The following is a 116,892-nucleotide window of genomic DNA, read 5'->3' on the forward strand; positions in this document are numbered from 1 at the left end:
GGAATAGCAAAGACATAAGAGAATTGTCCTTTGGAGAACATGGCTCTGGAGTTACAGCTCCTCGGAGGGCTTGCATTTGAGTCCTATAAAACTTGTCATAGGCTCGCAGGCTACTGAAAATGTTATTTACAGGTGTAAATAACATGAACAACAGAATCCACCAAGTGTGAGTTACTCCTCCCTTCCCCTCTTCCCACCTTTAAAAAATAGCTGAAGAAGAAACAAGAATGACAACAAAGGGAATAAAAAATAGGATTAAATAGAAGATCATGTCAGAAAAATCTCTTCCTGCTCCAGTTTGACAATGCCACTCATTCAGGCAGGACCAGGAGTTTAGTGCCTGCTGGTTTAAGAGAAGAGGACAGCTCCTCTTGTGAGGAAAATAAGACATTTTCCTTGGAGATGTCTGTGGTTTCTTCTGCACAGAGCTGAGCACAGTTTCTATAACTCTAAGATAGGGGGGTCTCTGTTATATCAGCCTGCTCTGTAACTAACTTGCAGTCCCCTTGCTAATTAAAAGCCTTTGTTTCCAATCCACCCACTGAGCTGCTCCCAGGCTGGCATCAGTGCTAGAGACAATTTGATTTCATTGTGGAGGAAGTACATTTACAGGGCTGGGCTTTGTTTGCTTGGTAAAGAAGTCACTAGAGGAACAGAGGATGGATGATTGACAGCCATCCCTGCCTTGTTTGGCACACATTAGCACTGCCCTCCTCCTCCCCACCCTTAAGCACACCTGCAAACAGAACTGGGAATCTGTGGAAGTTTCACTGCCCCAGAATCCCAGGTTTGGGTTGTGGTCACATACAATCCAGAATTACAACACAACTAGGGTTTGAAGACTGCCCTGTGGTTGATTATTTGCTGATACTTCTTACTCAGTTTAAACCAACATACTGATTGTATCAGCCATAAAGCTTTATGGAGGTTAGTTTATTCCCCCCTTCAAATGGACTGTTCTCCTTTCTGTCATAAAGTTAATTTTATAGTCTTTGTTCATTTTCCTAATCTGCAAATTACATCCTCCTGTACTCTGATTACTTACTATTGGAAAAACAGACCTTCTATATTTCCCCTCTGCTTCCAGTCTGAATATTCTCTGTATTATCTTGATGACCTTAATCTCTTTTTTTCCCCCCACTGGCCTTTCAAGGAAGCTGCAAATGCACCAGCAACACTAAGTGTGTCAGCCAGAAAAAACAATCTCAGCTCCTGCTCTATGCTTAATCCATCACTCTCCACTCTTCTTCCTTTTCTTTCTTATTTCCTTTCTTTTTTCCCTTTCTTTTTTCCTCCCTTCCTCTTCCACCAGCAAAGACTGTGGGAAGAAATGCAACTATGGCAGGAAGGATTTAGCATCCTTGTAGAAATCCTACATTTCCTGTTGGGAAGGAAGGCAGTTTATTGAGAAACAAGGTACTATATGCCATTAAGACGCCATTGAAGAACATTGCAACAAATAGGTCATTTTCTATTTAAAGATAAGTTCATTAGGTAAGAAGTGTGTTGATGCCTATGCTCACATTTCTGCTTAAGATGGCCACAACCCAGCAGCAGTATATGTGGCACTAGGAACAAGAGACGTCTCATGGGGATTCATGCCTGGACGCCACTGAAGTCCTGCTTGAACCTCAAAAATAAGGCACAGGAAGGTTTCAGATTGCTCCATGTCCTCATGCTATTTCTGTTCATTGGATGAGCATCCCTAAAAAGGATCCTGAGCTCTGAGTAACTATGAAACCATATTGGCAAGCTTGGAGAAGGAAGCTCTGAGGAGGGAAAACTGATAGATGGGATGTTGCTATACACAAGGCAAAAATGGTACATGGGAGTGAATCAGACATCTGCCAGAGCACCTGAGCACAGAGAGTGGTCCCGTCCACAAACCCCAGTTCTTTCTCACTTGAGATATTCTCTGTGAGAATATCTCCTTGTGTTCATTGCACATCGCTCTTTATCCTTGTGTTCATTGCACATCGCTAAAAATATAGCTGCATGTGAGCTGACAGCCTGTAAACTTGTTTTAATTTATTTCCTTTTGCAAATCCCTTTGAAAGTTCATATGAATACCATGGGAGTCAACAGACCATGGTTTGAACATCCCAGTACAGCATCCATCCTCTGCATTGGACCTGGCTACTCTTACAGACTACGAAGGGGGAAAAATAAACTGCTCACATTGCTGTCAAAATTGTGGACATGATCCACTGCGGATGGAGCATCCCTGAGCATCTCTGTGAAGCCCCAAATATTTTAATAAACACTGTCCTTTGGTGAAGACACACATCCTCCCTTGCTGGGAATCCGGGGCCTTAAATGTGATGCCTAACCACAGTTTCTAGCCAGACAGACTTCTCTGGAAGAGGCCAGCCCTGTCCTCAGCAGCACACAGGGCACAGCAGCACCCAGCAGCCTGTTGAGAAGCCCCTGAAAGGGTTTTTCCTCCTGGAAGTTGAAAGGGCTAGAAATCACACACTCGTTAGGTGGGAATTCATGTGTTCCTCTACTATCTGTGTCTTCCCTCACCCAGCTCCTGTTGAAGCTTTGCCCGTCTCCTTCCAGCTCTATTTCCCACTCTGCTCACAGCCACCTCTCATCCCTCCTCAGTGTTTCTCCAGTCTCCCCTTGCCCAGTGTCCCTGGCTCATTTATCTCACTCTTTCCTTCCCTAATCCCCTCCATTCTCTTCTCCTCACCTCTCCTCTGCCCCACTTCCATATTTTTCTTTCCTCCCCTCCCATTCGGTTTCTTTTCATTTTAAATCCTTCAGGTATCCTGCCTCTGATCCTCTCCCTCTTTCTTCTGACTCTTGCCTGTCTCTCCTGCCTCCTCTCCTCTTTGCCGGTGTAATACAGTGGGAGCTGCCTTTCACAGCCCTAATTTGTAATGCTGACGGTGGGACTGCTTATGTGGCCCTCACTTGCAAACAGCAGCTCCAGGCGGCAAAATAAGACACCATTTAATTCTAGCAGCCAACTTTTTGCTTAAAAACCTTGCATTATTTCACATTAGAGACCGGCAGCCTCCGTCTGACTGCAAACTGCCCAGTGCCAGGTTCGTATTTATAGAAGGACCTATGGAAGGACGGGTTTGAGGGTTTGGTTTGGGTTTTTTTCCGTAGTAAACACAGAGATAGGGGGATTGTTTCATTTCAAATGCATGTGCAAATTCTCCAGGGCGCAGCTCGAGGCCAGAGCAGGAACGGGTCTTTATTTGTAAGCTGTTAGTCTTGGCAAGTCTGCAAAATGTTTTCCCCCAAATGTATTTTACACTCATAATTACTGCACGGTGGGTTTATATCAAATCCCTATAACTTCAGATGTGTGACACAATCTATTAAAACCTATACATAATTCAGGGGCGCACTGAGGGTGCGGGGGGATGCGGGGAGCACGGTGCCGGGGCTGCTCGGGCCGTTCCCGGGCTGCCAGCGCCATCTAGCCGGGCACGGCCGCCTCCAGCCCCAAAACCAAGCCTCGCACCCAAAAGGCCGCTTTTTGACCTGCCTGCCTGCACTCCCGGCCAGCAGAACCCCCGGGCCGGCTGCTCTCCGGAAGGCTGAGCCCTCGGTTAAGGTGCATCACTCCGCAGCACTGCCACCGCGTCCCCCCGGACACGGGGGAATGGCAACGAGCCCATCTTCCAGCTCCAGCACCCGCTGGAGATACCTCACTGCAGGGACAGGTTTTGTGTTTGGTTGGTTGTTGTGATTGTCCTGGGCGGTTATAGGCACACAGGGGCCACCAGAGGGATCAGAGCTGTGGGGCTCAGCAGCTGGTTGTGACAAATGCCCAGTGTGGGTGCAGAGGAGGGATGGGCAGGAAATGTCAGAGTAGGCAAAAAACCTTTGCCTTTGCACAACGTTTTGCTCAGCTGCTGTTGTCCAGCAGATGAGCTGGACAATATGAGCTGGACAATATTCTATGAGAATAAGGCGATGAAGTGACTTGCAAAGGATTTCAGACAAAAGCCAAACTGTCCCCCACTGAGGATGGCAAGGTGGCTGTTCGCTGAGTTGGTGGGTGTTAGATTGGGCCTGCTGAGAATTCAACTGAATATTGTGTAATCCTTTTGCAGGATAATATGGGAGAATTTCATGGCAAGAAAGTTCAGGCCTCCTCAGGCTGCAGAGCCTGCTAAGCTTGGAGAAGAGCCACAGAAGGTCCGTCAGGTATTCCAAATAGTCAGTTGTTTCATAGACTTGCCTCAGAAATTAGAGCTACATTTAAAAGAAAAAAACAACCAGGAAACATTTGTGCAGGTAGTGCTATCCCCTTCATACTCCGGCTCTTCTTTTTGCCAATCCTGCCAATATGGGAGGTAGTACCTAAGCACTGCAGTGAGAGGGCTGTGGAAGTGTCTTTGACATATGTTTGCCCACTGCCTTTCTTCCCTCATGACTGTAAGGTCTTAACATAGAAGCAGAGCAAGTTAGCTGGCCTGACCTCCCCTGCTCCAGGGAGCATTTATCAGGGATGCTGTCTCTAAGCTGGATATTAGCCACCAAAGACAGCTGATTCTAACATGCTTCTTGCATCATTTCTCACCCTAAATGAAGGAGTCTGGGGCAAAGATGATGTGGCCAGCGCCCGTTTCCAAGCTTGTTACCACAGTACCAAGGTGGAAGTGATGGGTTGCCCACCTTGGAAGTGAGTATCTGCTCTGCCTGACTCCACTGTAAACCAGGTAACCCAACCAGTACACGTCAAGCCTGAAGAGGACATTTCACCATTGCTGGTCACACAAGAGAGGCACCGCATCTGAAGACAGCTGAAGCTCATGCTAAGTCTTGTGTGCTTCAGTCAACAGCACTGGATAAAAAGACCTTTCCAAAGTTCATCTTGACCCCTGGAAACTAAAGCTTCAGCAGCAGACTGAAAACTCATGCTTGCCTCCCCCTCTTCCCTTCTTGAAGAGCCCCAGTACAAAGTCCTCTGCTGAAAGAGTGCCTCTGAAGTTCTCTCCATCAGCTTTGGAAATAAAACACGCTCACTGTTTCTTTCCTGAGATGCCTGCTGACCTCTTCTCTCACATAACATAAAACTTTCACACTTCAACTTCTCTGGGTTTCTTAAAGTAACACTTGGAAACACAAACCAGTCAACACCTTGGGGAGCCAGGGCACTTGGCTGAGGCACTACACTGCTGCTGTTAAGGCAGAGCTCCACAACAGGAGCCAGATGACTGGGCAATGGAGAGTAGGGGTAAATGCAAATAAGGGATTCTTGCTAGGCAATACAACAAACCAGTGGTGCTGGCCATCGCTACTTCTTCCAGACACCTTCCAGGTCACTGTAGTCAGGCTTTTTACCTCCTCTGCACATCTGATTCCTGTCTAACATTTTGCCTGCCTCTCTCCTCAGCTTGTGTCTTAAGCTGAAACACTGTAGTAACACCACTGGTAAGAGCTGCATATGACATTTGCTAAGCAGAGTATAACTGGAGAAGATGTTGGAATCTGAGTATCCTCACATAGTACTTGCTCACAGGGGAAATGTTGATTTCCATCTTAGCTGTGCTTGTGGTGAAAGCACCATTGCCCTAGAAATGGATGTGCCATGACAGATTCCTTTTGGTACATGGAAATTACCATCCACATTTAATTCTGGGGGAAACTGCAGTGAAAACATCCATTGCTCTGCATTTCTTCTTCCCAGCATATTCTGGGATACTTTTTGGGATACTGCTGTGTTCCTAGTGTTTAAGAGCTTGATAAAGCCATATATGCTCAGGGGAAAGAGGTTCCTTTCCACTTTGTACAGTGTGTGCTTGTTTGTGAGGGGCAGCTGGGGATGCTCTGGCTCTCCCGGCTTGCTGTGGTGTTTTGTGGATCACACACTGCAGCACAGGGGAGTGGTGGGCAGGTCAGGGAGCTGCCATCAGCACACACTCACAGCGTGCACACCAGGAGCTGAATATTGATTCCCAGCAAGTATTGCATCACCAGGCTCCGTTTTCTCCCACAAAGCCTGAACTGTAGCTCAAATCCCAGAATGCCCTTATCAGCATTTCTTATTACAGTGAAAGTGCAGTTTTGTTCTGAAAAGCTCTAGGAATGGTATTACGGGGTTCCACAGTTACTGTATCTTAGTGACTTCACACAAAATTGTCTTAGCTTGCACACAAAGGACTGCCGCCTTACTTGCAAATTAAATCTGAGATCTAAAAGGGACTTTGGGTTCTCTCCATTGCCACCAGGAATAAAGACTCTGTGACTGCAGCTTTGCTAATTGTTCTGTCAGTTACTGCAAGTTAATTTGCTTGTATTTATTTATCACATTGCTATCGAAACTGAACTCAGAGCTCTGCAATACACCAATATAGACAGCCCTTGCTGGGGGAACCTCACAGCTTTATTTGTACTGGTTTGCTCAAGAAGTACTCTATGTGCTGAACTCACAAGGAAGGCAAAGCAGGTCAGGGTCTAATCCAGCATCTGCTGGTCTGGCATGAATGAGTGTTGGACCTGCTTACTGACAGGTGTTTGTTAGTTTAGTGTTAGTTTTTATATTATATTTATTTTGCTGTGGTCCCATCATTTGAAGCAGGCAGAAAACAGAATTATAAGCAACCTCCCTTCACTAAATGTGATTCTTCCTTTTACTGTAATTATGCAAGGACTGCTAGGTGAAGTCAGGTGAACAGTATATAAACCCAGTTAATATAATAATGACACATATGATTGTGTGTAATGTGGCAGGCAATTGTACACTAAACAGGAGCATTAGTGGTCACTGCACATGATAAGTCACTGTGACACCTCTTATTTCCCACTGTATAGAAAGAAAGAAAACAGAATAATATCCTTCCCCATGGCTCCCCGTATTTTACAAAAAGCTTGTCATTAAAGAAGTGTAATTTTCTATTCCATTCTCTACAGACAGTTCTTTTGCATAAAATATTCTCCTGCTCTCTGCCCCTTACTCCCTAGAGCTCAGCTCCCAAAAGACATTAGTCCCCTTTACAAGAACCTCCATAGGAACAACACTTTCAACCTAAAATTCAGGGATATCGGGTCCAACAGCTCCTCCACGCTGAGGTCTCTGTGCTTTTCAGATTCCCAGCAGCTAACCTCTTCATTGAGAAATTCTAGTTGTTTTCAGATTAGAAAACTATCAGAATTTGTGAAGTAATACATTGATATAGATATACTATAACACGTGTTTGTGCATAAATGAATCAGATATAAAATGTATAAAGCCTGCCAAATAAACATGCTATTATTTACAACTATAATCCTACAGATATCATTCATTTTACAGTGAAGAGCTGTTTCACAAAATATATCTAGTCCTTATGTTTTTCTAGACTGGTTGAAATAATTTGCACAAAATGCTCTTAATAATAAATAAAAATCACCTTTTCTCCCTAAACAAAATTTGTCATTAAAAATTGTTAACTTAATTAACATAATCCTTTTTCCTTGGCATTCCCTCTGTCTGTTGCTGCTGATACTGTTATTACAGATTTGATCAGAATAATGTTTCAAATTCTTTTAAAATTTGTTTTCCGAATCCCATATTTTCCTCCTGGAAAGTCCTATAAAAAAAGGAAAGAGAAACTTGAAAAGGATTTTGGAAAAGGACTGGGGTTTTTTTGGAATATGGTGCAGAACATGTTAAAGTGTAAAATAACTGTACAAATCCAGGACTGGAAAGAAGATGAAATCTTTTTATACTGTTTGCTTAAAATGGCTTCTTTAGTTTTGACCAGCTCTCTGCATTTCTGGATCTGGGGAAGGCATGATTTGTTAAAGCTTTTTGGATCAGCTATCACTTCATATGCTATTACATTTTACAATACCAAAGCTAGCTAGATTATCGCTGCCGAGAAAACACAAACACATTCATACAATATATGTGTTTATTTTAGTGCACATTATGGGTGTGCACATAGAAGAACATTCCATGGGAAATGTGCTCCCACAATATATAACTGTATAATCTGCTGTATATAAAGTAATGCTTACTCATAGATAATTGTACATAGGAACGATAGAGGCAAAAAACCTTCCTCTCTGTGCAATTTTGTTAGCGAAGGCTTTCCAAATGAAAGTTTAATATAGCCACCCTGGCTGAAGCACAGCACACATCTGAACTGCACAATTCTTATCTCACTGGTGGCTCTTGCAACGAAGATATGAAAGTCTCATTCTTTCATAAGAGGGCTGCGTGGAATTGAGGATTGTATGGTTCTGGGGAGACTTACTGTATAATATCAGAAATTGCTAGACATTTGAAGACAGAAATGTCTTTCTCCTTTGAGTATTGCATCCTAAGTGCCAGCCAGAAATGATTTATACATGCTCATCCTTATTATGGACTACACATAATAAGGGCATGATAGAAATCGTATCTGCATAGATTCAGGCAGTTCCAAGAGATCTGCTGCCAGTTTTGTTTGACAAGACACTCAATCAAGTGAAAAGGTTCAAAATATTTCAGGAGGAACCTTCTGCATTTTTAAGACCCAATATTTGTATCCACATAACAGAAATCCTAAATGAGAGTAACATTAGCCTATATTCGCCCTAAGTTGCATTTTGCAAAGAGGAAAATATTTTGAGCTTGGCTGCCAGAGTTTTAAAATAAACATTTATTCATTTCATCATTTCAATAAGATCCAACACATTCCTGTTCCTTTTTTCCCTCCTTGGAAGAATGTGGAACAGGATAACAATGTGCTGGAATAAAAGGATCTCAGAACACATTTTTTATATTATTTTATTAATTGGGTTGAGGATATTCCATTATACTATTTAATGCCTCTACAGCTCTCTTCAAACCCTACCTGGTCTTTGAAATGCAAGTCGTTTTCCAAAGAATCAGATGCATAAAGAGAAACAGAGCACTTGAGAGAATTTTATACAGAGAGAAATTATAGTGATGGGAATTGAAATTCCTTGGAGTGCATCAGATTTTCCATGGAATGTTCCACTGCTCCCATCAAGGCCCAGTTCATCCAAACTTGAGCAGTCCCATTACAGTTAGTAAAACTACTCACGAGTAAAGCTTCACAGAGCTCACTTCTGATGGGCAAGGAAGGAGGGTAAGTCTTGTCCTAAAAAAGACAAAAGCAGCCCCCCTCCTTTCCTCCCCACATCCTGAAAATCCATGGACAAGAAAGTAGTTAAACTGATCCTAGAAAAGCTCATTTTTCTAAGACAATGTCATGCAGCACAAACTGAGTCATGTGTAGGCCAAGAGGCTGTGCCATAGCAAAGCACTGAGGAGTAAAACAGTCACTCTTCCAGCACTTACTGCACTGACAGCTTGATAAAACGGTTCAAGGCATAATGTTCAAACAGAGGGAGAAAAAAATTAAAAATGTAATAATAAAGTTAAATGTAACTGTTTGAAAGTATAATTCTTTGGAGAGCTCAGTTTTATGTTGGGCCGGCATTTGAAGTAGTACTAGTCATTATTAACGGGAAGCACAGATAGAGGAGATTTAAATCACTAAAGTAATAAAATCTGAACGAGGGCTAGCACCTTGAAAGGCTCTTGGAGAGAAGATTGCATACAAATGCAATTAAAACGATGCTTATAAAATACTAAGATGTTAATTGGGTTTAGTCCCAGAAGCCCCAGCAGTACAGTATGTCAGAAGTTAGCTGGTTTGAAGTTTAAAAAGAGTGGTTTAATTTGTACACCTTGTCCTAATTACGAAGCTTTCTGCAGCCTGTGTATCGGCATGGTTTATTGTAGCTTAGAGCTTTGTAAAACAAACACACACCAGTTAATTGGGTTATTGCAATGGAAAATTGGGCTGCAGAACTGAAACCTTCCTTGCTAGTGTTTTTTTACAGCTTGTAATGAACGCTCCAGCAATGTCAGGATAGACTGATTTGTAAGGTGTGCAGTTTACAGCTTGGTTATACCGCTGGTCCGAAAAATAGGTGATACAGTGAAAACAAAGACCAGCACGATATAATGTTGCTGAGCTGTTGGGTTGAAGCCCCAGCTGGCTTATTTATATCTTGCAACCCCCCCAAATACTCCAGCAGGTCTGAACTCTGCATTCCCACATTTGAGAAAGGACCATAATAAGGCACGGGGAGAATACCGTGGTTGTTCAAGGAGCCCATGGAGGCTCTGAGCACCTGCTGGGGGTCCTGTGAGGTCATGTGTTTTTTCTCATAATCAGTAAATAAATACTTAGAATAAGAACAGAGTAATACAAGGAAAGGGGCATAACGGGAGACATTACTGTTCAAGTGCTGCTCAGGACCACTCTCCTTGGAGTTCATCTGTACCATTCAGCTGACACTTTATTCTTTGTATGAAGGAACACTTTCCAAAAGAAAATCTAGACTCTCCCCCCTGTCTTGCTTCAGTCTAGAATTCATTGAGGTGGGGGTCCCAGAACACGTCCCAGTGAAGTCCTTATCCACATCATTAAACCTCCCCTATGTGGTTTGCTGTTATTTATTTGTTAAATAGGCTCTGATCCTGGCACCCCTTAAACTCGTACTATAGCAAATCAAAAGTTGCTTTGCTGAGGTCAGTGGATTCATCCTAATGGAAACCAAGAGATGAAATCAAGACCTCTCCCATCAGCTCAGTGGTGATCACAAAGACAGTGTGACCCAGACCTTCCCATTCCTGCCCCAGCTCTGCTGTTTGAGGACAGATACCAGGAAACAGCTTGGAAACTTTATGAACCCTCAAATGCTGCAGAGCATAGTGTGACAAATCGACGTGACTCTGATTTAGGTCCTTGATGTGGGGACTTCCTCCAACAAAGGGAATTTCTCCCCTGCCTCCCTGGGGAACTGCACTTTGTCAGTCACTTTGGGACAAGCTTCTGCTGAAAAGCAGCGAGCTGCACAGGCTCATGACTGCTTGGACCTGCCCCACTGTGGGTCAGATCTGTGTCTGTTTGGAGAAGCGTGGGAGCGCGCACGCCGGGAAAAGCTGGCGATACACTGGGAAAGTGGAAGGTTGAGTTTTCTGCATGTTTCTCAGAAGACTGACTGCTTCCAGGCCCCGGGCGGTGACTGCAACTGAGCCATGGCCAAAGTCTCTAGCTAAAATGCATGAATGATGCAGGGAGGGTCTAGAGAAACTGCACATCAAGGTACAAGTCAGAGCATAACAGAAATAATATGATGCTTGACCTGTCCTACAGTCAGCAGACTACAGGACAGAGGAAGGAATGCCCCTTTGCACATCATTATCTCCTTTGTATATATTATTTATGCTATTATGGGCACAGCTGACTAGTTAGGCACTACCAGATCACTTTAATTAGTCTTCAGGTAGTAAATAACTTGCTGATAGAGAGAAACGGTCATGCAGTACTAACTTTTTGCAGTCCAGGTGACATGACTAGCATCAATAGATCATACACAACGGGTCTAACCTTCTGCAGTCTTGGCATACATCAGACACCTTAGAAATGTGTATGTACCTACGCAGATAAGTTCTTACTGTATATAAGAAATTGATGTTGATTTTGTAACTGGTTACATACGATGGGAAATACATGCTAAGAAAATCAGTGTGATCACTGGTAAATCCAGCTTTTCAGGTGGCCCCTTCCCACCTTTCCCAGTAAACAGCTGTCCACCCAGCTATCACCTCTCTCTGAAGGTTCACAAAGCCCTGCATTTCCCAGTCTTGAGTAGTTGCCACCCCAACTGCTGCATTTACATGCTACTTAAGATACATCAGGGCATAATCTCACCTCATTGAAGAGGGGATTTACATACATAGCTCCCATTAGCATTTATAGGCAATATGCATATAACTCACAGCCCAGCATAGAATGAAAATATAATTATCATAACTATTGCCACATTGCATGAGGTTGGAGCCATTCTGAGGCATAGGTCTAATTAGTTCTAAGCTGCAGAAGATTTGAGTGCAGTAGTTTCTTTTTGACTTACTGCTCGGTGCTTGGTCTGAATATTCAAATGTATGGTTTCTTTTTAAAGTAGCTCCTTCATGGTTCATTCTGTCACGTCAAAACTCCCTTATCTCAGTGACTTTTTGTAAAGGTCCCTGCAGGCACATTAAGATGCATTTTTAGCCTGTTCTGTTGATCTCTCTGTTCTGGCTTCATTGTTTATAAATGCAAAAGACCAATGCTGCACTGGTAACACTTCTATTTTTTATTCACCAGGATCTGCGAGCAGTGAAGTTATGCAACACTAAAAGGAGACTTACATGCACTATTTCCAGATAAGTGTGTTTTGTGTGTGTTGAATTCACTTCAAAAGTTTATGATATTTGCAAAAATGGCAACTCAAGGCCATATCACATAGATCTGCCAGCTTTCATTGTGTGCAGTGTTCCCAAAGTTCGGAACAGTCACTCTTGGCTTTCTGTGCAGGCAAAGAAGAGAGATGCTCCACAACTGAGATTTTAGGGGGATTGAATGAAGCTCAAGTGGGTCTTATTTCTTTTTATTGAGATGAGAAATTTATCCCACATTATCCTAGGGACCTAGCTGACGTACCTAGAATCCCTTTTACGAAGTATTGATTTTAGGATGCTAGATCCATAACAATCCTAAGGTAAAAGGACAAGTCTATAAGAGCACATACCACAGAACAATTTCTTTTAAAGGATCTCCAAGAAAAAAGTGCCTGTAAACTTATTTCTTATAGGAGGCCAAGTCTCAAGATCCTGCTTTAGTTTCACTTTCTACAGAATGAAGGTTTGCTTGGATACAGGATGAATAAGAAATAATGATGAAGATTTTCAAGGTCTGGTCCTTTCTCTACAAAAGGCCACAACTCGATTCTCAGCAGCTGCCTATATTCACTAGCTCAGCTCAAGTGGGCTGCACATTATGCTGAGTGTTCCCAATGCCACTTGAATTCTCCAGTGCATCTCCACCCACAAATACATCTGCCACCTCAAAAGCCTTCAAACAGGCTTAACTCCTGCGCTTGATGAGGGAGATCTTTGCTACTTCTAAGGGTGCATCTTCACATTACAGCCAAGTTGGTCAAACAGAAAGCCCCTACCAAAAGGGAGATCCCACCTCAGTCTCTATCTACAGCCACATGCCTCTGCTTCTCACTTCCTTGATGGATGTATTCAGCATATCATCACTGGGCAGCTCAGGCATCTGGTTGACTTGCAAAATAAATCAAGAATTTTCTGCTGGATCAGCCACTTGAATCAGTTCATCCCATAAGTCAGGATATGGCAGAAGTTAGTCTGCTTTTTGGGTGAAATCTCACTCTCAGGCTGGCAGGTCTGGGGCTAAAAAAAAGTAACAGGGAGGTGAAAAGGGGAGGTGACCTGCAGGTGCATACAATATTAATCATCACATTAATTTAGGGTTTCATGGGAGGTACAAGTGGATGAAGAAATACTACCTTAATAGAATGGTATCAGGAACGGATTAGGTACAGACTGATGCTTAACTCTCTTCCATTCCACTGTTTAAGCATTCAGAAAGTCCCTCTGTGTGACATGTGAGAAGTTTTGAGCAAAACACTAAGCAGTGCACAGCTTGCTTGTAATTTTGCATCACTTTTTGGCATCCAAGTCCAAATATTACTGAATTTTATTTCTATTTCCACGCAAAGTCCTCAGCTAAGAGTTCTGCTGGGCTATTGCAGCATCTTCAGGTGAATGGTACAGCTACAGAAACTTTCTGTATAATCACCCTTATTTCCAATTACCATCACATATTATTTCTGATGGCAAAAGACTGAAAAAATAGGTCTAACAAATGTTGGTTTTTTTTCATTCATCACTGTTTAGCAACATATTTTGCTTCTTCCATCACCACTGTTTTGGAAGGAACCATGCAAAAAGGCACATCAAATCTGAATTTAGAAATGAACTAGCTCCTAAAAGCTTCATCTCTTGGGCATTCAGTCATTCCATGAAAAACAGAAAACATACAAAAAGCAAATAATGTACATTTTTTTCCTAAAACTTTCTGTTCTGACCAGAAAGTTGACAGTTGGAGGGAACGTGCTGAGGGAGGGTTGAACGGAAAATTTTCAGCTCGCAGTTTCCTCAGCTGGCCCCTTCTTATAAGCGCATTGACAATTTGGAAACTGAAACCATCCATAAAGTCACAGGGCTGCCTTGCTGCTGAAGTTGCCCCCTCAGAGGTCCTGCTCCTCTCTCAGTTTGAGTTTCACCCTCAGGCCTGGTATCCAGCATGCAAGGGCAATGCTTTGAGGGCCAGGGCCCGTCTCTGGAGAGAAAGAAAACATCAGCATCTCCTTTTCCTCCCTGGGAGTGTTGGTAAGCTCCATCACACCATCATGGTGTGAACTCATAAAGCAATCCCTCTGCCATGGCACCACTGCCATTTCAGTCTATGTCTGACTCCTTCAGAAAGGTGTCATGAGCCTGCTTTGTTCCACGCACTGTTCTGGAAGCAGGAGATAAGTGACATACTCCAACTTGCCAAGGGCTTTGGGAAAGTCATCTTGCTGGAGGAACTGTAGGAGAAATCTCCCTGGGAATAGCAGCTCATATTTAACCTCCCCTAGATCATGTCAATGTGAGTCTGGAGAGAACAGGTCTTTCATTTTTCTTCCTCTGTAAGCTACCATATGTACCTCATCCCCCACTTAAGCTAAGAGATTGATGGCTAAATTGCTTAACCCTGGTGTTTTTAATTAATTAGACCTACTTCGTAGAAGGTTTAATACAGTAGTTTAATTTAGACTTTGCTCAGTGCACGATATAAAATCCAGATTTATTACTATTTTTTATCAATTTTTATTTTTATATGATTCAGTTGTGTAAAAAGACTACTGTATGTTATAGACTTTAGAAAGTGATTCCCTGTAGGTATTGTAAAGTATAGGGTCTATTATATGACAGTGGCGTGTTTATAGCTAAGTTTTGGTGCATTGTTCAGGAATCCATTCAAAGATGGCATATAGAAAAGCCATTTATTCTGTAAAATAGTAAAGGAAAGTACCTGTTCCTTTTCAAGTATCATCTTACGGTGCTTTTACATAATATTGAAGTGTATGGGAGAACCACTGCTTTAAGAAACCCAATACTGAAAAGAAAATCACTTCGAATCTTTAAAGAATAGAAAAGGCACAACATTCTGTTGATAGCTCTTTCGTAAAAGACCTGCAGAGCTGTGATCTGGTGAAATCCACTGCTACTCTTGGTTAATGAGCAATTTGTTAGTTAACAGATGTTGTTATTAACATGAGAGGTACCTGGTTTATAACAGCAATACTTAATCATGATGTGGGGTGGCAGAATCACTCATAAGAGCCAGCGCAGTGGCACTGTGGCAACTGTGAGTGCTGCCATGTGGGACCACAAGGTGAAGGGGTCGCATATCTATTCTGGTGCATGTGTTTGTGCTCTGGTTTGGGGGATTCTGGTTGCACTTTGCAAAATCCCAGCAAAAGTGGCTTCAGAAGAAATGCAAGCAAAGTCTGAGTGGAGACCGTTTTAGACAGGGAATCAGCTATATTCCCTTGATTTTAATCAGATATATTCTGCCATGTAAATCCAGGCCCATAAACATGAAAAGTATAAAAGATTTCAAGGTACTGAGATGCCCCGGTGATGGAGGACACAAGGACCTTACCCAGCCAACAGACAAACTGACAGGCTCCTGTTTCTATAATGTGACACTGCCAGAGACTCTCAGAAAGTTTTGGGATATTTCTCTTCTATGGAGAATTCAGTTTCCAGACCCCATTTTTTTCAGACAGACAGTTTTTGCTAAGAGTCACACAGAAGTGGCCCAGGTTATTCAGGTATTTCAGCTACTAAAGGTATTTCAAGGTAAGAACCTAAAATCTTTATTCTCTTCTCTGAATTTTGACCCAAGGAGCCCAGGCACTTTGTTGCTTTCCTGAGGAAATGACAATAGCATATTGCTTGATTTTCCCCGAGTGCTAAAGAAATCAGGGGCGCTTATGACTCTTATGAAGGGATTGGAGGGAAATAGAAGAGAATGAAGACACTGAGGAACTTTCACAATGTCCCTCCTTCCCAGCTGCTGGCTCAAAGCAGTCTCTCAGACTGAGGTCTCTCACAGCACAAGGAAAATCGAGTAAACTGATAACAGCAAAGCAAACAAGCAACTTCCAAATATGAACCTGACTCCCTAGATGAATATTTAGGTCTGGAAAGTAGGATTTTTTAGGCTAAGTTTAAACCTTTCTATGTGTACAGCCACTCCAAAACACAAGTAGTAACCGTACCTCTTAAGAAAATAATGTCTTGACCCTGTGCCTGTAAGCCCAAATATAAAATGGTACCTAGGAAGACCCTAGGAAAGAAAACTGGGAAACTTCATATCACAAGATTTAACATCATAAAAAGTAGCAAAAAGAAAGGAAGGATACAGCTCCCCTTGTTGCCCTTTACTTCCAGTACAGCAGACATGTCCTCCTTCCTGTAAGGATTATCTGTCTGACCTGAACAGACCTTCACCCAGGTAACCTTCATCCTTGAATCAATCCTCTTAGTCATTGCACAGGCTGTTCTAAAAGCAATGGGAGCTTAATGCACGTTATTGCTAAGCTGAAGACATCAGAGCCCCTGGTATCATCAGCAAAGCACCTTGCAGTACTGCAGCAGCAGTTGTGCAAAAGACAAGGAGGACTTGAAAAGGAGCAATTGCTCAGCACAGGCTTCCTGGATTCCTCGAGGGAAAATGATGCAGCTGCCCAATGGTTAGTCCTTCCACCAAAGGCAGTGGATGATAAGGGTGTGAAAAGAGCTCCAGTTTTTCAAGTTAGCAGCTCAAGAATATCACTCTGTAGATTAAGAAGAGTGGGGAAAGATGTGCAGGTTTTATTTCCAACTCTTCCCTCAATAGTATTTCTCGTGCAAATGCATGCAGGGCAGTTGATAATAGAGGTACAACATGTGTTTTGAAAGAAAGCTCTATAAGAAGAAGGAACAAGAGCAGGTTAAAAGGTAAGCTTGCAGCTTAGATTGAAATCAGTGTATTGACTCAGCTTTACAGATCCCCAGCTCAAAATGAATTCCACACAGTAACTAAGCAGTTGCCTTCCAAAGGTGTTAAGCCTATTTGCGTTTTGTTTGTTTTGGAATGGCCAATAAAACAGCTTTAGATTATGTCAAACAGTGCTTAGGCTCACACAGAGGGAGACAGCTGCTCAGATAAATACTCAAACCCCAAACCATGTTCTGTTTTACAAGTCATCAAAAGCTCTTTGAAAATCCACTTGATATGTAGCTGGGAGCTAATGTGACTTCCTCACACCTGCCAAACCACTTTGGGCAGGTCAGAAGTAGGCAATAAGCTTGCCCACCAGTCTGAGCTTGTGCTACTATTTCTTTTCTGCTAGGAAAATTTTAGAGCGTTCTCATACCATTCTGAATAGTAATCTCCATATGACACTGCAGTCCCTGAGACCAGGTGCTGCCACTGCATCTTGCAGCATAAAAGTGGCAGATATAGTCATGAGCATGTAAAACCAAAGGTGCCTGAAGGCACTTCCCATCATTTCACTGAAGACGATTGCTATTGCCAGGCAAGTTCCTCACACAGTTCTCTATACATTTATTCTTTTCTCTGTTGCTCCTTTCGACCTGTAACTTTAACCTCTCAGAGTATGACAAATGTATACAGTACTTTAGGTATAATACATGAAAAGCACTACGTAAGCTCTGAAGAGAGAATCATTTGTGTTCTGAGGATGAGAGAAGACTCCAGTCCTTACCCATCAGTTCCACAAAAGCCAAGGAAATCACTAGAGCTAAGAGCTGAAGGTGCTCTGCGGTCTTACATTCAGCCCCAGTGACCATATGCAAAGCCAAGTGGTTAAGAAACTGCTAGTAAATCTATGTGCCAAGCAAAACACAGGAGGTGCTTTAGGGCCTAATAGCACTTACTTTTTTAATCCTGAGCCCTGGTTTAAAACCAGTCACTGGCAGAAATAGTAACTCAGAGGGACGTGTCCTGGTGTCCCATTTATCTCTGCTGTGAATCATAAAAAGGGAGGTAGGGCAAGAAGCACACTGCTGAATTGGTGTTATGTTTCAGACAGTCAGACAGGGCTGAGCCAGACTAATGTACCAACTATAGCAGTATTCTCCTGGGCACAGAAGGAAAAGCTGCTGAGAGATGTTTGAGAAAAAGTATCTGTGGGTGGGCTTTCTGCACATGCTTGATTCCAACACAGAAGCCAGAGACCTTCATAGGAAGACAAAGCAACGCTTCTGGGCATAACATACACAATCCTGATCCTAGAGCGCTCCATGTTGCTGGCTAGGAGGATGGGTGGTTAATGGAACTTTGTACAGTTTCATGTCTCTGCCTTCGCTTCAGGGGGCTTGAACAAATGCTTCAAATAAAACAGAAGCAGCAAAGAGAAAAAAATAAAAGGAAAAGACCTATGCATCCTTTGTCTAAAGTGGTCTCTGTGCTATGACTTATCCAAAGTGTGGATCAGAACTGGTAGGATTCCTCAGAGTCACTGAAAACCAACACAGTGACTTCCTTCTGAAATGTTGATGAGGAGATGAAACTTTCAGAGAAGGTGAAAATTAAGGCAGATTGTTTGACGGCAATAATGGTTTCTTCAATGCAACGTGATCATTTGCTCTTTATAAAGAGGAAAGAATGGATAACATGGCCAACACCAATCGAACCATTTACAATGGCCAAAAGAGATGGAGCTGAGGCCTTCAAGTACTACAAAGAAGCCAAGTAGGGTAAGGAGAAAGATGACAAGAAGTTGGATACAAGTGCAAAATTATTTCCTTTCCATTCAACATAATAATAGACCTACAGCTGACCTTGAAACTTCCAAAAGGTGCCCTTGTATTGAGGCCTGGAAACAGTAGAAACAGCAGAGGGCTTCTGATCTCTAGGAACTTCACTCACTCACTGAACTTTTGAGCTGTCATTTCCAATAAACTTGGCTGCAGATGAACCAGAACTTTTTTTTTTAAAGGAAAACTATTCATAGTTTGAAAAAAGAATTGTGGGGATTTTTTCCCTTTGTCGTTCCATTTGACGTCCAAAAAAACTATAATATCCTTGTGGAGTAGAAAGCGAAATAGATGGAAGAGGAAAAGCTGCACGAATAATGTTACAATGAAACCACAAGCAACAGAAGAGGAAATGTTAAAGACCCCAAACCCAAAGAGAAAAATCAAGCTAAGAGCACGTCTTTAAAGCAAGTGAGACCCAAATGTGCTTAGGGAAATTAAGTGATTCCCTATATGAGCTACTTTCTCATTTTAAAGCGGGTTGATAATGATTAGCAACCAGCATATTAAATGAATCTCTCTTTCTACTATCAAAAGTTTTAACTCATCTTTACCAGACTTGACTCCTAAACCTGAGCAGTTCAGGAAGGTGACCTGAGATGACAGCCGAGGATGACACACTATTGACTACAGTGAAGAAGTAGGAGGACCAATTGTGCCTATCAATTATTAAACAGACAGAAAGAAAGGACCCAGAGAATAGCTAATACATGGAAGCATCCATCTCTATGCTCCAGGCAGACTTTGTAGCCTAGATTTATAAGAAGAGGAAGCTTTATTACAGGTAAAATATAAGTTTAAAATGATCAAATGGTTTCTCTTTAATTAAACAGTTATTAAAAGCTTGTTTGTTGTCAATCTGATGTAAAGCAATGTAATCTTTGGCGTCCCCTACCTCATCCAGACTGAGAAGCACAGGGTCAGGCAGTGAGGAGCTGAGGACTAAATCCCTGAGTCACTGAAATCCTCCACAGAATGCTTGGTGGTACTGCTCATACAGCCAGTTAGGAAAACCTTGGCTGATGAATGGGAAGAGAAACAGTACAGCAATAAATTCCTATGTCTACTGTGCAGTCAATAGATTTGTCTTGTACTATATTCAAGCTGGGTGTTTTTCACCTTGTACAGAGAAACAATGCATTTAGGCTACATTTAAGTTTGAGTAAGCCAAAGCTTTCCAAAGCTTCCTGAGTACTTCCTAACTGTTCCCATGAGTTCCGAACATGGCTTTTCATTTTCTAGCAGAGAAGGATTTCAATTTTTAACTCATTCCAATCCTGCTTTCACTTCCTGTCATTCTGTGCCTGCTCTGCATCTTGTATATTGACCTTTCTGATGTAGCAGAGATTTACAAGCAAAACTACCTTGCTGAGGCCCTTTAGGTCCCAGAAATAGAAAGAACCTTGCCAGAGGTAGATGCATGCATGAAATGAGATAGCTCATCCTACATCTGATAAAGCTTCCTTGTCTTAACTGTCTGAAAATCATTACCTGTGTCTATTTCTGTAACCCATATTGATCAAAAAAGTGCATGCTTCTTACTGGCTCTCAAAACCCAAAAGTTTCAGCCAGATATGATCTGAACTGACATGTCTACGAAAATGGTGATGTGCTACAAGCCAAGGAAAAAACCTCCTTTAAACAATCCCTCTTAAAATAGAATAAACATCAAATGGCCCCAAATCTGTTTTCTTTAACTCCTAGAACTGCTTTAAGGAGTAAAAGTAGAATTTCCCTAATGACCTCTATAACAAGGAAGTGAAAAAAGACTTCCAGGCTTCATTACGATGGGATTAAGTCAGAACAAATCCACTGACTCCAGTAGCATTACCTCAGCCTTACACCACTGCATCCAGAACTCCCTCGGCATCAGCAGAGCCGCAGCAAGTTTCCTTTGCTGCCTTAGATCCAGATCCCACTATAAATCTCAGGTTTCATTTGGCTGGGAAGAAGGAAGTTTTATTTTTCAAGTCTACCATGAGTTGGCAGTGACAGTTTTTTAAAAAGGCTGTTGATGTTTGTATCCATCTTAGATCCATTGAAAACAATGGCTTTAGCGTGGGAAGGTCCAGATCTGTTCCAGACTTTTAGGAGGGAATTTTTTATCCAGAGCTCAATAGAATTAGAAAGAGAAGAACAACTGAAATCAGGGAACTTGAGATCAGAGGTTTTGCCTCTGACACATCCATGATTACCAGTAACGTGGAGGGTCACCTTTGGCTGTACGAGATTGAACACAAAAGTTACCATTAACCTGCAACATGCTGGGCGCTTCCAGTTGATTTTACACTTGGTGGGATGATGGCAGATTGCAGAATCAGGCCCTGTGGGGGCCAGAGAAGAACCATAGCCCCTTCCAGCTCCTGCACAAGTAGGAGAGATTCTCAGCCACACCAGAAACCCTATGAAAGACTGAGCACAGGCAAGCTGGTGTTAAGTCATTGACGTACGGATGCTTCACAGAACAGTTGGGGTTTTAATAGGCTAGATATTGTCCCAGCATTTGGTGCTCATGGATAAGAATAGAATTAGATTTACTTAATGTATTTGCTATTTAGGCAGATGATTCATGTTAAGCCATCGGCATTCAGTGGCAAACATCATTAGTTCAAATTGTATGAGAAAAAGGCCCAGGAAGAGGAGTCACAATCTGGCCTCTATCATAAACAGCTGTGTTTTTAAATCCCCATTTTGAGGTTGTTTCCTGTAGTTGTTGGTATATACTGTACACTGAAAATTAGGCCTCAAAAACACTTATTAAAAATTTATACAGCTTATGACAGGCTCTTTCAGAAACATAACCCTTAACTAATTCATGTTCACTTACCCTGCAGTTTTCTATTTATAATACTTTACAATTTCTGTGTATTTGTACTATAAATTATTCAATGACATCAAGGTTTTTATTTTGATGAGAGAATTTTTGATGAATTTGACAGAGTAATTACTTCAAATCCTGTTCTGGATTGCTATGAAAATATTTAATTTTATTTACTCCAATAAATAATTAAAATGTGAGAGCAGCAAGAATACTCAGTGCCTTATAGCCTGTGACTTCTGTTTGCTTCTCCCTAATTAAAATAGCAATGTTTATGTGTGCACTGATTTAAATTAATAATAAACTACCAACTGGGGAGAGGGACATCTAAAGAAGGAGGAAAAAGACTCTTGTAGCAACAAGCACAGTCTTAAATACCCGAAAGAAGTATTCTGAAGAAAGAGGAATTTATTGATCCTCTGACACTGTTAGAGGCACTCAGGACAGAATCTCAACACGGTGCATGTTACTTAAATATAGACTATTCCTTTTGTGGATTTAAAGTTTAAGAAAGGGCAGCTTTTTAGATGTTCCCAGCTGATTCAGCAACACTTTAAGCACATGCTTAACTTGAACCCATGAGTACTTCCACTTACTTCAAGAATGTTCATGCTCAGATTTAAATTAAAGTATTGAAGTACTGTTCTGGCAGCAACCTAAATCTTCTGCTAAATCAAAGATTAAAATCACAGTGTCTCTAAATGCTCTGTGATTTAATCCAAAATAGTCTTTGCCCCATTGAGGAAAGCTCAGTTCACACTGGTCACTGGTGTTCAAGCTGCAGCCCCCTATATTGCCCAAAGAATTTGCATAGAGTCAAATCTATTTCCAAGCCTCATACGTAATTTTACTGCCTTCAGATGAGAGGGCTCAAAGACAGAAAAACTCTATGTGTAAAAAACAAAGAAAGAAAGAAAAGCCCAAACCCTCAGAACCTCTTAATTGTTCTACAGGTCACAGACAGGCACATACTCAAAGTTTTTAATTACATTGAAGCCATCAAGCATGCAAGTGCACAGTCATTATCATATAATAACTGGTTAATTACCTCATTAGTTGGCTTTTTCTTTTGACATTAAAACTTGCTCATTATTAGTAAGTACAGTGGTGATCTGGTTACCCATGGGCTGGTAATTGAGAAAAACTGACAGCTCTTGACAAAATGACTATTAGTATTTCACAGGGCTGGAGTGAAGCGGGGACGGGACATCGGTCAAACGGCTGCAAGGAAAAGGAGAAATAGTTTGCTGTTTTCTAAACTATTTGCTATGCCAAAAGAGGTAGATCGCAACAGATTCTTGCTTGCAGTGAAGGACGGAGATTTTGGTGGTTTAGATGCAGGTAAGAAACCGGTAACAGTCGGCAAACTGTGGCTGAAAATCAGTGCCATCTGTCGGCAGTTTGCCGGATTATCTGAAAGCTGAACGGGTGATACCTCAGAGCAATTCCCGCTGGAAAGGTGTTCATATCTCCCCCAAAACACTAACAGCTTTGAAACAAATTGGCACTCTGGGTGGCAGCATCAGCAGAGAGGATGCAATGGGGATATTCAGAGGGCTGGGGAACTAAACAGCAAAGAATTTCAGACCCACCAGTATACCCAGTTACTCCCTAACCTCAACAGGCTCCATCCGTGTAACTGAGATACAAATTGCACCCCTCCTTCATCCCCAAGTGCCTTCTAGTGACATAAACAGTTTACAGTCTAAGCACAATGGGAGGAGATTTTAACCCCAAGCACAGGACACACTGCAAAGGACGCAGTGCCACACCACAGGAACTCACTGCCAGACCCCATATAGCTCTGTCTCTGTCTCTCACAGTGATTGCACACAGACACACATGCACAAAGATACACATGCCCACAGACCCCACCATTTCATCATGAGCTCTGATGTGACTGGAAGTCATGACCAGTAATAAATCCTCGCTGCTGGTATGGGGTTGGATTGCAGTTTGGTGGGTTAATCCAATAGCAGACCCTAATAAAACGACTTTCAGCTTGCTGCAAAAGCAATTTCTGTGCAACGTGCCATATTTCGATGGCAGTGCCTCAAGTTGCAATGAGTAACACGTTCTGTCACAGGCTGTTGTAAACACGCGGGCTGCTCGGCACGGACCGCGCGTGATTCGTCTGAGCGGAGACCTAAAATCTTACACCTGACTGTTTCACTCACTATCAAGCCAAAATAAAGCTTCAATGGCAGAAGCAAGCAGGGAATACAAACTAGCTGTGACTGGTGCTCAGAGCTGAACGCACAGGAGTAGGAGACATAGGGTTTGGCATTTTTTTTGCTTTTTGTGGAGACTGTAGAGGTAGCAGCGTTAAGGGAGGATATAGCCCAGGGAGGGGCTGAGCACTAGTCAAGCACTTTCAGGCAATGGGAAAGGAAGAATTGGAGTTTGTCCTTTCTGGGACTAAAATCCGAATGTTTACTTGGCTACAGGTGCAGGTAAAATGTGATTCTGAGCTGAAGGAGGTCTGCTAGCTAAAAGGAGCGCAGAAAGACTATTTAACTTCTATTCTTGGTCCTCCTATTGATTTGTTTGTAACCTCAGGAGAGTCGTGTCTGGGCCAAAATGTCCTCAGATTGGAAGCCAAAAGTTAATTTAAGATAATGCAGCTGTTAAATAAGCATTCTGATTTTCAGAGTTGATTATATTGAAGAATGGAAGAAGGATGCAATACAACACTTTTCTTCTGTGACATTCTACTTGCACTCATTCGAAGACATGAGTCTATAGAACAGCAGCCTCTGTGACATGTAAAACCATGTTTGGCATCTGGTTTTCTCTTCATCTTTCCCCCTTTTATTTTTTTATTTCTGGTGCGTGCAGCTAACACTGAAGATTTTATTTTTCCTTTTTAATGGAGAGATTGTTATTGACTACCTGGTGCCTGGGCTCACAGGGTAGGAAAATAACCCAATAAAATCTACTGAGCCTAAAAATAAAGAATCCAAAACAACAACAGGAGCTCTGTATCATGTGCACCTGGAGGAAAGAGTGCTGTAGTCTACTGCACATTAGGAAATATGATAATGTCGTGGGCCTGTCTATATCCCACTAAACAAGACACCTGAGGCAAACTGCCTGCTTGTCCCACCACCACTGTGGACTATCCTACGCACAGGATGCAGTGTATGAATAGTCAAGCTTATTCACAGGTTTGCAAGTTCCTTGGTTCCCATGATGTTTTAGAGGGTTTGACAGCCCTTTCCAAAGGGCCTCTGTCTTGATCTAACTCTGTGACAATGTGAGAAACAAGTTACAGTACCAAAGCTATATTAAAAGTCTGGACCGACTTGCAGGAAGATTAGGAATTAGCCAGGGCTTGAATATTTGCTTTGAAAGCTTAAAAAGTTTATGAAGCTTGAAGATCACAGTTTAAGAAATGGTCCTCAGTATTGAGCCTTGCCCTATGTTCTAAAAGCAACAGAGTTAAAACCCTGCCTGCGACAGGCCCAAGAACTGATTTGGAATTGTTTAGCACTGCATTTAAGCATCTTCTCTCCTTTGCCAGGAGAGAAATTTACTATTTACAAATCATTGAATGTTGACTGCAAAGAAGCAGGCGTACAGGGTATAGCTTCTATATACACTCAAGGCCCTTAGTGTTCCTCCTTTGAGAATGAGGACCTTAACTACACCAGGACACAAATGGTGCTGGAGCGTTACCACCAGCAACAGTAAAGCAAATTTTAACTTGTGTAAAAAAGGGGAAGAAAAAATCCTTCCTCCAGAAACTTCTTGGGTGGGAAGTGACAGCAGTCATGCCACAAGGACAGGAGGAGCAACGGCATTATATTGGAAAATAAAGATGTGAGTAAATCTACTATGATGAATATAAAATGCCTCTTTTGGATTTAATTAGGAGTCACTCTTTTAGGTGACCAGGAATTAAACTTCTCTTTTAAGGGCACTGCTTTGTACCTGACTTCACACAGCAAAGCATATGGCAAAAAAAGCAGGAAGTAAGGATTAAGGTACGTTTTAACAGGCGGCATGTTCAGCCAGATGGCCTGCTCCCTGCTCCTCAAGAGCTGCATGCTTTTTTCCCCTCCAGAGTTATTTTGATTGAATTCCTTGCCCCAAATAATACAAAAAGGTCCATATTTTATGCTATTTTACTGCATACTTCTAAGTCTACCTCACATACTTCCCCATGCATAGGCTTTTTAAACAGAAATCATGGTGTTAAGGTAAGCAAGGGTCTTTCTGGCTTTGAGGACCACATTACCTCAAGACTGAAGAGTCTTTTCCATGCCTTTTCTCTCCTAATCTGAGTAGCAGCAGGAATAGCATCATGATGCTGTTATATCCATGATGACAGCAGGAAAGGAAGGCAACAAGGGGCCAGAGCTGGTGAAGTGCAGCACAAGTTTCTGACTGCCACAGCTATGGAGTTCCCAGAAGTCTGATGCAGGGTACAAATCAGGAGGGATTTTTTCTACCAGGTCCTCTTGCTTTTCTTTCTCACTCTGCTGTTGAAGCTGCCAGTCCCTCATTGATGACCCCCAACACTGCAGAGCTGTCCCAAAAGATTCTGCTCGCTCGACAAGCTGAGCAGAGCCAGGAGTTCCCATGGTCAAGCCATCACTGATGGCACCAGTGAGTGACCAGGAAAACATAAAGAATGTTTGTTGAAATGGGAGGAAGAGAATGGCAATTCAATAATCTGGATGCTCTTAAGAAAGCACAGCTAGAGAAGAACTCTAGTTCATACTGTTGCTACATCAAGACAAACTGTCCACCATTCCTTTTTAAAGCCAAGAACTAAATGTGGGATAAAAAGTCCTCCAGAACCGAGTTAACTGCAATGGAACTAATTGTCAGCAAAGAAGATTACTGAGAAAACTCAAGAAGAGGAAAAAAACCAAAGGAGTGGTTCTGTTTGGAGAGTTCTCTAATGAGACTTACGCACCACAATTAGGTATTGGTACTCTTGGACAGTTTTCAGTAGCCAGATGAATTGGTCCAGTTTCATTGAGGCATTAAACAGCCAGATACCCAGGTCACTGGAAAGCAAGGGCTAGAGGCACCAGTCTTCCTGACACACTGTGCTGAAGCTGCTCTGGACCCTTTGGTCAGATGGAGAGAAGCAGATGGAGGAAGTGTATATATCCATAGTGCCTGAGAGCAGTACTCCAGGAAGAGCCGAGAACAAAACAGAGAAACACCCACATCCAGTCACATATATCACAGCTATGGTTGTATATACCTTTGCCTGCATATACATGCACACATATACACGAAAAAGTATAAGGCAAGAAAGCAATCCCATTGTAAGAGAAATACACTATTTTTATGGCATACAGAAAACAGTAATGATGATTACACTTCCTCAGTGGAAGCCTTCATGAATATAGTGTAAATTGCATGACACAAACACAAGAACAAAGCTTCAGAATTGTGACAAATAGCTACTGGAGAAATTTGGATGAGACATCGAGGAGGGAGCAGTGGGGAACTTCCCCTGACTGGAGCTGGACAGTGTGTAATGAGAAAAATTCATTATCTTAAACTTTTGGATATGATGTGTAATTGTTAACCTCTGCCGTTAGTTCAAGGCTCCTTTCAGTAAAATATATGAGTTGCCATCAAAGCTGATTTGGATTAGGAAGCAAGCATGTGCCCTCACTTTTAGGTTATATTAATACACCAAAATCAATAACATGCCATAGCTTTCAGAAGTAGCAATAAAACACCCTAAAATATTCCCAGAATACTTCTATAAATTATTTGTTCAATGTACTTATGTTAAAAAGGTTGTCAGTTACAGTGCTCTGAAAGACTCTAAAATTACAAGTCATCGTATTTGTATTTGATAAACCCCCTGCTGTTTTGGGTCAGAGAGGGCTCCAGAATGGGGGGGGGGGGTGGGGGGGGTGGGGTAGAAATCATTATTTTCCCTAATAAATAAATTACTTGCCTATATTTCATGTATCGCTAAAACCTGCCAGTATAGAGGGCTTAAATAATAAATAGCAAATAGCTCCATTCATTTATTAATAATAATGCATCTTTTCTTCCTCTTGCCATATTTGCAGGCAATGGATTGAACGGTAGTCAAGTGGAAGGACAAATAGCTGGGCCACTGGGAACATTTAAAATTTTCCAGTTTAAGGTGAACATGTCAGCACTGACAACCCTTTTAGCTTCATCTTTGCGGTGGTGTGGTGCCTGGGCTGTGCACTGGCAGTGGTAGGAGCCTTTGGGCTTCAAAACTGCAAAACCCCTTGGAAAGCTGATTAGCTAATGGAGCTTGTATGTGTGCTTCTCAAATGAAAGCCCACTTTCAATTAGTCATCACAATACGTGTTCAACCCTGTTCAACAAAGCATGGAGCCCTTGGCAGGTTTATGTTCATAACACCTCTGGTGGGGAGCCCAATCCCTGGCTGTACAAGTGGCAAACAAAGATGTTGAGCAGAAAAGGTGGCAGTAAGTAGGGGGCTGATTCAAATACACACCTCTCTTATCTTCAGCTAACAAAAGATATGTTTTATTTGTGACTGTTCTCAGCATAAACTGCTCATTCCCTTTCTGACATAATCCACATCTACATCACCTGACTATTTTGTAACAGTCATTCCCCTTCATGGCTCTTTGATTTAGAGAAAAATAAAACATGAGCAGTTTACCAGAGAGGTGCACGTTTATCAACCTGTGAAACCTCCAAACATCCTCGTCCCACAAGCAGGGTATTCCAGCTGACTGCAAGCGCAAGTGGTGGCATGAATGAGTCCTAGAAATCAAAGTTCTTAACATCACCAGCAGCCCAGCCTGTAGGGTAGGGATAAGTGGATGAGGACAGGCTTCAACATCATGCCTTAATACCACACCTTCCATGGAGAATTAGGAGAACAAATGCACGTGCATACCGATGACCGCATCCACCAATGCCTTCCCCCTAGAAGAAAGAGAGCTGGAACCCCTGTATTGATGTAGGTCATGGCATCATCATGCCTGGTGGTAGAGAATGAATTCCTTTCTTTGTCTAAACACCCAGAGGGACCAGATAGGATGTAAGCAGCCTTATATTAACCAGAAGGTCACCTCTGACCCCTACCTGGAGTGCTAATCTTTTTTTCAAGGGAAGGGAAGAAAGCACTTTGCATCCTCCGTGTCCCTTGAGCATCCCACACCCCTCTCTGACAAAATAAAAGTCAAGAAAAGAGAAAAATGCATCACCTGCTACTGCATGTAGCAGACATGCACCAGACCATGTTGAAATCTGGAAGTTCACAGGCTTGGATAGGAGTGGCTGACAGCATTTCAGCTTGTCACTATTAAGAAGAACAAGTATGGAGGCACTCAGTCAGGGTGCAGAGTCTTCAAGAGCATGCCCTGCTACCCTCCAAAGGAATTTAATCACACAGCTGGCTACAGGAACTTCACTTCCAGCTACCTACAGTGTGCAGGTTTGTGTTTAAAGCAGACCATTTCTTACAGCCTTACCCACTGTGAAGTGCAGTTATGTTTTTCTACAAGATTTAGCTACAGGGCGGAAGACTTCAAGCATCTAAAAATACAGATGAGAGATCCAACATGATACTGCTGACCCAATCTAACAGGACCCTTGATAGCTGGGCGAGTTGGGTCACATCCTACCTATTGTTTCCTTTTGCTCAGAGTGTCACTGGCTCTTTTCTGACCGAGGTAAATTGCTTCTTTTCTTCTGGCTATTCCTTAAGCTACCCTAGGCACCAAGCAAGGAAAGTAAACACATGGCAAAGGCACAATAGGCAGAAGGGACTTGATCTTTGTTTAAAGCATGGGGTCAGCTCCTTGCTGTGAGCAGATTTTCCTCTTTGGAAACAGGTTCATGTTTATGTTTTAAGTTCCAACAACATGCTCTGGATTTTCAACATGTGCAGCACATCTGCTCCAGCCCAGATTTATGAACAAATCTGCATATAATTGTGCTGGGCTAGGGTGTTGTTGTTGTTGTATTCCCCCCCTATACCCACCCTTTAAATAAAATGGCTTTGTCCAAGGCTGTATAAACCCCTGATTCCAAGCCATATAATTTTATGGACAGGAAAAAAAAAGTTCTTTTGTATTGCACCTGAGCTCATTAAAACCCCCAAATTCCATAATTTTACACTACCATGTGCTGCATATTGTATTTAGTACCTAGCAGAGTAATTGCTTACAGTCCTCAGAGTGCACATAAGGTGGAGAAATGATGGAACAGGTGGGATAGCCACCCTGTGCTTGGTAATCACAGGTTTACACCCCTGCACAGCTGACGTAAAGCCTTGTGGATGAACTGTTCAAAAGCCAGGATTAGGGTCTTTTGTTAACCCTGGAGTGGGTGCCAAGTCCCAGACTTCCAGTCCCAGCTTCCAGTGAACACAATGGCTTCTGTAAGTGACCAGATAAAACAAATAAGCATGTGGGATACATACTGGGAAAAAGGAGAAGCCAAGGGTAAGAGGGACAAGGTGAAAGATCCAAGATGCCAAAGCAACCAGCAACTTAAACAAGTTAATCAGACATCCCAAGAGAAAAGAACACTGGAAAATTCAAGAGAAAGTGAGCAGCCCAAGAGCAATTCTGTGGCATCATTCAAGGTTTCCTAACTCGGTCTGGAACAAAATCAAAACCTTTTGTGTGTCCTCACAAAGGGAATGTCAAAACAGCTGTTTCTAAACCAAAAAGTCTGCACACTCCCTGTCTCTGTGAGCAAATACTTTATGAAGCTGCTTTTGCCACCATGTCTTGAACACACAAACATCTTCTGAGGTGGGATGAGGAGAGGAAGGTGCAAGCAGATTTATAGCACAGTCACTCATGCTCTATCTTGGGTGACTGTTCTCTGGAGATTAAGTTCCCCTCACTTGACATTAAGTGCTTGCTCGAGTGCTGAATGGGATCCAGTTGAGAAAAGGTCTGTGTTGAGTGCTCCTAAGGGGCACATCTTAAAGATATTTGTCTCAGTCCATGGGCTACCCAGTTTGCTGTCTCAGGATGGATTTAGGTCTCCAGCCTGTAACAGAGACAGGTTTTTAGAAGCTATCCGTGCATGGCTTGCTCAAGGACACATAGGAACACTGTAGCTGACCAACTGATTTTAGCCATGGCTCCCAGGCCCCATCCGTGTGTCCTAATCACTAGACTCGTATCAGAGCTGCTGATAAACTCTGAGTGATTTCCTTGTGCCTGGAACTGTAAGTGCGATCTGCTTGAGATTCTCCAATGGCTTATCCGCAGTCTTTAAGAGAGTTAAGATTGGGAAGAGAGAAAAAAGACAGAGACCCTGTGTTCACAAAAAACCTGTGAGCAGGGGTGATTGAAATTGGCATATGCGGATGTACACCTACACAGAGAGGGGGTCTGTACGGGTTTTGCTTACTAGTCTGGTTTCCTAAGGAAGCAAAAAACCAAAACAAGAATCTCTTGAAGTCATTGAAACCAACGAGTAAGTTTTGCAAGGGTCAGGGAAGACTGATGTTTTGGTAACAGCAAAACAGAAACACACAAAAATGACACATAGCTGTGCTCAGCCTCAAATGGTGGGAAAGGTGGAAGGCTCTAACCTCAACATCAGGAAACTTTTGACATTTAGAGTTTCAGAAGTCTCTTAGCAAGGAACAGTTTAGGAACAACTTGTTTCTTTTCTTTCTTTTTTTTTTTCACTGTAATCCCTCCTCGTTTAAAACATATAATGAATGTGAACAGTCACCAGTCTGTAAATACTGGTTTTAAGTTCACTAGAGCTTTGTTGAGAGATTCCTCCTAGGTAACAAGTCTGTGGCTCATTAGTCCCTCATTAGCAAGATAGAAATAAAGATGCAAAAGGAAAAAAAAAAACAACTTTCTCCAAAGATATTGTTGCAGTCTAATTGCCTGCAAGGAATTCTTAATAATGTTTACTAATGCCTTTTCAGCATTGCCAATTTTATAATGTTCCAGATGTGACGTTGCTGTTCCCTGCTGTGGCAGTACGAAGCCTGCTAAGGCACCTACAGTACTAAGTTTGGAAAGAGTTTAGCCCCATCTTATGTCACTGACATGAAACAACATCCACTGGGGCTTTCCAGCATCACATTTGTACTTTCAAAAAACATTATCAGAAAACTCCTTGGCTGATCCACTGTTTATACAGAACTAAGTGAAAGCAATCACAACACACACACTGGCTCAAGCCAACAGCCTCTTAATGGACATCAGCAGCACTATCAGTTACTCAAAGTTCAGTGACATTTGCTTTCCTTTTCTTGATTTTTAATAGATTAGTTTAGACTTTGTGACATTAATTGTTTCCTTATTTGTAGAGAAATATCTTTTGTTTGGGATATGATTTTATATTGTAAGCAGCATTTGGAATATAAAACTAGCAGATGTTAGCAAAACTCTGAAAGCAAAGCTTACAGCATCAACATTGTGTTATGCTCTTGCTTTACAGCTAAGGTAAGGAACAAAGCAGGCAGCAAACATGCAGATTTTGAAACAATACAGCTTTTAACCTAAATTACTCTGAGATTTCTTGGTGTTCTGGGGAGAAGTGGGCTCTCCACCTGCATCAGATTTGTATGCCCTTGGGAATACAAAAATAAACAATTTTTTGGCTGATTTTACTGAGAAAAAAAGCTTGTGAGATCATCACATATCTCTCTGTCATTCTTTCCGTCTAACAACTTGTGTACCTGCTGGCCAATTTCAGCCAAACAGAAAACAGGATGGAAATCTTTATGCTAGGAAATTCCTGGAAATAATTGGGAAAACTGCCAGCTATTAGTGTTCCCAGGAATTAAAAATCTGTGGTGGGAGCACTGTGTCCATATTTGAGAAGAAAGCTTTATATTGGAAAGAAATAGCAAGAACACCCCAACCACAGAGAAAGCCTGCTTGGGCAGAGACTCCAGCCACAACACAAAATCCAAGACACAGCAAGCTTTCTTCTTGTTATTCATCATGGACCAACTTGGGATTTTAATTACTTTTTTCCCTGGTTTTCCACATGATCTGGGTTGCTTATCTTCTCTGGTTTTAACATCTGGAGTGCCTGAGTTTTTCAGTATCACTTTAGACATAACCTGCATGGCCACCATTGCACGTATCTCCCTGCAGCATGAGCATTTCCTCATCATCCAGATAAGTAAATGGTCTGACTTCTCCTGCAGCCCTCCCCACAGTGGTAACTGTCCTTCAGATTTGGTTGTATGCGGTGACACTCTCCAGCCTGGCTCTGTCAAAACAATCCAGATGAGCTACAGTTTTCATAATGGTGTGGAGAAGGAGCAGTCACGATCATTTCCCCAGAACTGGGTTAAGAAGGAAGCACACAGCTATACCAGCAGATTTAAAGGAGACAGCTTCAGGGCAGGACTAGCACCTGTGTAGCAGACTCAGCTCTAGCTGAAATGGTAATTATGACCATTTCCTAATGCACAATCTCAGGATCAAAGAAATGGCTGATTTTGTACAGTGAATGAGACAGGAGTTACAACACAGTCCTACAATCCCAAAACCTAAATCATCAGCAAGAACAATCTGCTTTTTGAATAGCTGTCCAACCTGTTAATTCAGAAAGCTTATGCAAAAGAACATACAGGGGTCTTGTGACTCTGTTCATCAGTTAATGGCTGCAAAAATCATTTATTTGTCCTAAATTTATCACCCTGCTCCTAAAATCACAGCTGAGTCAATTAATGCTAAGGCATTGATTAGGCCTGCCAGACTGGGGTAATACCATCTGCAAGGGCATCCGGCACTCAGCCCTTCCTAATCCAAAGAAGATGGACCTGCTGCAGTCCGGCCACCTTGGCTCATGATGCTAAAAAGTTCTTGCTTCCAACTCTGAAGGTCCCCGGTTCATTTTCCCAGTATGTCAGCCAAGACGGTGGTCCTCACATTTGCACTCTTCTAATAGTTCCAAGCTTACATCACATTCCCCTTTATTTACTCTTTTTCCAAGTTATATATATATTCTTAGCCTTAATCACTATCCAGCCAAGGTTTCTTCAAGCAGACCCAAATCTAGCGATCAATGGAGCCAATGGGAATCTTTCTAGTGACTCCAGCCGACTCAGAATCATAAAGTCCTGAACCCACAAACATCTGCAGGATCTGGAGGCATTCCAATATGGATTCAGATTGGACATTAGCCACTCAGGCCCATCTTAATGCGTAAATCAACATACCCAACTGACTTTCTCTTCTCTGGATCCCCTCCAATTTGTTAATACGTTTCTGTTAACGAGGTGCTTAGAACTAAGCACAATATCCCCAGTGCAGTCACATGAGAGCTGTTACATTCCTACTTCATAATGTTATGTCTCCACATATCCCAGCCAAAACTGCACTGACTTCACTAGCTACCATGTTTTGTTGCAGCCTTGAAACCCTCATCCTGTCACTCTTATTCACTGAGAGCTGTATTTTGCTCCACAGGTAATTGTGGTGAAGTCAGCAGGATGCCTTGCACAGGACTGGCAATGCAAGCAAGGAAAGCAGAAACTGATCCCAGAGAAAGAATTCCTATCTAGATTTTTGAACTGATAAACTGAGACAGCAGAATAATTGTAACAATGCCATCCTGCTGCTTTCCTGAGCAATAATCTATTTTCCTCATTGGGATAAATGACTTGGCCATCAGTCTCTCGGTTTAGCCATTTGGGAACTGGATTATTGCTTCATAAACTGTGCAACGCACTCCTATTACTGTTTAATTGCATTGGGCAGAGAAAGGGGGGAAAAAGATTTTGCAATTTCTAACGGAAATCTCCCAGAAGCACTCTCTTTCTGTGTTACTTTCCTCAATAGTTGAGGCACTGAACTGCATTCCAACCCAAAATGTTCCTCTGAACAAAGAGCATCATTTTTCTTTATACTCCTCTGCCAGCGCAGCTCCTCTTTCCAGCACTGTTCCTTTCCTGGACCTGGATGCTCAGTGTTCCTTACCACCTCCTGTAGTGAGATTACACTGCCTTCTAAATAAACATTTTCTGCAAAATCTCTTCTATATATTCTGGCCTGAGCTCATATCCAGATTTCCTATTGCTATCAGCAGAAGCTGTCCTTGAACCTCTTCATTCTTTCCATCCTTTTTGTTTTGTTTGTTGCCTGCAAGCTCTGCAGAGCAGCGACTGCCTTCTGTTACCCAGAGAACCTCCCTCCATCCAGCGCTTCAGTTGTGAGGCTGTAATTGAGACATATCCTGTCTCCCAAAGCAAGAGCTGTAGCAGAGGAGACAAAAGGAAAGGACCTGTCTGCAAGTTTTTCATTCTTAAGCAGTGCATCATTCACTCCTGCCTCTAGCATGTTTTCCAGCACTAATCTCCATAATCTGACACAGCATTGGAAAGTCAAGATGAGTTCAAGAAGCTCTGTTTGGTGGTTGGGAAAAGGCTGAGTCCCTGGGTTTTAATTCTCTGACACTTGTTTTCCTTTAGGAAATTTCAGCAAATTATGTTTCATATTATTTCTTTCTAATTTCAGGAGGTGGTTCAAGTGTTTTCATCAGAATGTTTCTCAGGAAAAATACCCTTCCAACAAACATGGAAATTTCTGCTAGCCAAAGGATGCAACACGGTCAGTGCTTTTTACAGATTTCCCTGTAAAAACCTGGCAAACTAAACAAACAAGGAGATTCCTGGTGAAATGTTTTCCCTTAAATAATGTTTGGTTTTCAAAATGTGGCTTTGTACAAAGTCTGAAAACTTGTACCAAAAGGTACGTTTTAAAATCGTGATCCCTGTAAATTTCACAGCAAACTAAAACAACAGAAACCAAAGTTAGGAAACTTTCCTGATGAAACCAACAAAGAGGAAATGGTAGAACTAAATCTATTTTTTAATATTTTTTTTCTCTGCAGGAAAAAAAAACGGGAGCTTCCTGGGCTTGCAGTGTCCCAGACAAGTCTGAGAAGAGAAGCTGCGAGCCAACTTCTCCCTTAAATGTTGCCATGTGTTCTCCCACACTGCTCCTCCCATTCGTGCCAAAAACCTGTCCAATTACCTATCCTCTGGTAAACCATATCTTATCATTGACTTGTGCTTAGTGCTCCCAGATTGTTCCCATTGCTTTCTATTAATCAAGCAGCCAGATGACCTTTCTGTTAAACTCTGTGTATCCCATTGCAGTAAGTTCTTTCCAAATCACATCTGCCTGATTTGTCCAATTCATCCATCACCGCTTTTTGCAACACATAGCCTGTGAGCAATCTGGGGCTGGACCTGCCCCCTACAGCACATGGCCAAGGAGCTCCTGGTCCCACAGGGCTGCACATTTTAACTGGGATTCCCGGGTGCTGTTGTAATACTGATAAATACACAACCAACCAACAAGCCACCAGCTAAACAGGGGGAATCTGTGGCAAAGGAGAGCTTTAGCAGAGGAACCAGTGACAAGTCATATTCTGATTTTCAAAGCTGGCAGTGCCATTCTACAGAATATTAAGTTGTTATCACAATGGAAGGGAAAATGTTTGGCAATGGCAGCTAGTTGTTGGCAGGCACTGATTTTCACACACTGCTACACCTGGGAACCCCTTAGCTGTAAGCACAGTACATTTAATCATATATAATGTGTGGAAGACGACCCCTCTGAAAGGAGGTGCTTGCTCGTGCACAGCTCATGCTGCTGCAGGGTGACAGCCCACTGCACATGCTGTAGGAGCAGGGATCTCTGTGTGTTTCAGCTCCCCCCGATACCAAAGCTCCCTGGCAGGATGTCCGGCCAGCAAGGAAACACACTGGTATTTTTAACAGGAGGTTAGAGGGGTGAGAGATGGGGACAGCAGCAGGTCGGATGAAAGGCTTGGCAGGCCAAGTGATCAGGCATGCTTCCATCCAGTGAAATTCCGTCTGGAGATCTCCTATCGGACTCGCTTCTCCTCTCGGCCGTTTCTGGGACATGCACTCCTGCCTCCTGCACAACTTTGCCGTTTCCAAGGAGACCGCATGCTGCTCGCCCCACACCTCGACACAGATAACCGTGTGACTTCACTCGGTCAGGGAGACCATAAAACACGGCAGCCAAAACGATAGCGCTGCAGCTTGACTCACTGCGGTATCAGTGAATCCTAAAGGACATATGAACCTAATGATGGGCTGTTGGGTCTGCTTTTTCATTAGGGCTGTTATGATGAGACCTAGACATGGTGTCAGTGCTTGGAGACAGCCTAAAGAAAAAAAACACTGCGGAATCACAGGCTTCAAAGAACCGATTCCAATAACCATGTTACTCAGTTTCCTGAAGGAAGATAAATATGAAAAGTCAATTTCATAATTGTAACTGTACAAAAATACACTAAAAATTCAACATTTATAACATCAAGTAAGTTCACACTGAGATCAAAGATTGAAAATTGGCTACATTCCTACAAGTATGAAATGCATCAATTAGGTAGTATGGCTTGGTGTCAGGAGATGTGAATCTGGTGCCTTGCTTAGTTGCAAGCTTCCTGAAGGATTTTGGAAAACTCATACAAGACATAAATTCCACGGGTTTTTTTTGTAAGGTAATACTCATCTCCATCTGAAAATTAGGCTCTGCTAATAGATTTTCAGACCCCAGTCCATAAAGAGATATCAACACTTACATGCTCTTTTGGAACCAAATAGAAATTAGATATCTGAATGATATCTACTTTATGAGTGTAGCCCTTCCTGTGACCTTAACTGTCTGTGTCATAAATAAGCACACTAGCATTTATCCCACTGGAATGGGGTGACAATAAGAATTTAAAAGTAATAATGGAGCACATATAATGTGTAACGTGGAAAACAGCTCGGTAGTAGAATTTGTATTGCAGAAGTGTTGGAAGAAGTCCCAATTCAGGACTGTAAGAAAAGGAGACGGAAATAGCACATATGCATGCAGCAGGGCAATTCACAGGTAACAGTTGCAACCCAGCTGATAAGGAGTGCTGTACAGTTGGCAGTATCCAGTTTTCCCATGACACCATATCAGCCATGGCTATAGCAAAGGATTCTATTTACTCCAAGCAAAACCCACAGCTGGTTAGAAATTAAATATGTGAACATTTCTTCTTGGAAAATTCATTAAAAAAAAACCTTTTAATGCAGACTTTGTCTCAAATATTCAATCTCTATACTCAACCCTCTCAAATATTGCTCAAAATCCCACTGAAAAAAAATCCAAATGCATGTCCCAGACCAAGAGATAAAATGGAAAGAGCAAGAGGCAGAAATGTGGCAGAGTTCCCATGAACCTGCCTGACAAGAGCAGCCAATAAGTTATCTGCTCTTTAGGGTAATCTTCCAGTGGATTCCAACTGTTAATGTAGGACTGAAGGTGTGCTGATTGACTAAATAAGCAAGTATCATAGTTGTGGAAAAACTGATTGCAAGAGGCAGGTCCCAAGAGCTTCCACTGGGTCAGAGCCGTTTGATCCTGAGGAGCTGTTCCTAGGTCTTGTGCACGCACCGACCCTAAATGAATGCTTCTCCCCTAATTCAATCCTGCCTGACTTGTAGCCCAAAACATTTCAAGATTATGATTGTTGAACAACTGCAACAACTCACAGCAGAGAAACAGCTGAGCAAAGCACGTCTACAACAATCATGTCAATATCCCTTAACTGCCCTAGTAAAGGAGGTGGTTACAGTGAGATATTGAAGGAAAACTATCTACTTCAAACTGAAATTAATAGACAGCTGAAGAGAAAATAAGGTGAAGTGAATCTCCTGCATTGACATAAAGATTAGCCTGGAAAAAAAAACTTCAAAGTATTAATTTATTCCTTCCTTCTGAAAAGATCCACTTCAAAAACCTATATCCTATTCTAAAAGTAATGAAGAGGAAAATCCACTTCACTCTTCTGCCATTAAGGAAACAGTTAATGGGTTCAGCAAAAGGTGGTAGTCTGAGTACCAAGGAGCTCCGTTTACTTTGTCAGTGACTGACACGACCCTCTCCATTTGCTGGATGAATTGGTTTTTTGAAGATAAAATACTTTTCTTTCCACTCTTTCAAATGCTGCTCCAGGAGCACAGTTTACCCCAAAAATGTGCTGGATGCATCAGAAATTGCAGCCCCAGGAAAACAGCCCTTGATAGAGCAGATTCGCTCTCTTACTGTTAAGTTTCCCACGCTTCTCCGCCAGATTCTGCTGGCCACGGCTCAGAGCCTGACTCTTGCTGTGAAAGTACGGGAAGCTGGTTCATCCTTACAGCTTACAAACCCTGGGCGTTTGAGCTGCACAGGTTGGAGTGGACATTAGAAGATAGAGACGTGACACAGAACAGCCCTCCATACATGGCTGGTACTCTAAAGCCTCCAGTCTCCTGGCATGTTGGCCCCTTGACAGACCTGTAACACATTCATCCCTGTAATGCCGATGTGAGAAGAGGAGACACTTTACTGTCCAGATGGGGAATGAACACAAGGTCACAATGGAGAAGGCACAAATGAAATATAACCCTGTGGCTTTCAAGTCCCAGACTGTACCCAGCTCCCTCTTTTGTACATCATCTTGATGCTCTTTTTCCATCCACAAAAAAAAAGACAGTGCAACTCAAAGGCTTCTGTTCAGTCAGCTCCATCCGTAGGAGTCTTTCTGCTATGGCAACCAGAAGTAATACACAATATGTATTGTATTTTATGTTTATTCAGCTCACACTGGCTCTGGAATCTGTTATAACCTCATGGAAGAAACATGTCTTTTTAGGGCACTTACTGATACACCTAAAGGCCCAGAGATGGTTGGGTGCCTACCTGCCAGGAGTTCAGGGCATGTGAACCTTTTCCTGGGTCCTCTCTTTTCCTAAGCCAGCAGTTCATGCGCAGTGTTAGGTCTTCACTTCTCAACTTGCAAATTACAATTCTGCCCATTCAGTGGAGACTTGTGTAATTTATTACTTAGCTAATAACTTGCAAATTATTATGGGCATTCCTAATGTTATCTATATAAGGCAGAACTGTCTGGACCCCTTATCATGAATTGGGATCCCATTGTGCTCGGAAAACATAAGACCCTATAAACAGCAGTACAATGGAACAAACACTGGCACATCTGCAGATGCAGCAGTGGATACCGTTTCAACCTCACTATTTTCTTAAGTCTCCCACACTGCCTTCAAAATATTCTGCAAAATCACACTTCCTGTCCTGACCCCAATGCAAGAGGGAACACAGAAACCAGGGAGAGCAGGAAATTCCTCTCAAATTCCAGCTGCAATCATTTCTGTGAACAGGAGGGACAAAATGCAGCAGAGATCGCGGTAGATAAATGTCATGTGCCCAAAGAGGCAACCAGTAAAGAATAATGCCTGGGACAGGGTGCAGGTCACACATGGAAGTGGAAGTAGACAGCCCTGATCCTTGCCCTATAGATTGTACATCAATATTCATTAAGAATTGACTTTATGTAAATAAGACTAATATTGCTAAAGGTGTCTGGTTGAATTTCTTGTTCTCAATGACAGCTGGATAGAACTTCACCCCAGCTTTTAGGAGGTGGGAGGAGAGACTGGAATTCATTCAAAGGCTTTTTTAATCATTACTGTAGATCTTACTGTTACAGTTACCAGAATGAACTTAAGAATGCAACCCACATACACTTCTTGAACAAAGAAAAGGAAGTATCACAGTTTTGCTTAATGTCTTCACTGGGCCTCTGCTGGACCATGAAGCTGTTCTGAAATACATAGCCTTCTTCAAAAGTACAAAAAGCCCAGGAGCTTGAAATGAGTGCCAGCAGATGTGTATCTTCTGATCTTATTAGAAGCCTGATTTAACTTGGTGGATTGCTCCCTGATAGTTTAAACCTAGACTTACAAATATTTAACTTCTTTTGTAAGCATGTTTGTGCAAGGCTGAAAGAGAATTGTTTAACCCTTAAAGCAATGTCTGCACAGAGGTTTGCCATATTTTAAACAGGTCCTTTTTTTAAGGCAACTCATGGGAACGGTGCAAACTCATCATAGAGGCAGGTCTGAGAGTGAGAAACCACCCTGACTACACTGGAGATGATAAAGATCCTCTTCCCTACTCTTCCAGGGCTATTCCTTTGCAAACTGAAGGTCACCACCACCCTCCATTCTATTTATCTGCAAGAAAGCAACCTTTTCCATTTGGTTGGGGATGTTGCCAGGTCTTCCTCTGCCTTTTCCATTTGCCATTTTCCCAAGGGACTTTCCAAAAAAATACAAAAAAAAAGGAGTCAACATCACTCTGACAAGTTGTCTCCTGCTACTATGCCAATAAAAATGATCTTCGTTACACCACACTTCTCTGAACCTGACATCTGTCCTAAATCTCAAGTCATACATACCATTCTTCCATTAACATGAGTCATCTTACAGACGTCCTTCTGCTACCCTTAGAGTCATGTCAGAAAGAATCATTGACTTACTGTCAGCAGATTCAGCCTACCATGTTAATGGTGTCTGCAGAGCTCTCTTCTCTGATCATCTTGTTCTTACTTGCTAAAAAAATGCTGGAAAATACTTGCTGAGCTGTAGGATGTCGGAAGCTGGAGTATAATGCAAAATTTGCCAAATTCAGGAGTTCTCTGCCTTGAAGCAGAGAAGATAAATAGCTTCTTTTTAGGAACTCACAAAGTCCCTATATGAAAGAATGGCCTGGTGTTAGTGATGCTCTTAAGAATTACAGGAAACATAATTAATTTCCTCTGCAGAGATTATGGGCACTATTTACCCCACTTGCCTGTAAGAGGAATGTCATGATGGCTATGCCCAAGATGGCCTTTAACCATCACATCATCCACAAGTGTTCCCTGTTCACAAACAACAGGTCCAGCGCGGCACCTTCCTTAGTTGGCTGTGTCAGGAAGTTCCACACACAATTAGGGGAGAAGCCCTAAGTCCTACACGACCAAACTCAGGTGCCTCTATGGTTTCTAAGACACCAATAACCCTTGTATCTTTGTTCCCGCATGGGTCTCCATCCCCTACCTGCACTAAGACAGCAGATTGAAGGAACTCAGCAGCACACTGTCCCCTATTATACTAGTTCTCCTCTGAAATCTTTAATAGTTAAATACTGCTTTGGATTCTGTGGTTTAAGGCTTAACATCTTCATGATCTGACTGGGATTTCCTTTCTTTAACTGCAATGGAGCAAGGTCTCCACCAAAACTGGCTTCCTAGTACAGTAGGAAAGGAGATGCACATGTGGGCACTGCTCACATAGGTATCATCCTTAGCCCTTGGGCAAAGTGAGGCTGGCCAACAGGCAGAGGGGCCTCTTTTCAGTCAGTGCGTGCCTCCTTTTCCCCCAGTTCACAGTGTGTGCAACTGCCTCAGGTGCCAGCCCAAGATTTAGCTAACCCAAGCTAACCCGAGTTTCAAGTTTGTATTATACACTCTTCTACAACCTGTTTTCTCTGAAAAGCACTTGCAAGTCATGCTACATAGACGTGACTTCCCTGCTCATGGAGGTCAGAAAAGAGATGATTGTAGAGGGCTGCTACCACAGAAGAGAGGCCAAGCAGACTCCTGGCTTGCAGAGCTTTGTATGTCCCCATCTCTCCCCATTTTTCCTGCAGAGCTACACTGATTTCCACCATCTTTTGCTGCAGCTAATTGCTCTGGAGACACAAAATGCAACTTCAGTAAGAGCTGGAAGTTACTCAGCAAAACATTTATGCCCATAATTCCTTTTAGTCAGAGCAATCTAAACACCAGAAGACTCCCATGCTTTATTCCCTCCCCAGCATCGGTGCTTTCTTTTCAGAGTGCTCGGTCCTTGGGGTAATGGAGTGCACTCACATGGTGCACTCACATGGTGAGTGCACTGGAAATGCATACAATAATCCTAGTGTATCAGTGAAGGGAGCTGCAGGAACCTCCCTGCCATGTCTTGACATACATAGCATGGAAAGCAGCTACCTGGGATCTCAGGGGAGCACTCAGATGTGGTAAAAGAGGACCCCCACTCAAAAAATAAAAGGTTAAGAGGGGTTGCAGGGAGGATGTCAGCTCTGTGCTAGCTGGGTAGGACAAAAAGAGTAGCACCCCTAGCAATCCTCTGCTCATCACAGGTCATCTTTGCTTAGGATGCAATGATCCCTCCCAGTCCCACCCCAAATGCAAAAGCATATGGTTGGAGCAATCGCTGCAGCTAATTGCACGCACACACACTCATGGCTCAGGCTCTGGGGACATGCCCACAACCCAGCATCAGCCAGGTGGGGGAATAATGTGTCAGTGAGGTGCAGATGAACCAGTTCATTCCATCCCATCATGACAGTGGACAGCAGGCTGCCATGAAACAGTCCCATTTCTGAGACAGACAACCACCTTGGCTATAATTAAAGATAATTATTCAAAGGCACCCTGTTCATGTAGCACTGCTCAGAAGCTCCCTGCATGAGCATGTAGGCAGCAGGGCTGTTTTTCTTCATAAAAACTTATGAGGAACGCTGCACAGATTAACAGCTTTAATGACAAAAATTACCGCTTACAACACTGACTTCAAATCAAAGAACAATATCTGCAGACAGATATTTTCATGGTTTTCATAACAATTCATTATAGGTGGCACCAAGGGATTATATTTTTATTTCCCTTGTGTCATTTCTCTCAGACTCAGGTTCATTTCTCTTAATGAGGCAGCGGAAGATAAAGGGCAGTGAAGGCTCCTCCAATGCCTCTGCAGAGTGTGAGGAGTTTAGGGGCAAAGTGATAACTGATCCTCTAAAGGAAGAGGGAGGGCTTGGAAGGGGAGGGGGAGAGGGAGAGTGATGGGGTGGGATGCTCTCTGCCATAATGAACTAAAATTAAGACATAAATTCTCCTACCTTTGTTCTGACCATATCTAACAAAAGGGATTCAGCTTTTTTAATGAAGAATGGATCAGAGGCAAAGTTATTAGCTAATTAATTGTAAAGGGAAGGGAAAGAAAGAAGGGGGAAAAAAAAAAAATCTTTGCCTGAAAGAACAGGACTAAAAGTTTTACTTGTGGGCTCTCAAAATAGGAAGGAAGACCCTGAACCTGGAAGCTTTTACTCAGACAGCGAGCCCCTTCTCCCCATGTAGTTTAGGATGATAAGGCAAAGGCCCAAGCAAGAAGGAATAAGAACCAACCAGAGCTCAACATGGGAACCAGAATTCCCCTGGTAATACCAAGCTTGTTAGGACTGAGAAGAGGTTCCCAGTGGAAGTGGATGGAAACTCTCCTGTGAAAGAGCTTCCTCTTGGAAAATAATGTGGAGACAGCACAAAAGGGTTCCTTCGAGGAGGACTCCTGGCACAGCCTCAGGAGACCAGGCAGCTGTTTTGTTTCTAAAACCAAAAACATCAACCCAAATGCTTCAAAGTCATCTGAAAACAAAACAAACTGAGAACTCGCATTTCCAATCCATGGAAAACCTTCTCATTCCTGAGTTTTGTTCCAGCATTTGTTCCAACAATTTTGGTTTCCCGTGAGTGAGGCAATCTGTGTTTCAGCAAGCTCTGCCCATCAGTTAGGGCCTCAGGGCTCCCAGCATTTGTGGCTCGAAGGGGCAAAAGAGAAAATTCAGGGTTTCCTCTATTTTGGGGATAACATTGGCAGAAAAGGTTCTATCTGGAGATTCCCAAAGTGGAACAAAAATGGGGCTATCAAAAAACCTCCATTAAAGGGAATTGCTTTCTTTGGGTTAATTCTAATTCACATCCTTCTTCTGTCTGCTTTAAGTAGTGCTTTCCTGAAATCCAGCATTTTAAGCATTGCTAGAGTTGGGCAAAAGCCTGGGAGCCTGGATGGGTAAATATATCTGACAAGCCATAGAGACAGGAGACAAAGGGGCTAGACAGGGGAAAGGAGAAACCAAGGATAAATGAGATACAGTTAGTGGCATTCATGTGTGTTTGGCTGTGGTAAAGGCAATCTTGAGAAAGAGGAATGAAGTATTTTTATCACAGCCCCTCTTCCTCTACTTATTCTTGGCTCCCAACTTTTCACCCTCTAAATGAAAAAAGAAATAGCCATCCTTTTGGGATGGGTAGGCTAGACTGAAATAGAGCCTTGCTTTATGAAGCAAATATCTATGGAGTATTTCTTCCTCCTTCAAATGATGAGGAATCCTTCACGTCTTGGCAGGGCCCCGAGTCACACAAAGAGGTGTTTCACACCTGCCTTCCTGCTCTGCACTGGCATCAGGGAGCAGACTGAAAACCATGGGGCTAAGGAAGGGCCAAGATCCCTTCCTGTCCTGTCTCCAATAAGTCAGGCTCCAACAAAGTACAAAGCTTACCTTCCAAAAAATTAAGAAAAAATTAATATATATGTATTTTTTATATATATATATCTCAAGAGGGTGATTCTTTGCCTTCTGTTTCCCATATTTTCCAGTCTTTTCACTTGAAATCAACAGGGCTTGAATCACCTCTCTCTTTTAATGAAGGCTGAGCTTCTTGTGGACTCACATGACAGCAGGAGGTGCTGCTCGCTGAAAAGCCCGGAATGGTGGGAGACTTTGATAATATCACGAGAGTTGGTAACACGGGCAGAAGACTTTGAATAAAGCTGTCTGACCTCCTTGGCCCAAGTGCTTTTACAGCCAAGCAAAACAATTTCTCTGGACTCTAATGAATAGACTTCTGTCATTGTTCATCATAATAATGCCCGATCCTGGCAAGATTACCTAGATGCTACCATAATCCTGCTAATAAGTGATGATTATAAAACACACACTTGAGGAAAAAGAAAGGTAGAATTTGGATCTTTTGCCCCAGTCTCTTCCCAAAGGAAAACAGGATAATAAATGACTTCTGACTGTGATATACGACAAAGAGCCTTACCACATCAGAGTCTGCTACAGCAAAATTCAGCCAGCTCACTCAGTTTTGTCCATAAAAATACTGCTCTATCCAGTGTGAGAGGCCTGATAAATGAGGGGGACCATACTGAAGACATCTAGTGAGATTTTTTTTTTTTCATTCTGGGGAAAACAGCTGGAGACATGAAAAAAAAAAAAAAAGATTAATTGTTTTTTGTGAATCAAGCATTTTTTTCAAGCAGCAAAACTTCCTCATAACACTACAGAAATATATGATTCTCCTATTATGTGTGACTTCCTATCCATTTTCAGCTAGTGACTTCAGTTTTCTGGCAGAGTCCAGTATTTTACCAACTGGCAAAACCAAGTTGCTTAAGACAGCAAATTGTGACTGAGCAAACTAGAAAAAATAGGGAAAAATGTTCAAGTGGGCTAATTCTGGCATTTATTTTTTTAGAACAGGGTATGTGTAACATCCTTGCTGTCCCACTCCAACTAAGATGCTGCATTTTGACTGTGGAAAGTACTGCAGGCTACTTATCACAGGATAGGAGGTCAGAGCTCCATTTAAAACATGAATATGTTTGATTTGCGTCAGAATTTGGTCCATCATAGCCAAGGGAAAATGCGGCACAGCAGTCTCTTATCCTTTCTTTACGTCTCATTTAAGTGTAACTACTGCTTCCAGTGCTAACATATAAGGATTGCTTCATTCAGAAGCATGAATGTGTTAAGCATGTAAAATCCTTGCTGTATTCTGTAGCCTTAAAAGCAGCGGATGAGATATTGGTATAAGCAATGAATAAAGCAGAGTTATGATTATCTGACAGGGAGACCTCCGCAGGTACAGCTTAACCAGAGATCTTGGCAAATTCCAGCCCAGGCAACACTGAGGTACTCATGCAAGAAATGTGTTTCTACTGCACCCGTTATTATTCATTCCTGCTAACAACACATGTGTCTCCCCATTTGCACACCAGAAGTAGCTGGTGTAAGCCTGAATCAATTCAGAAAACCCAATACATATCCTGATTTCACAATGAAGTTATCAGCAGCTCAGCTACCACCCGAGCTAAAAAAGCCTTCATCTTAAGATGAGAGCCTTTCTCTTCCCACTGGATTAGATTTCAGTGGGAGCTAGGCCAGGAAATTGCTTTTATTTATATTCTCCACCCCTGGCAAAGTCAATGGCCTCATTAATCTGCTGATGGGCCAGCACCATGATGGAAACTAGAGATGCAGCAGGGAAGACTGCCAGAGGAATTGCTGCTTTTCTTCTCTCCCCAGCCTTCACCTTGGTGCCGCACTAACCTCACCTTCAGATCCCTCCTGCCAGTCCTCAGAGCTCTTACCACCATCTCCTCCTTTCCACCTGGATCTCCACCCTTCTTGGAGACAGAAGGAAGGATATGGCCCCAAATTCCATGGACAAATCACATCTGCTAGGATGAATTGGAAAAGGTTGAAACTAGAACATTGCCTCTGGGATCAGGCCCAAATAAGCCTTCACTTTCTTAAATGTGCAATAAAATTGTAACACAGCCTGTAGAAAATTAATTGTGACACTGACTACGGTGAATCCTGGGAACATTGTCTCCCTTTCAGAGCACAGCTCCGATTCTTGCTGAACCCCTGTTGGAGGGGCTGCTGCCCTTTCACTTCTTTTCAACACACCTTTTTATGTTAAAAGCAGTTTTAACCGTGGGCTTTAATACTGTGACTGGCTTTACTTTGACTTTTATTTTCCATATAATCTGTCTTGTAGTAGAGGGACCATTAACCAGTCAAACAATATTCAATCCCAATAACATTATCGCTTAAAGGGAGCACAGCAAGAATTTCTACTAACTAGTGGGCAGTAAATTTACGCTTCTAATAGGTTCATCCTTTATTAGGTATTTATTTCAGGAGGTTAAACCATAATTAGATTGCATTAGGAAGCCAAAAAAGAAAGGAATGGAGATTCCAGCCTGGGAATCTGTTTTATTTGTTCCTCCGATGTCCAAAGAAATTCTCAGTACAATCTGTATTCCTCCAGATAGGGGGTTGCACAACTAAACAGCTCCAATGTTTCTGCCAGGAGTTTGCATTTGTCTTTCCTGTACAAAAGTTATTGCCAAGCTGTAATCTTTCCCTGAAATACAGTGTGTGGAGCCAACGCTGAACCCAATTTACTGTGGCAGATGAATATAGCCAAGGTGGTGGTCTGAATGTTTGGCCTAAAGGCACAATCCAATTTTCAACTGTTTCAAAGCTATTATGTCAAAGGCTGTTTGCATAAACATAACAATAGCAGAGAGCGCGGGCAGGGAGGCAGGAGAGGGAAAGCCTGCCCTCTCGTGTCTGCTGCCTGCGGCTGCTCGGGACCGCAGCTACAGCCACACGGGAAGTTCCCTGCGTGGTTATGATGGAAAGAGACAGAATTCCCGGAGAAGAGCAGGTGTGTGCACGCATTGCTGCACCCAGACCCCATCTCTGTGTCCGTGCTTGCAAGCGGTGACCTGTGCTAGGTACCATGTGCCTGTGTGGAAGCGGACACAGATACGCACATCACTTTAGCTGCAGGCACACACACACATGCACAAACACATTTTCACATGCACGCATGTCTACACTGCCAAAATGCTGATTAAAAAAAAACAACCAAAAAAGTAGATTCTGCCAATGATGGAAACGGGAGAATGTTGATGACTTTTTAAACTTTTCTCAAGCTTGAGAAACAGATGTGATTATTCAATTCATTACAAGAAAAATGTCTTGCAGCAGCATGCTTGTGATGAGCTGACTGATGATGTGGGAACCTATGAGAAAGCTGTTTCCCTTATTAGAACTGGAGGGTTTTCAAGTCAATGTTCTATTTCTCTTTCCCATTATGTACACACATACATGCCTTTGTTAAAGAATAGAAATCTGGGCTAAACCTTTAAATCCATGAGGAACAAAAGCAAAATAGCAGACCCAAAGATTCTGTAACCTGCACGCTTTTACACATGGACTGGAGCTTTCCCCAGAACCACCATGTTCAGAGAGTGTTTGGACTCAGATCAAATATATAGACTGGACTCAGTAGTGAGGCTCATCTCTAATTTAAAAGATGGGAAGAGGATACACTTATCAGTTTTCTGGAGAGCTGCTGGAGCAGGAAAATCGTTAAATGACAGAAGCTGCCAAAAATAAACATCCGCTGCTTTAAAAAAATCCTCCTTATATAGAACCGTCAATACAGAGGGGCAGGCTTATTGAGACATCTGGCAAATTATCTTTTCTGATGGAGAGGAGTCTCAAGGCCTCAAACCCAGAACAATAGAGGATTTCACAGCAAAACAGATCTGCAGCGTTAACGTCACACATCCCGTGGCCAGTTCTAGGAGTCTGAGTTCACTGAGGTCCCGCAGTTAAGATGGGGTTGAAGCCAACGTCAAGGGACACAACCCCACAATCACCCTAGAACAAAGTCCTTCTCATCCAATATTTGATGGCCACTCAAAGCAAGCATTAGACAACACTCACAATAGTGTGCAGCTGGATGTGTGTGACAGATACTGAATAGCCAGGTTCCAAAATTAAAATTCTTTCTGAACTGGGATGTCTGCAATTTAGACAAAAACCAGATTTTACATTTTTCTATGTAAATTTCTAAGTTTGCATTTTGGTATTGACTACTGTTAGAAGTACCCATGTTATCTCGAGCTGTGACTGGATATCTCTACTGACATTTTACAACACGGCCTAGGATTCTACCTTATTTTTGGCAGATTAACAAAGTATGTCTCATAGAATTAGACACTTTAATATCAAAATATCAGCAATCTGAATAAAATGAAATCCAACTCATCATTATTAGAACTCTCTCAAACAGGCCACTGCTCATACAAATACAACAAAAAAATAAATAAACCCATTTATCCGGTCAAACTTAATAGATGATGACTGTGGAATATGAAAGGCCTGCCAGGGTTAGAGGGGGGTGTTAGAACACAGTACATAATCACCTAACAGAAGGCAGGCCTTGCCCTAGGAAGCCCCGAAAAGATGAAGCAGACCAAAGCAAAGCAACAGATACACAAATAAGAGTTATGCTTGAAATAAGAAAATAGTTCTTTTTATCCCTAAGTAAAAGCACATCATATATTTCATCACATATTTCCTTCCAGAGACAAGGTAGGATTTATAAATCTTGTCTTGTGCTTTAGAGGCACACAGGCTCACTGAGCTCAACAAGCCATGGGTACAACACTGCAACGTGTCCCCAGGGTTTGCCTCGCCTGTGAAATGGGACAATGGCAAGTGAGATAATCACATTTTCCATAGGATCCTGTGATGGGAGGCACAGAGCACACAGGAATTAATAAGTAGATATTTTCATTTGATTGGAAAAGGTTTTTAAATCCATGTAAACACTGCCTGACATTCAGAACTGAGAGCAGCGACTTCTTCAACTATGTCCAGAATAATCTCCTCAAACGAAAAAGAGAGCTTCTGCCTGAAAGAGCTGCTCTCAGCCTGCCCATGCGACCTCCTAACACCTTCCACACACATGTAAACGCACCGACTACAGCTGCTGTGACTTGTGTACATAAAACTAAGCATGAACTCAGGCCTTTGGGAGTCCGGGTTGGTAAGGAAAACATGACACTACTTTGCCCAACTCTGTAGCAAAACTAAGTCTGCCAACTCACAGCCTGGTGCTTCACCCACAAAAGCATCCATCTTCGAGGGAAGGGCTGCTGGAACAGAAGGAACTGGGATGCACTGAAGCAGCAATAGGAATGGATGAAAGAGACAGCTGAGAAATGGTTTAATGAACACCGGCTTTGTTAGGTATTTTTCTGCATCTTGTTGTTTTAAAGATGTTATTCCTGTTTACATTATTTCAGTTGCTGCTTCGTCCTTGGCTTTCCTAGGCCCACCGTTAGATCCTCTTGCAGAAATCAGGATGTTGGAATTGCTGTTCTGCTGCTGTGACTCAGATGTTAGAAACCGCTTAGGCATAAACAAAGCCTACAGCTTTTAGAGGCACTCCTCCAAAGAGGGCTGTGACAGCCTGAGAAGGACATCCAAAGGCAGTCCTCAGCTTCACCATGACGCATGTGCGTCAAAAAGGGCATGTGTGTATTCTCAGAGTCATTCTCGACTAGATGCAAGGGTTTCTGCAGACAGAAGTTTCAGTGCTTTGCTGAGTAAGGAAAGCTCTTGCTGAATTGATGATTGATTGAAAGCAAAGAAACAAGAAGCAACTGGCTGCAGGATGGAAAAGACACAAAGTCGTATGTTGTAAGGCTGACGCATTATACCCGAGTCTCACATGTCTGAGACCCTACTGACAGGCTCCTGCTCTCACGCACATCCCTTGGGTGGTAGTTCAGCTCAGGGGGACATCTCCAGAGAAAGCAGAACTGAAAGAATGTGGGTGAAGCCACAGAAGTAGGACTGGTTCTGTATAATCAATAGTTCTGCTACAATTCACTTCACACTTGCTGCCAAGTCCCTTCACTTTACAATTTTAACACCCCTCTGTTTTTAAGGACCCAGTTTCTAGCTCTCTGAAGGACAACTATGTCTAGACTGGAGGAACCAAGAATACACTTGAGCTCCTTCATCTGCATGGGCCCTGCTCCAATCTCACTCCCACACCCTGATTTTCAAGAGAGTGGGTCAATCAGGAGTCAAGACACAAAACAACAACCTCCTGACCTAGACAGTGGAAGAAGCAGCCCCCCAAAAGCAGTGACCAACACCAGGAGGTCAGTTTAAGAATCACAGAAACTGGAATGGGAAAAGTGGAAATTAGTGGAAACTCAAGGATCCTACAATTCCATGATACAAACCACTCTAAAAATGAAGATAACATCTGCCAATGAGGTACAGACACTACAGCATCCTGTGTGAAGCCAGCAAGTCTTAGCTTTGTCTCACGCTGGTATTGCAAAGCTTCCTTAACATTTGTGAAATGTTTGGAGAGCCTTGGATGTAAGATGATATTGGACAGCAAAGTAGCATTGTTCATTAGTGTTAGAATTAAGTCTGTGTGTTGACAGCAAAGTAGATGGAATGAAAAATGTCAAAGGCTCAAAAAAACTGCAGACTTCAAGCTGCATAAAGGGAACAGCCTGTTTTTCCCCTTCCCCCTTCTTCCCATCACACTCAGATGTAATAACTTTCTCTAGTTCCGTGGCTCTCACATAGCTAATGCTGTGTTCGGTTGCTGGAGTCTTTACAGATGCAATGCATTAGCAAAGCCTGCCAGTCGGCATCCTGTTTTTCCAATCACTCTTCTGAAACTCCTCCACTTTTCTCAGAGGTTTTATCAGAGAGATGTTCCTCTGAAACATTTCAGCTAGGGGATTTGACAGCTCTTCAAACACCAGCTGAAATTCATTTGTTTTCCACTGCTTCCTGTTTTTACAAGTTCATTAGTGTTTCACCAAGATAGGCCGAAGATTAGAAACTTTCACCAGCCATGCTGAATCCCTGACATATAAAGTCATGGGAGACTGCCTAAACCTCCACATTACATATACAAACACAAAAATACATAACCCATATGCATGTAGGTTCATACTGTTTACATAGGTCTAATAATACATGCAAACGCGTGTCAAAAAACATGCGTGAGAGCTGGGTATTTAAAATCCCCTTAGACTGTCTCTGCAAGTAGCCATGATGTGCACATGTGCACACACCTCTATGCACACATAAAGAAAGCAAAGACCCCATTGCAGGCAGCCTGACTCTGAGACACTTTTTTAAATGGAATCCCTGAGGCCAACAAAGTAAATAAGCACCTAAAGTATCTCAGCTGTGGTCCATAGGTCAGGGCTGCTCTCAGAACAAGCAGGAGGCAGAGAGCATGTACACATACATTCCTGAGGACTCACAGGGGCTGAGTGTTAGAGCTCGATGAAGAAGGCACTGTGTGTGCTCAAGCATCCAGGGTTTTAGCTTTATCTCTCTGGTACATTAATATGCTAATTGTAAGAGAAGGAATGTGGAACTAATTCTATGTATCGTTCATGTAAGAGCATCTAGGTAGCAGTGATGGGGTTGATAGGGTTGTATCAAAACAGACATAATCACATTACTTTTGATGCATTCTAGACCAGGAGTACACAGTATGTTCTCCTATTTAAGGAAGTTAACAGGCTGTTTAGTTACAACAGCAGCAAGAAGACTGAAATCTAATTTTCATACAGAAGCTGCTCTTTCTCTTGTAGCCCTGAAACACAGGCAGACAGATTCTTATAAATCGCAGTTGTGAAGCAAACAGCAAGGAGCAAGAGAGAGAGTTTTCAGCTTAGCAAATCTGTTTATTTCCAAAGTCATAAAGCACCATCTTGTTGTTAATGACAGTGATTGAACAGTTGGCACGTAAACTGTCCATCTTCCGTTTGGTTCTTGTTTTGTTGTTGTTATGCTTTTTTTTTATTACTACTTTCTCAGAATCTGCTTTAATTGATGAATTCAGAAATTTTGAGGGGAAAAAAAGGTGAAGGAAAGTATGCCTGCTTGGGTCTGGTGATTTTTAAACAAGCCTGATGTGTCAGCAAACAAAAAGTGCCCTTGATAGAATCATGAAAGGCACCGGGTAACTTACTGTAATTTCACATTAAACTAAATTTGTATGATCTGGAAGCTGGAGCTTTCTAGTTGACTGCGAAGAAAATGTCAAATAACATCATATTTTTCAAGTGGGTTCTGAGGCTGGTGGTGATTTACAACCAAATGTTTATGATAGGCTCGAAAAGCCGTCTTTTTATTTGCTTTTGTTGCAGGTCAACTCCTGTGATTTCAGGGCTCCATCATGTGAATGAGACCAGCCTCATTCTACAAATGGTTCCCTGGATGACCAAAGTATCAGATTCCTTTAAAATTGTCCTGAGCCCTTAACACCACAGAGCCATTATTAACTTATTGCCAGAGACTATAAAAAAGAATATTATTGCTTGGTTACACATTGTATTTGTTGGTTTGTCTTCCTTTTTTTTAAGGGAAGTAAAGCAACTGCTCCATATCTGCCCACTTAGGAACTGTTTGCCATTTCATGCTATTATTGAAAGTTTTAATTACTTTTAATGACTAATGAGCATTATTATTTAGCTCAAGCTTCACTACAGTGTTTGGTGTCTCTTCGTGTTTCCTTCAAAGTCTTTTTCACCTGCCAAACAGAGCTGGAAACATAATCAGGGTGTTTCATGCTGTTTTCATTACTTCTCTCTCTCTGCCTGAACCAGCACTATAGCAAGAGTTTATTTGATGTGTTTCACCTCCACCTTCAAGGTTTTGCTGAGACCACCACAAAAGGACATTAGAGGGGAAAGTGTTAAGTAAACTAGCAGAGGTTTCCTAGGCTGTGGGAAGGAGAACACCTACTGTCAGTTCAAGCAATGGGCAAAGGTGCAGATCATCACCAAATTTATGATAAAAGATAACAGCCACCACCATCATGCATTAGTGTGACCTGGTTTTCACCTGACATCACTGAAAACTTTGGCCTAACAGCACAGCCATATAGCAAACAGACTGTAAGATCTTTGGCACACCACAAGCCACGTAAGAGTGTTGATGTTTTAGTTGGTCACCTATTCTGTGAAAGTGTCTAGTCTGCAAAGGAAATAGCAAACTTAACCCTCCTACCTGTTGCCTTGTCTTAGTTCCAGCCAAGCTATTTTATTATTCATGACCTACATAATACAAGTAGCATGTTAGATTCTATACAGACAGGTGGAGAAGAAAGTAATACCAGAGGAAGCCAAGTTCACTGTTTACCTCTTCCTGGCTTTTTAGGAAATTCTTTGCAGAAACAGTGTGTTCCCTATTAAAACGAGGAATAGGATGTGCTGCCTTTTGCAGAATGTACCAGCATGGTTACTAAATGGGAAAAAATAGCCTTCAGCATTGAAGTAGGAGATCAAAATCTCTTCTCAAGTCAGGTTGTTAAGATAAAACTCTACCTGGCAGTTTCATCTGTTCATTAGCTCTTGTAAATGAGCAATGCATCGTATTTACTTGAAGATAATCTTTTTCAGTCTCCCAGGCTCTTAAGTACCACCCTGGGGCTGGTATTGTTGAATCTGAGTAAAACCAATAGAAACATGAGGGAAGGGGAGAGAGAACAGTAGAACTAGAAATGATAGCAAACTTAGCATGTTTGGAAATTATTTCTACTGTTTCCCTTTGAAAATCCCCAGATATTTAATGCGGAGTGTTATGAGTGTATAAATTACCCTTTGGAAGGAATGAGTTTTAATGATGTGCTTGACGGAGGGGAAGCACAGGGGCATGGAAAACCATCTGGGAGCAGAGCACAGCATGACTTCAAAGGAAAAAGCCAAGAGCTGAGAGTAGGAAAATTCATCAGGCAAGTTGGCCAAGGCAGCGGAAGGCAGCGGAAAGAGACGAGAGAATGGAGACAAGCTTCAGCAGATCTTCTTCCTTATTGTTTTTCTTTAGCTACTGACCCCTCCATCTCGTTTCTCTCCAAGCCGCCCAGGCAAGGTGAGACCGTCTGGCGTCTGCTGCCCAGTTTTTCCCCCCCTCTCAACACCATGTGGAATCCACACTCCTAATGGAGTTTCCAGATGTTTGTGTCATTCTGGTGTTTGTGTCATTCTGGATCTGCTCTTTCAGTTCTAATCTCCTGTGACTCTGCTGTGGCAGTGCGTGTGCATCAAAACTTCACACCTCACAGCAGGGAGCAAAAGTATCTTATCTAGACAAAAGCATGCTGTAGGTAGGGATAACTGAGCCTTCATTACTGATGTTATTAGAAATAGAACAATCTCACAGATTGCCACAGATGTGCTGAAGTATCTAATGGGTCCTTTGCACCTACAACTTCCATGCTGTAATCAGCAAAGTTACTCCACATAATGGTATTTTAGGGATTCTCCCTGAGTTTACACTTGAATTGCTTAAGCCAGAGCTTCTCCAAGACAGAGCACAGCCCTGATGTGGCTCTAATTAACATTTAATGGGTTTAAAACCAGAATAATTCTAAATCTGTTTCTCAGGCTTATGAAGACTTTCTGCAAGTGTCATTCAGGTGCATGTTCCGTCAAGACCTTAACAGGCTTGCTTTGCTCAGAAGCAAAGTGCTTTCAGCCTTCCTGTTTTCTAGGTATTGCCAAACTGTTTTGGCAACAGGTTTGCAGTAGACACTGCCTACGAGGCAGGAACCATAGGAAACTGCCCTAAGAAGTCTAAAATGTCTCACTGTCTGTTTGACTAAACGAGAATAATGTTATTGACTTTATAGTGGCCTTTTAAATGAGGGGAAGAAAATGCAACCTGGTTCTCTGCAGCCACTCTAAGCAAGTGTCAATGCTGTTCTAGTAAGGATTTGACTAAACAGCAGAGGAGCACAAAATAAAGGTGGATGGAAATTAAAAACACAGTAAACATTCCACAACCTCCTGAACCACAAGTACCTTTTCTGTAGTTTACATTAATCTATTTGCAAAGCAGATCAACTGAAGTTGCACACAAAGGCACAGAAGAACATCCGTTTGGGGAGTTAACACGGAACAGTTACAGTGCCTACGGCATATCCCCAGACTTACTCTGTACTAACTTCCTGCTCAGATAAGCCCCGAGAGTTGAACTTTTTGCTCCTGCTCTTCCCTGTGAAGCTGTGTGAAACCCAGGGTGGTGGGAGCATGTGCCTTGGAGAACAGTTCTCACTTAAATGACAGGGGAAAAAAGTTCCCTTACACTCCCAGCCAAGGAAGAAAGTAACTTGGCAAACAGACTTCTTCTGAGTTCTTTTACTGGAAAGATTTATGCTTTGCTCATCACAAATATACAGAGCAGACGTAGAGCACACTGCATATTTGCCTGTGCTCCTTGTAGCAGAAGTTTTTGGCAGTCTTTTCTAGGCTAAGGTTTAGAAAAATCACCCTGCTGGGGGCAACCTGGGCACTGTAAAAGCCAAAACCAGCTTTTAACGAGCTAAGTTACGGATTGAGGCAGTTGTGACTTTAGGGCAGAAGGTTTTACTGATCACTGATCTAGTCTCCTGCACAACACTGGCCATAGGGCTCCTCTAAATTAAATTTCACATAAAGTCCAGTATCTGCAGCGGAATTCAAGTATCTTTTACAAAGATATCCAATTGCAATAGAGAAGTTTCCAGTAATAGAGAACATACCATATCACACAATACTGCATTCTGCATGTGTGCTTTTTACACCCCATAGTCAGAAACTTCCAGAAAGTTTCAAGCCTGCTGCTCCCATGCAGAATTTACTGCAGCCCATGCCTCTAAGAGGTTAACCTGCCTTTGAATGAGAATTCCTACCTACCTAGAAGTCTTAGACAAATTAAGCCAACCCTCAGATGTAAAAGAATTAAGGTAAATTCCCTTCCTGTGCTCTGTAAAAAGACCCTCAGAAAAGCAAATGAGTACAGAGTTACACAACATCTGAATTATAGCCCCTGGTGCTTCTAAAGGGAAATTTTCCTACCTGTTTAAAGCATCTTAGAGACTCCTTGAGGAAAGGCCAGTAAAAGCAGAAGAAGGGAAAAATGCCCTCACCATGGTAAGAGAGTTCTGACAAGCCCCTGACCACTTTCCTTCTTTGTTTTAGGCTGTCTCTCTCACAAAGGGTCTCATCTGCATTGGGCAGATAGTGCCCTACAGCTGCTGCATCCCTCCGCTCAGCTGTATGCAGGTTGTCTATGCAAAGGAATAGTGTTAACATTTTCTCAACTGACCTACTGGGCTAATTCTTTTGGGTTTGGGGCACATACAAATTGCCATAAAGATTGGAAGAAGTCAGCTGAAAGCAGGAAAAAAATCAGTTTCTTGAAACTATGCTGCTGGTGGCAATAAATTTTGCAAGTTAAGGTGCATTTGTGTGCACTGTGGATTACTGAAAGGAGGGAACTTCAACTGCATGACTGTGATTTAATTTGGTTCGCACTTCGTCATGCCAAATTTTAGTGCCTCTCCTGAGACTTCATGTTCTGCCTTGAGAGCAAGGACCTAATTATTGTTGAGCTTTACCTGCTTCATATACTCAGAAGTTTGACAGGGTAATGACCACCAGGCTTTCCAAAATGCCTGGTGATTTTGAAGACTTCTGTTCTCGGAGCTCAGACCACACTCAGGGAGTTTTCAAGCAGAGGCCAGCACCTACTTTCTGAAATGCAGGCGTTTTTTAAGTATTCCAGCTGGACAAGGAAGTCACTTTGGATATTTCTTCCCAAGAGTCTGTCCTGAAGATACTTTGTTCAAGGAGGAGTGATTCCAATTCTGTTGGTATTGGCATAAAGCTACCCTCTGTGAGAATTGTTCTCAGTTTTCAATGAGGGCAGAATGGAGATGATTTTGAAAGGTGCCTGCAGTGAACACATATCTTGGCTCTTGCGATAATGTAGTAGCAACACAATTGTACAACCTCTTTCCCCTTCATATTTTGAATGCACACAGCCCAGAGAAGACTTCTGATTTGTTAGTACTCATTTTTTAGATCACTACTGATGGCTACCAGGCTGCGAGTGTTTTAGCTTGCATAAAACAGTGGCGTACCTAATTTAACTACAGAAAACGAGGAATTCTGTGGCCCTGCCATGAAGAATATCTATGTTTCAGCCTAATGCAGTAAGGAAGTCTTTTAAAAACATTGTTAGGTAAAAGTTACATTATACATGTTAGAGTAGTATTAGAAATATGGACAGAAGATCATGTTTTTTTTTTCTCTCTTTTTATCCTGTGTTTAGAAAGAGAATTTCACCGGACAACCAGCCAGCTGGTGCAACATCCATTATTTACTCCTGTTGGACTGGGAATCTCAACAAGACCCAGCACCAGTGACCTGACACTGGCAGCATAGAGAGTGGAGGCAAGAAAGATACTCCCCAATGTCCCCAGCAGCCTGTTCCTGCTGTCTCAGCCAGATGAAGAGCACTGTATGTTGCTTTTGTTTGGAAAGTAGAAAAAAAGAAAGTCTATTTATTTATTTATCTAGCAGCATCTTAGAAGATTCATTCCCTACTCAGTGGGGCTGATTTTCCATTGCTGCCCTGTAAGATATAGTTTCTTATACACATGTTGCACTCTTTTTGTAGGGATTTAAATGTTGCTATTTTATAAAACAGAGTCATAGACTCATTCAGTTTGAACTCTTATTTACACATTCCTGATGGAGGAAGCAAACCCTCCATGCCTGTGGATACCATAGACTTCTTTTTTAACCTTAATATAGGTGGGCCTGGCCCTGCAGCTGATCAGGAAGCCATAGTGCAGAAACTGCATCTTGCAAGACAGAACACATGGGAGTTACAAGACTATCCATACCATCTTCTATTTTCCCTGTATTTTATTTCATTTATCTTCTCCTTGAAGGCTGTGCACTCTGTGATATGGTAGTGGAAGCTGTATATGCAACTGAACACAGTATAATCAATGGCAAGATACATCGCTGGCCCCAAGAGTTCAAGGAACCAAACATGCTGCCCAAATTCTTCCTCTGATTTCTTGTTGCAAGGCCACTCCACCCATAAAACGTCCAAACTCCTGCTGGTTACAACCACACTTTGGGTTTTTTTTCGTTTCTGAAATGCAGAGGTTTTCTTTAAGCAGCAGAGTTAGCCTGAGAAGAGAGGGAAATTCAGCTTCTAGTCAAAACACTTTCATTCACCCTCTAGTCTTCAGACCTGGCTGGGTCCTAAGGGATCCTCAGAAGTTAACAACCCAAATTCCACTGTCCATATAGTAAATCTAAAACGCAGTTGTTTGCACTTCTCCTGAAAAAAATGGAGAGGTTCATGATTCCAAAAGCATTTAAAGCTCGCTGCTTTGGGGAGAAGGTGGTAAGAAGCAGGAAGCACAGACCACAGGCATATACCTCCAATGGCTAACACGTTAACAAACATGAGTGCCAGAGTAAATACTCTCTTTCCTTTTACCCTAAGATATTTTGCCTCCCAGCCCCCACACCACAAGGGTATTCTTGCAGAATGTGTCATTTGTGACCAGCTTTGGGTATTTAAAACATTTATAAGGGTAGAAAGACAGATTGATGCCTTTAGTGCAGCCTGCACTCATCAGGTCTAAAGACAGGTCAGGGAGATGACAGGAATACTAAGCTTAAGGTGACGAGCTTGGCGCCATGCTACATTTAAGCCGAGACTGAGAGTCCAGAATTTCTGGACATCATAAAGAATCTATTATCATTGTGGTCACTTCCAGCAACGCTGGTTACATTACCATCTGTCTTCATCCACCGATGCTTAGGGAATAAATATTAAATATGGAACTTTTCCTGGATTCAAGTCACAGAAGGCAGAAGGCAAAGCTGCTCTCTAGTAATACGGTCTCAGACCACCTTCGTGGAGGTGGAGGAAGATAAAGAAATCAGACAAGATCATTAGCTCTGTCGAGTTGAAAATAAGGGTTCAGTTTTCAGCTGAGCAATAATTCTCTTTCCAAGGTGGGCAATATTTAAGCAATCATCCCTAGAAAATTGGTCATTACCACTGGCTAATAACCGATTTGTTAGTTAATAGCCCAAGGTGAAACCAAGGGCACTAAATGCTCTGGCAAACCACCACTGACTGCAGTATTAACAGATTTCAAGGGCATCATTGCTATTATAAACCATGTTCATTGATTTATAACAACACTAATATGTTTTATAAAAGAGCTGTGCAGTGTTCTGGAAAAATTAATCATTTCTTCCTAACCCACAGCTGACTGTCCACTGCTCTCAGTCCTGCAGTGAACTGGATACCATCATGTTTTGTTCTGTTTAGATTAAGAAGCACAAGAAATGGACTGGAGGAAGCAGGGGAAAGGAAAGAGTAAGACATGTATATCTGTGCCATCGTGGCAATGAGATATATGGCTGCCCAGTCTCTACCATACACAATTGCATGTTTTTTCCATGGTCTTCCCGGTATCATGTTCACATCCATTTCATCCCCAAAAGCCACTCACAAAAGGGGTCTCCTTCTGAAAGCTTTCACAGTTATCCCCAAAAGACAAGAGAGACACAAGGCTCAGATACACATTCATGCCATAAATTACTGCATTCTGCTGCACTACAAGTTCAGCACACACAAACTCACAGCCAATGTATTCTGTGATATAATTTGACTCCACTTGACCTTATGGAAAGGCATTGACACTAAACTGTACTACTTTGCTGCTGGAACGTGCTAGAAGTGCATGGGTGGATGTTACTAGAGCTCAGCTGATGGGTTATATCTTGTTAAGTAACCATAACTCCGGCACATCCATGAATCCACAGATTCTGCAGCTGAGGGCGGTAGCTATCACAAAGCTAATAAGATCAGAGCAAAGCCCAAGCACACCCACAAGCAACACAGGGCTAGAGGGCTGGAAAAAACTACAGCTTCTACTTGATCTACATTGCTATTCCGCCTGCAGCACCCTTTCCATTTCACCCTGGGTGACATACATAGAGATATATTACATATTCTTTCCTATCCTTACCATCAGCTGAAAGGAACCGACAGACCGGTACAAACGTCCTGCCTGGGGATAATCCACTACTCCTGTATGCACTTGACTCCTGTGAGCAAGGTGAGGAATTCCAAGAAAAACATTTTGCAGGAGTTTTACCTCTGGATTAGTGTTACCACCTGGCACACTGGTAATTCCAAGTGCTGCTGCAGGCTTGGTTGAATCTTGACAGGACACACTCAGACAGAAGAGTGTTAAAAAAAAGAAAGAAAACTTTCTGTTAATCCTTCCCTTTTGGCAAAAACCAGGATTTTCCTAATTGCTGCAATGCTTGAACTGAAACTAGCTCACACAAGAAAACTTCAGGCAGGGCTATTCCTCATTAAGAAGGATACTGAAAGTTCATTCATCCCTTCTGTCAGTAAATCTGTTCTTCCTGCCAACAATGCCCATCAAGCCTGAAGGAGCCTCCATGCTTTCAAGGGCAGGACATGGCAGTTCATGCAAGCTTTCCCAAGCTGTAGTATGAAAGCCTCAAAGAGAAAAACTTCTAGGAGAACGAGCTCAGCTTCCAGATGGTCAGGAAAACTCCTGTGATCTCTAGTCAAGTAGTACTCTTTAAGTAGCTAAACTACTTGAAGCTTCATTAGAACTGAAGCTGAAATGCCCAGCTCCTTAGCTGGATACTCTTGAGCTAATATTTAATCTACTTCTGAGAGTAGATACCCTTGAGCTAATATTTTAGTGGGAATTTGGTGCCTAAATACCATTGAGTTCTGGAGCAAAACCTCCAACCAGAGAAGGACTTTAACAAACCCTGCCTGTTGTTTTACAAAGCAAATTTGAATCTGAACCCAGCTGTGCCAAAAGAGACAGACAGATGAGCCAGAACTACTATATATACATACCTGCCTGTATATAGATTAATCATAATAAGGATCTGGTGTGGACATTTCAACCCAGTAATTTTAATGGAAATGAGGCTCTAAATCTGTATTATCGCACCAAGAAAAATGGAGCTATTTTCACATCTCAGTTGCCTAATGGACTAGACACACATTTTCCTTTGTCTTGGGGAATGAGCTGTAAGTGACAGGCTCTCCCCTGGCTGTTAATGATGCTTTCTTCTCTTGCCTGGCCCATGACAGCCTGCTAGGTGCTGTTGCCATAAGAAGTAAAACTTTATCCCCCAAAGCAGTTTGTGTGCGCGTTGGTGCATGTGGTGTATGCAATAAGCATACACAAATGCACACCTCAGTGACCAACCCCTTCTACTTCTGAAATTAAAATGTCTGGTGGGCTGATACTGAATTAAATGCAGGTGTGAACATTTACTTCATGCAATAGTTAAGGATCCCAGGACTTGCTCAGAAGTGAGGTTTTGTCACACAGAAAACCTATTGATCTCATAATAAGGACCTGGCAGAAACCAAGTCATAGTTCTGGGATCTGCCCCAGATTTACCAGTCTTTGGACCCTGCAATACATGGAAACATGTTTTACATATATTATACAGGCTCACTCTATGACAGGTTCTGAAGCTGGCCCTGCCCAACAGACCCAATAAAGATTGTCAACTGCAATAAAACTTCTTTGACAAGTTAGGAAAAACAATTGGAAACATAAATTCATGCTGTGAATCCAGCACCTCAGCAAACATTTACTGCTGCTTTTTTTTTTTTCTTACTTTCTCACAGAATGGGGTTTTTTTTAAGGAAAAAGAAAAAAAAAAGGCAAAAAAATGACAAAGAATTATCTGCACGTTTGTGGATTATTGGTTTTCCTAGAATTTATTGCAATGCCAGAAATTAATTTATGAATAATAGCAAGCATGGGATCACAGCAAGCTTCATGTGAAGGAAAAAAAACACCTAAAGAATGTTCTAGTTGGCAAGAAAAAGCCCCTGCGTCAATCTGAATGCCAAAAAAGGAGGGTAAATCTTGCATACCAGCTTTGGCAATCATTAGGGGTTTGTAAATTATGAGACAATGTTACATTGTCTTCCCAAACATTTTTTTCCCATTTACTGCTCTGTGTGCCTAAGCTTACAGCGTCCTGGAATTTTATTGCTTTATGGCCACCGATATGCAGAGATTTAGGAAAATGTCACTTTTTTTCCCAACAGTTGTTCTTTCTTTTCCATTGAATGGAGATTGCTATGTATTACTCATTCCTGTGTCTCTTTGACAAGGATCATTACTTATGTTTATCATAAAAAGATGCTCTGTATTACTGTCATATGGTTTCGGGATTTGTTATTATAATGCTGCAGAGTCCGGAAATGGCACAAAACAAAGGCCAGTTTTATTTGGCATATTTGGGATAGTCTTTCACTGCCAAGTTCCTCCTTAGTTGCTTCAAGACAAGCATCTTGAAGGTCTAAAATAGAAGTACTCATTTTGCATAGGGAAATAAAAAAGGGCTTATTCTCATCTAGGAAAAACAGGTAAAAACTCATAGAAAACACATACAGGAGTTTACATTTGTTTATAGTATGGTTCACATTAGCAAGATAGGGCCAAATACATCTAACTCTCCAGGGTTTATAACAAGTTAAATCTCACAAGTGCTATGAAGCTTCACACTAGGACTGGCACCCTTAGCAGCGCTCAGCAGAGACAAACAGCAGGAGGGCGCTGCTTTAACCAGCTTAGAAAAACACAGATAAATTAGGGACGCCACAGGGAACAGCACTGGAAGTTACATTGTGCAGATTCCTGCACAAGAGGAATTTGCAGCTACATGGACTATCCTCCACCCCTTAACCAGAAATACACCATGAGCTGTAAGACCCTAAAGGAAGAGGAGATAGAGAATCCTTAATGTTTCCTTCAACCTAGCAAATTCCTCTCAGGGAAAAATTCTCCCATCAATGTGTAGTTGCAGAAGGACTGGAAGCTGCCAGTGAGTTGCACAACACTGTACTCGAGAAAAATTTGGGGAAAACACAAGAATTTGCCAAGCGCTGATGTCTAAATTCTAAGCAAATGGCGAAGGAAAGGCTGCCTAGCTAGATAGATTCCACCAGTGTTTCCTTCATTGTGACGTATCGACTCCAATTTCACCTAGTCAGGACTCGTGATACTGGCACAGATACTGGATTGACATGAGACCTTTTGTACAACAGATTATCCATTAGATGAAAGTAATACTACTCACTTGCCTCGCAGACACGTTGTGACTGTTAGTCAGGCACTGTTTCTGGGGATCGCCACTATCCAGGATCGTTGTTACAATCCATTAGTTAAAGTGGAGCTTTCTCATGTATTTCAAGTAAAAGCAATACATTAATTTAAGGACAATCATGGTCCTGACCACTAGGAAAAACACAGGCAATAACATCTTGGCCACTCAGATGTCAATATAATGAACATTTGCAGCTCTCGGAGAAAATGTACACTGTTCACATCATTAAAAAGTGAAAAGGGATGTCCACATTTTGAAGCCGTGTTTAATTCTGAGATTGGAAGAAAACTAAAACCCCCTAAAATTTCTGTTGAAATATTCTTCATTTATGTTGCATAAAAATAACTCCTATCAGAAAGGTCAAAATGTTTTCATATTGTATTTCCTTTTAATTTCATTCATATATTGTAAGAAATCACGCTAAAATTGAACTGAAATATTTTAACCATCTTGGAATTAGAGATCTTCCTTTTCTCATCAAAGTGAAACGTTTCAGTCTCATCTAAGGGAATTCTGAAATATCTTCCCATGCACATGATAATAAAGCTGTTACATTTGTGAAAATATCTCAGTTTTGTTAAATGGGCATTTTCCAGTGGACTAATTCAAGTACACTTTCCACAAAGAATTATCCTGCAGAGTAAACCAGACACAAAATTCAAGTTCTTCTGCTTTTATAAGAATAAGAAGTACCCAGTGCCTCTGATAACTGTTGATGTGAGAAACATTTTATTATCTTCAGCAGAACAACAAAATTTGTACTGGACAGCAAAAGAGAAAACTAGTGATGTTTTGCAGAAGCCTAACAGCAATCTCCAAACAAGTCACACGAAAACTGTCTTGCAAACTCCCTTACACAAATCCACTTTCAACATGGTACCCTTCAACAAGACATTTCTAGACTGCTTCTACAAAATGTTCTGAATATGGCCAAATATTGACTGCACACACAAGACCAGGTGAAAACCAGCAAGATTTCAAGCTCCACAAGGGTTGTACTAGAGAGCTTTCAGCTCATGAATCAAAATTAGGTTTCACAGGCTTGTAGTCACTGAATCCTGCCGCAGCTCTGCGGATGGCTGCTCTGAAAGCCAGAGGTGCTAATGAACAGAAAGCACAGTTAAGACTTCCTGCATTGGAAGTAAATGACAGAGGTGGTTTATCTTATTGTTTCCAATGGGTGCGTTTGACAGGAGTTCAACTGGAGCAGAGAAGGAAAAGAATAAAAAGAAGAATGTTAGGTCTGGACCAAAATAATAATGACTGAGGATCACGGTACTTTCCTTTCAAGTGCCTCCAAAGAAACTGTCATTTTAACCAGGGATATGTCTTATCAGAAATGGAATGACAGCTATATAGGTGGCTGTAGTTATAAATGCTAGCTATAGGGTCACTGGAGTATAAAAAACACATTGGGAGGATGTTTTCATTACACATTTGCTTTTGTCTTCCTTTGTCAGGTTAGCATTGCATTTGCTCTGTTGTGTAGTAGCAGTGGCTTTTATTGATTTGTATTTTTCATACCGTAAATGCTCCTGGTCAGGGACTGTCATCATTGCTTGGTGTGACTACATTCTGCATAACACTTAGCATGAAATATATCAATAAAAATGGTGAAGCCCCCAAAGGATACAGCTGTGGAGTGCTGAGCATGTCCCTGACACATCTCACCTCAGGCTCCATAAAATAAAGGCTCACAAAGGAATTCAAAAAAGAACATTTTGCTGCATGTCCCTTGCTCAATGTGTCTGCTCCTCTGTGCAGCATGGACAGGCACTGGCATTTGGAAAAAGGGAGCCAAGTCCTCAGTGATTATATCATGGGAGGTTTTAATCTTCAAGAATTAGATGGCTTTTACAGATAGAGATGCAGAAATAGAGGGGTTTCTAAAATCCCAGGACCACAGAGATTAATTTTCAGGGAAAAAGATCCATTAGCCTGACTGCTACTAACATAATGGAAGCCAGCAATGATCTGTTCAGGGCTTCCCTTATGAAACCTCCTTAGAGAAACTTTTCATCTTTACTACTTCCTCATGACCCAGTTCAGGATTTTCACTGTTATTCTCTGGGGGCCTTTACGCCACTGCTACTTGTCTAATTCAGGTCCTGAGTCAGCAAGATGCTTACATTTCTGCCTAGTAGCCCCACTCACTGTACTGGGATTACTCCCATGTTTAAAAGTAGTATCTTGCCAAATTGAAATAACATGCCCTACTTAAAAATCACGTAAACTAGAATCTACTGGGCTCAGACCCCAAAACCATCAGGTGTCTTTACTTAACTACTATCTCAGATCTCTCATACAATCAGCCAGAACCCAGGAATCTTGTATCACAACCTGGGTGTAAGAAATGCATGTATTTAAGGCTATCACTTTTCACTTTCAGGTCCTTGGGGTACAGAAGATGACAACATATCTCTGTCAGAAAGAAGAAAAGGTCTTAACTGCTTTTAATTTAAGAGATTTGAATCCAGTTATTTGTTAGAGTGATGGAAGGGTAATGGAGCAATCCTGTTTTACCCGGATGAATTTCCCATGACAAATGATACTGGCTCATCATCTGTGGTTATGATTAAATTCCAGTATTTTCCTTGCTCTAAAGCATGGATAAGGCTGCAAAGAGCTCTTGTTTTCCTTGGGACATTTGTTTCCAATTTTGCAAACACTGAGAATGTGGTTATTTTTGTAGTCCTGTTATGAAAGCCTGGCATTTTCTTCTTCATGTTGGAGTTAATTATAAATCATTGGAGTTGCACTGCCCACAACAAAGTTCTCAGACCCAGAAACCAAATCATTGCTGATCACTGCTCTCCCACCCCTGCTCCCTCTCTCACTGTCAGTTACTCTTTAAGGAAGGGAGGGGGCGTTATTTTAAGATGTTTTTATTGGCTTCGGAATATAAAGTGTCAGTTCCAAGGTCTTTTTTTCCCAGAGCAAGATAAACTCCTCCGGGCCATATATCATGGGGCTTTCGCATAACTTGACAGGACCTCACATTTAAATGCCTTTGCAATACCATATCTGATGACTTATGGGAGGACTGTAGTTTTTCAGGGGATGCATCATCAAAAGCCCCTTTCAGTAGCATTGGGCTTAGTCCCAGGTTTGTTTCTTTAACACTTTCAATAGCAACTTTTCTTCCTTAAAAAAAAAAAAAAACAAGAAAAATAAAAGCATACACACAAGCACACTTATACACACACATGCACAAGTAATATCATAACAGGCTGGCTGTGCATGGCTCCAGGTTGGGGGGTTGTGTTTGTTGGGAAGGGGGCAGTTACTGTTGTGTTGTTGTTTCAAATTAATAGTTTAGCTCTTTGGTGAATTTTACTGTCTGTTTAGGTTCAAGCACATTCTTTAGAGCAGATTAAGCCTGAAAATTCAGGTCAGAGGATCACATCAAGTTCTGTTAAAGGAAATTTGTTAAAGCTCTCCTCCCACTAACCTACTTAGTGTCAGGTCTCATTTGAAAGTAGGGCACTTATAAGTGTAAGAGTTTAATCAGGCTTCCTCTTTTTTTATTAGAAAAAATGAAAATCCAGTTTCTCTTTAAAATACACTGCTTTATTTTTATTTGAGTCTTGGTAGAGACATTTGTGCTCATTCCTAAGGATGAATGCATTTGCAGGAGCTGGTTGCTGCCGACTTGTGAAAAGGGATTGTCTCTGGAAACAAAATAATCATATTTAACTTAACTGGGCCCTTGTTCAGCAAAGCACTTAAGCACAAGTATAAATCTAATCTTACTCAAGACAAGACTTATACAAGCACTTCAACCTGAAGTGCTTTATTTCCAGTGGAGTCAGCGGAGCATTCCAAAATCATGACTCAGGTGCTAGAATCATTAGACTGGTATGACACTGGGGAAAAAAGCTTACCTAGATGTTATCTTACTCTGTCACTACGGTGGCTAGGAAGTTTCTTAAAAATAAAGCTCCTTCCTTCAATCTTAACAGCAAGCTTAACTACAGGACTTGCGTTCTCTGAATTAGTTACAAAGCACTACATCAATGCATTGCAGTATAATCTCCCCTCAAAGATCTTTCAGGGACCTGAGAAACGTACATGTCATCAGAAGATGAATGTGGTAGTATAAAGAGATGTTTGTAGAAGACTTCACTGGAGGTGGGGTCAGAGACCAGAACCATTACATGGAGGTTACTGTATAGCACAATCCCCAGTGGTGATAGTGAAAAAAACGCAACCTCTCATGTTTAGACTGATGTGGATAGCGGCTGGGAATAATCTACAAATCCTGTCACTACCTCCTTTAAAATAAAAGGGAATCAATGTTGAATGCAAATACCAGCGCAAAATGCACAGCTGTAAACGGTGCATTAAGTTCCCCTTCATTTAAATGAACAGCTTTGTGTTTGTAAAGAGGAAAGTCTGAAAAGATACATCTATTTTGCCGGTTTGGGTATCCTAGTACTAAAAAATACCTTCTGGGAAACAAGCCTGTCAGCTTGTGATGCATTGTATATTAAGGAAATAATATATTCAGTGTTAAATTACATCCTGGTATAATATTTGGAATTCTATTGCTGGCCATAGAGCTGCACGCTCATTTACACTAGTGGGCATATTGGCCTTAATTCTACTATTCAGCAAGCAGGCCCAGTTACTCCTATTTTAGAAGCCCAAACTCATGACACTAAACCTGTGGTTCTAGTAGTTATGTCTTTTCCTCACTTTTCCATGAGCCTAAGACATTTAACATTTCAGGCAACACCAATATGCTGTTTGCATCTGGGGTAAACCAGCTTGATTCCAGTGAAGACAAAAAGGCAATGGCAAGTCCCTCTAGCTGAGAATCTGGCCCACAGTGCCTTCTAATTTTTCTATAGAGGCTAATGGGGAAAATGCCCGTCATTTTGCGGCTTCTTTCTCTCCACAAACACATTTAAGACAAGTTTGGTCAATTATCCCCATGTCTCCTATATCCATTTAGTGTAATTCCTATTAAGTGCAGTTCCACCTACAGCACTAATGGGAGAAATACTGATCAACCACAAGTCTCTCTTTGCTATATTTAGCAAACGTAAATGCTTGTGATTCCAGTGCATTGCCAGGGGAATGAGATCGTTATAGACTATAGCATTTCCATTTGACTTCCCAGGAGGATAGACCAGCATGGGTGAAAACCAGAAACCTACTTCAACAGACATACAAATAAGAATATGCGTGTCTGTAGGCTCTGCAGCCACAACATCCTGGAAGCCAGGCAGCTGAGCTGAAATAACACTAAACCAGGTATCCAGAAAGCTCAGTTCAACTTCTGTTGCTATCCTATTGTGCGACCCTAAGCAAACCACTTTATCACTTTGAGGCTTTCTACCTTATTTTTTCCCTTCTGTGTTTCCTCTTCTTGCAGAAAATGTGAAGTGTGTTTTCACTGCATAGTTAGAGCTGGGTCTTGGTGCTCATCTTGGCTTCACCCTCAGCTTTGCCTGGCAGGAAGCAGTTTCCAGTTTGCTTGCCTGCTGCCCCTGTACACAGTGGCCTGGCAGAAAATTGGAGGTGCTTGGATAAGAGGGGTGCTGTTTGCCCTCAGGAACACATACTGCCCTGTCTGAAGGCTCTGCATGCGTGCCCAGGGAAATGTGGTCCTCTCTCACAGTGCTCTGGGACCTCATTCTTTCTGCAGCCACTGGTGCCCAGTATTTCCTGCGGTTCTCTGGGCTGAGCCACTTTGGGGTTACTTCTCTGATGCTGGTAAGAAAGCTATGATGGAGCTTTTGAGCAAGAATCAACACACAAATGAGTTTGCTCCTCCCTGGAATGAGCTGTGGCATGATCAGAAGCACAGCTTGTGTTTTGACCCCCAGAAATTTGAGCAGACATGGGTACAAGTTGCAGACAAGAACCTGCCTGAAGGCTTTGTGGTGCAGAGAAGTATGATCTCGCTGCAGTCCACACTCACATCACAATCACAATCAGCTACTCTATTACTTGTGATACCCAACTGTGTCAGGTCTGCCAAATGGCAGGGTTCTCCCATAAGTGCAAATAAATAAGAATATTAATTCAAACAACAATCAGCTAAATGTGTGCTTACACCTAGCGATATGTAAAAAGCTTTGTAGAGGTCAGCAGTCAGGCACATATGCGCATCCAGCTCCAAAAGCAGGTTTTTATTGGGCAGGAAAAGGATGTAAGAGATAAGCATGCAAACTCAAGCCAGTGGGCAGGAGGGAAAGAGATAAGGAGTCAGAACTCTAGAGGGAGTGCAACAAAACTGTGTTTTCAAAATCTGTTCCTGTATCTATAGAACAGTGGAAGGCCTGAGCAACACACAGACACCAGGAACCTGCATACTCATTCTACTGCAGAGCCCAGATCAGGGCAACAGAAATGTGTGGCAACAGAGATTATCAGCCTAGGTACATTTCCTGCTTCCTTCCCACACTGAGCATAGCTAGTGTGATTCTCAGGACTTAAGTACACCCACAGTCACACAACCTTAAGTGTACGTTCTCCTTCACTCAAACCCTCACACATAGCAATTATCCTTGCCACATGCTCATACACTCCTGGACTCCTTCACAATGTTTCCTAATTCACAGTGGGTGTAGGGTTAGACCAGAAATCACCAGATGGAGGAAGTTGGACAACTTTGGACAATGTGTTGCTGCTGCTTGATCTCTCTTAAGTCAGATCTTCTGCCAAGCAACTAAAGAACAGAATCGTTAACAGACAGCATAGAGGGTGGGCAAGACAAGCATGGAATCATAAACAACTTGTTAGAGCAGCTAACAAAGCTCAGTTCCCTCCAGCTTGGTGTTTCACATCCCCTAAGACCTTGCTGTGATTCTCTCCCTCCTGTCCAGTCCAAAGTTACCTCCTCCATCCCATTAACTGAGCACAAGGTAGCACAAGCTGTGGGTGTTTCATGGCTCCATTTGTGCCCAGAGGTTGGCCATTACTTGTGATGACTGGCCAGCTGGCTGCTGCCTCTCTGAATGACTAAAATGAGCTATAACTGCATTTCTCAGTGCAGGCACTGATTTGGGTCTTTCTTCTCTACCCAGCTGCTGATTTTCCTGAAGCTCTAGGAATTCAGTATCTCTGAGTTCAAATGTGCTTGAAATTGGCCACCTGGCTCCAAAACTGTTGAGGAGGGGAGGACAGAAAAGCAGAATGGCTGTACAAGTACCATTTCCCCAGGAAATCAGTTTCAGATGAGGGCTGGAAAGGACCTCAAGAGATTACCTAGACCTGCCTGCCCCAAGGCAGGAACAGCTCAGTCTACATCAATCTTGACAGATGTTTGTCTGCCTTGTATCAGACATTGAACACTGGCTTGGGAGAGTGCCCAGAAGATGAGCAAACTGGCTACCTTCAAACTACCTGGCAAGCTCTTCCATGAGTTTAACACAGCATTTCTCAGCACCTGGAAGCTCAAGAACATCTGCTTTCCACACGGGGAAAACAGAGCTCAGTTACATCAAATCCTAGCATTCATCTTTTAATCTTATGCAGCTGACTACACTGCCATCAGCATAGTTTAGGAGGGCTGGAGTCAAAGTGACTTGACATCCCCTGCAAACTTCCCTCAGTTCCTGCCCATGTAGCTGTTCTTCCTTACACCAATGACCAATGAACCCTAATGCATCCTAGCAAGGGGGTTCATTGCAGGGTAATGTCCCTTCTCCCACACACACTGCTAGAGTGGCTATGGTCTAATGCATCTACTTGCTCCATTTCATCCACACACTTTGGCCCCAACTCAGTTCAACACACCACCAAATCCTGTAATGGCCATCAAAGAGTCTTTTAAGACATTCCACCTTTCTCCTGCCAAAACAGTAGGAAATGGAAGTTATAGCTGGAGGAAAGGAGGTTTGGCTGGGCTGTCGCTGAGCTGATGTTGGGTTTTCAGCACACGCAAGACAGACCACACAGGAGGCAGCCCTGATCCACCAGATGGAAGTGGCATCAGGACTAATGTGAGAAGGAGCTTCAAATCCTCCTTTTCCAGATTACTGATTTGCCTTCTAGATTTTCTTTTGCACCCTCAATTACAGCTCAGTCTATTTCAGTACTTGACAATTAAAACAAGAGGAGTTCAGGACAGAGTAGTGACCTTTTATTTCATGAGCTGCTCTGCAAGCACAGGTCCAAACCCAGTCACACACTGAGTTAGTTAGGACTCCATTTCAGTCCCAGAGTCCTCATTATACACATGGGTCACTGTTGTCCAGAAGTGACCTGCATAACATGAGTAACTCAGTACATGCCAGAAATATTCTGACCTCATTAAAGAAACTCCATGCTTGGAAAAGAGGTTTTCACTCATCAATCACCATTTTATTCATGCACGATAACAGCCTCATTAAATCATATGAGAGTTGCAGGAGATTTTTATATGCTAATTTAATACCAGTGTAACCAATTACACAAACTTCACATAATATTTTTAAATAATCAAGTGGGTATTCAATTAGCATGCAGTGACCATTTATTAAAATCTCAATTAATTCCTTGTTTAAGACTTGTGCACTGATCAAACTGTACAAATACTAAATAAACCCACCAGGAGAAGCCATGGCCCTGAGACAGCAGCACTGCCCAACACATTAGCAGCAGAGATGCAGGAGCTCTCTGACACTGCCTGTCCCCCTACACCATGAGCACTTCACATATCCCCTGGCACTGAATGTCACTGCCCCATTTGATGGAAAGTCAAGTAGCAGCCTCAAAGAGTACAAAAGCCTTGGCTCCAATTCTGCTTCAGCTGTCTCAGATCAGACTCGTAGAGTCTAGACACACAGCCAAAAGCAGTTTAGTAAGTTGCTAAGGATCAGCACACCCACAATAATCAACTCTGTTGGCATCAGTGATGAAGTAAGACATGCCTTACAAGCAGAGTCAGATGACAAGCAGTAACTTCTTACCACGGTTAGTTGGTTGCTTGACCAGGCACTTTGAAGCATGTCTCTGAGGAGTACTCCAGCCCTAGGCTGGAAGTTCCTGGGGCCATTTAAGGCATTCTTGCCCCATGCTCTGTGCCCTGTTGGAAGCCCTTGCCCCCAACCAGGAGCTAAAAGAATGAGCTTTGGCTTTTGTAAAGATGTGACTTGCATGCCAGAGCCGCTGCCAGCCTGTGTTTGAGCAGACATGAGCCCCTCAGACCCCACCTCTCACAGGGCTGTCTGGCCATGAGAAACTCATTTTGCTTGTGCTGGTGATCAAACACCACAAATGCACAGTCTCTAAATGTTACAAATAAAGATTTCTTTTGTACCTCACCAGCAGCTGGTCATCTTTGTCGTCACTGTCACCGTAATGCTTTCAGCTCCTACACAAACAGCATAGCAAACATTCAACAGCCTTCCAAGAGCTCCAAACCACATGTTTGTCCTCTCAGCTGAGAAGAGGTATTTATGCAGTTCCTTATGAAAGACAATTACGTGCATCGCTTCCAGCTGAGCAGCTGAAAAATCTGCTTTGTATACACAAAATGTTTCCGTGCACTGAGAGCTCCTTTCTCACCTGTGAAAACAGAGCGCGGGTCGCATGTGCAAACAGTTGTACTTACAAGTGGCACAGCTGTGTTCTGAGAAACAGGGTGGAAAATTTAGCCCATAGCAATTTTGCATTTTTCACAGGGTTTATTATGAGCTCTCTGACAGTTTTACCCTATGGTCTCATGGGATTGTGTCACAGTTGGTTTTCATTTAATGGTGTTAATCAAGAAGTAACTGTGAAACTGATGTTTGTCACTGCTGCAGCTATTAGACCATTCACCTGGCAGCAAAAAGAAGTTTATCTTTGGAGGAAAAGAAAGGATTTGCCCTTTGTTCATGTCGGGGCCTCCTCCATTCTTCCACAGCAAATCCTCTGGCAGTATTAAGTGCAATAAAAGAAAGCAGCATACAGATGGAATGATTGCTCCAGTGAGCCTTGCAGCGAAGCAAACCCTGATGTTTTCTGCTCAGCGTCTTAAATGCTTTAGTGCGATTGTCCCGCTAGATGTCAGAGCCGAGCACGAAGCGACCAGAAAGACCCAGCTCCGGGTTCAGCCCGTCTTGCGAAACTGCTGCTCCTCAGCACCGCACCGCTTACAGACAGCAATGTGTGGCCTTGAGGGTCAGCTTAGAAGGCGAATAGTTCTGCATGCTGCTGAAGAAAGGCGCAGGAAACAGGAGGGGGCCCTTCCCAGTTGGTGTGCTGCCTTCATTAATCAGCAAGAGGAGATTTGCGTGCTTGATGGGCTTAGTGGAGAGAAGCACAGCTAAAAGTGAGACTGGAATGTGCTGATGTATTGCTCCCTGGTGTGCAACCTGTGAATTCTTCCAAGGGTCCCTGGGGGGGTGCAGCTCTGCAGCAGCTTAAAGCAGAGCTAAAGGAGGAGGGGGAAAAGCTCCTGGAAAAAGCATACTTGGCATGATGGACCATAAGGATGGTTCATCCTACTCACTCTGCCATAAAGACCAGCCTGTGACCCATCACGCATGGGTCACAGGCTGACACACATGTTGTGTGTCAGATCTCCAGATGGGGAATGAACAGAGCTCTCTGTCATGGTGCAGAAAAATACCCCTGACAGGGATTTTAGGGTGCATAAATTTCACCTCCCCTCTCCTGACCCTGAGCCGCCATTCACATACTCAGCTTCCTGCCATGGCCACCAAGGTGAAGCTGGAAACCTACATGGCAATGAGACAGTTTTGCACTGGCCTGCCTGTGGGAGAGCATGACAGGGCATTCTGTCATGCGATTCCAGAGCTCAATGAATGAGGTTTTGGAATATCTGCCCTGGAGAGTTGTGGCTCAGGGAGCCAGAGAGGTGTTGGGAAAGAACCTGTGAACACAGGTCGACTGTGTGTCAGACCCTGGGCACTGCAGCTCCAAGGTGCAGGACAAGAATGCATCTAAAGAATGAACCACAAGAAAGATTCACACACTAGAGCTGTCTGCACTCCTAACACAGTGCCTTTAACGTGATGGCCTTTTACAACTCCTGGCTGGACTGGGAGGTACTGGGCTGCCAAATGGAATGAGCAGACATCCCACGCAAGGGTGTGCATTTCATTTCTCCTGCTAATGGGAGGGAGCACAGGGCCCCCAGTTTCAACAGAGATACTTGCCTACAGTGTCTGGGTCAGGCCTGGGGGTAGGTGTGTCTGCTCGGATACATGAGCTTCTCTTGAAAGGAAAGGCAGAGCCACCCTGACTGGTTCAGCTCGCTTTCCTCTGGATTTCTGACAAATGCTTTGTATTCAAAAGGTCAGGCTCGCAATGGCACCTCACGCCCTGGAGCAAAGAGTCACTCCTCACTGTTTCACTCTGCTCACGGCTGGCTGCCCAAGCTTGCTCCTTCTCCCTGCATCTGACATCCAACCTCCTCTCAGTGCAGAGGAGATGCAGCCAAGTCCTGGCATCAGCTGTCAACTCAAATAGAGGGGAACAGCACAGTGACATCAAAAACATGTTGATGGGTATTAGCCCTTTACCCAAGCGCTGCCTGTAACTCGCATGCAAGGGAGTAAGATTTTTCTCTTTCAGCAAGGGCCTTATTCTTTTGCTGGAGCAATATTCTCACAGGCTTGGGGTTTTTTTTGGAGGGGAAACAGGGAGGGTGTATTACTTTCCTACACAAATCTGGTAGGGAACAGCTGCAGTTCTTACGAAAGATACTTGTCTTTTGCAGACTTGTAAGACCGGTAGCAAGAGGAGATAGAGTGCTTAGAAAGTGGATGTACTCCTAAAAAGAGACAACCCTCCCCTGCAGAAGCCTCTTCTCATGAACTCCATTTCATGCCAGGAAGCACCCACCATGATTTAACTCTTCACTTCCAAGAGAAAAACATTTCCCCCAGTGACCAGTTTTGATGATTCTTCCGTTAGTAGGTTTGAAAGCACCTCTAGCAACCCTGTTCTGTGTGTACTGGCAACCCCAGCGAGTCTGTGATGACTCTCAGCAGAAGGAAATGCATTGTTAGCCCCCAGACCAGAGAGCAGAAGTGTCCCAGGTGAGAAAGGTAGGTATTTAAACAAAAAAAAGCAAAAAAACTAATAGAAGTGTGTTTGCAAATATACTGGGTAACTAAAATAGGAAAGTCCTAGGGTGACTGACTGGGTCAGACACGTTTCTCCTGCTGTCAGTTTCATACCCTCTTTGTCAAGGTCTATCCTAGTAGATACTGAACATTGTAATGTGCATGTTACATTTCTTCTTGGCAGATGAAAAGGTGCTCTTTGGGCTCCCTCCTGCATGACCCAGCTCACTAAGGTGGCAGAAAACACTACAAAATTAAACAAGTCATTAGTTTCTGCTAAGTCAGACTCTGAAACAATAGCAAGTGTGGAGCAAGAACACACCTAGAAGCTGTGCCAGTCCCAGCATAGACCAGTTTAGGCTATGTGTAACCATTCACCAAGTGATCCTTACTTTTCCAAAAGACCTGTCTCCAGACAGAGATAGAAGGGCAAGAGCAGCCCTTTTGGCACTGCCCTGATTTAGCTCAGTTCAAGGTAAATGGGAAACCAGTCTCCAAGTATAGCCACTCTTCTATGGCATTCAGAATCCTTCATGAAGACCAGGGCTGCTTGGTTAAAGATGTGTAAAAACACACAAACCAACCACACTGAGAGCTGGGACATGCCCTGTGTCCAAGCACAGCTTTTAGCACAAGGAAGGCTTTCTCTAAGAACCAAAATTATTATAGACAAAGAAACAAAGGAGCTTAACCCAGACTTCAACGAAGAGGAACAAAGCTGCTCACCCTTTCTCTAGAGGATTAAAGCTGATTGCTTAAGAGGAGTCCAACATAGGCAGTTTATTTTTCAAAATACTTGGCAGCTTGAGCTATTGCACAACAGGGTTTGAGACACAGGCTTGTTGAAAGAGGGAACTTTGCACCAAACCACTCGAATGAAACCTTCAGCATCTTTCAGTATTGGCAAAATTTAACACAAAACATATTATGCCTTTTAAAAATATTTTTCTAACAGTTTTTGTAAAAGAAGTAAAATAAAACTAATTTCTTTCTGTCTCTACAACAGTATTTATTGAGGAAACATAACAAGGATAATGTCTTCATCAGCATTCTGGTTAAAAATGTGAAAAATTGCATTTGTGGTGGTGTATAAGACACAAAAAGCATCTTTTCAAACTCTGAAGCGAAGGTTCTCAAATGTTGTATATTTTCATTAAAATATTTTTATGAGTTAATATAATATAATTAATATAATATAAGCCTTTCAGAATTTGGGATCAGGTTCTACTCTCACCTGCACCAGCATAAAAAATGACTAATAGCAAAGTTGCATTGGTCTGGCCATTCAATAGGTATAGACATTTTGCCTGATACTAAACCAAACCAGTGTAAATATCAGTGTTGTTACAAATTAATCTTATTTGAAGTTATAATTAAGCTGTGATTTTTTCAGATTATTATGTTACATATCAATGAAGGACTGTAATCAGAGTGAGACCTTATTTATAGTTTCCAATAATTTATGCTAAACTTTAACCCCAGTACTTACACATTTCAGCTGTAATATCCATCTGATTGCCAAACACAGGTATAAGGATCAATACAATTCGAGTGCATAGGAAATGAATCTGGAATGACGAGGCCTTTCAGACAAATTACCACATGGCATTTTAAAATTACCTCATTTCCCTTTTTTTATCATCTTAATTGTTTTGTCATCTCCATTGGGAAAAAAGGGCTATAGAAAAGTTGGTTTGTGGGATTACATGAACTTGTCCCAGAGAACCTCTAGAAACCCAGAGTTTATTAATCCTTTAACCTTTTCTTATCACAGTGACAAACATCTAGGGCCACTTTAATTATCATGAGGGATATACCTGTGAAACAAGAGATGCCAAAGGCACTCCCACATGACCACGGTTTGAAGGGTTAATCTAAATTCTTGTTTAATTTAACACATCAATTTTCTAAATCTAGAAGGTAAAGAAATAAATAAAAATGTGAGGTAGGAGCATAGTGTCATATTGCTAGCAACTGGCAAGTACAGAATTGACCTGATCTGCCTCTCAGAGACTGAAATTCAGTCACTGGCAAAAGTGTTATGCAGACATTGTATTATAGGCAAAACCACCACTCCTCTCCATTATCATAGATGAAGTGATAAAGTGCTGTATCCAGTTGTATCAGGTAATAATCACTTTCATAAAATACAAAAGATGCATAAGATTCTCTTCAAAGAATTCAAGTTTCTTTTGTAAAAAGATGCACTGTGGGCCTCATCTTAGCTCCTTAATAGTGGCCTCACTAGGTTTCAGTAAAGACAATCTCTGAAAGATTTACAAATGTACATGTCATGCAGGGTTGAAAATCATAATTATTGACATTCTTCATCAGTAACAGTAATTGAACAACAAACTCAGCAGGCTTCCCTTAAATGGTTTAATGGCTTATTACATCTGCAGGCTGCCAATCTATCCCCTTCCCTCCATACTTCAGTCACTTTTATGTTTGTAGCCCATATAACGCACTGCACATTGCTTCCTTTTTACAGTGTCTTTCTTTTAACAAGCCACAGAGCCAGCAGGAACATGTTGTAAATGGGATATGACATTGCACTGTGGCCATCCTTGGAACATATATTCAATAAATATGCAAATCATTTCAAGTACATCTCTCCTCAGGTGGGAAAAGGTATGGAAATATAGTCAGATGTCACTTTAAATTATCTTCTCAAGGGAAAACAATAACACTGGAAGGAACCAAAGAAAAGGGGAAGAATGTAACTAAAATTAACTTTTTGTTTTCTAAAAAAGGGGAATTTCTTATGCCTTTAGTCACAATCAGTTCACAAGAACCTCACCTTCAAAATGTAACAGACTGGGGCTGATTCAGTGTGAATTACAGACACAACAACATAATAAACATGTCATATCTTCACATTAGACAAAAGCATGTAATGCCACTACAGCCACACTGACCATGGGGCTGCCCAGCATGACTGAAGAAGTCTGTCACTTAGTGGGACTGCAGAGGAACAAATACTGGAGACTTTTGCTGTTATCTATTTTTCCATTAATGGGTCAGATTCTGGTATCTTCCCATTGGCTACAGCTATAAATGAAAGGTGTTTGTATCCCAGAATTTAATGCACACCTTAGATGAACTTCGTAGAACACCAGCAGTATGATTTGGATAGCAGAATACTTAATACTGCTATAGAGTCAGTGGGGCTGATCCTGCTTTCAGCTACATCACTGTAAATCTAGAGAAAGCTCTGCTTCGATAAATGGAATTGGTTCACATTTTATTAGGGTAAATGAGCCAGCTTTTGACAAATCATTCACCAAGCTGCCACTCAGAAGATTTATTCTCCTTGATATTTAAATAAACATACAATAAGTATGCACCATCAATGCACATGGGAACTGAGTGCAGTGTGGCAGACAACTGACTCAGTCTTCTCCCTGCCATACAGAGAAGCCACTGGTGGGGGCGAAGCTGCAAGGAGACATGCCAGGTCATTGTGGCTCTGCTCCTAGCCTGCTGTATAATTTTAGAAGCAGTTTTTCCCTTATCCATGACTCCATCTCCCTTTTTATCATGCCTAGGTAGACTGTTACTTATTTGGCATTAGGGACTCGGTTTTGACTCTGACCCGCCAAACTTTGATCAAGAAGCTAAGAAATAAGGCCCTGTTTTAAAAGGGAGAGAGGTTTTTTTTTCCTGAAAACCTCTCCACTGTGACACACATTTTGGAGCACATCATTTTCAGCAATTAACACCACAGATACACCAAGTCTCTAAGCCAGCATAAACCAGAACCGCTGCTAAAGGAAATGGCCCTTCCTTCCCCTCACCCCCAGCCCACATTCCTCTTCACTCCCTCTGCTATTCCTTGCCCTGTGCCAACACAAGTGTTCTTGTGGCCCTGCAATGAACCACATCAGGGAACTCATCCAGGTTGAAACTAACCTGGGGAAAAGGAAATTGTTTAGTTTTAACCTGGCGGAGTTCCCTGGCCTGGTTCACTGCACAACCATGTGTGTGCTGGTGCCAGCATGGGGAAAGGAGCAGCCCTGGGCCAGCAAGGAGGAGGCAGAGGAACAGGGATGGTGGACCTCCCCCTGAAAAAGGCTGTTGCAGGGCTGGCTTATGCCAGCTTAAAGTGTTTGTAGAAATGCAGCACACATTTAAAACCTCTCTCTTCAAGGAAAAATTGTATTCAGAGGATTAATGCTTCCCAGGATATTCCAGCCTTGGCCATCTGTGGAGCACTGCTTCTGCCTCTCTTTCCCCCAGCCGAATATACTGGCATGGAATTAAAGCCCTGGGAAACATAAAAGCGACAAGCCTGGGGATTTTGTGACAAATGCAAAAATGCTCCTATTTGTCAAACCATTAGCAAAGGGTCACAGCTGTGTGAGAGTCCTGACCACATGCCAAGCTCAGGCCTGCTGAAGGTTGCGTGCCTGAATCAGACTCACTCTCACAACTCCCATTGAGATCCCTCCTGTGTATTTGTGACAGGCGCCCAAACAAGCCCAGCTGACTCCAGCACGTCCAGAGGAAGATTACTGCACCTTTCCTGAGCCATAGCTATGTGCAGGAATGCCGTGCTGTTTGCATGTGGCTACAGCACTTCCAAGGACAACCGGGCTCCAGTGCTGCAGCTGCATTTGCCCACCATACAGTTTGAATGCAGAAGTCCTGCCAGATGTGGGGCAGCTCCTGAAGGTCAATGCAGGGCAGCTCTATGCTGTGTGACTGGAGCCTGTATTGCTGTAAAGTCTAACGCAGGAACAGTGGAGCAGCTCTGGATAGCAACAGCCCGGACCATGCCCAGACCCAGGCCCAGTGGTGGCCCTGGATATGGAGGCAATAGCTGCAGTCCCAAATTTGGAAGAAGACAAAATGAAGCCACAGCCTTCACTCCTCAAGGCTGAGAACAAGGGAAGAGGGGAAGAAGGAGCAACCTTGAATGTGTGGAGCAAGAAATAGGAGGTGGAAGTTGGTAAATCCAAGGTGAGGAGCAGATGACAACAGATACATCTGGAGCACTGTTTCAGGGTACCATATATTTAGTAGCTTCTTTCACTAGCCCCCTTTACCCTTGGAGAACTAGGTAAAACACAAAGCAGACATAAAGGGTTTGGATCTGATAGTCTGGGCTATCAGACTCAACTAGAGACAAGGGCAAGGCTGTCAGGAATCAGTCAGGCTTCCTAGCTTTGCACTGAGCTGCTCCAAGCTCAACTCTGAGAGCACAGAGTTCCAGACGCTGTGTTAATAGCTAAGCCCAAGCATTTCATTTTGACTAATCGTCCAAAGTTCAGGACTGATCCCAAAGTCCTTGGTCAGCAAATCTGGCTACAAATATAATGCAATTTGGCCTCCACCAGATTCCCAGAAATCTATGGGCTGGAAATGCCATGAGGATTAGGCAAAAATGAAATCTTTCTCTTAGTTTATCTAGATATATTTATCCCTGCTCAGCAGAGCAAATATGTTTGTTTTCCATATTTGCCCATCAGTTTAAGGCTTTTTTGTCACTGCTGCCAATTTTTGGCTACTTTAAAGCCTGACAAATCTTTCCTCTCTTCTGTACCGTTATGTTCGCTGGGAGCACTGATTAATCCCTTCCCACCCTCATTCTTTGAAGAGCAACCTTCACTTTATGCATTTAGGAGGAGTGGCTCCAAGGCTACAGCAAGCCAATGTTTGAGAATGGAGCTGCCCACCAAAAATAAGCTATTCTAATTGTGGATGGTTTCCATGTCACTCTTTGACACTTGGTCAGACTCTGCCACTTTCACTTATTCTCAAAACGTGTAAATTCTTCCTATCTTTAGGATTTGTATTTCTGTAGCACTCTGCCGGGTGGGATGAGCACTAAACACTTTGTTTGCACAGGGCGCATATAATGAGAGATACTTCCACAAATTCTACTCTAACCAGCTCTGGTGACACAGGTAAGGGAGTAAAGCATAAACTGAGGAAGGTTATGTTATGACTTGAGTCAGGGACAGATGTAGTTGTGTCAGTGTAAGACCCTGTCCCCAGCTATGTAACACTGACCTGCCTACCTCAGTATACCACCTTTCCCTCTTTCAACATGCTGATGGAGCAGGCTCGTGTGAGTGTGCCGTAGTTTGCTTTCTGTAACATCATTTGGATCAGTTCATCCATCCACCTGGTATTGCCTGAATTCAGGATCACTCATGGGATGTTTCACTGGCAGAATGGATGGGGCAGTAATGTCTGGCAAGGTACATGATGATGATCTCCTGGGAACAGCAACATCTTCTACCAGCACAGCTGGATTTGTCCACAGCTGTGTAAACTTTGACCAGCTAAATCCAGCTAGTCAAAAATAGACTTTCAAATCAATCCCAGGCCCCTTGAGCTCAAGTTGAGTGAAGTCTCCTCATGTCACACAGCCCTTCAGCTGCTCGGAATAGCTCCAGCACTTAAAAACTACTGAACATGCAACAAAGGAGGAGTGGGTATAAGGCCTTGTAAAACTCCAGTCTCAGTGCTCCCTTTTCCAAAGAGAACTAATGCCTCTCAGAGAAATCTGAATAAAAAACATTAAATCCATTGCAGTGCTTTAAGAGAGCGAACATGGTCAAGAAATAAAGTTGATAAATACAGATGCCTACACAGGAATCCACCCTGCTCTGGGACTGGGTGGGCAAATAAGCACTTCTTGAAGGGCATTTTCCAAATGAAATTGTGAACAGAAAAAACACAGGGAAATAAAACTGTACGGGCAGGTTCTCTCAGCTGTCAGCTAACCTTTTCTCACTAATGAAAGGAGGAAGTGGACAAAAAGAAAGGGAAATAAAACAATTTATGAAAAATCCAAAGTCTGATGTTTAAGAGCTATACTCGGAGGGTTATAAATCCCTCCTGAGGCAGGAGAATTAGTTCCTTAGCTTAACAAAAGCCAAGTAAAGTGAAAACTATCTCTGTGACCATTATCAGAAAGGGAAAAGATGAGGAGAAACTAGAACCTGCATCTCCTCTGTGTTGTGAATACAGCTCAGTCAGTCTTGGTGGAGTCACCAGGAAGATGTCCATTCTTTTCAAGCAATGCTGAATCAGACTAACAGTGAAAAAACCCCAAACATGCAGAGACTAGAAGGAACATGAACCACCCTTAGTGAAACTCATCTGGAGCACATACAGGCACAGATGAAATTCCAGACCCTTTTGTTGGAAAATATCTACTGAAGGAGTAGGGGGCATTTAGTGGGAACTGGCTTTTTCACGGCAGTATTCACCCATTATTATGCCAAGGATGATTGCCTTTTATTCAGAAAATGAAAAAGATTCTAAGAAAAATGTTGATGAAAAGGAAAAAAGAAATGTAATTGAAATATTTTCCACTGGAAATAAAGGAACAGAGCCATTTGCCTGCTGGCACTCAAGTGTTCACTCATCCCACTCAAACTAGCCCTCCACATCCCACCTGATGCCTTTTATCCTCTACTGGAGACTGGCCTCCCAGCGTTGCAGTGCAACTCAACCCCCTGCCTGAGATCATAGGGAGAACAACCAGTCTTTTCAGTCTGCCCCAGCTCCCCAGGTATTTTGGCACAGTTTCACTGACACAGGCCTTTTCACTTGCAGAGGAACTCAAAACTGGAAAAACTTGAGATATTTGAGGTCACAACCAAGCATGTCAGCAAAGCTGAGCTGAAAGGAATCTTGCACAATTGTCTGTGTACTCAGTGCCAGGAAGCAGTTAGCCCTAACAGCCCTCCAGTTCATTGGCATCAAATAGACTTATAAGGGAAAAAAAGGGAAGAAAAGAAAAGATTCCTACAGATCAATTGGCTTCTGTATTTACATATCCCCTCTCCTCCCTGCAATGGTGTATCCCCCTTGCACCTAAATGCCATTGCCTCTGGAAAGGGTGTCTCCTTCACACGAGGGATTACACTGCCTAATTGCCCTGAGCTATAGAAACCCAGCATTCTGCTGGGTCTGCAGAGCTCCTTTAACATTCAGCCCATCATCTTCTCAAGTGCAGCTGGTGTGTTTCTCAAGAGCCAGACTGGGCTGATCCCATTCTCTGGAAAAGGACACGCATTGTTGCTCAGCAATGGGTGTGCTGGGAAGAAATTCTAGCTGTGGCAAGATTTCAGCAGGCAGTTGCAGTATGCAGTAAAACTGATTTCAGTTGGCCACAGCCAAGCCTTGTGTGTGTTCCTGGTGACTGTTCAGACAACCACAGTCCCCTGTGCTGAATGCATGTAGGTGTTTGCCCATTCCACAGGACATGCAGCTCTTTTTTGCCCTGAGGTCTGTCAGTGGGCACTACAGCCACATTCAGCATGTACCCATTTCTTTATGATTCAAAAAACTATACTGAACCTCACGTGAGACCATCCTGTACAATGGTACAAGCTGTGGCCAGGAGATCAAGAAATTCTGTATGGGACATGTTCTGTGGTGTGATACACTGGAAAAGAGCTATCTAGGTTTGTCAGGCTGCTCGACAGTCATATAATAGCTTGTTATAACCACTCTATACAAAATGCAGTGACACAGTAAAAACCAGCATTTGCAAAATTGTTGTCTAACACTCCAAAGTGCTCACACCTTTCCATACAAGAATTTCCTATCTCTTCTAGCAGTCCACAGGTTTCCTCTCTACACACTTGATGAGACATGAAAAATGTTCATAATCATGTTCTTAAAGGCTTTGGCCAGATTTTCAGCCAATTCAAGTAAGTATATGTAATGGTCACTAGTTACATGTACGGCAAGCATGCTGCTTGGTCAAGAGCTCCACTGGCAAGGGCTCCACTGACTCTGATCCAGCAATACATGTAATATTTTCAAAGAGTTTTTAATTGTTATCATTTTCAAGTGTCAAAATATTCTTACTGAGCACAGACAGTATTCTCAAATTCCACCAAGCTCAAAAAGGATTTCAAACACCTTGTTTGGAGACTATAAATAATTAGTACTTTCTTCAACTGCAGACAATGTATAAACTCATCCCAGCTATTTCCTACCCGAATTACTCATTCAGACCTTTTCGTATGCTGAACTGAGTCCCCCAACATAACTCTAAGCATGTAAAGTTAAGTGGATAAACAATTACAAGAGGTTCAAGTCGGGTTTAATGAAAGCTACATCATGTAGAAATCTAGGGAAATCCAGCTCTTCACAGCTTTTGAAAAGTTGTATGGATAGGGAAGATTTGGTTATTGTTTGAGTTCAAGCCTGACAAGAAAAAGGGAATAGTCTGTTGTTTAGTTAAACTCTGCACTGCAGCCCATGTCTGGCTTGCCTGAGCAAAAGAGGGTAACCAAAGAGTCCTTGTACTGCCCAGAGCTGTGAATTCCCTCCAACACCAGATGGGACTTAATTCAGTTCATGGAGTGGTGAGAAGATTCCAATGCTGTTCTTTGCAGAAAAAAAAATGAAACCCTTTCAACTGGCTAGTCACAGCCTCTGGGCACTTATGATTTTGTTTTCTTTATTACTTTGCTGTGAATGATCAGTATTTTCCTTCACCGAGTCACTTGCATTTTTTACTGACACATGTTAAAGCCAAGCTGACCAACACAAAAAGCCCTGGGAGCTCTCTGGGCTAGTTGTAGACACAACAGTGATATGAAGACTGTTGGAGAAGCTCAGTTATTCCTTCCTGACACTTCATATCCACAGCACCCATTTGTGCATGAAGTTAAGCAGTTTTTTTTCCCTGAGTCTTCTTGCCAAGATCAGAGTTTCAGGAAATGAAACCATGTATAATAATAATAATAATTCTATTCACTAAGGCTAACGCTTGTAATGGTATTTAGCCATGAAAAGATGCAGCCAGTGGGATTTTCAAATTGCTTAAGTAGATTAGACATCTAATTCTCATTGACAGCCAATGGGAATTAGGTCCCAAACTCCCTTAGGCACTTTTATAAATCCTATTAGGTGTCTGTCTGCATCTTTGTAGGCTTAAATACCTTTGTAAACCTGGGCAAAGGTATGTGCCCGTGCTCCTCAGGTTGCTTTTCAGGGTTTCAGTGACAGAACAAAGTGAGACCTTCTAGCTTATTGTGCAGATCTCAAGATTTGGACCATGAACTACAAATCAGGTGATTCTTTGCTGCCTTTGGAACCTCTGACGTTAGAGCAGTAAACTTGCTGAGGTGTGTCCAGGGGTTGTGCACTAGAGTTGACTCATTGCTGCTGGAGTAACCCTTTTATAATCAGCTGCCCATCCCCTCATCGTTGCTGGAAGAGGTCATGGAGCCCAGAGCAGAGCCAGAAAGCTCCAGCTTTGTGGCCTTGAACCTAAACACTCAACAGCACTTCTCTTTTACTTTATGCTGCCATAAATACAGATACAGGAGATTACAAGGAGGAAGCAGCTCACTTGAATTTTGCTGTGGCCACAGCTGGCTTGTATACTTGTGGCTGAAGAGCACATGGAGTATGTGCACAGTACTAACCAGGGTAAGCCGATTCCCTTAGAAGCACAATGGTGCAATTTTTGAGAGACCACAGCCATGATTTTTTCTAAGTCTGCGAGAATGTATCCTTTACTGAAATGGCTTTGTCGCAATGTGAAACTAAGCAGGCTGAAGTGAAAGCAAACATTCGCCTCCTCTGAAAGGCTCCAGTGTGATCACAACAATGCCAGCTGAACCCTTCTCTCAGCTAGAGTAGTGCTGGTGACTATTTAGAAAATAATTAACTGAACTTTACATGACATTCAGATGTTTCTTGGCTCAAACACCAGTCTATTCCTCTGCTGAATTCTAGGGATTCTGTAAACAATGAAAAATATCTGCTTAATGGTAGACTTCCATGCTATGTTCTTCTTGTGCTGAGTCATTATATCTGTGAAGACAGATGCTAAAAAGAATGTTAGATAGAGAGACAGCTTTGCTACATAGATGTTGAGTGTGATGATGATTGGCCATAAATATGAAGCAAATACAGACTGTTTGTATGAAAATGTGTTATGTCACTTGGTTCAAAGACAGTTTCTTCAGCTCCCCAGAGAGATTCTTCAAAGCATGTGGAATTTTTACTTTGTTGAGGTAAAATTGCAAATGTAACGGCTATAAGTGTCAAACAGTCTTTGGCTCTGATTGTATCAAGTGAAGAGTAGGCTTGACAGTGGACTTAAGTTTGCTAGTCCATGTGCCCCCCGCATTTCCATTTGCATTTCTGGCTACGGATTGAGATCAAAGTACTCACATAATCTTGAGAACAGTGAAGTTGTGGACACCTACTGCTGAGTTAAACCCTGTTTATATCCACTCATACAGTATGAATAAAACTGTTCTCAACAGTTTTCTCCCCCTCTCAGCTCTGAGGCTGGGATGGTGTAGACTTGATGGTTGATGCTTGATCCTTCATCACTGTTGCTTGACTTGATAGTGCCTGATAACTCTCATCCTGACAGTGGGTTCAAACTTATGTCAGGGTGACAGTGTAAACAGATGTGCTACTTTTTCTCCCTGAAAATCTGAATAAGGAGAAGCTTGTTGCTTGGCAGCCCAGAGAATGTTCCAAGACCGAATTGCCAGCTTGTAAAGAGAAAGAGAAAGGCAGACAGATAATGAAAAAAGCTTGCTTGAAACAATGGGAGTAAAAAAGAAATGCTATATAAAAAAAAAGTACAGCTTAGTCCCAAGGACATTTTTCCTTTTATTGCTGGGTGGAAGGGCAGATGTCTGTGTGCATGTCCACATACCTGTGTGTACACAGTCCTGGAAGTGGAATTTCACATACCTGAGGGAAACTGCAATTCTGAGTTGTCATGAAAAACTGGATAGTCAATTTATTCTGGAGAACAACGTCTTCTAAAAAGCACTATGACAAGCCTAGGGAAACACACAGACGCAGGAGAGAACTAGATGGCTGGTAAAAGAAGCAAAGGTTTCATATTTGGCTAGAGCAACTAAGTGGACTTATGAAACATTTGCACCTAATATCCATGTTCTTAAAAGCATCTGTTGCCAGCCACTGTTGCCTGTTTTATGCAAACAACAGTTACAGTGTTTCAGTTTCACAAAGATGTTTTTGTTATGAAAAAATTCTGTGTACAGGTGCATCCTAAAACAAACAGCTCAGATGCCATTACTGGGGCTGGCTTTCATTTATGAAGCAGAAAATAAAAATGACCCAAAATAGATCTTTCACTAAGTAGGATTTATTCATGATCATAACTGTGGTCATGCTGAAATCAAGAAGACAGCAAATAAAAAGTACACAGATTGTGCAAAGGATAATGCAATCTCCAAAGAAGAGAGATGGCACCTAGGAAATATTGGTATGGAAGGATAAACTTGAAACGGCAGATGCACACTAGACACTTTCTCACTCAAAATGGAAGACTGTCTAAATGACTTACAGCTTGCAAGCTTCTTACTTGATGGAGTCTTGACTGGGACTCGCTGGATTAAACCATTTAACACAATCCTTTTAGTATTAGATAGCTCCTACTGCCAGTATCATAAAAATACCTCCAAACACAAAAGTATTCTTCATATGTACTCAATACAAACTGCAGTAGAAAAAGCCATCATGTTGGACATCTCCTCCAAAGGGTTTGAGAAATCCTTTTGAATGGCTTGTGCAGGATGTGCAGGATGCTCCAGAACAGCTCAGAATGGCTCAGCACTTCTAACCAAGTAGGTTTGCAGGGACGTCCACATCACTAACAGCAGGTACTCAGTGGCAAAAAGCTAAACAGTTTTTGAAAGATCTGATTACTGAAAGGTTCCCTTTTATTGGCCATGTGCTTTCTCCATGGATGGCTTCATTGGATGTGCAACAATAATTGAGTTTCATCCCATGGGTGAAGTCCATTTGGCGACTTAAGTGCAGTCACTTGTCAGGATGGATTTTTCCACAAATGTACATTTCTCAGGTTTGCATGTCTTTTGTCAATACCAGGGCTCTCCAAGGGACAGCACGTCAACTTCCTACACTCCTACATTTGACTGGTACTGAAAATCCGTCTGTTATGGCTCTCTGAAGTCTGTTTGATGGGAAAGGCTTTTTGACAACTCCTGCATCTCCAGAGCTCTTATCTCTTTGTTTGTGTTGTGTGCTTTTTCTTTACCCTCTTCCCAATAACAGAACCCTTTATTCAGGTTAGAAGCATTTATACTCTTTTTCTGTTCTTGTCTTCTAAACCAGAAAGGAGTTTCCAAGCTGATGAACTCTAACGAGCAAGCACCTTGAAGCTTAAGGGCTGCTAATACATTCTCTCTCAATTCAGCCCTCAGCCTTTATCCAAAAGCAGTAAGTTAATGACATGGGGGGAGACAGTAAATAAAAGCCGCACCAATGGGAACAAGAGAGGAATTGAAACTATCATACATTAAAAAAGCAGGAGAACAACTGGTACAAAATTAACTGGGCCACTGCATTATGATCCTGTGCAACATGTTTTACTGGGTGGTATGGTGTGCAAGGCAAAATTTAACATCTGTCTGGTAATTATCGCATAAGAAGGATGCAGGCAGATGGAAATAAGGATCACTTTGTTACCAAAGCTGTCCTCAAGATCAGAGAAAGAGTAGATGGTTGTTTTCACTTACTTTGTTAAGATATAAGAACTGAAAATTCCAAACACAGTAAATTCAATACTGAATGGGCTGCTGAGAACCTCACGAAAGAACTCTGGAACTGGAGATGATCAATCTGTTTAATTGACTGTCTTTTACCTGATGGTTGGCAGTAGCAAATAATCCTGAGAAAAAGCTGTAGTAAATAACTGTGGATAAGTTACTCAGCGTTGCAGGAAAATGTCCACTTAAAACCCAGGGGATTAAATCTGTTTCTTGTAGACAGCACAAGAAATACATGCTGTTAATTTATGGTATTTTTTTCCATGTGACATTCCTCTCAACTTGACAATAAACCTCATCAGTTTCACCTTTGAGACTGATTTCAGTCTTTCAACTTTCCTTTTAATTCATTAAAACCTCAGTAGCTTTTATGCTGGTGATGGTGCTTGCAGTTTGCTTTTGTAAAATACCAATAAACAACAGCAGCTTTTAAAGCCTTCTTTTTAAAGCATTGTCTCCTCTCCCACTTTGAGACAGAAAGCCAGTTTCTCTGACTGAAACTGGCTGGATAATTCCAGGCTGGAGAGCCTCAGCCTGCCAGTCTGTGTAAATGTCTCCATCTACTGTGTTTCAAACCATGTCCAACTAAACATTTTGAAAAACGAATTTGAAGACCATCTTGTGAAATGTTGTCATGGAAGTTTTAATTCCCAGCCAGATGAGACTAATTCTTGGCTGTTCAAACACTGCTTTCTTGCCTCCCTATTTTTTATTTGTTAGCTTGCATCCATGAAAATGCATAAGTATGACCTTTAAAAGTTGCAGTGATTTCATTAACCATGTTTTATTGGCTTAGCAAAGAGCAGTTGCCCTGGACCATAGTTTGAAGATGATTTTGATTTGCCATTTCTTTCACCTGTGTAGAGGGTTATTCAGTAGTGTCAAGAGGGAAGCATGACTGCAACTCCGTCCTCTCATTGCTCACAGCTGATGGAAAGCCCTGGTAGGCCTTTATCTAATGGGACATATGATACTAGTTAATATATATGGGAACAGTCAGACTAAAGAGGAACAAAGTTTTCAGTAAGCAGTAGAGGAGATCTGTTTTCCTATAGTTTTGTGTCTCATGCTTGAATTGTCCTAAGTAAGAATGAACTCCCTCAGAAGCAGGGACACTAGTAACAGTGCTCTCCAAGGGGATTCCTAGCTATTCACTTGAACTCCTACTGCAGCTTTTCTACTCCTACTACATGCTTTCAGGGGCATTCAAATGGTATCTCTCTCCATATGGCTGTGCATTTTCACAAAACATAACTTCATATCCTCCAGCCTGCCACCCCTGCATCTAATCTGTTCGAAATGGACCCAACAGAAATCGCAAGGGGCCAGAGAGACACAAATACAGAGACAGTAAGATCTCATATGCTTTGTATCCTTAGGAAATCAGGCAAACAAGACCTTTCTGGCTTGGGATCTGGCACAAAGCTGAGTGACTTGGACAACAGTCAAACTGACAACGTAACAAATGGGAACACTTACGGGCTGCAACCATACCCAAGAATTCTGACCTCACTAGTCTGGCATGTGCTTCTGGTTCAGCCCTGTTCTGCTACCAGTTTTCTAACTCTGGCCACTGTCACAGGAATTTTGGAACTTGAAACCCAGACTGCTAACCAAGACAAACCTGTCAGGGGCTGATGGTTACAAAAAGCAGACAGTGGCCTGTCCTTTTCTCCTCCCCCTGTAGAGTTTAAATGCTAAAGATGGATTGTCGTTAGTGGACAAAAGAACTTACTGGAACAGCTGCATAATAGCAAAGCCAGGCTTTAGATTCTTAGAATATATTGGAGCTATAACAAAGGACTGAGGAATCTGGAGATCAGTTTCTATGAGAAGAATAAAGATCATGTGTGATTCATCTGAGAGAAGAGAATTCTGAGGATCAGTTCTCAAATACAGACTCCTAAGTTTCCCTTGGAAAGTACCACAGCCACTTAAAGGAGGTGTCTACGGGCATGGCAGAGATAGCTGTGACATCAGGACATAATTCAGAGGGGTTTTCCTCATATTTTACTCTGCTAACAGTGGGAACATTTTAAATACTATGGCTCCAAAGCTTCCCCAAGAAGTGGCAGACAATGCCACATCATCAGCCTGAAGGGAAGCTCAGAACATCTAATACCAGCCGCTACTTGGCAATCCTCAAACCCCACATTTCCATCCTAATTTGGAGCCATACACACAATGCCAATTGCTAATGTAGGAGAAAATGAGAAACCAAAAAAACTCCAAGTAGCTCTGTAAAATGTGGAACTAATGCAGACTGCTTCCCTGGGGACATTTGTCTCATAGTTCATTGGTTGATAATTAAGTGGTAGGTAATATTTTGGCAGTGGGAATTCACCCCTTTTTAGACATCAGGGAATCCACAACAAAGAGCAACATTGTGAATGCCCTAGGCACAGGAAAAGCCAGAATTTACTGCCTACTGGACAATAGAGAACCCTGAGAAGAGAACCTTGACCTTAAAAACTTTCCGTTAAAGGTTGAACTCAGCTTGCACTACCTTTTCTGGACCAGTAACAATAAGGTCTCTCGTATTCTGTCATTTATTTTCAGGAAACTTGTAAGAATTTTGCATTGATTTGTAATTCACCTTGAGAACTAAACACCTCTGCCTCATCCAAGTGAAACAGTTCAAGTATTCAACAAGATTGTGAGGAGATGGGGTAAAATCCACAGTATGCCCATAGTATGGAATCAACCTTCATTTCTTCAGGCTAGAAAAGATAGCAGAACTAGGGCTGAATGCAGGCTGATGTTAACATTCAACACAGCCTTCCTGCAGGGACTTCCTGCAAAACACTTCTAACGTTATCCTGGCAGAAGAAGCTGTCTGAGGGGCAGAGCTGTCCTTGCAGCTTCTGAGAGGAGTCATCACCTTCACCCAGCACTCCCAGTCTTCCAGGAGCATGGGCGGTTATAGTCTCGGCTATAAAGCTTAAAATGGATCATTTTCACTTCTTAAAAAACTTTGAAGACATTTGCTACCTACATTCCTTTAGCGTGAATCAGACAGGTCGTGGATATGCAAATGATGTTAGTAAATGGGTGTAACACCTCAATGTAAGGGGAAAGAGGGCAGTGTTAGGAGGGACAAAGCTGGAAACAGCATACATCACTGCAGAGGTTCCTCCTCATACTTTCCATAGGGTGTATTCACTGCCAGTATTCCCTCTTACTTCCTGCCCCTCAAGATGCTCTCCTGACATGAGTGTCATGTGGGCTCAGGTGCCGAGTGGTGGAAGCTTTTAGGCAGTTACACATCCTGGAAGTGACAGGAGGATTTTACCACTTTTACCAGAGGCAGGCTATCTGTGTATCAGTCAGTATCTGTGGCAGAGCAGGAAGCCAGTTTCTGAAAACAGCCCACCTAGCGCCCTTCTGTTTGTAATACGACATGTTTGTGTGGATGAGATGTGCTTCAGAAAGACAAACTTGGATTTGGAGAAGCTGCAATTGTTCAGAAAAACCTGGCATGCAAACTAGCCTACCAACAGACAACATTATTTCAATGTTACTTCTGCCCTATTGACTAATTCTTAGAACAAACAGACTTTACGAAATTCAGACCTCAGCTGTCTAAGAGGGTAAAAAGTGGAGCTTTATGAAATCATGAAAACAAATCCTGCTTTAAATTTTGTCTCAGTCTGTGCCATTGCCTCCCTCCCCTGCCACAATGTGATTTTCTTTGACAGTCGTCTTTTTCCTCCCTACATTTTAATTGTAGATTAATCACTGTCTGGGACATCTCTCTACTGTGCATTAATACGGTTGATAATAACAACAATATTGCTCTCCAGTCTCCAGGCATTTGGAATGTGCAAGACTTTTTGTGCACCAAATGGCCCATATTAACTACTGGAATAGCCAGGTGCAAACTCTATTGCAGTGTTCAAATTAGTTCAATTTCTGTAACTGCTTCTCCTGTAATTGATGACTCAAATTATAATAAAGTACAGTTCCTCTGCATGATATATGTTATAACTACAACCTGTTATGTTGAATATTGCATTGCTTTGAAACTGCATTACCCTCTGCCTACACTGATCAGATCTTTCTTTTAAAGGAACTACTTATGAACCAGAAAGTGTCTTCACATCATTCAGAAATTATACATATGCTCATGCACTTTATCAGTGGCTGACAGAATGGGGATGGCAAAATTACTGTCAGTCACGTTGCATTCAATGTCACATAAAGACCTGCTTTTTACTACACCTTAAAATTGACAATAAATGCCAGTCATCTCTCCTTGCCTCATTTCTGCATCCATAGTTAGTAATGCTTAAAAGATATGCACCTTCTTAACTGCTTTTAAATTCCAGCTTCATTCTCTTTCTCCTCCTATGCCTCCTCGCTCTTTACTATTCTTCTACTAAGTGTATGATTACAGTGACTGCTATTTCTTTTTTTTCACATAGAAACAACAATTTGTGAACAACAAACAAACAAATCAACCAAATCCTAAGGGCTTATTGCCCCCTGAATGTTTCAGTTCAAATGTCATCCCTGATGGAAAACAGGGAGGAACGGGTGGATCTGACTCGGGTGTGTGTACCCTGAGGTATGTCTAGAGTCTGGACTCTGGAAACTGCCTCTTGCAGCCCATCATGAGGTGGCAGGTCTGTTCCAGCACTCTGAGCTCTGGGAGCTGCTTGCAGCTGCTCAAGGAAAACAGCACTAGCAAGAACATCAATTTCATTGCACCACAGTAGAATCTGGGGAACTTGCAGTTCATCAGAAATTTGATTTTGATCCAATATGGAGTGAGGCCAAATTTAAAAATAACAACATGTCTAGCAAATGAAAGAAGTTGTGTTTCTACAAGCTCCAATTATAATACTTATTATTTCTTCTTTAAACAGAGATTATAAATGTTGTCTTCTACTCCTGAAGCCTGATGTCCTCAGTTTATTCACCGAGAAAAACAAAGAATGGATATCAAAGATCAAGAGTGCTCACCCAGCTTGCTTTGATGGTGTTACAATATGAAATTAAGAATCTCCCTTCTCCCAGTCCACAATGGAAAGAAAAATGTCAATGTGACACTTATGGGGGTGGCTGCAAAATTGGTGCTGAGTTCAGTTAAACACCAACAGCCACAGACGTTGTGCTGCAGATTAAAGTATTATCTTGGTTTTCAGTAGCATTCAAAAAGACAAACTGTGTTAAGAACTCTTATGAAGGGAACTCAGAAAAAAACCATAAAACATCACTAGGTTGTTCAGTGTCTTCCCTACTGCACAGTGCTGGTTCTTCCCCTTCAATTTCAAAAACCATACAGTAGAATTGAAAACGTACGGCACAACTTCTGAACAAGGAGACACCAAGTGCAAGGCATTGTGTTAGGCACAGCGAAGAAAACAGTGTAGTAAGAAATCTACAGATTTCTAAATGTGCAACTGACAAGGAAAGGAGCAAAGAGGGAGTTGTTATATACTAACTCTTGTAATACTTGAACCAGCAATGCTATTAAGCAGATGATTTAAAGCACACAAAAGGAGCCAGTTTTTCACACAATAGTTCTAACACTGAAGTCATTGATACAAGGTGCTGTATAAGCCAATCTAAAGCAGTCAGTTATATTCATAAAACAAAAGTCTATCCAGTGCTCCTTAGCAGAAAGCTTTACCCCCAGTACTCCAGAACCAAGCCTCTAAGCCATAGAAAAATGAAAATGGGAAAGATGTACCTGGGTATTGATCCATCCACATTCACCAGTTCTTACATTCTTTACACAAACATCTAATACTTCCTACTGTTAATGAGGACACTGGATTAGATGAGCTGTTCAGGTTGATATACTCGATTTCACTGAGACGTTCATGAGACTGAAACCATGGAAGTACTTATGTAAAATGATATAATGGGGTGTCAGAAAATGGGCAGGTGATCAGCTGTTTAGCTTTCCTGAATAATTCAGAGAACCACCAACTTTTAAAAGAGATGACTGTTACTCAGGCAGCAAGTGCAGTTGCAATCTGTCATTCTCAAGCCTTGTCTTGCTTTGACTAAACAATTAAAAGGCAAAAAGTTTTACAAATATATGTTGACTTTGAGTAAAAGATTGCAGAAGGAGATTGTCTTTAGCCTGTGTATGTTTATTTACAACACAAGCACACAAGAAATATACACTGAGAATATATTATGGACCAACCAGGTATTCTACTCACATCCTGCCACATGCAAAGACATAGCCAAAATGCCACTTCTCTTGAGAAGAAATCATGACTCACATCAAAAGCAAGTTGATAGAGAACAAAATGTACGTAATGAAACTGCCAATCCTGATTAGACAATCACTTCACTGACTTCACGGGTTTTATTATACCCAAGGAGCTGTGATTCAGTACCCTGCATAGGCAATATTTAAAGATGGTCTTGCAATGCTTGTTGACAAGTATGTTAAAACAGTTAATGTTCTCCAGAGGCAGCTTCAATGGATGTGATTGTTCCTTGGCTTTTTATCAATAGACTTGGTCTTGCTCAAGAAATGGAGGCAAGGTTCTTGGAAGTGCGCTGCCTGGATGGACTGGGCTACCTTAGCACACAGGCTGCACCCTTTCATCCGCTTCTATGGGTGGCATTTCTTGCCTAAATCCCAGTCTTGGCTTACAGGAGGGATCCAGAAATTCCACTCAAAATTCACTGTTGTCCATGCACCTGGATCAGGCAGGAGTGTGTAAACCGGGAGTCATACAGACAGAATGCTGCTCTTAAATGAGCTCACCTGATAAAAGCAGGGTATAAAACCATATTCCAGTCAGACATGAGCTTTGTTTTGTACTTTAGTCAGGTATTTGCATAGCCTTTCCTCCCTCCTGTGGCTGGCTTGTCTGTGGGTCTAGAAGCTCACCATGAGCTAGATGCTGCAGCAGTGTGAGGGTGGGTTGGAGCTGGGCTGCACCAGTAGCCCAAACTAAGGGATCAAAGCCCTGGTTCCACCGCTTTGTGATGATGTCTGCGGCGCCCCCACAACGTGACCTGACCAGACCAGACCAGACAAGAAAACCTCATCCCGCTTCTCTCCCTCCCTTCAGGGACGGAGACCGCACTACAACTCCCAGCAGGCACTGCGCGCAGCGGCGGTTCTCTCCCCCGGAGACTAACATTCCCAGCAGCCTCCGCGCCCGCCTCCAGCACGCTTTGCGGGTCGACCCGGCCTCCCCGGCGGGAAGACTACATGTCCCAGCAGGCCCCGCGGCCACGGCACCCTCCATTTCCGGGAGCGGCGCCGCGTCCCTGGCTTGGCGGAGGCGGCGGCTGCCCGGAGCGGGCCTGGCTCGGCGGCGCGGCGGCGGCTGTCCGGAGCGTGGCGAGCGGGACCTGCTGGGGCCGGCGGCGGCGGAGGGCGGCGAGGCCGGGGAGGTCTCCAGAGGGTTGGCGCCATGCTGAATATGTGGAAAGTGCGGGAGTTGGTGGATAAGGCGTGAGTACTGCGGGGCGCGGGCGGGCGGGAGGCGCGGGGGGCCGGGGGCGGCTCGGTCGTGGCCCCTCAGCCGGGCCCGTGCTCCCCCCCGCCCCATTCACAACATGGCCGCTGCCCCTCCCCCTGCTGAGGTGGCCGCTTCAGACCCGCTCAGTGCAGAGCTGACCCCCGCGCCCCGGCCCTGCTCTCCGGGGGTCTGCCCGGTGTGGCCCCCGGCTCGTCTTCCCTGCGCGGCTTTGGCCGCTCCGAAAGGCAGGGGCTGCTTTGCAGGCAGTCTGTGGCCTTGCCATTATGGCTGGCAGCTTTCCCGCCTCTCCTGGGCTCATCTGGGCCCTTCCAGCTCTTGGCGAGCTGTGGTTCTGCTTTGGGTACCCCCTGCTTTTCCAGAGTCCCGAGTAGAGTCTGTTTTTTTGGTACATGGAGCCCTTACAACCATGGAGCCCTTACAACCAGCCTCTACTGGCCATGGCCCCAAGGCCCCTTAGGAACACAAGCGTCTCAAAGAAGGAAAGGAGAAGAGAACCACCTGTACAGCAGTACATTTTCAGAGTGCTTCCAAATTCACCACATGCTCTCTTAAGTGCTTTTCCTTCTTAAGGACAGGTCCCTACTCCTATTGCCACTGACACCCCTGGGCCTTCGTGGTAGAAGACTGAAATGCCCTGTCCCACCCCTTAAGTGTTTAAATAGCTCAGATATTTGCAAGTTTATTTGCTTGACTAGAGCCTCCCACCACAGACTTGGTTGCAGTTTTGATTATCGTGATCACTGTGTTGCAGCTTGAGAACTGACATTACTGTTGCATTTCTTGGCCACTCCTTTATTTTTGGCACCAGAAAAACTTGATACGGTGGAGAACTTGACAAAGATTATTTTGTGTCCTTAAAGAACAAATCTTCAGGGGCAAACTTGAAGTACTTTTCCATGAATTGTGGCCTACTTAGAGGAATATCTGGCTGAAAGTCTGTTGATTAGTATATACTAGATGAGACGACGTGTAGTAAGAGCCTTGGAAGTCAAAACTTGAGGTTCCATTTTGAGTGTTTTTTAGTTTTGTTTCCCCAAGCAGTTCTTAAACTGCCCTGCTTTATATATAGGCTTAAAACAGCAAACCAAAGAGTAATGGCAGCTTATTTATGATAATCATTTTGCTTATGGTGCTGTATACCAGACCGAGACTTTTCTAGGCCAAGAATCAGGTAACATTTAAAAATCACTGTGAATTAGACTTCTCCTAAGGAGGTTGCTTATTTTTTACTGCTTCTTGCATGCAAAGTCAGCCCTTGCTAAATTAGTTTTAATAATGTGACAAATGAAGTGCATAGTAGGATAACCCAAATAAACCTGTCTTGAGTTCCAGCACCTAAAAGGGCACTTTCAGGGATATCAGATTTTCTAAGCTTTGCTTGTGTACTTTCATTTGTGTGGGATTAATGATCACTATAACATTATAACATTGTCACTGGTTTTTAAAATGCTTACTTTTAAGGATATTTCATATGCTACTAAGCCAAACAGTACATAAAAATCTGGTTTGGAAAAAAAAGACGTTTTTGTTCCAAAACAGGTGCAAGTGGATATTTCAAATAATATAAAATGTTTTTTGAATAAACTTTATTTTCTGAGAGTAGCATTATCCAAATAAAGCAGATTGTGTATTTAAAAAAAAAAGGGGGTAGGGGGAAAGTGGAGCCTGCAGAGTAAATAGTATTTAGAGACCTCAAAATGAATAGTCCCATTGTGTGTGGTGCAGATTTGTCATAATGTCTTCTGTCTTAAGGCCGTGACTGACAAAATCCTCCCCAGAAGAGGCTAAGCAATATTATCTGCCTCATAAATAACTGCTGATGCTGTGGCAGGAACATACTGAACTTCGACAAGAAACTCTCTATCCTTAATAAAGGAACATGATTATATGGGGATTTTGGAAATGTGCAAATAGCCTGAAATTTTGCTCGTTTGGACTTTGCTAGCTTTGTAGTGGTTGTTAGCTCTGCATCTTGGTTCCATATTCAGCAAATACTTATCTTAGAATTTGAACTTATTCAGCTGGGGTTTTATCCTTATTTGGGCCTCAGGTGGCTGAGAGCTTGGTTATGTCAGAGATATGTCAGGGTGAAGGAGTTTTGTTCAAGAATTTTCAGGTTTTTTTGGTGTGAAAATCCAGTAAGCAATGGTACACAGTAAAGCTACTATTAATTTATTTTTTCTATGTTTATGGGTTACTTTAACAGCAGAGAACCCAAGTAAAAATAATAACCTATTAGAAGTCTTTGGAGTCTTAGAACTTAAAAATAAGTTAACTGCAAAATACACAGCTTGTATTTAGTAAAATTTTTTTATACTGAAGGGTGGTCCTATTACATGTGAAAGTCAGAAAGACTATGTCATAGCATTACTAGATTTAGACTGTTCTAAGATGTGACAAGACACTTTGTGTCTTGTTCTCCCTTTTGTTAACCTCCCTGTTCTTAGTTGCTAATACAAATTCCCCCTGCCCCCTTATTTTAAGTGCCTGGAATAGTTGCAACTGAACAGTAATGCCTTGTTTCTAACTGGGTGTTGTGAGTAAGCTTAAGGCTTAAACCAAATAACCAACAAAGCCTCTCTGTGCCTGCTAAAATTTGCTTGTCCTAAACTTTATTCTATCAGTTCATAAATAAATGTTAGACTACTTCTACCATCTATTTTTTTCCCAGGTACTGCAGTGTGTATGAGATCTTTAAGTGTATGGAATTATGTTGTGTTTCTGGTTAGCTTGTAGTTTAGAAGGTGTACATCTACATTTTCTTACTTCTGGAATAAATTCTGTTTCACAGTATGTTAATAAATTCAGAGTTGGCTTTTTGCATTTTTTTTTTTTTTTTTTTTAGGTGTTCACTTGTATGAGTTCTTTTTCCCCAGTAGTCAAAACTGAATTGGAAAACAAACAAAAGAATTGGACAATAAGTTGAGCCCTCTGTCCTCAACTTGTTTGCTCTATAACAGTAAACTCGGTTTAATTGACAGAGGTTTCTGGTGGCTCAAGTCCAGAGTGGTGCTTGCTGCAGAGTTAGTGAGTCAGGTGGCACTTCTGAGTCACTGCTGAAGTAATGTAGTAGACTTTTTGTTAAAGTCTGTTTTCCATAGGCTTAGATTAGGTCTGCAGTAGAAATATATAGCTAAGCATTATAAGCAAAAGGTGGCCAATTTTCCTAACCTAAGGAGCTGCATACCAACATGTTAACATGACCAAGTGTAGAGGCATGCAGTGCATACTTCACATAGCTGGTGGGAGTGAGAGCTTCAGGAACATCTGGCAGGTGGGAAGTGTGGTGGTCATCAGCTGTCCCCCTGCTCTGCTGCACCATGGCTTTTGCAGCTTTGCCTGTGGGTGACCTGGTGACTCTGGCCCTGGATGTTCTGCAGCTCCCATAGAGGAGTTTAGGTTACCCCATGCCTTCTCTGAAACAGCCCTGTAGTTGTGATGGAACTTGAGGGTAAGCGTTGCTTTTGAACTGCTTGTGGCTGCATGAGACTAAGGACCTGCAGGCTGGCCAGTACTGTGTAGAAGCAGTTTATACTGCTACATGAAATGCTGTATTTGTATTGGTATAGGTGCACCTGAACTTTGATAATCAAACCATCAAAAGCCCCAACCAAGTATCTCCCTACTGTGTGATACTAGAACTGACAAAAGGTACTGTAGTCCTTGAGATAGAGTTCTGGAGTCCTGGCTTTGGAAATCTGGAGTATTATGCAACTTGGTAACTTCCTTTTTTTAATCTTACTAGACAGTATATGTTCTGCTTTTTGTTCTCCATGTAATTTCTAGGGAAGTTCTACAAAGAAAACCCCGTGTCTTTTTCAAAAGGAAACAAGGGATAAGAAACTCTGTTAAAACAGTTTCTAGCTTGGCAAAAGCAGGAACGTATTGGCTTGGTCTTGTGGCCAAGTTCAAAAGCCAAGCCATCATATCTCTCTCTAGTTTTGTTGAATTGTCTTTTCTTAAAACGGAATCTGCTGGTTTTTATTTTCCTGAACTGTTTCTGTGTATTGTTAGCTTAGCACAAGGTAGTTCTGCTTTAAGCAGAAGACGCTATTTGTTCATATATAGTTAGCAAGGCTAGTTGGACTCCTCATAGCAATATTCTCTCTCTTAATGTGTCGTCGTAACTAGTTTCTGTCACAGACATGTATGCAGGAAGCAGGATGGAAGACCTTTGGACCCATTGAGATTGACTGCTGCCTGTGTCACAATGTAATGAGACTTTGCAGCCACTTTCTTTGAAATTTCATTACCATTCTTAACTTTTGTGATCTTCTACATGCATGACCAGGACGTGAGCGAGCTCACTTTAAGCACCTTTCACACATCAAAGGGTGAGAAACAGTCTGAAAATTTGGTGAAGGTAATAGATCACAGAATCATGGAATAGTTTGGGTTGGAAAGGATCTTAAAGATCATCCAGTTCAAACCCCCTGCCACAGGCAGGGACACCTTCCACCAAACCAGGCTGCTCAAAGCACTGTCCAAACTGGCCTTGAACACTGCCAGGGATGGGGCAGCCACAGCTTTTCCATGCAACCAGTTTCAGTCTCATGGTAAAGAACTTCTTCCTTTACCTAATCTAAACCTACCCTCTTTCAGTTTAAAGCAATTCCTCCTTGTGCTATCATTACTTGCTGTTATAAGAAGTCCCTCCCCAGATTTCTTGTAGGCCCCTTTAGGTACGTACTAAGGACAGTGTTATCCACATATTCGTTTGAATTAGTTAATGTAGGCAAGATAGCTGTCACTGAGGTTTTGAGCTTTTTGGATGTAAAGAAGTGAGCCTGTGAATTTTTTGCCACTTTTAGGAACATGACAACCACCACCCGTTTGTTTTTTGTTTTTTTTTTTCCATTCCCCTTCCAGTTCAGTTGTTTGTCTACCTAGCTGAGTTCTGCTTTGCTAGTACTGCTCTTAGCTACACATTTCTAGCGTCCCAGCAATAATGTATTTGCACTCCCTCATGTTGTAGAGTGGGAGTTGAAGTGTTACAGAGCTATGTTTTCATACAGTTTTCAAGCTTGATGAATTTCTGCAGTATGTAATATTTTAAGCTGTTTTTTAAATGCAGAGCAAATTGACTTGTTTAGAACTGATGGCAGTGCTGGTATGGACACTAAATGCTGGAAGCATTTATAACACTTGAAAATTTACTTGTAGAGTTAGGCGCTAGAGTCCTCTATGATTTGTTCTGATGCTACATCTATGCAACGTGGAAGGATTGTTAGTGGAAAAGGAAGGATTAAAGTGGAAAAAGAAGGAAAATGAAGGAAAATGCTGTCCTTGGCTGCGATACAACTAGGTAGGGGAGAAATTTTTTTAGTTAATAAACAGCGTGTTTTCTTTAGTACTTCTAATTGTACCAGCTGTAAAGAGAGGGATAAATTGTTGGTAAAATAGAGTGAATTACTGCTTTGATTGTCATTGCAATTCCTAGCTGTTGTAGCCTGAAGCATGGCATGTAAATTAGACTTTGCTCTTCAGTTGAGAAATGGTTTTCTGGACTAACCCCACTTCACAGATGAGGAAAGTTACAAAGATAATTGTATCAAGTAACCCAAGTCACAGTCAGTGATCATAGATAAAACTCTGGATTTACTGACTTCCAGTCTCATGTTGTCTGCTAACTGATTCTATGCATTATACATATTAATGTAGTAAATGCATACCAGTAATTTACCCTACAATTACATGGCTTAGAGCTAGCTTTCAGTTGCTTATTGCCTGTATTATGCTCACGTTCGGCCAAATATAGGCAGGTTCCTATGTGTGCTCAGCTGGGGGTTTGAAATCTTCTTGCCTAACTACTTTCTTTTTTTTAATATGCCTGTAATTGTTCTTGTTTACGGATGATTTTCTTATGATTCATGGATTTGTCCACCCCAATGATTGAGCTCTTCTTCAATCAAGTGCTGTTTGCAGGCTTAGTAATAGCAGGTATGATGGTATATGATCCATCATATGATAGATCCAGTGAAAGGGTAAATAACTGCCTAACACTAGTCCTTTGCAATCTGACCTTCTCATAAACTCCCTTGCTCCAGTTCCAGGATCATTTAGTTTTCTTTATATTTAAGATTTATTTTCGTGTGCATAAGCAAGATCTTCAGAGCAGTGGACACTTCCATTGTTTTATGTAAAGCACAGTTAACCCTCGCTGCATGAGTTATCCTCCTATTGCTGCTTAAGAGATGTCCTGCTGATAACTGCTTTAAGAACAGCATTTTGTATCATTATTACAAGCAAGGTGATGGTTATTATTACCAGCCCTATAAGGACTTGTCTTCTGCCTGGTTCCCACATACCAAGAGAAAGAAGGAATAGTATTGGGAATGCAAAGGAAGACTGTGTTTGAATATGTCATTTAGCTCTTCAGCAGTGTATGGTTGTGTCTGCTAAGCACTTGTCACAGCACTTATTTCTTGGGGTTTTCCTTCTTTAAAAAATTTCCAAAACCATGGTGTTTTTAATAAGGAATAGAAATGGTTGTACTCTTTGGGCCATGTAATTTAGTATTGGTGATAAGCATCTTTAAAAATATTATGCGCTGTTATCTCATGCACATAGACATGTTATTCTCCTGTTTGACTATTCTACTGGTGGAGTAATTAAAAGCAGGCTAATACTATAAGCTGACGTATATATTAAGAGTTAGCATAAGGTAGTTGCAGCCAAATATGCAAATTTCAGTAACACACTTCTTCACATGGTGATTTTGTTAGCGGCCTTCCACATATATGCTGTAAAATGGCAAAATACGTAAGCTAACAATAGTTTTGTTACATAAGGCTAGCTAAGGTGATGGCCTTATGTATTTTCAGAAAGGCTAAATGATGTGTTTATATGTGATATACACATGTCCTTGAGGTGTTTTTAAAACATAGTTTTGCATTGCCTTGCCAGAAATAAGACCAGGCTTCTGCTTAGGAAGTAAGTGAAGCTGGTCAAAGATAAGAGCCTTACCTACATCATTGCAGCTATGGTCAGAAGGATCAGGGTGTTTAACTCAGCTCTGTGCTAATCCCTTTAATGCTTTTTTACTAAACATCTATAAAGTTCTGTAAAGATCTTTGTTTTACAGATGCAAACATCTGTAAAGATCTACAGTGGCACAAATTTCTGTTTAAAGTTGACTGTTTTACAGATTTTAAAAGCTTATTTCAGTTTTGTTAATTCGTAAGGCAAAGTTAATACAGGGCAAGAAAATGAAAAACTGAATTAGTAGCAAATATACCAAGTGAGTAAAGTATTTGGTTTTGCAGTGGGTCTTTTTCCAGCTCCTTATAGTGTGCCAGACCTTATTGATGCAGGTCAAATATGGACCCTGTTACAAAGGTTGCCAGCTGCTGACATCTTTCAGTTTGGAGCATGAGCTTTATTTACCTGTTGGATTTGGAATAAACAGCCATAGTATAGCTAAAACTTTCTTTTAAGGATGCTCAGTAGGCTCTTTAGAAAGAGCAGTTGTATAGGAGAGCATAACTCTTTCATGAAAAAGCATGTTCTCCCTCTCCAAAAAATAAGAGCTGATTCTAACTGGGATGCACTTTAATTTTTTCATGTGCAACTGGGTGTTAAGGTCATGTGAAATTGTTATGAGCTGGGAGTTCGCTTCTTTCCAGAGCACTGTGTCGGCTTTGGTTCCGGGAGTATTTTTTCAGTAACAGTGTTAGAAGATGTATTCATTACTTATTCATTCTTGCGTCGTGTGCTGTGTAAGTATGGTGGTTTGGGCTGCTGAGCAGTGAACCAGACAGAGGAACAGATCCAACTGGAAGCTTTCCCTCTTCCTTTGTCTCCCTCCCAAAAGAGAGTCAAGTTAGATTAGTTCCCTAGACTTGTTTGCCATAAAACTGAACAAGTGTTTATGCTGTGCATCTGAGGAAGTGCTATTGAAATGGGAGCGAAGAGAAGGGGAAAGGAGAGGGACCATTCATTAAAGCAGGTGTAAGTGGAACACATGGCTGAGGCTCCCCTTGTAGTTGCCCTGAAGTCGCAAACACCACCAGCAAGCACTATCGCAATTATGAAAACATAACCTAAGCCATGAAGGTTGTAGTTTCACAGTCGGTGTAAGCGTAGGCTGATGGTAAAAGAGGTTTCACAGCCTTCTGTCTGCCACAGACTGCACACTTCTCTCTCCCTTTTGCTGGCAGTAGCATACTTTATGCTTGATGAGAGAATCTCTCTCTGACTAGCTAGTTGTTTTTGCCAATTCAATCTTCCACTAGATCAATTCCCTGGTATAGTTAACTCCATGGTCACACAAATATTTGTACTGGCATGAAGGAAGGTATTTGGGTAGGAATAAGTGGCTGGGGGCAAAGGAGGAAAAGGTGCAGGTTTAGTGCTTGAAGTACTCCCTTAGCATGTGGTTTCACAAGCAGGTTGAGGAGCTATGAGATTATTCTTCCACTAAAAGAGAATGTCTCACTTCTATACCTGACCATTCATGGTCTTTACCTTCCTTATGCTACTGTTATGTAGTTCAGTATTTGCTTGTGCTATCTTGCTGATAGAGCTAAAAAAAAAAATAAATACCAAGCTTTCAGGATTCATAACTGATTTGGCAGCATCCTGCATTGCCAGCTGCTTATGGCACCACCAGCACTTGTGTTGGTAGGGGAAAGGACAGAAAGATAAGCTGGAACCCTTTTTGATGGTAGTATATTTTTACATAACTTTATTTGAAACAAAGTGGTTTGTTAGCTGCAAAACTGCTCTAAAAGATCACAAATTTAAGTTTAAATTTCTTCTACTTTGTATATCACTGCTTCAAGGCCCTGAGCTAACCTTTCTATCTTTGTATCACTGTTGTATAGGGGAATAGCATCTATACTTCTGATTCCACTCTCAGATCCCGGATCTGGGAGAAGGGATACAGATTTAGTTTTGTGTCTTGTATGGTTCTATTCTGAATGATTGAGGCTGGGAGTGATCTTGGGGTCTGACACATCTTCGTATGAGATGCTTTCAATTCAGTTTAAAAGTGCAGCTAATTATATTAGAAATACTGCTGGTATGTATTTCAGTTATTACAGAGTGGCAAGAGTGGTATTCTGTGTAGACTGTGTTTTTAAATAGATTAAATCTGTTTGGATGTGCTTGGATTTGCCACTAAAAATGAAACTAATGTGACACCACCAATATTGTTAGTGTGTATTTATGTGTTTTAAGGAAACCACTTCAAAGCTGTTGTACTCCTCCCTCCTCTGATCCGAATAGTCATATCCTAACCAGATAAATATTGACTGCATGCTTAATTGATACTAACTGGTTCATTTGGGATACAATTAGTAATATTAGTGTATATTCAGTTTGTTTAATGAGACTGACCTGCATTTTTTTCAATCTGTTGTAATAATAATGAGACCTGTTGGGAGTTAGGGAATACATTTTTTTTTTCTTTCCTCTGCTTCATTTTGAATCATAAATGTTTTTCTTATTGGTTGTTCTCCCCATCCTATTGAGCTGTTTAGAAACATCATAATGTACATTACACACTGTTCAGTGCTTCCTCTCACGACATAACTTTTTAATTATTCCTCCATATGATCATGCAAAGAGAGGTGGGGGGAAAAAACCCCTCTGTTCAAAGTTATTTGTTGTCTAAATGAGTTAACTTCTGTCACAGTGGTTTATCTCCCTGCTACCAAGCAGATAACTGCATTTCTTGAGACAGCATGGGAACTTAGTGCTAATAAGAGTCCTAATTGGAAGTGTAGTCTCAGCCTTTAAACTGCCAATGCCAGGGTTTTGTTGATTACCTGGTAACTGTAACTTCTGCAGCTGCAGACATTAGATCATCAAAATCCAGTCATCTTCCCATTACTGTGTAAATAAATAAATAGTTGGTGTATTGAACCATAGTGGAATTGGCTTGTTGTAAACACAGTGTAATTTGAAATTAATCATCTTTGTGGCAGGACCTAGAAACTGGGGCTCTGAGGCAAATGAAACAGCTCTTGTTACCTTTTTAAGACAGAAGGGTTACTTGATCTCCTGGAGGAACCAGTTTAACAAATGATACCTATGAAAGGAGAGGAAACGTCATTATCCTCCACAAATAAACATGTCTTGGCGTTTCGCAAGTTAATTTGTATATAATTTGCCACACTCGTTCCACAGAAGAGCACTTGCTTTGAGTAAAAATGCGTGTTTGTGAACTTGTGGGGTTTCAGTTTGCCAAGCTACCCCTTTTATTTCATGTGAGATCCCAATCTGAAACTTCTAATGAAATAATGAATGTTAATGTAATGTTGATAATATAATAATTCATTTGTTCTGAATGGTGTGTTCTTACTGCTTGTGCTCATTTTTGGATACTCTGCTGTGAATGCTGCAAAAGGACACACTGTCATTAGCTAAAGACACTTCATCCAACTGCTTAATACAGTATTAGAAGGATTTCTAGGTTGTGACCTGTCTTCATAGAAAATTGAATAACAAAATAAAATGGGTATTAAGCTAATTTAGTCTATTTAGGATTATGGTGAGGGCCTTTTATCTTTTTATTCTTAGATACACTTGTAGCAGGAAAGAAATGGTAATTCAGATTGATTAAAGGATGAACAATCTGAAGTAGGAAAAGATGGGTGTTTTTTTAACCTTTTTTTTTGGGGGGGGGGGGGCGCAAACGGCAGAGCTTGTTGCCCAGAAATACTGCAGGGGCTCCATCTTTGGTGATGTTCAGAACCTGTGTAGACATGGGCCTGAGCAACCTGCTCCTGCTGAGCCTGTGTGAGTGCAGTGCCTGGGCTGGGCGGTCACAGGGGCTCACTCCCAGCCTCAGCCCTGACTCAGCTATCTGGAGCCATAGGAGCTCTTTACTGTAACAAGTATCAGCTAGAATGTATCAAAGAAAGGTGGACTGGGTAGGTACCACAGCCCTGTATTTCCTAACACTCAGTTATGGGGTAAAAACATTATTCCTGCCAGCAGAAGCTCCATGAGTGACACAAAGTGCAGCCCTTCTATAGTATTTCATTATCGTTTCATATGCCATGAGCCTCATCTATGAGTCTTGTATCAGTTGAACTATTTTGATGTGGTTTTGATTATATATCATGTACTTACCCTGTGTGATATGCTGTAGAAGAAATAGTGGGAGATGGTTGATTGTGAGAACTGACTGTCACCATAACTTTTATTATGATTACACTAAATTAACTTGACCAGGAGATGACAGCTAATTGTAATGGGAGGAAGGCCTGCAGCTGGTGAAGGGAAAAATAGTTCTTATAAGTCTATTGTAGGAGATACGCGAATGTTATGAAGGGCATCTGTCCCGGGATAAGGCAAATTTTAGAAGGTGCAACCTGGAATATTTCAGCAAATTTTGAATGTGTTCTGTCTGTGTCCCATTTTAGACACAGACAGAACACATTTAGATGTGGTTACTAGGACTGTGTAATAGGGCAGGCACAAAATAACACAGGCACAGCTGAATGGGTGAGGAACATGTGAAAGAAAACTTTTTCAGACCAGATTAACAAGCAAACTATGTCATCCAGTCAGTCCTTACGAACTGAAAATTCAAGGCTAAAAGTGTGAGGGCAGAGCAAGAGCAGGAAGAGGACTGTATTGCTTCATGTCCTCCCACCCTATGTGGATGGCAGAGAGGCAATGTGGGCAGGAAATGTGATAGCAGTGGGTGACTTCATGTATCCTTTGTAGGTTAGATATACATTGCATCAGCATCTTCCACTGTTCACAGTACACATTTAGGTTATTGGTGGTTGGCTCACCAAAATGCTAGCAAAGAAGACAGAAGTTGCAAGCCTTGACTTGGTCCTGAGCTGTACAGTGATTCTGGTTCAGGACACCACTTTCAGAGCCATTCTGTAATAGTGAATAAAGCACTTGGATTAAAAATTGTGTTGTGAGCAACAAGAGCATAAATAAAAAAAAAACATTTTTGGGTGCATTTTTCATAAAGGTTGCTCTTGAACATAAAAATTAGAAATTTATTTAAAACCTCCAGACTTCCAAGGTCATGCTGAAGAATGGAATCCTTGCAGGTGATAATGGAGATAATGCCAGTGCTATATGGGTGGCTCCTAACAAAACTCTTACTGTTTCTCTAAGATAGTGAGGAAAAAGACACTTTGCTGGTGAAAAGGAGGGTTAAGGAAATAATTCAGAGCAAGCCCATGTGTTTCAAAAAGCTGAAAGGTCTGTTTGAAGAGTTTAGAGTTTTGCTAAGTTTAGAGGTGCTGGTTATTCTTATGTAAAAACAGCAAGACAGATGAGGCAGTTTAAAAAAAACAGCTTGTGAAAGGCTTAGGGCCTAGTTCAAAACAAATTGGAAGCAAGAAGCCAGGGAATGCCTTTAGAGCCACTAGATGCTGAAGGAACACTGGCAAAAGGTGAAGGCATAGCTGGAAATCCCCCTGAATTCTTTGCCCCCAGCTGTAAAATATTGGATGCTCATAGCTTATTCTGCTAACTTATCACTGGGTGCTTGGCTGTACTTGTTTTTTATACAACATAACAGGCATCTTTTGACAGCATGAGAGATACTGAGCAAACAGGTTTCCCCTTGCACATCCCTACTTATGCTCAAGTGCAAAGTACTCGCTGAGAGACTGTGAAGTCTAAATTGCACTTTAATTTATAAGAAATTGAATTCCTTGTTCTTGTTAGCAAGGTGAGGTGAAAGGAAAGGCTTAGTTTTTGAAGGAAGCTTCCTTCCCAGGAAAAATGAGATATGCTGAGACACTAAAACACAAGTTGAAAGGGCTTTGATTGTGTTCCTTTTAAGGCTGTGTGTAGCGGACTCAAGAAATGAGGGTCTTGCGTCCAGACATACTCCATGTAGTCTTAAGTGTCTTCCTTAAATTGTCTGACAGATGTAATGATCTTTTCTGGATTGGATTTCAGTATTGGATATGAAAGGAAACACTGGAGATGCATTAGAGCTATTGGGTGTAGCAGGTATTATAGCACTGCATAGGACAGTGGAATAGTCCTTGCTTTCTGCTTCATGTAGTAGGCAAGCAGACTGTAAGGAACCTTGAGAAGAGAAGCCTATCAACTTCTCTTTAGTGACAGCATTATTCATTTTTTTATTTAATTTTAATTATTTTCAGTAAATAAGATGCCTGAAATATGCTGTTGAGGTTATGTGGGGTTTGTTTGCAAGCAACAGCAGCTATAGAATTAATTCCAGTGTGCTTAGAATAAGATCAGTAAATGAAGATGCAGTTTGTTTCAGAAAAATAAAGGTGAGGATAGTAGTCTTGAATATCTTTCTCTCCTACTGAATACCTACCTTCCACTGGAAGACACTTGAATAAATGAAGGAAAATAACTGGTTATGAGCCTGCAATTTGATAAGTTTGTGTAAACTGTTCCTTCCTTTTCCTTTCTCCTACTCTGAAAAGTGCAGTGCTGCTTCTGCCTTGGTCGTAAGGTATTTTCCAAGACACAAGGCTGTATTAAAATAGCAGTTGAGGGTTTTCTTGTTTAGTTGCTTCACCTGCTATATGGACCATTTTTCTAGATTCTGTTGATGATGAGATAGATACACATCTCAGGCTTTCTTAGGTCATACAAGGTTAATCCTTTGCAGTATCACAGATGAAATGTGAAGCTATAGAGTTATAGCTCTAGTTTAAGGTAAAAGGGAACTGCAGGCCCCTCGAAGCCTGGATGCCAAGGACAGAGTGCGATTTGTGTTGTAAAAGTGTGGGGGAGGGTGCGTGCATTTGACTTGTATGGTTTATGTGCAGCTAGGGTGCTGCTGTTTGCCTCTGGTTGCATTGAGCCTGAAGGGGCAAGGAGAAGAGCTGGCAGGAACTGTAGCCGTTGGACAGGCTGGAGAGAACTGAGGCAGATCTGATAACCTTATCTGTACCTTGCTTGTGGCTCTAATGAGAGAAGCGCTTGTAACCGGTGCTTACTGTTAACTTAAAGGAGCTGTCTGTACCCAGGTTCATTCCTCTCAAAATTATGGCAGAGGATTGATATTGCAAAGTGTAGGGGTTCATGGCATGTCACGGTGCCAAAGTGATTATATAGTAGCAGAGAATGATCAATTTGTGTGTTAAAAGCTTCAGCGCTTGCATTGTTTAAACTTTAATCAGCCTTGCCTGGTGGAACAGCTAGTGTTTAGAGTAATGCTTAATTTGTAATAAATTTGGAATTAGGGCAGTGTTTTCATGGTACTCAGCTTGCAGTGAAGGGATAGCTGAAACTACAAGGATCATTAAACACGATCCAATAATGTTAGGGGTGTGTGGTTTTTGGCAGTATTAAACTCCATATTATTGTCTGTGCATTATTCTGTCCACACTAAATACTTTGTCAGTTGACAAATATTTGAAACAATGCTCTGAGTAAGGAAAGTTTGGATTACTTAGATTTCAGTGTGATTAGTAACACAGAATAGGTCTGCACAGTTCATAGCTGTAGTAACTATCAGGCAGTGCTGCTGCTTTTTGGAGTAAAATCTACTATCTGTAACTATCCAGATGATATACTTCGAGCATGTATAGCATCAGGAGTCTTCCTTGACCACTTGGTGCATTATTGTAAGCTTACATCTGTTACATGCTCTTCATGGTGTCAGAAAACCCTAGTATGATGTGTTTTGGTGAGTGAACAGTTGCAAAGAGTGCAGAATGTCAGAAGCTTTAGCGTGAGGGGGCTTGTCAAAGGAGTGGCATCTTTGGGGGATAGCATTAAAGAACTAATGACACGTCTCTTGACACTCTGAAAACTAAAGTTTTGTTTTGGAACCAGGTTGGTTTAAGTGCAGAGATCGTTGTTTGACCTCCTGGAGGATTTGGAGTGTCATAGCTGCTGTGATTCATTTTACTGTGAGGTTTGTTTTTTGGTTTATCCCCCCACCCCTATCTTCCTTCTTTATCCAAGGTCATTCTCAATTTTTTTTTTTTATGGTCAAATACAGGAAGTGTAAGGTACACCAGTGGGTTGAAGTTACACACATTCAAAGCTACAACTTCTCTGAAAACTTACCCATTTTATTTATTGAAAGAAGGGTAAGACCTCACTGTTTCTATAAATACTTCTCTCTCAACATTCAAATGTTGTGCCCCAGTCCTGAAACCTGCCTGACTGGGAGTACTTGTGGAGTCTCCTTATATGTTGAAGATTTCAATACACGCTTAAAATGCTTCAGCTGTGGGCTTGAATGTGGTGTATTAGTAGAGTGTGTATAGAAAGAGGTGAGTACTGCTAGTAGCTAATTCAGAAGGCAGCTTATGCAACCCATTATGAACACCTGAAATGAGCTTTTTATTTTCAGGGAAATTTACTCTTGAAGTTAAATGAGTGCAACAAAGTACAAAGAAACAGTTGATTGGAGGTTGTAAACTTTGGTGAAGAGTGTTTCAGTCTCTCTATCCCAAAGCGGATGTGTTTAAATTTTAATTTTACAATTGTCTAGCAGTGTTTATTGGGATTCACTTATTCGTGCTGGTATTTTATTCATATAAAAAGCACTCTACAGAAAGTGTGGTTTTAATTAGATTTCTCTAATTCTTTTCTACTTGATTAATTTGTTTTCAGTATCAGTCATGTTACCTGATTAGATCAGAAGTATGGAAAAATTAAGATGCAGCACTTGACAGAAAGTACGTAGTGGTTGTTGCTGAGTCTTGAAGGAGGAAGCACAATCTGACTGCATTCTGTACAGACACGTAGTTAAGTCTAGAAAATAGTTTTAAAACTGCTGCATTCTGATTGTTACAGAATTAAAAATCTGAAGTGTAAGGAGCAGAGAAGCAAAGGTTGAGGACTGAGCAAAAATAATTGTGTGATTGCAGCATACACATGGAAATCTCTTCAGTTCCAGTTACAAAAGCCCATCCAAGTTTTGTAATTCCTCAACTTTTTTGACTGTATGGCTGCTATTGTTTAAACACAGCTTACTGAACTTTGAAAGCAATTAAATCCACAGGCATAGGAGCTACGAAGCAGTGGCTTCAGTGTGATATGCCAGATGCAGGCTCACATGAGTGTAAGGAGAGTGAGAACTTGCAAAGGGCAGCAGCAGTGTCGCCTTTTTTGTCTGAATCAAAACCAGAGTTGCTGTTGTAGCATGTAGCTATCCCACCAAAATGTTAAATGTTTCCTGAAAGGCAGCTTTTCCCCTACTTGTTTGTGAATCGGTTTTTATGATTAAGATAAACCATTCTTATGATCAATCTGGTTAAGGTTTAATTGGACTCTAATTTTAACTAAAACTTGAACTGAAAATGTGGCCTAAAAACCTAATACTGCAAAACAGTGGAAAATACTATCATGGTGTTCTTACAGTGCGAATTAAAAGGGAGTCTTTTGATTCATTCTACTTGCTGGAGCACAACATTTATTCTGGCAAGTCACCTTTAAAAGAAGTATTTTTGAATGAATTATAGTAAGCAAAATGACAACACTTACTAAGGTGTTAAAATGGAACTGCGGAAATGTGTATTTGAAGTAAAGATAGTATAATTGTTGAAGATTAGAGGATGCTAGCTGAAGGATGTTAAGGTGGGTGTTTGGAACCAAAACATCCATAAAGAATGGGGAAACAAACAAATGGGTCTGGGCTGTAGATGAAGAAATGCTTCATATAGCGATGATACAAAACCACAATCGATTGTAGTAATGTGGTAAAATCCTCAGTGAGTTTGAGAAATTATTTACCAGCACATCTTGCTGCTCTACAATTGTTGACAAATTAATATATTTAAGCAGCCATGTATCTGTTGGTTTAAATCACAAGGGATTGTTTTATATAAAAGTATGAAAGTATTAACACTTGCATACTGCAGGGAATCTGCAATAGAAGAGATGAAATCAGCCTTAAATCTACTCAGGGGGAGAAGTGTTGGTTTCTTACACAAATATGCTTTAAAGCTGCCGTGTAATTAGTTGCCTCATGTTCCCAACATCTGTAAAAACTACTTCAGCTGTAGCATAGCAATTACAAGAACGTGAAGAATATAGCAAGCTGCAAGTGGACAACTTCTGAGAGAGGGGGGTAAACTTTGAAAAGGAAGACTTCAGTAGTGTGCAGTGAGTGGTTTCTGTAAGTGACAGATCTCCCAAATTCTTTAACAGGTTTCAATTTAATTCTTAAAGTCACTGTTCTTTTTGAAAGTGTGTGTGTGTGGTGGACTTTGGGTTTATCTTGTTTACTTGGTAGTCGTTTGTGATTAGAAGTTGTAAGGCACAGGAAATAGCTTTATAGTTCCTTCCTCCCACAAGTTCTAATTCATTTGTGGCCATCAGGATGTTTTTCTTGGCTTATCTCTTTCTGTGCAGTTTGCCTTGCACATCTGCCACATAAATTATGAAGCTGTTACTTGAAAAGCTGAAATTGTATTTTAGATCTTACTGTACCATATTGAAGATGGTATCGTTGGTCAGAAAGAGCATAATTGCAACTTGCATAGAAGGTCTGTAATAATACCCAGTATTCCTGTACTAAATTGACTGGTGTCATATTTGTCATGCTTCTGAGGAGTGGCTTAAAAACAAGTAACTTTAAACGGTCAAGTATTAGCTAATGTTGTGCTGTTACCTCTGTAACCTGAGGTATTTCACTAGGCATTTTAGCAGATGGGTACCCATCTGTTTCTTCCCTGAATGTGAACTGCTGGCTTCATATTTGGTATCCATATGTTTCATTTGCAAGGCTCTAAATCTAAGTTTCATGTTTTATAACAAAAGTGACATTACTGACAGGAGCAAAATGAAAATGCATTAAGTTTGTTACATGTTTTTTAGTTAGTCTTCACTAAGCAAGGAGAGAGATGCTGGCTGAGATTGAATATACGAGTTCACTGAGGGCAAGAGCAGTACCATAGTTTCACAGAATGGTTTGGGTTGGAAGGGAACTTAAAGCTCATCCAGTTACAGCCCTACCTTCCGCTAGACCAGCTTGTTCCAAGCCCTGTCCAACCTGGCCTTGAACACTGCCAGGGATGGGGCAGCCACAGCTTCTCTGGGCAACCTGTGCCAGCGCCTCAGCACACTCACCCTGGTGAGACCATCTTTAGTTTGAAGGCAGTTAGTATTTTTTCTCTGAATATCTGCTAGTAACATTAGGTACATACATTCCTGAATGCCCTTTATATTGTTTGGGATAACAGGTGGATAAATTATGTCTTATCTTTTCTGTCCAATCTGTAAGACAGTCTGAATGGTGAGCTTTCTAAGGTAGTGACAGACTGTCGCAGGGCAGTGAAATCTGGTGCTGATACGCATCTTTCGGTTTGACTTTGTCTTAAATCCTTTCAGTTTTTTAAAACACAAGTTTGGACCAATGATCAGCTTTAATCCCTCAGAGCCTGAAGGAAGCAAGGCTAAATAAGTGGAGTTAATATGATGCCCCTTTTTAGGTGGTGTGCTAGCCCTGTGTGGTTTGGGAGATGGTGCTGTGTGGATCGGGACAATTTCTTTTTTAGCTCACCAATTCAGGTGCTCCGTTGAAAGTGTTTCATGCCCAGATGGATAAGTATTAAATGATATTTTTAATTGGCAAAAATGTTTCTGGAAACTAATTAACAATTTAATAGATGCCAAGATTCCCACACCTGGAAGTGGGGGAAGCATAGCCTGTGCTCGGGCAAGTTGTGTAGTTTTTTTATTTACCATGTACTCTCAGTAGTTGAAGCTAAATTCTCCACACAGTTTAAAAATGGATCATTTAATATTAAAATAAGCTTTCTCAGAATGCTAAAAAGTTTCTGTCTATTTTCAGTCCTGCTTTACAAGAACCTTTTAATTTAGAGACTAAAAATAGTGTAGGTGCATGACTCATAGAAATTGAGTGGTGGGGATAAGATGGGTCCTTCCCCTCCAAAGGCTTCATCTTAGATGAATGTGTGTCTGTGGGTTGGGGTCTTTTAGGTAACCATATTGTGAAAATGTTCCTGGAGTCTGCCTTACTCTTCTCTAGGTGTTGAATGTTCATTTTGCTCATCTTATTTTGTGTTGTATTTGTCCATTTCTTTTAAAAAAGCAAATATGGATGCAATCTCAAACATCTGAAAGTAAAGCTACATTATACTTTGGCTTGTTTTCATCGTTTGCCTTAAATTGACAGCCCCTGTACTGATTTGGGGGAAAAATGAAAAAAAAAAATTGCTGTTGTGTTTTATTCCTGTGTGTTGTATTATTCCTGAAACATGCACCATGGACCAGATGAACGATAGCTAGTGAGTCCCTGTCTGGTGTTACAGTGGGAGACTGCTAGCTTCTCAGCTGAAAGGGAGCAGGCAGCCTAACTGGCAGGAGAAAATAAGCTGCTGGAAGACAAAGCCAGCTCTTTAACTGTAGGAGCAAAGCATTAGCTCAGCGTCCAGATGTAAGTTACTGCTGCCTTTGTTCAGAGGTTTACGTTGAAGTTACCACCATGCTGATAATAAACCATCCATATGAGAAAGATAACAGCGGTGCTGTGTGCCTTTCCATAAAATTGTAGTGATGTTTAAATGGAGATACGCAAGATGAATAAATTAACCTGATTCACATTCTTCCTTCTTCAGTTAGAGTTAAAGCAAACTTTCCTTATGCTGTAATTTAATGGTTTCTTATCTGTTTATTTTTTAGATGCCATTTATGGTATGTTCTGTTTGGACAATGCAATCTATTAATTTAAAATCTGATAACCACAGCATAGAGCTGTGCAAGTGTATTCTTACTGGGTTTCGTCCATGTAGACTTTGGAGGCTGTTGCTGTAACAGTCTCCTTTGCTATGTCACCAAGCAAGGTGACAAGATTTTATTCTGAGTCGGTAACATCTGTTCTGTCACGGACCAAATGCAGTGTGCTTTGCTTTGATTCAGTGTGAAAGTCATAGGAAACGTGGTGAAGACTTTCTAAAAATAAAGAAGCTGCTAACAAATTACAGAGAGAAGGAGGCTAAAGTATTAGTCTGAGACTGCATATTGAAACTGTAATGCTAAACACTGTTACGTAAAAGATAATTTTATGTTGTGTCTGTTCTGTCGCGTCAGATAACAAAAGGTTAAAGTACTTGTTTCTTGCAAGACTTCGGTGCCACACTGCGTAGTGCT

At 41.9% G+C, this 116,892-nt stretch overlaps 1 long non-coding RNA gene across 1 annotated transcript; it reads right to left on the bottom strand.

The window, feature by feature from the left end:
• Positions 1–22,298: 22,298 nt before the first annotated feature.
• Positions 22,299–73,348, bottom strand: LOC133271309 (uncharacterized). The gene is made up of 3 exons (XR_009744078.1): positions 73,091–73,348; positions 28,168–28,309; positions 22,299–22,745 (listed from the first exon to the last, which is right to left on the bottom strand). It is a non-coding gene; the product is annotated as an uncharacterized LOC133271309 (long non-coding RNA).
• Positions 73,349–116,892: the final 43,544 nt, after the last annotated feature.

This window comes from Pezoporus flaviventris, unplaced genomic scaffold (assembly GCF_033815535.1).
Source record: "Pezoporus flaviventris isolate CSIRO_AGI_PZ_B2104156 unplaced genomic scaffold, CSIRO_AGI_Pfla_v1 ptg000023l, whole genome shotgun sequence".
Taxonomy (NCBI): domain Eukaryota; kingdom Metazoa; phylum Chordata; class Aves; order Psittaciformes; family Psittacidae; genus Pezoporus; species Pezoporus flaviventris.